The sequence below is a fragment of the Sarcophilus harrisii genome, chromosome 2, assembly GCF_902635505.1.
Source record: "Sarcophilus harrisii chromosome 2, mSarHar1.11, whole genome shotgun sequence".
NCBI classification, from domain to species: Eukaryota; Metazoa; Chordata; class Mammalia; order Dasyuromorphia; family Dasyuridae; genus Sarcophilus; species Sarcophilus harrisii.
In genome coordinates, this window is record NC_045427.1 from 618,321,886 (window position 1) to 618,466,064 (window position 144,179).

General features: G+C 40.9%; 2 protein-coding genes across 5 annotated transcripts; one reads left to right on the forward strand and one right to left on the reverse strand.

Annotated features, from left to right (window-relative positions):
• Positions 1-1,980: 1,980 nt before the first annotated feature.
• Positions 1,981-69,754, forward strand: STOML1 (stomatin like 1). 4 transcript variants are annotated; one of them, XM_031956636.1, is made up of 7 exons: positions 1,981-2,548; positions 14,607-14,716; positions 16,072-16,221; positions 17,234-17,437; positions 20,102-20,291; positions 23,270-23,491; positions 69,464-69,754. In XM_031956636.1, the coding sequence occupies exons 1-7, from the start codon at positions 2,404-2,406 to the stop codon at positions 69,493-69,495; spliced, it is 1,053 nt and encodes a 350-aa protein (XP_031812496.1). In that variant the 5' UTR covers positions 1,981-2,403; the 3' UTR covers positions 69,496-69,754. The 4 variants fall into 4 exon arrangements, with proteins under 4 accessions (XP_031812496.1, XP_031812497.1, XP_031812494.1 ...); XM_031956637.1 differs by lacking the exon at positions 69,464-69,754 and adding an exon at positions 62,899-63,850 and having other exon boundaries at positions 1,982-2,548; XM_031956634.1 differs by lacking the exon at positions 69,464-69,754 and adding an exon at positions 26,787-27,683 and having other exon boundaries at positions 1,983-2,548.
• On the reverse strand, positions 52,049-97,239 carry LOXL1 (lysyl oxidase like 1). The gene is made up of 7 exons (XM_031956633.1): positions 95,428-97,239; positions 69,159-69,267; positions 60,775-60,912; positions 59,411-59,567; positions 58,229-58,324; positions 55,795-55,910; positions 52,049-52,376 (listed from the first exon to the last, which is right to left on the reverse strand). The coding sequence occupies exons 1-7, from the start codon at positions 96,695-96,697 to the stop codon at positions 52,370-52,372; spliced, it is 1,893 nt and encodes a 630-aa protein (XP_031812493.1). The 5' UTR covers positions 96,698-97,239; the 3' UTR covers positions 52,049-52,369.
• Positions 97,240-144,179: the final 46,940 nt, after the last annotated feature.

Sequence of the window (144,179 nt, forward strand, 5' to 3'; positions counted from 1 at the left end):
TATGGGAATTAGGGGAGAAGGTATGTAAATAAAAAGGGAATGGGAAAGAGAATACCCAATGTGCTCCCTACTCACAACCAGTGCCACAGCCAAGAAGAAGGAATTCTGAAATTAAGCACTCAGAACTGGAGATAAAGGAAAACAAGGACAATGAGCTGGCCTTGGACAGAAGTCCCGAGTTCAAGCCTTAGCAAACGCCAGTTGTGTGTCTCTGGGCAAAATCTATCAGTGCCCCAGAACATTCTAAGAATGGAAGGGAGTTGGCATCTAAATCAATGGAGAAGCCCCAATGATGAAATAAGTCTGAAAATATACAGGACAGCAAACAATCCGATATAGATTAAATGTGCAATTCTTCTAAACACCTATTTATCATGGTGCACAAAAAACAAACAACCGCAATCAAAAAACAATCAGATCAAAAGGGGAAAAAAAAAAATCCATGAGCATAAGACAACAAAGATGAAAATACTATACTCTGATTTACATTCAGTCTCCATGGTTCTCTCTCTGGATGTGGATGGCACTTTCCATGCCAAGTCTAATGGAATTGCTTTGAATCACTTCCTTGTTGAAAAGAGCCAAGTCCGTGACAGTTGATCATCATGTAATATTGTTACTGTGCATAATGTTCTCTTGGTTCTGCTCCTATCAGTTCACATAGGTCTTCCCAGGCTTTTCTTAAATCAACCTGTTCATCACTTCTTATAAAAGAAGAATATTCCATTACATTCACATACTATAACTTATTCAGGCATTCCCCAACTGAGGAACAGACTCAATTTCCAACTCCTTGTCACTACAAAAAGACTGCAAATTAAATAGATCTATATCTACATCTTTATATATGTGCATATATATAACATTTATATAACTACTTTGCTTTGTCATTTTCTGTACTTTATTCCATACATTTTAAAAAAACATAATTCTGAAAAGGGGGTTATAAGCGTCACTAGATAGCCAAAGGGGTCTATGACCCCCCAAAAAAAAAATTCAGATTCCTGCTCTTAGAGGGATCTCCTGGGACTACAGAGAGATTGGTTCACCCAGAGTCCTAGAGCTATTTATGTGTCACAGGCAGGGCTTGAACTATGCCCTACTATTCTTGCAATGTATATCATGGTATATAAATATAGTAATATCCACACATATATAAATCACATATATATGTGTATGTGTGTGTGCATATACATATATATAAATTTCCTGCATTATTCCTTATACTTGGTGAATTTAAAAATCGCATTTTTGTCCAATTAATAATATCTACACTTTACTTGATTTTATACACAGATAATATGTAATATACACACACACACACTGTTTATGGTTAAAATTCATCACATTTATGGATTTTTTAAAGTTGCATTTTTGAATGTAATGAATAGCTCCTACACTTTATTTGGATTTGTATGAATAATATAAAAATATGTATAAAGTTCATTAAAAATTGCATTTTGGTCCAGGTAATAACTTCTGCACTTTATTTGATTTTGCTCATATGGAATAAATGTCATTATAAGAATTTTGGTTTTGTACAGATATAATAAATGTAGTTATAAAATTATTTAATTGTATGTTTTGGGTTTAATTAATAACTCCATGTTAGTTGATTTTATCCATGTATATTACGCGTTTAAAATCCATTAGATGTGGATTTTAAAAACTGCGTTTTGGTCCAATGAATAATTCATGCCCTTTATTTGGTTTTGCAACAATGTAACCATTATGCTTTGCATATGTTTGGGCACTCTGCATTTTAAAGGTTGGCATCCTATCTGCAGTCCTAACCCCCCGAGGGCGGGCTGTCAGTCCCCGCTCCGCCGCGCCCACTGGTGCCGCAGCCCCTCCACTGCGGGGGCAAGTCCCGCATTGCAGCAGTCCTCCCTGGCTAGAGGGAGTGCGCAGGCTGCGCAGTAGAAGCGGCTCACGCGGCTCCTCCTCTTCCCCTGTCCCCATCTGGGGCTCCTGGATGACGTCACCGACCAGGAAGCCGCGGGCCCCTGGCGGGGAGGGAGGCTGGTGGCCCTGGGCGGGGCTCCCTCAGGTGCAGGGCTGCAAGGCCGCGACGCAGGGAGGGGCCGGGGCGGGGGCGGTGCGCGGGAGGCCCCCAGCGTCTGCTCCCTGTCCCCCCTTTCCCTAGGAAGGCGCCCCTGTCCCGGTCCGGAGGGCCGAGGCCCCACGCGGAGGCCGAGACCCCGCCCGGAGGCCGAGACCCCGCCCGGAGGCAGAGACCCCGCCCGGAGGCTGAGACCCCGCCGGAGGGCCGAGGCCCCGCGGGAGCATGGCTGGCTGCGGCCGGACCTGATGCTGTCGCCTCCCGCTGGCTCTCTGCCCATTGCCTAGCAACAGCCGCGGAGCGGAGGCCGCAGGTGGGAGCGGCCCCTCCCACCAAACATCATGTTCGGCAGGTCGGGCTACCGGGCCCTGCCCCTGGGCGACTTTGACCGCTTCCAGCAGTCCAGCCTGGGCATCTACGGCTCCAAGCAGGGCTTCTTCCCCGCCATTCTGAGCCGGGAGCGCCCGGGCCCGGGCCAGGACGCGGGTGAGTGACGGCGGAGGGGCGCGGGCAGGGATGGTGACCAGCCTCTTCCCCGCGTGCCGGCTCCCGAGCAGGCCCGGACTTGGGCTAGTCTGGCCTCTGGGCGAGCCCGGTCAGGAAAATCCGGGCCCAGCTTTGGGGCCTTTGCTGGCGGGCTCCCGGCAAGCCGCTCGATCCTCCCTGTGTCAGTTTCCTCCTCTGTGAAACATACTTGCAACATTGAAACCACAGGCTGTTAAGGCCCAAGTGAAATGACGTCACCTCCAAGGCCTCCATTCACCCTTCCGGAATCAGTGATTCCGGGCCCTCTTGCAATCTGGCCCATGGGTGAGCCCTTCTCCTAGTGCTTCCCCCCGGGGGGGCGTAGGATGAGGGGCCCCGGAGCAGGAGGCCTCGGAGGGACGGCTGGTGCAGAGCTGGAAGCCGCGCTGTCCAGCCCCGCGCTCGGAGCTGCGCCTGCAGGTTTGTGGTGATCGCAGGTGGGATTCGAATCCCGTGCGTGTGCTCCAGAGTCTGGCTGGGTTCTAGTGAACCGTGCTCTCCTCTGCCCTCCACAGTGCGCCCCTTCCTCTATCCCCCTCCCCACTTCTGGGTAGTCTCCTCTGTCCTCGCCTCTGGGATCCTCCCTCCCCTCCGAGCTTAGCTAAAGCCGGAACGGCGCTCCTTGCATCCAAAACAGATGTCACATTCATTATCTCCTTCCCAGTGAGGATCGGGGGAGGGTGCTTAGTAGGTGCTTTATAAATGTTAACTATTATCATTGTTGTTGTTACCCCTCCGTGTGACCTCCAGTTGCTTAACCATCTTATCTCAGTTTCTTCAAGCTAAGCTTGGTCTCCTCCAGTTCCAGATCAGTAATGTCAAGGCCATTGACATCATGCAAGAGGGGACTCAGCAGCGTTATAGTGACAAATGCTAGAAGGCCTTGGAAATAGGACATTTTAAGCCCTTTTATAATTTGTGGGAACTGTGGCCCTTACCTCTGATACCATCAATCACTCCCCCATGCATGTACAGCCCATTTTGTACTCTCTCAAGGACTTTCCTCTGATTACCCAGTTTGATGCTTACCACATCTCCCTGTGGTGTATAGGGCAGGGATTCCTGCCACTTTACAAATTGGGAAACTGAGTCTCTGAAAGAGAACTTACCAGTTACAGACGAGCTCAGGGGAATTGTAAAAGGAGAAGAGCTACATTTAGAAATGGAATAAGAATATGATTCCCATTTCCCAGATGTAGCTACTAAGATCCAGAGCACCAGGAATAAAAACTTGGATTCCTCCAGCCATGCTGTATTTGCTGGGCTGCCCTGCCCTTTGCCAGCATAGATTTAGTAAGCTCAGTGTTATCAGATTCACTTCCTAAAACATGACTTGTCCTAAAAGAGCTCCTCAACTTTCAGTGGGTCTCCATTACCTTCAGGATACAATCGAGACTCCTTACTTTGGCACTTGCTCTAGATCTTCCCTCTCTAGCCTTACAAAAAATAGTGGGAATCCCCACAAAAGGGATCTATATTTGACAGCCAGCCTTTCTTGGAGCATCTGTCCCATTGAGGGCGAGCAGAACCGATCTAATCCTCCCTTCACAGGATGGTCTCCTCTTTTCCAGAGTATACATCCCAGCTCCTCATTTGACAGGGCATCAGGGCCTCAGCATTCTCAATTCCCTTCTTAGACATTATGTAGCTTAGTGATGTCCTTAAACCAAGTCATCCAGAATTGGACAGGGCACTTCAGGCGAGGTCCAACAAGACCAGGTTCTTTGATGGCTGCTACTGATTCATTCAAAATCATGGCTTTCTGGCCATGAACACCAGCAGCTTCTATTGATGAAGCTGAGCTTTAGTCTGCAAATACCACTTTACCTTTTTCTTTATTGATTTGAGCCTGTTAGATTTATCCCACTGTCCCAGCCTGTCAAGATACTTTTGGATTCTGATATTCAGTGTGTGATCTCTCATTCTATCATCTGCAGATATGATGAGTATGCCTTCATTCAAGGCATTAATAAGAACTGATAGTTAACAATTAGTATTAATAATAATTAATAAGAAATGTTAAGCAGCACAGAGCCAAGCATGGCTACTCAATTGGAGACGTCCTCTGTGTTGTCTGTGAACTGTTCATAACCACTCTGTGAACCATCCAATGAGTTCTAGAACAATTGAAATGAAGGCAAACTGAGATACAAAGTTTAGAGTATGTTTAGTTTATTGGTAAGGCTAGTAATTACCTTTAAAAGGGTTTTTAGTTCATCACTAACGCAAATAAAGACTGCAGATGAGGGCCGACCAATCATTTTTACAGACAAAAGGAGGCACACTGAAAAACTGGAAGGCAGCATCATAGATGGGGAAAACAATATGATTGGCTACAAATCCCGCAGCATTACAGGCATGGGGCACAACATGATTGGCTGGAAATCAGCAATATGAGGCTAGCAACAGTTCTTCCTTCCATCTAAGATTCTGAATATCATCCAATGAGATAACTAATGGTGTAAAGCTAACAGATTTCCTCCGATTGGTCAAGGACAGCTAGTGGCATAGAGATAGCTGCTTTTTTTTCTTTTTTCTTCTTCTTTTTTTTTTTTAATAAAAGTGATTTATAGGGAAACTGAACTTTTAAATTTACCTCAGAGACAAAGTAATATGACTTAGACAGTTATACAAAATGTCGACTGTGATACAGAATGAAATCAATTATAAAAATGGAAACAATATCAATTTAATTTTCTCAGTTCTGAACATCTAATTGCATCATCTAATCTCTGTCCCTTTATCTTTTCCTCAGAAATAATGAGGTGCTTTATCAAAAAAGCATTTCTAGGATTTGAACAAACTATGTCATCTACAAGTTTAATCATTTAAATGAAATAATTTAATAATAGCATTCCACTCATCCATTAGTTTAATCATTCATGGGAGCTTAGTCTTCCATGATTTGTTCTTGATAGTCGTGCTTGGCTCTTTGTAATCACTGCTTTCCTTATTACTTATTATTCAGCCCTCATGTTAATTATCCTTTCTAAACAATTTTCCAGGAATTGAAGTGAAGGTCCTTGACCTAGGATTTCAGATTCTTTTTCCTTTTTTGAAAACTGGAACATTTGCACTTCTGCAAAGACATGGTGCTTCTCTGTCTCTTCTTTCATCTCTTTCTAACAGGTGCTCAGCACTGACTTCTGCCTTTTCTTTCAGCACCTAAGGAGGTAGTTTACCTGGGCCGGGTAACTTGAATGTATTGAAGGTAGTTACATATCCTCTGATTTGGGAAATCAACTCCCCTATAATCATTTTGGTTCTTCTATTTCCTGTGTGAAGTTATATTTTCCTTTGCTGAGAAAACAATAATAAAATAAGATTTGAACAGCATAAAATTAAGCCCACCCAAAGACCCTATCTCATCTTTGATCCTTCTGATTCTCCCAATATACTATATATATATATATATATATAGCTTCCCCTGACAAGGTCAACTCATTCTGAACTTTCACTTTACTGGCACCATTTTTATAGGAAATATTCATTCTAGTATCTGACAGTCTAACAATGAATTATCTGTCTCATGAATTTCAGGGTCTCTCAGATATGTTTTTTTTTTTTCCTTCTCTGTAGTTATTCTCTGAAATATTTAATTTAGGGGATTGACCTAAGTAATTTTCTCCAACCCTTCCTTCATCTTTTTTTAATATAAAATCTTTTAAATTAGTGTTACAAGTCCCCTGAAAATTCATTTTCACCTCTCTTTGACAGGTATACTCCCATGCCAGACAAGGAATCTATTTATCCTTATAATTATGACCAATATATTTTCTCAGATACCACTTTCTCTTTTTTTATTAAAGCTTTTTATTTTCAAAACATATGCATGGGTAATTTTCAACATTCACTCTTGCAAAACCTTGTGACCCAAAATTCTTCCCTCCTTTCCCCTCATCCCTCCCCTAGGTGGCAAGTAATCCAATATATGTTAAACATGTGCAATTCTTCTATATCTATTTCCATAATTATCATTCTGCACAAGAAAAATCAGATCCAAAAGGGAAAAAAAAAAGGAGAAAGAAAACAAAATAGTGGCAAACAACAACAGTGAAAATACTATGTTGTGATTCACATTCAGTCCCCACAGTCCTCTCTCTGAGTGCAGATGGCTCTCTCCATCCCAAGACCTTTAGAACTGGCCTGAATCACCTCACTGTTGAAAAGAGTCACGTCCATCAGAATTGATCATTGCATAATCTTGCTGTGTATAATGTTCTCCTAGTTCTACTTGCTTCACTTAGCATCTCTCTAAAATCATCCTGCTGATTGTTTCTTACAGAACAATAATGTTCCATAACATTCATATACCATAATTTATTCAACCATTCTCCAATTGATGGGCATCCACTCAGTTTCCAGTTTCTAGCCACTACAAACAGGGCTGCCACAAACATTTTGGCACAAACAGGTCCCTTTCCCTCCTTTAAGATCTCTTTGGGATATAAGCCCAGTAGTAACACTTCTGGGTCACTGTTTGCTAGCCCTTTGGACATAGTTCCAATTTGCTCTCAAGAATGCTTGGATCAGTTCACAACTTCACCAACTATGTATTAGTGTCCCAGTTTTCTCACATCCCTGCCTTAGCTCCTCAGATACCACTTTCTTAGCCATCTGTTTATCTCCCGAATTAATTTCTCTTTTCTACATCCCTTTTTGTAAATTGACAAAGTGAAGAAAACCCACCCTATGTCCCCATGTTCTTAAGTTTCTTGCTGGAGACTTAATTGTTGGAAAGATTTTGAGGTTCCTTCTCCTCCTGTCACCTGTCTCCTCCCTCAGTTCCAGGTGGAATTGTGAACTGCCTGAACTTCCTAGAGAAATTAGAGTGGATGTATATATAACCTCTACTAAGTAAACAAACCTTAATAAACACACAATCTGGTAAGAGAAAGAAAAGATAAATAAAGAGGGAATTGGTAACAGTGGACAGGGAGAAGTAGAAGGGGAGCCATCTACACATCAGGCATTAAAATCTCCTGGGCTACTGGCCCAGAACAGCATTTTGCCTTCCCTGCCATTGGATACAGGGTTTGCCTTACACATGAGCTGCCTAAATCCATTTTATCTCCTCAACTATCCTGTGATTTTACCCTAAAATGTTAATTAATGTATTGTCTTTGCGAAGCTTAGCAGTTTGATTTTAGACAGATGAAAAATGTTGAGGGTTCATAGGTTGAGGGTTGCCAGGTGGGAGGTAGGAGAGAAAGGGAAGAAAAGAGGGAGAAAGGAGTCATGGGATGTGGTAAGGCAAACAGTGGTCCACGAGTGGAATTGTGGCAGGTAGAGTGATTGAAATGACTGGGAAACAAAGGTTTGCATTTCTGAGCATATCGATTTGTTGTCAGTGCACCAATTGTACAACATATCAAAAATAGGGCCCCTCAGCTAGGCACTGGATCCTAAATACAAAGAGAGACAGGTTTTTTTTTGCATTAAAAGAAAACAATAGAATATACCTCAGGCTACAGGATTAAGTAATCTGATTTCTAATTGGAGGGAAAATTAGGGATTTTCCAAATTGGGAGGGAAAGTAAGTGCAATTCTCTGAAATCAGAATATCCCACTCATCTCCAAGTGTTTGTAGTCAATCAAAATAACAAATATTGCAATATTTGCTCTTAGAGGGAAAAAATCCCACAAAAAAGAGAAAATGTTTTTCTCTATAACTTTACTATATTCTTTAAATATGTATTTTTCTTTGTTTCTGCCTTTAATTTTTTTTTTATTCCAAAGATATACAGTTTTCTTTCTTTTTTTTAAATGTTGTTTAAAAATGCATTTTTTAAAGTACCAGAACTGATTGACATGTATGGGATTAGTTATCAGAGAAGAAATATGGATTTCTTGAAATGTATAGTCATGAAAAAACGTTATTACATTGTTTGAATCTAGCCCTTCATGACTGGAAAGCCCTGCTTGTTGCTTAGAGACTAGATTTATTTAATGCGTAACTCAGGACCAAAGCTATGCTGGCAAAAACTCAGTCAGATTGGATGATTGCTGCAAAAAATTTTCCATTGACGTTGAAGAATCTCATAACTAGACTTTAGGGAAATACTGTTTTATCAGGTATGAGGATATCAGGCCTGATCAGGTATTATTACCTTTTGTTTCTCTAGCGTGGTTTGAGCATCTCATATCCCACCTCCAGCCCAGTCTGAGCCTGCTTGATGGACTAATCTGGTAGGCCTTCCAAATCCCACCCAGAAATATAAATCTAGCATAGGGATAGAAATATCATCAGGCATTTGCCCACTATCATGCTATCATGCTAGTGCCCTGAAAAATATTCTTAGCAGTTCATTCCTTCTAGGGATTTTCTTGAAGTTCATAGACCATGGACTATGTTGCCTTTTTACTCAATATAAAATATAAAATTTTCTGTTTGGCATTTAAAACTTTATTACCCACTACTCCCAAGCTACATACTCTCCAGTCCAACCAAACTGCCTTTGTGTGGTTCCTCACATAGTACTTTCCATATCCCATCTCTGGGTCTTGGTACTAGCCATGGATATGAAAGTATGATAACAAATGTATTTCACTCTTGGCTCCTTAAACATTTTTTTCTTTTTTGGTTCCTTAAGTAAATTTTCAGCTTTTGCATTTCTTCTCCTTTTCATATAGTGAAGCAGACTTTTAAATTAAAATCCAGAATGGTAAACTGTTTTTTTGGATGTCTCTGTTTTAATTTTCCTAAACCTGGACAGCTGTCTTCCTGTTGAAGTGTTTCAGTTTTGTTCTCTCATTAATCAGATCTGAATCTGAAAGTGAATCTTAACTATTTGAAGCTTAGCTAGATTCAGCTTTCAGAACTGCTAAATCCAAAGATTACAGATACAATGGTCTCTTGATTTTAGGGAGGAGGGGGTCCTCAATTTCTTCTTTAACATTTTAATATTTTTTTATTTCCTCAGTTACATTTCAGACAATTTTTTACATTTCTTAAAAATCTTTTGAGTTCCTTATTAGAAAGCACATGTGAAGTTATGCAAAACATTTCCATAAAAGTCATGTTGTGAAAGAAAACATAGATCTACCTTCCTGCCAAAAAATTCTTCAAGAAAAATAAATTTTAAAAAAAGAGTATGCTTCAATCTGTATTCAGACACATCAATTCTTTCTCTGAGTATGGATAGCATTTTTCATCATAAGTCAGAGCTTTTTCATGCCTCTTTAATGGCAGATAATTTACACCATTTTATCTCTCCCTTTCCCATTTTCCCAGTACATTTCTCACCCTTTAATTTTTATGTTATCCTTTCCTATTCAATTTACACCTATGCCTTCTGTCTATATATCCTCCTAACTTCCATAATAATGAGAAAGTTATAATGAGTTACAAGTGTCATCTTTCTGTGTAGGAATAAAAAGAGATAAACCATATTAAGTCCCTTATGATATCCTTTTCTTGACTACTTTCTTATGCTTCTCCTGACTCCTGTATTTGAAAATCATATTTACTATTCAGCTCTGGTTTTTCATCACAAATGCTTGAAAGAAATGCTCTGTTCCATTAAATTTCCACCTTTTCCCCTAAAGTATTATATCCAGTTTTTCTGGGTAAGTAATTCTTGGTTATAATCCTAGCTCCATTGCTCTCCAGAATATCATATTCTAAGCCTTCCTGTTCTATAAGGTAGAAGCTGCTAATGTTGTGTTATCCTATGGCTCCACTATACTTGAATTGTTTCTTTCTACATGCATTTTCTCCTTGACCTGGGAATTCCAGGATTTGTCTATAATATATCTGGGAGTTTTCATTTTGGGATCTTTTTCAGGAGCTGATCAGTGAATTCTTTCAATTTCTATTTTATTCTCTGGTTCTAGAATATCAGGACAGATTTTCTTGATAATTTCTTGAAAGATGATGACCAGGCTCTTTTTCTGATCATCATTTGCAGGTAGACCAATAATTTTTAAATTATTTCTTCTAGATCTATTTCCTGGGTCAGTTGTTTTTCCATTGAGATATTTCACATTGTTTTATATTTGTTCATTCTTTTAGTTTTGTTTTATTGTTTCTTGATCTCTTATAAAGTCATTAGCTTCCATTTGTTATTTCTGTTTGCTAATTTAAAAATGATTTATGATTTTCAAGAAATTATTTTCCTCAATGAGCTTTTGTACCTCCTTCCCATTTGGCTAATTTTGCAAAAAGCAAAGATATTCTTCTCATTAGCTTTCCATATTTCTTTTTTCACCACTCTCAATTCTTTTCCAAATATTTTCTCCATCTCTTTTACTTGATTTTCAGAATTCCTTTGGAGCTCTTCCATGGCCTGAGCCCAGTTCTTATTTTTCTTGGAGGCTTTGGATGTAGCTGCTATCTTCAACTGGACAACATTTTACTACATTTTTCTGTGTGTTCTAATGCTCTCAAGTTTGTCTAGGGTCATTATTTAAAGAAATTTGAAGGGGATTGGGGGAGAACTCAGCAAGTCATTTCCTTTATTCTGCCATCTTAGCTCCCGTCTCTTGATTTAAAAAAAAAAAACACACAGTTTTTTTAGGAGACTCTAGAACCTTTTTACTGATCCAAGAACCATTTTTTTCAGTATCAAAGGATGAATAATTTCTGTTTTGATGGCAGTAATTTAGATTGCCAAGAACCTAGAAAAGTTGAGGAGAATGAACTGTGATTCTCAGGAAACATCTGAAGTCCCTTCAGAAAATTACTGGGGGCAGCTGGGTGGTACAGTGGAAAGAGCACCAGCCCTGAAGTCAGGAGCGCCTGAGTTCAGATCTGATCTCAGACACTTAACACTTCTTGGCTGTGTGACCCTGGGCAAGTCACTTAACCCCAATTGCCTCAGCAAAAAAAAAAAAAAATATATATATATATATATGTATATATATATATATATATATACATATATATATATATATATATTGAAGGAATATGTTAGGTTTCTTAGTATTGATCAGAAATATGATCTTATTAAATTTTTTGGGTTGAGTTTAGATTTTGCCATGTAAAAAGATGACCTATTTCTCTTACTTTCCATGTAGATTCTTGCTATCACATGAAATAGATTTTTAGATGAGGATGGTGGGATCTTGCAGGTTTGTCTATTTTAATGTAGTCTTGGTTAAGTGAAGTCCTTTACTTGCTATTTATAATTTGTCCTGTGAAACCCTCTCAAGTTAAGTCAGTGTGCATTTGTTAAGTACCTACAATGAGCTTAGTAAAAGGATGAGAGAATAAGAAGGGATAGTCAAACAGAAAGAGAACCAGAACAGTGAGAAGTTACCATGAAAGAGAAGAAAGATCAACAGTGTCAGAGGCTGGCGAGGGTCAGGAAGGAAGGGGGTCAAGGAAAGGCCATTTGATTTGTCAATTAAGGGACTGATGGTAGTTTTAAATAATAGTTTCAGTTGAATGGTTAGTCTGAAGAGAAGAGAGAAGGTGGAGGTGCCTGTTTTTAGGCAGCTGCCTCAAGGAAATTTGGTCACTAATGGGAAGAGAGAGATAGGATGATGGCTAGCAAAGGTGGTGGATTCAAGGTTGGGGTTTTAATGAATAGGGGAGGTATATGGGTATTTGTAGGCATCTGGGAAGCAGCCAGAGGGTAGAGATTAGATTGAGGAGCCATTGGCTGGAGGAAATGAGATGGAATGGGTTCATTTGTGGATGTTGGTGAGGAGAAAGATCACTTTTCCCCATAATCTGGGGTAATGGAAGATATAGAGGCAGATGTCTGAGTGATGTGGGATGAGGAGGAGGGAAGAGAGGACACTTCTGTCAAATTTCCCCCAGTGAAATGTGAGGCAAGGTCCTCAGCTGAGAGAAAGTGGGAGGGTGAGCCACGGGAGGTTAGAGGAGAATTGGAAAAATTTAGGAGGAGCCTCTTGGTGAGCAGCAGAGTGAATCCATTAGAGAGATGCGAAAGTGAGGCCCCAGTTGAGATTATGGGACATACATTTTTATTGGAGCTGATAGAATGGTTGGGTTTTTGGTGTTTCTCCAGCTTCATTCACATAACCTAAAGGAGAAGAAGCTGATGATGGGAAGGGTCTGAGGCTGAGTGTTGACAGTCTTCAATCAGCCAAGGGAACGAGGGCCTGCAGAGCAGTGTGGAGCTGAATTGGTTCACCCAGAAGATCAGGATGGAGAAAGGGAGGAGTGTAGCCAGTGCATGTGGTGATAGCCCAGGAAAAGACTGAGGGCTGAAGGGATTGGAGGTCCCAGTGAAGATGAAGAATAAGGTTTGGGGGGTAGCAAGGTAGAGAGAGAGGTGGAGCAACAAAAGGTGGGGATGAGATGATCATCTTATTTTTCTGAATTGGGAGGAGGATCTTACTGCAATTCATAGGGTGTTGAAAGTTGGTCCTGCTTTGTGTTCCAGTGATGTGGTCAATATGCTGAATGGTGTGGATGCTAATTCACTCTCTGGCCCTAAGAATTTGAACAATCCTCCAGCCATCTCAGTGATGTCCGATGGAGTATGGGCCAGAAAACACAAGAATAACATCCCTCACAGTAATAATAGATTATTTTTTCAGAAAAAGGATAAATTAAGCCTTTGCATCATATAAGTTCTCTCACAAAAATAAGGCTGTGAGGTGATAAGCTGGAGCATGAGTCACTTTTTTATGTAGCTGGGAATCAGAGAAAGTCTGTAACAATAATAACAAATAATAATAACTGATATTTATATAACATTTTAAGGTCTATAGAGCACCTTACTTATATTTTTCCTTTAGATTCTCGTAACAGTCCTGTGAAGTCATAGCCATTTATATCCCCATTTTACAGAAAAAGGAAAGAACCTCAGACAGCATCAGTTTACAGATTCAGAAGCTGAAACACAGGGAAGTGAGTCACCGAAGATCCAGTACAATTTAATGCAGTTAGCATAGATTAAGCACTTCATATTTTCAAGGTACTATGTAAGGGGCCGGGATCCGATGGCAAAAAGAAAACATCTCCTGCCTTCAGGGAGCTTCCATTCTAGGGCAGGGGAATATAGCTCACGTTTATGTATCAGTAAGTTCTAACCACCAAAATCCGTGGTGCTGGGAAATGGTTCGGTGTGATTTTATCCATGGAGATGATGCTACAGCTCAACCCTCCCATATAAGTTGTTAGATTGGGAACTCCTTGAGGCAGGGACTGTCTCACTTTTTCATTTGCAGCCCCAGTCCTTAGTGTGGCTCTTTGCACAGAGGAAGTGCTTAAAATGTTTTTTCATTCATTCGTAGCTCTGTAAGCCTGTGTATGTACACGTGATAATTTGGGAAGATGATCAGCTTAGGAAATCAGGAAGGACTTCCCACAAAGGATGAAATGGGGAATTGAGCTTTTAAGGAAAGTTAGGATCCCAAGGGGCAAAGGGGAGGGGGGGCACATTTCAGTCACAGGAGATACCTTGGGCAGGAAGGCCCATGGAGAGATAGAATGCTGAGTGTGCAGGCAGCCTAGATTGGCTGGATGGGACTGGGCGTGAGCATGAAGGGACTGAACTGAAATCAATCTGAAAAGGTGAGCTGGGAACAGAATAAAAGGATTTAAAATATCAAGCTGAATTTATTTGTTTTGAGGAAATAGGGAGTCAATGAATGTTCTTGAGCAGGGGAATGACAGTATTAAACCTGTCCTTTAAGAAGATTGTTTTGGCAGCTGTTCTCAGAGAGGATGCTAGAAACTGGGGGCTACTGTGATGGTGCAAATGAGAATTGATGAGGGCTTGAATCAGGGATAATAAGAGAGACAGAGAAGGTGAGACTCCCTCTGAATATCTCAAAATTGTGTGACTAGAGGGATGGAGGTGTCCTTAACAATTCAATAAACATTTTTTAATTGCCTCCTGTTTGCCATATTAAAATGGAACAGTCCCCACTCTCAAGGAACCCAGAGAAATGAGGAAGTGAGTGGGAGAATTGAAGTTTCCTGGCTCCCAGCCCAGGATCCTTTTCCCGATGAGGCTTCCTTACCTAGCAGTCACTCCCGGTCCACCCTCATGGTCACTTTGAATGGCTGCTTAGCCTTTGCCTCTGTCTCCTTCTCCAGCAGACTCTCCCCAGAGCTGGCCGTCCTACATCTGCCACAGCATTATCAGCTTCCTGGTGTTCCTGCTGCTCGTGATCACTTTTCCCATTTCCGGATGGTTTGCTTTGAAGGTAAAACTGAGGAGGGCTGGGGACACACACACACACAGAGACACACACATATAGTTCTGGTCGCGCCGTCCTTTATGGAGGAGATCACAGAGCCATAGGTGCTCCAGAGAAGGGGGTCTAGAATCGCTGGAGGGACCATGGCTCTTCCTGGTGAGAATGGACCAAAGAGAATGGTACTCTTTGGCCTTCCAAACACTAGAGTAGCTACGTGGTCTGCTAAAATTGGAGTGGACTCTGAGCCATGGACCTGGCTCTGAGTCCAACATCTGTGGGCTGTAATAGCCAGATAACTATCACCAGAAGCCCCAAATTCTTCTGTTACTTGCCATCTATGTGACTTGAATAAAAATCACTTAAATTCAGTGGCTCTCAGTTTCTTCATCTGAAAAATGAAGGAACTGGACAAGAAAGCTTTTGAAGGTCCCTCTCAGCTCTTAGTTGATTGGTGATCCCTTGATCTTCCCTTTCTGAATAACAACCTCATTGGATCTTTGACTTGTCTCTAAAATGAGGACAATTTCTCACAAATATGAGGACCACTTTGTACCCCTTTGAGTGTCATATAAGAAAGAGTTATTATTTTCCCCCTTGGGGCAATTGGGGTTAAGTGACTTGCCCAGGGTCATACAGCGAGAAGTGTTAAATGTCTGAGATCACATTTGAACTCAGGTCCTCCTGACTTCAGAGCAGGTGCTCTATCCACTGTGCCAAGTAGCTGCCCCTGAGAGTTATTATTACATTTGAATAGTGACATATCGAAGAGCTGAAAAATCAGTCTAGCAATAGATAAGCTGAACTTGGACTTTATCACCAAACCCCCAAATAGTTGGACCTGCCAGGCCAATTTGGGGAAAATAATTAGATGACCTGGTCCATCCGGCAGGGAAGCTGTGTATGGAATCCATCCCCTAAGAGGAGATGGTGGGAAAAACCAGTGGGCCTTGGAAGGATTTGGATAGAATGGTGAAGACGAGAGAGACTTGGGGGATGACCAGCTTTTCCCATAAAACAACTAGAGAATCCCGAGCTGGATGGGCCAGGAAGGGGATTGTGTGTCGTGGATCGTGCTTGGGAGGTTCTAAGCCTGGCTCTGTGATCCATCAGTTGCTTAGGGGTGTGGGGCAAAGTCATGACCTCTTTGGGTCTCACTTTATTCTCTCACTAGGCTTCTTTCCTCGTTTCTGGAACAGAAGCCCTCCTCGTAGGTAGACTTTCCAGCAGGAAGAAGGGAGATTTTAAACTAGATGGGACTGAGGGCGTCAGAGGCTTAGGTACTAGGACCAGTGTGGGGTCCCTGGGGCAGAGGCCATCTTGCTCCCCGCGCCCTGATCTGTTCCCGTGTGCCTCATTTGCAGATCGTCCCTACCTACGAACGGATGGTCGTGTTTCGTCTGGGCCGGATCCGGGCCCCCCAGGGCCCAGGTATGGTCCTCGTGCTTCCTTTCATCGACTCGTGGCAAAGGGTAGATCTGAGGACACGAGCATTCAACGTCCCTCCTTGTAAGGTGAGGAGGGCTGCCTGTATTCCATTGTCCCGTGCTGCTGGGTCTGTGGACAGGAAGAGACCGTGGGGAAGGGTCACTTACTCACAGCGGACGCTTGTTCTGGTTCCTGCCCCAGCCAGCACATCCGCAGGCCCAGCTCCCCACTGTGGAAGACCCAGAAGGAAAAGAGGGGGTTCCTGCTTTCAGGGAGCTCACCCCCCCATGGGGCACGAGAGGGGAAGCTCACACCCTTGGAAACATGAGACTAATGAAGAAGCACGGGGGGTGGGGGGGGGAGGCTAATTCTCGCAGACAACGGCTCCCATCCTTTCCACAAACCTTTTCCTGGTACAGGCAGTTTGGGGGATCCCCAGGGTGGTCTCTGGGAGGGGCGGGCTTCAGGGCCCGCTGGGAAAGGGGAGTGACTCCCGTACCAGTCTCCCCTCCCGGTCAGTGAGGGGCGGAGGAGATCTGGGGGAGAGAGAGTGCCCACACACGTTGGAGGGAGCTCTTCACCTCAGCGAGGTCTTGCCCATCCCAGCACGTTGCCTCCTCTCTCAGTAGGAGGGAGTCCAGGGTCCAGCCAGTCCAGACCCTGTGTTTTGTAGATTTTAGGGGTGTGATCTGCCCCATGACCCACACAGCCCTCACAGGTGGGACTCAAACCTGCGCCCCCCTCTCCAGGCCTAGGTTCCCCTCACACCAAGGGTCCACATGCACTGGCTGTTAGGTCGTTGGGGTCTGTGATCGAGGCTGTGAGTCTCTGTGCCTTACGGGCCAGCGCCCACAACCCTCGCGGGCCTTCCAGAGCGGGCCGGATGGCCATCGCTCCGGCATCCTGGGAGGGGTCTGGGGGGGTGGTCTGAGCGTGTCGGGGAGACAGGCAACGGTGCCCGTCCCTGCTCAGAACCGGGCCCGGGCGGCCATCGCTCTGGCATCCCGGGGGGGTATGAGCGTGTTGGGGAGACGGGCAGCAGCAGCAGCGCCCGTCCCTGCTCAGAACCGGCCCACTCCGACCCCTCCTCCCTTCCAGCTGACCTCCAAGGATGGCGCCCTGGTCTCCGTGGGGGCTGACGTCCAGTTCCGCATCTGGGACCCGGTGCTCTCAGTGATGATGGTGAAGGACCTGAACTCGGCCACCCGCATGACGGCCCAGAACGCCATGACCAAGACCTTGCTGAAGAAGCCACTGCGCGAGATCCAGATGGAAAAGCTGAAGATCGGGGACCAGCTCCTCGTAAGCCCCCCGCTGTGTCTCGTTCACCCGCCATACCCGGGCCTGGGGAGGGGAGAGTGCGTCAGGGGAGAGTCAGCTTCTCACGAGGCGAATAGGAAGAAAGTGAGGGTCGGGATGCCCGGCTCCGTCACTGCAGGGTTTGAGCACCCTCAGTGGCCTCAGTTTCCCCATCTGGTAAATGGGTATAATAAGCTCCACCTATTTTTTTTTTTAATTTAATAGCCTTTTATTTACAGGATATATACATGGGTAACTTTACAGCATTAACAATTGCCAAACCTCTTGTTCCAGTTTTTCACCTCTTACCCTCCCACCCCCTCCCCCAGATGGCAGGATGACCAGTAGATGTTAAATACATTAAAATATAAATTAGATACACAATAAGTATACATGACCAAAACGTTATTTTGCTGTACAAAAAGAATCAGACTCTGAATTATTGTACAATTAGCTTGTGAAGGAAATCAAAAATGCAGGTGGGCATAGATATAGGGAATGGGAATTCAATGTAATGGTTCTTAGTCATCTCCCAGAGTTCTTTTGCTGGGCGTAGCTGGTTCAGTTCATTACTGCTCCATTAGAAATGATTTGGTTGATCTTGTTGCTGAGGATGGCCTGATCCATCAGAACTGGTCATCATATAGTATTGTTGTTGAAGTATATAATGATCTCCTGGTCCTGCTCATTTCACTCAGCATCAGTTCGTGTAAGTCTCTCCAGGCCTTTCTGAAATCATCCTGTTGGTCATTTCTTACAGAACAGTAATATTCCATAATTTTCATATACCACAATTTATTCAGCCATTCTCCAACTGATGGACATCCATTCAGTTTCCAGTTTCTAGCCACTACAAAAAGGGCTGCCACAAACATTCGTGCACATACAGGTCCCTTTCCCTTCTTTATGATCTCTTTGGGATATAAGCCCAGTAGTAACACTGCTGGATCAAAGGGTATGCACAGTTTGATAACTTTTTGAGCATAGTTCCAAACTGCTCTCCAGAATGGTTGGATTCACTCACAACTCCACCAACAATGCATCAATGTCCCAGTTTTCCCACATCCCCGCCAACAATCATCATTATTTTTTCCTGTCATCTTAGCCAATCTCACAGGTGTGTAGTGGTATCTTAGAGTTGTCTTAATTTGCATTTCTCTGATTAATAATGACTTAGCTCCACCTATTTCACAAGGACTTTGGGGAAGACATGATGAGATAGAAAATGAACAGGAAAATGCTAACATCAAAGGGAAGCCTGAGGGAGTGTTTCTGCTGCAGTTGGAATAAGTCCATTTTCTATGGGAAGTGATCAGAGTCCTGGGGTTAGAAGTGACCCATGGGGGTCATCCCTATTCTCCCATTTCTTGGCTTCAAGCACGATTGTACCCGCTCTATGATTGTTGCTGACTTCCTCTCTCAAGTCTCAGATTTAATTTTCTACTTCCATGGCCATGATAGTGTAGGGGTGTCTGCCCCCTCTGAAAGCAAGTCCTTAAGTGTAGTCTGTTGGAATTATCAAAGACAGACAGAGAGGACAGAGAGATGGGAAGGGGAAAGAGGGAAGAGAGAGAGACAGACACAGAGAGAGAGAGAGAGAGAGAGACAGAGAGAGACAGAGAGAAGACAGGGAGGGAGGATGAACAGAGAGAGAGAGAGATCAAGGCAGGGTCAGGGAGCCAGGACTCCTTCTGCTGTAGCAGTGGTCATTGGGTCCCATGTTAAACTCCCCTTATGTGTACTTACACATATGTGTACATTGCCCCAGGGGTTCCTTCAGCTTTATTTGGAAACATAGAGGCCGTTCTTCCATAACTGGGATCTCTGACTGGGACCTCTTCTTAGATAGTGTGTGGTCCATAAAGAGTCAGACTGAATTTCCGATACTCCTGAGGGGGAACACTGGCTCAGAAAAAGGCTCCTCACCTGTAGGGGCTGGGGGGGGCAGGTTTCCTGACCCTCAGAGTTTTGATCTCCTAAGGATCCTTCTCTGTCCTTTCCTAAAGGGCTGGGGAGAGTGAAACAGGGACAGGCTGGATGGAAGGTTCTCATGGGAGGGGCCAAGCCCCTGACCCTCATTTTACCAGGGTATCGTCAGGGCTGATGGCCATGGCTGTATGTCACACTGTACGGCACTTTTTATCCCATCACCTCACTTAAAGCTCCCACATCCTTCTGTGAGGAAAGGGGGTAGGGACTGTGATTCCCATTTTACAGATGTGGAAACTGAGACCCCGTGAGGAGAAGGGATTTGTGGGACAGTAGCAAGCTCAAGGCAAGAGCCAGGTCTCTTGATTCCTAGCCTAAGGCTTTTTTCACCCTCCCGATCCCAAATTTTGGTGAGAATCAGAACATTTTCATTATACAACTCATCAAAATAAAATGAATCTGTGCCCACGAGCACTTTCTGAGGAAGCGGGTTGGGTTTATGGGACGCTTCTCCAGGGCTGGCTGAGACCGGGGTGTCCTGATGCTCCACGGCTGGAGATCCCGTGTGAATTCCCTCTGAGCGAGCCCGCAGCTTCCCCTGGGCGACGGGCAGGGCCGGCTTGGTGCCCAGGGACGAGACAAAGTACACGATTATCCCCCAACTTCCCCTTTATCCCGGTTGCTACCAACCCCACCTTCTTTCTTCCCCTCCCGTCCTCTGCCCATTCTGCCCTTCAGCTGGAGATCAACGACATGACCAAGGTGTGGGGCCTGGAAGTGGACCGAGTGGAGCTGACGGTGGAGGCCGTGCTGCAGGCGCCCCCGGAGACCCCCGCTCTGCCTGGCCTGGACAGCGCCATCCAGCAGCTGGCGCTCCACTTCTTCGGGGCCGGCAGCAGCGGGCACGCTCCTGGGACAACCGAGACAGGTGGGGAGGCTTTAACAGTGATCCAGTCCCCAAACATCCGGGTACAGCCACGGATGTGCAAAATAAACTTATGCTTGTGGTGAGCAGGGAATGAATAAGGAAAAAGCGAGGTAGAAAGTGAGGGGGCAAAGGAGAGCTGTGGGCCGAGTGTTCTTGGGCCAGCAGTGAGAGGTGGTGGTCTGGAAGGATCAATGGATCAGTCGTCAATCGATTGGGTGTCTATTGGGTGTCTGCTCCCAGGGAGCTTTCCTTCCAGTAGGGAAGAGACTGGTACATATCTAAACAACAGAGGCATGAAAGTAAAGTGAATACGTGCAAATAGTTGCTGATTAACTAATTCACCAAGTAGTTAATTAAGTTTGGTGGGAGGAAGGGGATGGATCCAGAAAAGGCTTCCCATAGAAGTCTGTATCTTAAAGGAAGAGAGACAATGAGGCAGCTTTTTAGGCACAGGCTTTGGCAGCTGGAGACAGAGAGAGACGGGAGGGAGAGACCCAGGAGGGGGCCGTGGTGGACTGAGAGTGTGGCAGGGGGAGGGGAGACAATGAGCAGGGAAGGAGGGCGGGCCAGCATGTACAGGGCTTTCAAAGCTAAAGCAGGATTTTTCCTTTCTCTGAGAGGCTTTTGGAAGCTGCTGGAGTCTATTGAGTGGAGAATTATGTAGTCAGATCGGCGCTTAAGGAAAATTACTTGAGCAGCCATTGTGGGGGGATGGGTTGGGGAGGTGAACGTCTTTAAGCAGAGAGATGTATGAGGAGGCGGGCGCAGCCATGGGGGCGAAGGGAGATGGCGGTCTGAAGTGAGAAGGATGCTAGATGGGAGAGAGAGTGTCAGGAGGGAAGGGAAGGGACTGGATACAGGGGAGAGGAGGAGCTTCGGGTAATGCCAGATTTGTGAACCCGGGAGCCCAGAAGGACGCCTGTTTCCTTCCTGTAGTAATTGGTGATTTAGGGATGAAGCTTGGGGGGAAGACTTGGGTTAGAACCCAGAACATCCAAGGGTTTTAGCAGGTAGAGGGAACAGAATGGGAAGGGCGGGGTAGAATCAAACAATCAAAGAAGGCCTTGAATGCCCAGCTAAGATGGCTGTATTTTATTTCACAGACAATAGGGAACCCATAGAAGATTTTTGAATAACAGCAGATAGGTAGGGGAGGGAAAAAAGGAAGGAGTGACAATGGTCAGGGGTTAGGAGGATTATATTAGTAGCTGGGAACGATGCGCTGGGGAGGGAAGAGCTCACAATTTCAGTGTGGAGGCTGTTCCAATAGTCCAAGTAAGAAATGATGAGGGACCAGAAAACATGGATATAAGAGAAAAGAGCTCTTGAGCTGGATGGAGGATTAAAGACATTGGGTCCAACCCTTTCATTTTATAGATGAGAAAATGGAAGCAAAGAAGTGAAGTATCTTTTGCATGTTCACCCCACCAGTGTCAGAGCTGGTGTCAGTCAGGTAGGATTTGAACTCAATTCTCCTGGTACCAGATGAAGCTCTATAAACTGCCCTTTCAACCGTGTTGGAGTAAAATCAAAAAGTCTTAGCAGCCAGATGTTTGGGGATAGATGAGAAACTTCAGCCCATCCCAGAATTCTTCATGCAGGTAGAGAGGAAAGCAACAAAAGTAATGAAGATAGTGAGAAAGGGTCATTGCAGGGAATTAGACTGGAAGGAGAAGAAGAGTTGTCCCCTAAGCTAAGCAACCACGTCCTGGAGCGATCATCTTCTGTCCAGTCACATTTTTGTGGCTCAGATGTAGGAAAAGACGGTACCGGGGCAAGGAACGGGCTTTATCCTGCAAAGCCCCAGAGGACAGAGACAGGACCTGGGGGGAAGGGAGGGAGATTCCAGCTCAGCATAACAACTACCCAATGGGACTTGCCTTGGGAGTGAGCCGGCTCCCTGTCTCTCCAAGGTCTGGTTATCCACCAGTCAGGGAGGTCCGGAAGGGATTGTGCATTGGGAGAAAGATCGGAGCCCATGGTCTCTAAAGACTGTCCTGTGATTCTTCTAGGAATCTTTAAGCTTTTGAGGATGGCGTCTCTGAGGTCATGCTCTACTTCCCTCCGCTTCCTCTTGCCTTCTCCCAAATTTTTATCTGTAGTTTTTTGGGACCCCCAAAGAGAGTTTGACTTCATAAACCGTCCCCTTTGTCAATAACTTTCTGCCCCTCATCTCTTACTTTGGGCAATTTCCACTGGGCTCTTGATTTTCAAAAGATGGGCCAGTAGAAAATGTTGCTAGGGGATACTGAAGTTGAAATATTGAGATAGGAAATAAAGGGGCTGGGAAAGGCAATCTGAGGTAGGGTTGGCAGACCTTCCAGAATAAAAAAATCAGTTCAGAGGATGGATGAGCTTTCTTTTAAAGAGTCATCCTTTTGATGGGGGAGACATGCAAAGTCCATCTTGGGACCCTCGTTTTCTTGAAACTAGGCCTGATAAGGAGACCGATTGGTGGAAGGGAGGGAGGGAGGGAGGAGGGAAGAAAGGAGGAAGGAAGAAGGAAGGAAGGAAGGAGGAATGAAGAAGGAAGGTAGGTAGGTTGATTTAGGAGCTCTCAGATAAAGAAGTCTCTGCTGATGAAGGTTGGTACCTTCTCTATGATAGCTAGTCTTAGAGTTGCTCAGAGTACTGAGTAAGAAGGAAATTTGTACAGTCACTAAATGTTGGTCTAGTCTTCCTGACTTGGAGGCTCCTTTCTCTCTTCATTACCCCGAGTTGTTTGGTGAGAAATAGAAGGCCTAAGATAATATGACCATAGTTAGCCTTTACCCAGCCCCTTAAGGACTTTGCAAAGCCCTTTAGCTCTGTTATCTCATTTAACCCTCACTACAACTGGCTGTAGGTGACTGTTGGTTAATAGGTTTCTAAGGTTCCTTCCAGCACTGAGGTTCTGCAATTCTGGGCTGGGTCAGCAATCGGCGAACACAACCATCTGCTCACTCTTCTCTCCCGTATCTGATTTTTCTGCTTATTAGACACCATGGAGATAGTGAATGAAGTAGAAGGGTCGCCCCCCTCTGCCAACAACCCAACTGGCAATGGCAGCACGGAGAAAAGGCCAACGGTGGAGGAGCTGCTGGCCGCCGTGGAGCTGTTTCTATCTGAAGCTTTGGTCAGCCAAGTCCAAGCGTGCTACCAGTTTAACATCTTCCTGCCTACCAGTGCCCATAACACCTACTTCATTGATCTCACCACAGGTAGAGGTGCCCTTCCAAATTACTCTTGAATCTTGATTTTTCCATTTGGGGACTGTCTGCTCTACAATCCATCCATTTCAGAGATGATTTTGGAGTTGGATAATTTTTTTTTGCCACTTCTGCCCTTTTATGACCCCAGGAGATGCTGGATCTGTCAGGATAGTGTAGTCAAATGGAGTTTGGGAAGTTAGGAAATTCGGTTCCATTGAATGAACAGCGTATTAAGAGCCTCCTTTGTAGCAGGCATGTACTGGGCAGTAGAGAGATGACATGTGGATGAGTTTGGGTGTCTCTTACTCTGTTCTTGCAAAGGTGAATAGGAAGGAATCGGAGATTATCCATTGTTTTAGGTTGTCTATGTCTCTGGATAATGGAGAGTTGGCTGCATTTAGAGTCAAATAAGAGACTATATATGAAGTGCTTGGCAGATCTTTTTTTAATTTTTAATTTTTATTTTAAGTTTTCCTTATTTCTTCTTTCTTTGTTTCTTTTTTTTCTCCCTCCCTTCCTCCCTTCCTCCCTTCCTCCCTTCCTCCCTTCCTTCCTTCCTTTCTTCCTAACTTCCTTCTTTCCTTCCTTCCTTCCTTCCTTCCTTCCTTCCTTCCTTCCTTCCTTCCTTCCTTCCTTCCTTCCGTCTGTGCTTGGCAGATCTTAAAGAACCACATAGGAAATGTTATCATTTAGTAGTTTCAGTTGTGTCCTACTCTTTGTGAACATCGGGTTTTCTTGGCAAAGATACTGGTGTGGTCCGCCATTTCCTCCTTTAGCCTATTTTACAGATGACCAAACTGAGGGATTTGCTCGGGATCATACAGCTAGTAAGTATCTGAAGCCAGATTTGAATTTGGTTCTTCCTGACTCCAGGCTTGGTGCTCTATCTACTGCACTAGCTAGCTGCCACACAAATAATAGCCATTATTATTTATTCATTCACTACCAAAATATTTATAAAAGCCAATGGATAAGTAGGTCCCCAAAGGAAGTCTCCCAAATTGTATGATGATTGGCCAGAAGTCTTTTGGATTCCATCTAAGGCCTCTGAGACCTAGAGAAAGCAATGCCAACAACAACTATGATGATAACAATAGTCCATAGAACTTTAAATATAAAGGGAAAATAGCAGAACATCAGTTTGTCTAAATTCTTTTAGAAAAGACAAGAAGGTAATGATCTGAATAATGTCTGCGTTCTATAGCTCCCAGCTGGTGGCTCAGTGACTAGAGCAGCAGGACTGAAATGAGGGAGACTAGAAAAACTCACTAGTTGTGGGACCCTGAGCTGGTCACTTCCTTGCTGGTTTCCCCTCCGCTGTGAAGTGGAGACCATGATAGCACCCGCCTGTCTGCGTTACTGTTCGGATCAAGGGAAATAATATTTATAAAGCACTTAGCACAGTGCTTGGAAAACAGTAGGCTCTTAATAAATGCACATTTCCTTCCTTCTTTCCACATTTGGGTCACAAAAAGCTTTACACACATTGTCTCACTTTGTCTCCTAGTAAACTCTTGAGGTTCAGATCTCATTTATCCTGTGAGAAAGGATGCAATGGGGAAAAACACAAAGAAACTAAGTTCTCAAATAGCCCAGGGTTCATAGATTTATCAATGAAAGAGAATTTAGGGGGCCTACTCCAACCTCCTCATTATAGAAGAAGACTATGAGGAACTGACAGTAATGAGAGTTAGAATTTGAACCCAGGACCTCGGGCTCAGGTTTTGATTGCTACATGGCCCTGCTGCCTCTATGGACTGAAAGGGTACCTTGGGGGAAGTACTGGCTTTGAAGTTAGATGATCTGGTTCTAGATTCTGCCTCAGATGCTTAACCAGCTGATCTTAAATTGGATGTGAAACCTCTGCAAGTTTTCTTCTCTTGGAAATGAGGGAGTTGGGCTAGATGGCCTCAGCCACCCTGCTTCCTTCCGGATCCAAATTATTGATTACTTCAATCCCTAGGAGCTCTTAGAGACAGACACCCTCACTCCTGACAGAGGTTAAGGGATTTCCTGAAAATCGCCCATTAAAGGCCATAGCTTGAATTTGAACCCAGGTCTTCTCACGCCAAATCCTCTTTCCAGCACTTAGCATAGCACCTGACACATAAGTGCTTAACTGCCTACTTCAAGAAGAACAAAATAATAATAATAATAATAATAAAGCACTTTGCCATTTTCAAAGCCCTTTCAAATGTGATAATACTTGTAAGTGCTTAGCCCATGGCGGGCACTTAGTAAATGCTTATTTCCTTCTGTCTCCATTTTCTTACCACAGTCATGTGAGGTAGGAAAGTGGGAAGAGATTTCATGATAAAACTGAAATACATAGTGAGTGAATTAGCTGCAAAGCCAAGAGATACATTGATAGTCTGACCATTGCATATATATATTATATATGTGTGTGTGTTTATATAGGTATGTATATAGATATATATATCCATTAACTTAAACATTTTTTAAATTTTAAATTGTATCCTTCCTTCCTGCCCCTCCCCAATCTATTGAGAAAGCAGGGAATATACTCTTAATTATACATGTGCTATCATATAAAACCATTTGCATATTAGCTATATTATTAAAAATATATATATAAGCAAGAAACCTAAAAAAATAAAAAATTAATATGCTTCAGTCTGCACTGAGAATTCATCAGTTACCTCTCTGGAGAAGAATTTTTTAATAATAATTTTTATGATAATAGCTTTTTATTTTCAAAATACCTGCAAGGATAGTTTCCAGCATTCACCCTTACAAAAGCTTGTGTTCCAAATTTTTCTTCCTCCCTTCCCCAGACAGCAAACAATCCGATATAGGTGAAACATGTACAATTCTTCTAAATATATGAGTAGTATTTTTTAGCATCGTTCTTTTGGAATTGTCTTGGCTCATTGCCTTGATCAGAACAGCCAAGTCTTCCACAATTGATTATCACACAGTATTCCTGTCACTGTGTACAATGATCTGGTTCTGTTCATTTCCCTTTGTATCAGTTCATCTCTGCAGTTGTCCTGCCCGTCAGTTCTTGGAGCACGCAGATACTCCATCCCAGGCCTACAGCACAACTCCAGCCATTCCCCAACTGATGAGCTGCCCCTTAATTCCCATTCGTTGCCACCATACAAAGAGCTGTTACATTTTTGTACCTGCGGCTCCTTTTCCTTTTAATCTTCATCTCTTTGCGACCTACCAGTGCTGCTTGGGCCCTTTGGGCGCAGGTCCAGGTTGCTCTCCAGAAGGCCCGGGCTGACCCGAGCTCTGGAAGTCTTTCTAACGGTGCCCCCGCTTCTCCTTTGTCCTCCAGGGAGCGGGAAGATCGGGCGCGGGGCGCCTGAAGGCAGCCCAGACGTGGTTTTGGAAATGACCGAGGCCGACCTGCTAGCCCTGTTTTCGGGGGAACTGCGGCCCCTCGGAGCCTACATGAGCGGGCGGCTGAAGGTGAAGGGGGATTTGAACGTGGCCATGAAGCTGGAGCTGCTCCTGAAAGCCATGGGGTAGCGGAGGAGCACTGAGGTCTGCCTCTGTCCCCTGCGCAAGTCCCCAGCCCCCCGATGCGCTTGCTGGCTCCTTCTTCAGTGGATAAAATGGCACTGGGAAAGGGGACGGTTCCCGCCCTCTCCTGCTCTGGTTCTCCCGCCTTCCTCACCCGGTTTCATTCTTGTGATGTTTCTCCTGGGGCTCAGGCCTGTGCCGGGGACACCACGGAGCCCGAGAAGCCCAATGGTGCCCTCCAGGGACTCCTGCCGTACTGTGGAGACAGGACCCCCCTGGGCAGCCCCGGGAGTATGGCTGGGCGACCTATAACCCAACGCTGCTGGGAACCTTGTGTGGCAGGAGGTTAGCAGGACGGCAGTAACTCCTGCAGTCGTGGGGAGAGCTTCAGCTGGACCTTGGAGGAGGAGGAGGAGGAAGAAGAAGAGGGGAACACTGCCAGCTCAGCCCAGGAAGACAGGCCTCCTACAACCAATGGAATCCAGAAGGGGACTAGGGACAGAAGCTGGGGGCCCTGGCAACGCCTTAGAGCGGGGAGAAGGGGCTGGCCCCTTCCCCAGCAGGTCTGCAGCCTCTTGGGACTGAGGGGTGTCTGTCTTCCCCATGCTGCATGTGATGGGGAGGTGGGGAGGTGGGGCACGTTTACAGATCCTGGCTCTAGACGGAATTGTGTTTGTTTGTGTTTTAAATTAAAAGACTAAAAAACTGATTTGTGTGTTTAAGCTCGAGACAGAAAGGCAGATTCTGCGGAGGAATCCCAGAGCCTGCCCAGCTAGTTAAAAATCGCCTGTGTTTACAAATAGAGTATGAGTCCCGGGTTCTCCTGCCATTGTTGGGAGTAAGGGAGTGAAAAATTCAGGAAAATCACAGATTCCAGTCTCTCTCCTCTGGGCCTGATCGGCTCCTGTCTTCCCCAAGGAGGGGAATAGTTTAGAAAAGTGGAAAAATCCCAGGACCAGGAGCCGTGGAATCCCAGCTCTGTTGGCAAACTTACCAGCTGGATCTTCCCCTTTAATACTCTACAACTTAGCTCTAAGGATCTCAGATCTTCTTGGGCTACCTGCCCCTCCAGATGGAGAAGCGGACCTTGGGAAGGAAGAGCCTCGCCCCAAGTGATAACTCTGGTTAAGGAGCACGGCCTACACTTATGACTCCTAACCCAGCGGCCCTTTCCAGAAGGGCAAAAATTCACCTCTGCCCCAAGTCTCAAAGAACATGTCTTTGGCAAGTGGGGGAACGAACAAGAAGCAGGATGTGGTTCAGGAAGGAGCCTGGTTTAGGGGAACTACGACAGGGGTTACATCACTCAAGAGTTTCAGTTTCTGAAAAATAAGAAAGAGTGGGGAGAGAAGCAGAAGTGAAAGGAACCAAAGTGACAAAACCACTTTTGTCAGCTGTGGAGGTTGGGGGAGGGCAGTTTAGGGCTTTTTGGAAGGTGGCCAGCCTGTCCTTACAGGGAAAAGTGAAGCTCCCTTCCCTTTCTTTCCACCAGATATGGAGTAGTGCATCCCCAAGGTGTGTCCCTACCTTTCTGAACTTTAGCTTTCATCTTTTAAGCTGACCAAATACCAAATGCGCAATCATATAGGGCATTATTTTTATTCACCAAACAAAAGAAATTGGAAAACATTTTTTTAAAAACACATTTTTAATTCTTATTTTGTATTTTTTTTTTGTGATGTTAGCATGTGCCTGAGCATTCTTGCCACAGCCATACTTTCACTTTTCATTTGGATACAAAGCTAGGGAGACTGGGATCCAAGTCTTCCTGAATGACTGGGAGCAGGTCATTAACTTCTCTGTGCCCTGTAACTCTCTGAATCATAGATGGGTTCACAGTTTGCATCAGTAGAGGGAATCTGTACACTGAGGGTTCCTTTTATGGATGAAATAGATCTGAACCCTCCTCTTCTATCCTGAAAAAGATAAAATTTTAAACCTAAATTGGACAGATAGATTTTTTATTATTTTTTTTAATTGAGAGCTTGAATAAAAACAGGCAGTTAAATAGCTTGAGGCTTGAGTAGATCTTGAGAATCAGAATGAAATGTTTAAATCCTGCCTCATACATTTACTAGTCGTATGATACTAGAGAAATCACAATTTCTCTAAACTTCAGTTTTCTTATCTGTAAAATGAAGGGTTATGTTTGGTTTTGAATGCAGCATTTCAGGAAGGATATTGATGTTATAAGATATCCAGAGGAGGCCTTGCAGTAGGCCTGTCACTTAAGTGGGATTGTTAAGCTTGAGGAGGCAAAGGAGCTCCTTAAATGCAAAGCCACATGTGGGGATAGGGCGTGCCATCTTGGTAAAGCACTGAACTTTATTATTGTCTACATCCACTATAAGAACCTAAATCCCATTCAGTTGCTTAATTCTTGCCTGTTCTGTAGGGACCTAAAGTTTAATCTTATCATCATATTTAGTGTTTTTAGTGGGAGAAACAGTAGTTTCTTAAAACAGATCAGTAAACTTAATGCTGATCCTTATTAAGATATTAAAATGGAATTAGCAGTCTTATGAGACCTGGATGCAAGTCCCCATTTAATTAAACCCAAGTTATCAGTCTTCCCTCCCCGTTTCCCCTCCCCTCTCTCATTTCAGTTCATTTGAAAAATAAGGGGAGAAACTGGAAGGTTTCTTTCTAAATAGCATTCCATTCTAGCTGAAGCAACCTTATTTTCTCTTCTGTTAGAGATTGCTAGAGGATTTCTTGCTTATACCAAGGCTTTTGAATTTTTGAATACTTTTGAATTTGGGTGCCTCCCGGTAGGTCCATTTTATACTCACATTAAACCCCAACCAGATTCACCAGGTTTACCAGTTGAACCATATTTAGGTTCACTTCTCTGTCTTCCCAACAGAAACAACGTTCACACCAAAGGGATTCTCTGCTGCCTCCTTCCTGGCAACAAAGCCCGAGAATTTTTGCTCTTATGTTTGCCATGATGGACAGTCTAGCTGTAACCATGGAGACTCATTCAAAATCTTAAACACGACTTTGGGGTGGTTTTTGGATGGCTGTGACCTTGGCTGCTCAGCCTGCTTGTATGAAGGGTGTATTCCATTAGCTTCCTTGCAAGATTGTGGCAGTCCTTGCCGGTCTTCCTCCTGTCCCTGGGCAGCAACAATGCTGAATTTCATCCTGGCTAATAATCACAGAAATCTATTTTGTCCTTTATTACAAAGCCATCTTGTGAGACAAACTGCGGGTTTAGTTGCTTCTTTTTGTAGTTTGAGGCTCAGACAAGCTCAAGGCCTTCCTCATGGTCACACATCCACGCATCAGAGCTGAGACTGCAAATCTAGTACTCTTGGACCTATACCATGATACCCTCAATAAGGGGCCATGATGGTAGCCACCTTCCCCATTTCCTCTCTATGGCAGATTCTCTCTGGGAATTACAACACATAGACATCCATACAGACATAAATATGTAATTGTGCACATGCTGACTCCATTAGAATATGAGCTTCTTAAGGACAGACCCATACTTTTTTCCCTTTTCTTTGTGTTCCTGGATCTTAACATAGTGCCTGGCATTTAAAAATATTGATAATTCAATTTAATAATATTGATGATTGATTGAAAATCTTCTTGTAGGAGGTAGCAGTTAAAACTGAATCTGAAGGGATCTAAGAATTCTAAAAGGTGGAGGGATAAAAGGAAGGCATTTCAGGTTTGTGCAGCTGACAAAAGCATAGAGGTGGTAGATGGAGTAATGAACTGGAGGGAGCAAACAGCTTATTTGTGATGTAGAAGAGTTGAATGGAAGTGATAAGGACTGTCTGAAAAGTTTGACTGGAGCCAAATTGTGAATAAATACTAAAAGCAGGGGTGTACAATGAAGAATACAGTCCCCACAATATACTTGATTCAGAGCTGTTTTTTGTATTTATTTATTTTTATTAAAGCTTTTTATTTTCAAAACATATGCATGGATAATTTTCAATATTGACCCTTGCAAAACCTTGTGCTCCAAATTTTCCTCTCTTCCCCCACCCCCCTCCCTAGATAGCAAGTAATCCAATATATGTTAAATGTGGTAAAAATATATGTTAAATCCAATATATGCATACATAGTTATACAATACAAAAATACATACAAAATAAGATCAAAAAGGGAAAAAAGTGAGAAAGAAAACAAAATGCAAGCAAACAACAACAAAAAGAGAGAAAATGCTATGTTGTGATCCACACTCAGTTGCCACAGTCCTTTCTCTCCCTATAGACAGAGCTGATTGTTTAGGAGGGCTCCCCACCTAAGAGGAACCAACAGATTATGAGCATGCCCTGGAGTTACAAGGCCTTTCATAAATCCTGTCAGTGGTTCTCAAACTCCTTTTCTCAGTATCTTTATGGTATTAACAACTATTGAGAATATGTCCAAAGAGTTTTTGTTTATATGGCTTACATAATAGATACCATAAATAGAAAAAAAAAAACCAATTTTGAATTTGTAGACCCTCTGAAAGGATTTCAGAGACCCTCCAGGATTCACTGCACCACACTTTGAGAACCACTGTATCTAGATGTTCAAAAAAGGGTCCTGGGAAGTAGAGGAGCACATAAGGGGAAGGCTGAGGCCTTGGTCTTTCCCCCAAACCCCTCCCTCTTAATCTAATCAAAATCACCATGATTTTGTATATAGTCCATAACTTGCCTTTCCTATTTTTTTCACTTCGTAAATTTTTTCAGTTACATGTAAAGTTAGTTTTCAATATTCATTTTTGTAAGATTTTAGAAGATTTTGATTTCCAAACTTTTTTCTCCCTCCCTGTCTTATCTGTCTTCAAGGCAGCAAACAATCTGATATAGGTTGTATATAGTCATTTCAAACATATTTCCACATGAGTCATGTTGGCAAGGAAATCAGAACAAAAAGGAAAAACCATAAGAAAGAAAAAAACAGGTGAAAATAATATGCTTAAATCCATACTCAGTCTTTATAGCTCTTTTTTTCTGGATATAGATATGTGTGGTTCAGACAGCATTTAATAAAAAAGCTGGAGAGATCTCTAGAAGCAAAGCAAAGTTTATTATACGATCTCTCGAGAATTGGGCATCCCACCCATCAAGCAGACAATCAAAGGGAGGAAGCACCGTAGGGAGCAGGGTCAATACTTTTTATCTTTAATGCAAATACCCCCTCCCACCACTGACCCTCATCCTTATGGACTGAGGATCTTACATTCTTAAAGAGGGAACTACCCAAGAAATTGAACTTGATCAATAAGTACATAATTGCCCATATTTGACCTAAACAGAAAGACACTGATATCATAGGAGGATAACAAGGGGACTTAAGTATGCCCTTAGGGGATAGCAGGGAGGGAACTTAAGTATGCCCTTGACTTGATGCTTAAAAGTCCTTCAGGCCTACTCCAACTTTGAAATAGATGAAACCTTACTCGATTTTCACAACTGTCTTGAAAGATCTCACCTCATCTCATTCAGATAGCATTTTTCATCCCAAATCTATGGGGATTGTCTTGAATCTCTGTATTGCTGAAAAGAACTAAGTCTTATCATAGCTGATCACCACATCTTGTTGCTGTTACATCTCCTCTCTGCACTCACTTCAGTAGTATCAGTTCACATAACCCTCTCCAGACTTTTCTGATATCAATCTACTCAACATTTCTTGTAGCACAATAGTATCCCATTACATTCATATACCACAATTTGCTTTAGCCATTCTCCATTTGATGGTATTCCCTCAATTTCCAATTCCTTGTCACCACAAAAAGAGCTGTTATAAATATTTTTGGTCTATAATTTTTTTTCTCTGAGCTCTTCTTACTTTAGATATCAGCATTATATTTGTGTCATAAAATGAATTTGACAAGACTTCTTCTTTGTCTATTTTCCCAAATAGTTTGTATAGGATTAGAATTAATTCCTTTTAAAATGCTTGGTAGAATTCACTTGTAAATCTTTCTGATCCTGGAAATTTATTCTTAGGGAATTCATTAATGATGTGTCCATTTCTTTTTCTAAAATGGGGTTAAATATTATTTCATCTTCTGTTAATCTGGGAAATTTATATTTCTGTAAATATTTGTCCATTTAAATTAGATTGTCAGACTTATTGGCATACAATTTGCAAAATAGCCCCTAATTATCACTTTAACTTCCCTTTCACTGGTAGCAAGTTTACCCTTTCCATTTTTGATACTGATAATTTGTTTTCTTTCCTTTTTCCAATCAAATTAACCAGACATTTACTTGTTTTATTAATTTTTTCATAAAACCAACTCTTAGTTTTATTTATTAGTTCACTTTTTTACTTTCAATTTTTATTAATCTCTCCTTTGATTTTTAAAATTTAATTTATATTTAGTATTTTTTTAGTTGAATGCTCAATTCATTGATCTCTTTCTCTCTTTTATTCACATAAGCATTTAGAGATATGAAATTTAGAGATATGAAAAACTGTTTTGACTGCATCCCAGAAGTTTTAGTATGTTGTTTCATTACTGTCATTCTCTTGGATGAAATGATCAATTATTTCCATGGTTTCTTGTTTGACTCACTCATTCTTTAGGTTTGGATTATTTAGTTTCTGATTAATTTTGGGTTTATTTTTCCACGGTTCTTTGTTACACATAATTTTTATTGCATCATGATCTGAAAAGGATGCGTTTAATATTTCTGTCTTTTTGCATTTTGTTGTGCCACAGTTCTCTTTCACATTTAACAGAAACATTTTCAAAAGGACAAGGAACAACTATGGGCAAAACCTCAGGATACAATCAATTAAACTTAGACAGAATACCCAATTCTACAGAAAAGAATCTGAAAGATTCAAACCTTTAGAAACATCCCTACCAAATTATAGATCAATTAACTTACAATCAGGCTTATCTCTTGAAATCTTTTGCCAAAGCCAACCCTCTGCAGAAAGAGGCTGGAACACACTTAGTGTATGGGGGGATTCCAGGTGGCCTTCCTTCCCTGCTCCACCTCCCAAGAATCAGGGGGAGGGAAGGCAGCTAACCTGCCCCCCAGGCTAACTATAGTAGCTGGAGTAGCAGAGAGCATTGGGGGCCAGTTTAAGACAAAAGATCCCTACCCCGCCCAATCTTTAAAGTAGCAAAAAGTAATAGTTTGGGGGTAGGGCGGATTTCACCTGACTGCCCTTCCCCGTGGACTCTTCCTAAACTCCCACTTGGTTAAGTGTCAAAGGTTTTAGAAAAGTCAGACCCTAATTGGAGACACTGACCCCTTTCAAGTAAGTTACAGAACTTCACTCCAACAAGTTCTTAAGAAAGGCAAAGTTAAAATTATTTCCACAATTTAAAACTGCCCAAAAGAATACTCAGAACACACGTATACATATATTGTATTTAACTTATACTTTAACATGTATTGGTCAACCTGCCATCTAGGGGAGGGCGTGGGGGGAAGGAGGGGAAAAATTGGAACAAAAGGTTTTTGCAAGGGTCAATGCTGAAAAATTACCCAGCATATATCTTGTAAATAAAAAAGCTATAATTTAAAAAAATACTCAGAGCAAATCTGGCCTGCAAAGGCAACAGTAACTTTAAAATCATCCTAAAATTTCTAATCAGATGTTTTCTCCAGCCAGAGTTCAAAGCAATCAGCATAAACTCCTTTTGTTCTCCAGAGGCCTTATCTAGGGCAGCTCCCTTCAAGCCCGGCCTAAATTTAAACTACCTGAAAGTGTCCACTTTTTTTTAAGTTTAAAATCCCAAGTAAATTTTAACTAATTCCCAAATTTCTTCCAATTTACAGAGCTCTGAACCAAAGTCACAAACAAGTGACAGACAAACAGCACATCAAACATATCAGCACGACTGCATGACTGTGCAGCCAAAAACATGAAACAAAACATTTTAACACAGACCAGGGGCTATCTGGAAATTGAAGCTAGCCCTGAGGGAAGTTATCAGTTGTCCCTCCAAACAGAGGTTTTTTGGTTTTTTTTGTTTTTTTTTTAGTCATATGGTGTCTTTAAAAAGACACCCAAATTTATAGTCTGGAATGCCCAGAGTTGTGCCAACTGGCACACAGATGTGTCTTAGACACCAAGGTAGGGTCTCCTGCATCCAGAAGACCCTACTCTCAGAATTTGTGCCCGTCAGCATTTCATAATCTGGGAATCCAGATGCTAGCATATAGACAGACAGAATAGTACCCCAAAAAGTACTCAGACAGACTTACTCTCTTGTGGCCCAAATGGGGGTATCTACCATCAGGCTGTTGTGGCTGGAAACTGCTCTGGAAAAAAAAAATCCAGGGGGCCCAGCCTCTCCAAGCCATCCTGAGGTCATTTGAAGAGCCTCTGAAAATAATATTTTTTTTGTCTTGTTGAAAATGTTGGTTATGGACAATATGTAATTTGGAATATTTGTCTATGTATTGGGTATTTTTAAAAGCAAACTGATTTGTATGTGTGGAAACATCTACTTAGATATGAAAGAAGTAAACTTACTGAGACAGATTCTTCCTGTTATAAATATAAGGTTGTGGTAAATATCTGTTTAGGATATGCCTGCAACTTGGTTAATAGAATTTGTTATTAGAAGTAAAATTATTTGGATTTATGGTTAATACTATTTGAGAGTTTTAAAGCTCCACCCTCTGACAGTTAGTGAGATGATTCACAGGAGTAAAAATAATAATAAATAATTAATAATAAATAAATTTTATTCAATTTATATTTTAATTTAATTTATTTAATTGAACTAATAAATGTTATTTAATAATAAATAAATAATAAATGATAAAAATAAAATTTTAAAAATAGCTTTAATTTTATCTGTTTTGTTGAAAGTTAAGTTTTAACTGCTTATGTTATGGTTGTGAACCTGCCTTTTTTCCTCCTGTAACTAATTTCTATGATCAGAGGAATGGTCAATATAAACTGTTAATGCCATTCAGTTATGTCATACCTTGCTATTTCCAACCTGGTTATGTGTTATACCTGGTTATCTGGAATCATTATCTTGGTCATCTATCTGTTACTGAATATTTCTGTCTGTACAAGATATTCAAGTTTTTAAAGGTTTCTAAATGAGAGAGCAAAAAACTAACTGCCATTTTATCTATTAGGAAGCTGCTGGCCAATTCATACTGGTCTCTTCACATTTTGTGTCAGTCTGTTCTAACCTTCATTTGTTAGCTTTGTGGTTTTTGTTCTGGATTTTGGTCAAAATTACAGGTATTGACTTGCTTCTGAGACACGGATGGGCCCATCTAGGGCGCTGGCAGCATGGCAGCTTCTGAGACACAGGATGGGTCCATCCCTCTCCTCTCAGGGCTCCTGATGTAACTGGGACTGATTTTGGGGAGTGGAAAAGTGATTGAATTATTGTTAAAATTTTAACTGCATCACTGTGTTTAAGGTTTGTTAAAACTGTAACTATTGCTGTATGTTTGAGGGATTTTAGGAACCTTACCATACTGGTCTGTTATGTATAAGAATTTTGATTCACTCTTGGGATTTATATGTGGAATGGTCATTTGATAATTTATTTTCTATGTAAAAAAGGGAAGTAATTTGTTTTTTTTTTTTTTTTGTTTTGTTTTGTTTTTTTTGTTTGTTTTTTATTATTATTATTTAATGGCCTTTTATTTACAGGTTATATGTATGGGTAACTTTACAGCATTGACAATTGCCAAACCTCTTGTTCCAATTTTTCACCTCTTACCCCCCACCCCTCCCTAGATGGCAGGATGACCAGTAGATGTTAAATATATTAAAATATAAATTAGATACACAATAAGTATACATGATCAAACCGTTATTTTGCTGTACAAAAGAATCAGCTCTGAAATATTGTACAATTAGCCTGTGAAGGAAATAAAAAAATGTAGGTGGCAAAAATTGGGATTGGGAATTCAATGTAATGGTTCTTAGTCATCTCCAGAGTTCTTTCTCTAGGCGTAGCTGATTCAGTTCATTACTGATCCATTGGAAATGATTTGGTTGATCTCATTTTGAGGGATGGCCAAGTCCATCAGAACTGTCATCAATTATATTTTGTTGAAGTATAAATATCTCTTGGTCCTTGTTTCCTCAGCATCAGTTCATGTAAAGTCTCTCCCTTTCTAAATCTTCCTGTTGGTCATTTCTTACAGAAAATAATATTCCATAATATTCTATTCACAATTTATTCAGCCATTCTCCCAACTGTGGGCATCCCTCATTTTCCAGTTTCTACCACAAAGGGCTGCCACAAACATTCATCAATACAGGTCCCTTTCCCTTCTTTTAATCTCTTTGGGATATAAGCCCAGTAGTAACCTGCTGGATCAAAGGGTATGGACAGTTTGATAACGGCATAGTTCAAACTGCTCTCCCAGAATATTTGGTTGTTCCAAACCTCCACCAACAATGTATCAGTGTCCCGTTTTCCCGCATCCCCTCAACAATCATTATTTTTTCCTGTCATCTTAAATTTGACGGTGTGTGGTAATATCTCAGAGTTGTCTTAATTTGCATTTCTCTGATTAATTGATTTGGAACACTTTCATATAATGGTAATAATTTCAATTTTACCCATCTGAAATTTCTTTCATATCCTTTGACCATTTGTCAATTGGAGAATGGCTTGATTTCTTATAAATTAAGTCAGTTCTTATATTTTTGGAAATGGGCCTTTATCAGAACCTTTGACTGTAAAAATATTTTTCCAGTTTATTGCTTCCCCTTCTAATCTTGTCTGCTTGTTTGTTTGTACAAAAACTTTTCAGTTTGGTATAGTCGAAATTTTCTAATTTGTGATCAAATGATCTCTAGTTCTTCTTTGGTCATAAAGTCCTTCCCTCTTACAGGTCAAATAAACTATCCTTTTCCTCTAATTTATTTATAATTTCATTCTTTATGCCTAGGTCAGAACCCATTTTGACCTTATCTTGGTGTCGGTGTTAAGTGTGGTCAATTCCTAGTTTCTCCATATTAGTTTCAATTTTCCAGCGATTTTTTGTCAAACAATAAGTTCTTATCCAAAACTGGGGTCTTTGGGTTTGTCAAAGACTAGGTTGCTATAGTTGTTGACTGTTTTGTCCCTTGAACCTGACCTATTCCACTGATCAACTAATCTATTCCTTAGCCAATAGCAAATGGTTTTGGTAACTTAGATCTGGTTTAGATCTGGTACAGCTAAGCCACCTTCATTTGATTTTTTTTTCATTAATTCCTTGAAATTCTTGACCTTTTGTTTTTCCATATGAATTTTGTTGTTATTTTTTCAGGTCATTAAAATAATTTTTGGGAGTCTAGTTGGTATATAGCTAAATAAATAGATTAGTTTAATTAATTTGTCATCTTTATTATATTTCTCGCCTATCAAGATCATTTAATATTTTCAATTAGTTAGATCAGACTTAATTTGTGAAAAGTGGTCTGTAATTTTCTCATAAAGTTTTCTGATTTTCCCTTGGCAGATAGATTCTAAATTTTTATATTATCAGTATTACTTTAAATGGAATTTCTTTTAACTCTGACTTTGGATTTTATTAGTGATATATAAGAATGCTGATGACTCATTGGGTTTATTTTTTAACCAACAACTTTGCTAAAGTTGTGGATTACTAATCTTTTTATAGAATCTCTGGGGTTCTCTAAGTATACCATCATATCATCAGCAAAAGTGATAATTTGGTTTCCTCATTGCCTATTCTTATTCCTTTAATCTCTTTCCTCAGCTCTTATTGCCAAACTAGCGTTTCTAATACAATATTAAATATTAACGGTGATATAGGCAACCTTGTTTCACGCCGATCTTATTGGGAATGGTTGCGTTTGTCCCATTACATAATGTTACTGATGGTTTTAAATGTCTGCTGATTATTTTAAGGAAAAGTCCATTTATTCCTATCCTCTCAAGTGTTTTTAAAGGAATGGATTTGGTTTTATCAAATGCTTTTCTGCATCTATTGAGATGATCATATGGTTTTTGTTAATTTGGTTATTAATGTGGAATTATATTGATAGTTTTCTAATATTAAAACCCCCATTCCTGGTATAAATCTACTTGATCATAGGTATTATCCTGGGGATGATTTTCTGTAGTGTTTTGCTAATATCTTATTTAAGATTTTGCATCGATATTCATTAGGAGATTGGTCTATAATTTTCTTTCTCTGTTTTCTCTACCTGGTTTAGGTATCGTACCATGTCTGTGTTAAAAGGGAATTTGGTAGGACTCCTTTTCCCTATTTTTAAATAATTTTTAAAACATTGGGGAATTGTTCTTTAAATGTTTGGTAAATTCCATTAAATCCATCTGGTCCTGGGGATTTTTTCTTAGCAAGTTGTTTAATTGCCTGTTCTGTTTCTTTTTCTGAAATGGGACTATTCAAGCAATTTACTTCCTCCTCTGTTAGTCTGAGAAGTCTGTATTTTTGGAGGTTGTCATCCATTTCACTTAGGTTATCAAGTTTATTGGCATAAAGTTGGGCAAAATAACTCCTTATTATTTCTCTAATTTCCTCTTCATTGGTGGAAAGTTCTCCCTTTTCATTTTTAAGACCACTCATTTCATTTTCCTCCCTCCTTTTTCTAATCAGATTTACCAAAGGCTTATCTATTTTATTGGCTTTTTCATAGAACCAACTCTTAGTTTTTATTAATTAGTTCAATGTTTTTTCTTTCAATATTTTAATTTCTCCTTTTTAATTTTAAATTTCAAATTTGTATTTGATTGGGGTTTTTAATTTGGTCTTTTTTTTTAGTTTTTTATTTGCAAGCCCAATTCATTAATCTTTTCTTTCTCTTTTTATTCAAATAAGCCTCTAAGGATATAAAATTTCCTCTTATTACTCTTTGGCTGCATCCCACAAATTTTGGTATGACATCTCATCATTGTCATTATCTTGGTGAAATTATTAATTTATCTATAATTTGCTGTTTACCCAATCATTTTTTAAATAGATTGTTTTGTTTCAATTACTTTTGGTCTATTTACCTCTAACTTTTTGTTGAATGTAGTTTTTTGCATCTGATCTGAAAAAAGCATTTTATTTCTTTTCTTGCATTTTAATTTAGTCTTTATGTCCTAATATTGGTCAATTTTGAATAGGTTCCATAACTGCTGAGGAAGAAAGTTCTGTCTCCATTCAATTTCTCCAAAGATCTAACATACCCTAATTTTTCTAATATTCTATTTACTTCTTTAATTTCTTTCTTATTTGTTTTGTGGTTTGATTTGTCTAATTCTGAAATGGGTTGAGATCTCCACTATTACAGTTTTTGTTGTCTATTTCTTCTTGCAACTCTCTTAACTTCTCTTTTAGGAAGTTGGATGCCATACCACTTGGTGCAAATATTTTAATATTGATTTGCTTCATTGTCTTATAGTACCCTTTAGCGGATGTAGTTTCCTTCCTATCTCTTTTAATTAGATCCAATTTTGCTTTTGCTTGATCTGGATAAGGATAAGCTACCCTCTTTTTGACTTCACGAAGCATAATAGATTTTGCTTCAGCGTTTTACCTTTCCTTTGATGTATCTCCCTTTTAAATGTGTTTCTTGTAAACAACATATTGTGGGTTCTGACTTTTGATCCAGTCTGCTATCTCCTCCTCTTTATGGGAGGTTCATCCCATTCACATTTAGTTAGAATTACTTATTCTGTTTTCCTGCCATCCTAAAACCCAGATTATGCTTTACTTTTTTCTTGCCTCCCCAACCCTCTTTCCCTTTTTTAAACTTATGTACCCTACGTATCCGCCACCCTCTTTAAATCCCCTCCTCCCCCTTTGATCTTTTCCCCTTCCTTCCCTTATTACTCTTTTTTCTTTTCCCTTTTCCTCTCCCCTTTTTAATGGGGAGAGGGAATTTTCTCTAAAACAAATTTCAATTATTTTCTCTTTGAGCCAACTCTGATAAGGAGTAAGATTCACACAATGTTCCCTCCCCCTCTCTAAATTCCCTCAGATATGATAAGTTTTCCTTTGCCTCTTTGTGGGATGTGGTTTCCCTCTTTTTTCCCTCCTTCCCACCTTATTCTGCCATCATCCCTTTTCCATTCTTCCCTTTTTATGTTATTCATAAAATCAAATTATACATGTATTCTTTTTTGTATATCCTAGAAATACAATTCTCAAAGTTCTTTTTACCTTTTCTGCATCTCTTGAGTTCTATGTTTGGAGATCAAATTTTTTGTTTTATTCTGTTTTTCCTTAGAAACGTGGAATTCATTTGTTTCATTAAATTCCATCTTCTTCCCTGGAAGAAAATGCTCAGTTGCTTTTGTTTATTCTTGGCTGCATTCAAGTTCTTTTGCCTTTGGAATATCAGATTCCAGGCCTTCGATCCCTTTAATGTGGAAGTCAGATCTTGGGTATCCTTATTTGGCACCTCGGTATTTAAAAATTTTTTTGGCTGCTTTAAAATTTTTCCTTAATCATAGTTCTGAAATTTGGCCCAAATATTCCGTTTTATTTTAGGGTCTCTTTCGAATGTTCGATAATTCTTTCAATCCTATTTTTCCTTCTGAGTCTATTTTAATCTAGGGCAGTTCTCTTTATGATTTCTTGTAAAATAGTATCTAGGCTCTTTTCTCATCATAATTTTGGAAAGTCCAATAATCCTCAGATTATTCTCCTAGATCTATTTTCAAGTCTTCATTTTTACCGTAGATAATTCATGGTTTTTTCAGTTTGTCATTTTTTGGTTTTGCTTGACTGATTCTTGCTGTCTCAATGAATCATTAGTTTCTCTTTGTTCAGTTCTGATTTTTAAAGAATTATTTTCTTCATTAGCTTTTTTTTACTTCTTTCTGTATATGTCCAATTGAGTTTTTAAATGAATTGTTTTGCTCTATGGAATTTTTTTCCATTTCACTAATTTTTGCCCAGGATAATTATGGAAACTGAGTCAGGACAATAAAAGAGAACTGTAGCATATTGTTTGATTGTGAGATATTTATGCTTAAACAACTTGTCTAGGTTCTAGACACAAAATTTTATTCTTCCCCATGATCTGCTCTTTGGGAAGGGATTTAGGGGTGTTGAAGGCCCATCCTTCATTAAATTCTTACTTCCTGCTCCCCTAATAAACTGAGCTGTCTGACTCTGTGTTATTCCGAGCCCACCCCACTGCTAACTTGTGTTTGTAAAGCTGGCCAAATTTGAGACACATCCATCTGAGGAGTGGAACAAGGAGGGGGAGGACAATGGGGAAAAGTGTCTCATCATACATAACCCAAGTGGGGAGGGGAGGTGACTTCCAGGCCAATCTCCCTAATTTGCATTTTGAACTAGTGACAACCCTGAAAAGAAAAATAAATCTCATGCATTTAAAAAATAACCTTCAAGGACATAGAGTTATTCTGACTAACTGGAACAAAATCCTGCCAAGCTGGGAGGGAAGCCCCCACCCCACCCAGAGGCAGCCCTAATGAATACATAAGAAGCATTTGAGATTTCTCTGTATAGGAGGACTTCATGTGCACAAGTATTCAAAAAACAATTTGTTCTCTTGCTTTGGCCTGACGTTCCTCTGGTGGTTGTGTTTACATTATTATTTTTCTGGAAGGCAATTTTCCTGGCAAATACATCTGCCTTCAGAGGCTCTGCCTTCATAGAATGGGCATTGGGAAGGCTGTGGCCTAAACGGAGTTCACTGGGACTCCTAAGGGTCTTAACTAGTCTCCTCTGGGCTAATGAAGCAACCCAGTGATCTTTCCAAAGGAGAATTCTGGCAGGAACGCATCTGGAGTTGGGAGCGTCTGAGGAGCAGAACCCAGAGGCCTGGCTTAGGCCTGCTTTATTTCTGGGCTAATTTTGGGGGATGTCTTTTGTTTCTCATCCTGCAGCCCCTTCCCTTCTACACTCTCACTTTGTTCCACCATCTTCTCAAGCCAATCCAAACACCGGCGACCCCTTTCCAATTTCTCCTCCTCCTTTCCCACTCCCTGTCTCATCCTCCCTCCCAGCTGAATCCAAAGAACCAAAAAATCATAGACTCTCAGAACAGAAATGGATTTCAGAGGCCATGTAAAGCTCGGGGAGTTCTTCTGCCAGAGCCTGAAAAGTAATTATTTAGCTCATGCTTAAAGGATTCTTGCCTTGGCCCGCGAGGCAGAGTGTGTGGACCCTGGAAGAAGAGAGACAAAGGGCTTGGGACAGAGGACTGCAAAGAATAGAGGCAAGACAAAACCATCTGATCAAGCCTCATTTTAATAGTACAGATATGTATAGCATCAGGGTTGCAGGAACTTAGTACAGGGTGGGGGTCCTAGACAAAGGATTGGTTTCCTGCCCAAGGATTAGCTGCTCAGGTGTCTCTGGTTGTAGGAAGCTCCATGATGTGATTAGGGGATGCCTAGATATCTAGCTATTCAAGGTTAGGGCAGTCCTTGGTCATGTAGGATGTGATTAGGAGATTCCTCCATGATGTGATTAGGAGATTCCTATTCAAGGTTAGGGCAGTCTTTGGTCATGTAGGAAACTCCATGATGTGATTAGGAGATTCCTGTTCAAGGTTAGGGCAGTCTTTTGGAATGTGGCCTTATCACTTGTATGGCTTTATGGCCTTATTACCTGTAGATCAGTGCCAGCTCCCCACAGATTCTATTGATATTTCCCTTAGGTGGCTACCTCTTCTTGGGATGTTCTTTCATCTATCAGTTCTCCTGTAACTCCCATACCCTCTATCTAATTCTTCTTTCTAGGACACAGAAAAGCAGTTTCCTTTCTCTTGGACATGACAGCCCTTTACACACTTCCATTTCTCCCCTAAGTTTTCTCTAGGACAAACATCCATCCTTCAATAGTTTTTCCTTAGGTTTCTTGTCACTGCTTTTGCCTTGCTCTGGAAGTGCTTCAGATTGTCAATGTTTTCCCTAAAACGTGGTGCCTGAAAACAGAATTTCCCATTCATTCTAAATCTAAGAAGACCAGCTAAGGGCAACAGCTCTGGGTGCACTCACAGGCCATGGCTGTTGAAATTTATTGGATGGATAACACAGGGATTTGGGGTATTGGATAAAGAGAATTTTGTGAATGAGTGCCGATAACAGAGTAACACTGTTATCAGCTGAATGTGCTGGTAAATGTTTAATAACCAGTGGACAGAGTTCCAGCCTGGAAGTTAGGAGGAACTTCCTCCTAACTTTGAATTCAGTTATTCAGATACCAGTTTGTAGCATTGTCTGATTTCTGAGGTGTAAATGCTCACACCGAAAAATTTAACAATCAGCTCTTCAGTGCAAGCTGGTTCCAAAACAACCCGGTTGATACTTCAGAGAAAGATAGAGTGAGGAATGGGGGATGAAGGGAGGTGGGAGTTCCTTATTAATCCCAAATCCCTCCAAAAACAAGAATCTTACTTTGTCTACAAGTATTCCTTGGGTCTACCTCTGTCTATCCCATTACACTTATTTTTGTCTGTCTTGTATCACTTCCCTTCCCCCAGTAATATATAAGTTCCTTAGGGACAATGTCTGAAGCACAGTATAGTACCGTGAAAAGGGTGAATGTGTATCACACATCTTGGTGAATTGTATTAAACCGAGTTCTTGGTTGTTTGCCCATAAGTTTTCTTTGTAGAAATGGATAACAACTTAAATATATCTGAAAAAACCTGATACTCAAAATATAAAGGGAATTAACACAACTATGTAAGACTAAAAATGGTCCCCAGTAAGTAACCAACAGATGAGTAAATGATTTTATTTCTTTTTCTCTCTCTATTTTTCTCAATTGTGTGTGAAATTTATTTTTTTAATTGAATTCCAAATTCTTTTCCTGTCTTTCCTTCCCCTTCCTTGATTATTCATGTGAAATCATGTGAATACATCTCCATATTACTCATGCTGCAAAAAAAAAAAAAAAATCAAGAAAAGTAAATTTTTTTTTAAAAGTATGCTTTAATTTTCATTTATACATCATAGTTCTTTCTTTGGAGGTAGACAGTTTGCTTTTAACCATGAGTCTTCTAGGATTGCTTTAGCTCATTGTGTTTCTGAAAAGCATTATCATTCACAGCTAATCCTTATATAATATTGCTATTACTGTATACAATGTTCTATTTCATTTCATATCAGTATGTGTAAATCTTCCCAGGTTTTTCTGAAATTTGCCTGCTTATCATTTCTGATAGCACAATAGTATTCTATCACAACCAACTTGTTCAGCCATTCCTCAGTGGATAGGTATCCCTTTGATTTCTAATGCTTTGCCACCACAAAAAGGACAATAAGTAAATTTAAAAATAATTCTAAGGTCTTTTCAAGCTCCAAACACTACATTTCTATAACCATTCAGCACACTGAGCTATTCCCAGGTTCAGAGTAATGTTTTAGTCATTACTTAATTTAAAAGTTTGGCTCAAACACTCACCAATACATTTTTATGCCAGACAATACCAAATAACAAATCAATTAAAAGAAAAACACATTTAATTAAAACAAGAGAACAACATAATAAGGAAATGAGTCAGGAAATAAATGTTTTCTGGACCTATTAACAAATAGCTGTTATCTCCTATGCCTTTAGAAAAATAGTCTTGTATTTCCCATTTAATTTCTCTATGTCACCAACACAGAAGAAGGATACAGTTGGTTTTGACTCATGGTACAATGTTGAGACCTAGAATTTGAAGATACTTTTTGCCTGCTCACATCCCCATCGATCTTAGTGGACAAGGTAATGAAGACACTAATTCTTCAAGGCCTGATCCCTACAACCTCTTCTGGTGTTACTCCTGCAATTATCATCAGCAAGGGCTCAATGCGAAGCTGAAATTCAGGATGTCATGCCCCCAAACTACTCATCCCTTCTCATTCCTTGCCAAAGTCCTTTCCTTGGCTCAATTCTCCTCTGCTGGTTCTAACTCTAATGAGAATAGCAACATGCTTGGAGAAATCAAATCCTAGCAGCTTCTTGCTGAAAGAGAAACCCAGGTAGCAGATAAGTCCAATGAGCTTAATTCGAAATGCCCCTGCAGGTGAAATTCAAAATATTATGGGAGGAAGGAGCATTCTTAGAAGATGGAATGTATGTTAAAGGAAACCAAATGCTTCAGGTTTAAAGAAAATGAGTCGAACCAAGCCTAGGAAAATGTAGACAAGCTACTGATGCATTGGAAAGAGATCTGAGTTTGGAGTCAGGGGTTCTAGTCTTTGAATTGCCAATTAAATGTGATCCTATGAAAATCATATCACCTTGCTAAGCATTTGTTTCTTGATTTGTGAAATAAGGGGATTGAATCAAATGACCTTCAATATATTTTCCAGCTATGGCTTTACAAAAATCTCAATTGATCTTTATCATAACTCTTCAAGGGAGGTGCTTGTATTAACCTCATTTTACAGATTAGGAAACTGAGGCAGAAAAAGATTAATTTACTTGCCTAGAGTTCCACAGGTTCAAGAAAGGATTGCCTACATCCTAGGTTTGGATCCTTCACAACTCTTGTGTAATTTTGCCATTTAAAATTTCTATATCTTCTTTTGATGAATATGATTCCCCCTGTCTCCTCTGCATCTCAGGTCTCTTTCCTTGTTTTTCTTACACCAGCTCTGGGTGGAGAAGCAGCCAATTCATAGATTTTGAGAAGAGACATTAGATGTCATCTAATCCAACTTTCTCATTTTATCTCTGAGGAAACTGAGGCTTTCAGAGGTCAAATGTTTTTTCCAAGATCATGCTAAGATAGTAGTGAGTAGAAAACCCAGCATTTCCCCTTAGTTGCTCAGTAAGGCTTTGCAAGGCAGTTCTTATATTGGGTGAATTACAGGAAGGCGGCTTGCTGGTGCCCTCATTAGGTAGTTAGGGAGGAGCAGAATTTCAGAAGGCTGAGGGTCAAGCGAATGGCGGAAGGTGAGAAACTGGGAAATGCTCTGATTTTGTAGGTCAGTGGGAAAGATTCATTCTTGGCCTTTTAGGGTGTTTCTTTATTCTGTCTTCACCTTCTCCTCCCATTCCAGACCTCCAGACCAGTCTTACTTCAGGAGAGCCTTTATTTCCAGAGAAGGAGGAGACAGTGAATTCCCCATCTCAAGGGGAATGGTGATATTGTATAAGTATTGAGAGAAGGTACTGGGTGATGCCTGAAGGAAAACATTCCATTGAGTTTGTCAGAATATTAGGTACTTTGCAAGGCTAAGGATTGTACATGATATCCCTGGATAAGGAATCTTATCCCTCCATTATCATCTCATAGAAGACTCACTTTGCCTAGCTTAGATATTTAATGATGATGATGATGATGAACTTTCAAATCACCTCATGGAAGAGCTCACTTTGCCTAGCTTATATATATAATAATAAAGAGGATGCTGGATCCTCAAATCATCTCATGAAAGAGCTTACTTTGTCCAGCTTAAATGTTTAATAATAATACTAATGATGCTCAATTCTCAAATCACCTCATGTAAGAGCTCATTTTACCTAGCTTAGATATATAATAATAATATTAATAAGTTTAGTGACTCACTGAATAAAATGTTGGGCCTGGAATCAGAAAGATATTGGTTCAGACATGACCTCGAACTCCAGCTGTGTGACTCTGGGCAAATCACTTAATCTCTTTCTGCTTCAGTTTCCTCCACTATGAAATGGAGTTAATAATAGCATCTATCTCCCAGGGTCCTTGGAAGGACAAAATGAAATCCTATTTGTGAAGCATGTTGCCCAGTCTGGCTCATGGTAGGTCCATAACAAATTCTTCTCCCTCCCCTTGATGGTTTGGTCCCTGGTAATCCCCCTCCTCAGTTAGTATCTATATGGCACTTTAAGGTGACAAAGCACTTTGTGTATGTGAAGTACATGGAGGAGGGAGTTCCTGAGGAAGACCTGGCTTCAGGACTCCTCCATGACACCTTCTAAGCTCCCTGGACCTTTCTGTTACATGGAGATTATGATACCTATAGCAAAGCTTATTCAACTATGGGTCGTGACCCCAGATGGGGTTACATAACTGAATGTCGGGGTTGTGAAATGATGATATATAATCCATAACTGTTTTATTCATATATCTATTTTTGTATATCTCTATACCTGGAATCATGTAAAAATTTATCAGGTAAAAAGGAGTTGTGAGTGAAATAGTTTAAGAAGCCCTAGTATTGTTGATATGAGGCTAAATTGAAACAAGCAAGACTTTTTCAGACTTTAAAATGCAGCATAAATGTCAGTTATTATTATTCAGTTTCTAGGAATGTCCCCTTTCCTTTTAAGGACCTGAATGTCCCAAGTGTGTCCTTAACAACATGAGAATACCTGATTGATTGATGTGTCCTTGAATTCACAGGCTTAGAAAAAGTTTTCCAAACTTTCCCTCTCACTCCCACTTAGACTGATGGAAATCCACCTCTAGGAAGCTCAAATCCTTGAGTACACACCTGCATGTTCCTTCTCATACAGCCTGTCTCACATCTCCCAGTTGAAAAAGCATCTTCTCCTTGTTCCCTCTAATTTGGATGCAACATGATATAATGAAAAGATTGCACTAGGAGGGAGGAGACGAATGCTGACTTTTTGGGTAGCCTTTAGGCTTTTGCTTCTTTTTCTATAAAATGAGTGTTCCTCCCAATTGAGAGGTGGGGGAATATGGGTGTAAAATGGTACATACCTAAAAGCAATCCCTATACCTATTCACAATAAGTACCTAAAAGCAATCACTATGCCTATTGATTTTGCATAACTGTTTTTCTTTGTTACAAGGAAGAGCTCATTTTGTTATAAGGAAAGAAGTGGTCATATATTATTCAGGGATGATTGTTACATGAAAAAGGACATCAAGAAAACTTATTTGAAAAAAGTAATGAGGATGTTGCATCAAATGATTTCTAAAGTTTCTTCAAACTATAATTCTACAATTCTATGGTCTAAACTACTTTTATCCTAACATGATTCTTTTATTTGGAATAGTATTTTATATATTTCCCCAGTGACATATCAAGAAATTTTTCAACATTTATTTTTATATCATACTTTCTAAAGTACCCTGGCTTTTTCTCTACTCCCTCATTCCTCCCCTTTAATTGTTTTACTTGTAAGGCAAGGGTCCTAGAGATTCAAAGATGGTGGTTCAGACTCTAATGGACATGATGATTGGGGCATGAAATGGGCCTAAGGTGGATTTGGGGATCTGAGAAGGAGTCATTTCCCTGCCCAGGTGTCTCTTCAGTCTCTTGTTCTACTTTTTTGTTTGGAAGTGGATGCATGCATGATAAATTCCAATCCCTTCTAGCAGGATCTCTCAATAGAGTCTGTTCTGCCCAGGGAGGGCCGGGGCTGCAGCTGCTGCTCCTGAAAGAGTGAAGTCCAGGTGGAATGTACTGATTGACAAGAAGGCTTGGGGAACACATTCCAGTCATATTGTCACCATCACCCCCTCCCTGGCCATGCCTACCACGACCTGAGTTTCTCAGGCTCTGCTGCTTAAGACTGGGATTCTTTGGAAGGAGGATTAACTCCCTCTCAGCAGGAACTGCTCCCTGGGTCCTGGCTCCAGACAACAGTCTCAGCTTCTTATCAGAGAAGTCTCGCTGACTGGGAATATGTGAGATAGTTAGCAGAGCCATGAAGTACAGTGGGCCCCTGTTGGGAATGTTGTGGATGGATCTTGCCCCGCCTTAAAAATTTTCATTGTCATCAATTCCTGAGCATTTACAGGAGTAGAAATATGATAAGCTTTACTCGCTCCTCCAAAATTGTATTTATTTCTTCTGACACTGACGTTGACCAAAATTCACTTTTATTCTGGGAGATGGTCTTTAAGAATTGATGTGACTGAAAAGTTCAATACCAAAGATCAAATCTGGTGATGAACGGCACTAGTCTCACATGGCATCCGTCAGCCAGCCTATGGCCCTGGACTGAAACACGGGAGCCGTTATATTAGCATGTCAGGTCTTGCTTCAAACCTTTCAAGCCCTTTCATATCCATCATCAGATATATTTTTTATATAATTAGAACATTGTAGTTCCTTGGTCAACTTGGGGACTGAGATAGAAGGCACCCATTTGTCCTATCCCTTTCACCTGGGAGAACTGGTACCCTAGAGAATGGAAATGCCAGGGAAAATGGATTAGACTTTGGAGAAAGAAAAAGGATGGAGAGTTAAAAAAATGACAATCACTATATGGCCAGTCAACTTTTTGCCTTTTAGACACTCCCAAGATGAGATTTGAATAGTGAAGGGAATAAGCTAGTCCTAGTGGACAAATGAGAAATGTTGAGTAAGAAGGGGAAGGCATCCTAAGAGCCAAGTGATCGGGGGCTGCAGCAGCAAGCAAGGTTTGGAACCAATATTGATGAATGAAGGATGAACTAGCATCTACCCTGCCCACAGGACTTAGTCTCTACCATCTAGTTCTTTCTGTAGAGGTGAAATGTGGAAGTGGTTCGACTCTTAGCTCCTGAACTATATTTCTTTAAACTCCTCAGTTTTGGCTTTGTCGCAACAAAAAAGGTTACCTGGTCTAGGGGGGACTTAGGAGCTGAGTCCATGGTGAGTACTTGATATACTAATTTAATACTTTTCTGCTAGTATGATTAAAGAACTCTATTCACTGTGCTATGCTTTTGGGGAAATTTTCTATTGAAATGCAGCAAGGATTTGACAACATCTTCCTAAGGTCATTCCTAAGTTTTCCTAAGGGATGCGAACACCAAAAGCCAGGGATCTGATAGGAGGCATTCACTTGTACCTAACAACATGAATGTTAACAATCACAAAGAAGTTAAAAAGAGGAGAGAGAGAGAGAGATAGCTCTTTGAGAGATAGAAAGACCAATTACCAGGAGTGTATAACGCCTGGGGGTAATCCTAAACAAAATCAGGCAACTGGTCAACAGTGTCCCTAGTGGTTAAATAAATTTTATTGAATTAAAAAAAATTTTTTTTTGTCCACCTCTAATACAAACATTGCTGCCTAATTTACATCCCTAACCACCATTCTTTTGCTTGAAGAACAGAATTGGATTGAGGTAGTGGAACATTTTGGCTTTGACATCAAACTATAATTATTAAATGTTCCTTTCCAAGCAAATAGATTGACCCTGCAATAATTTATTTCCAGTATTGTATAGTAGAATGAGTTCTTGATTTGGAGATGGAGGCCTGAATTTCAAAAGTGATTTTATTATTTGCTGTGTGAGTCTGGCTAAGTGACTTAGTTCTTGTCCTATTCCTGGTTATCTTTTCAATTTCTTGCTGTAATATGTATAAAGCCTCTAAAGTAGATGGATTTCTTAATTTCTTCAATTGTAAAATGAGGATAAAATTATGATTATTTTTTTCTTTCTCCTTTTTTTTTTTTACTGAGGCAATAGGGGTTAAGTGACTTTCCCAGGATCACACAGCCAGGAGGTGTTAAGTGTCTGAGGTCAGATTTGAACTCAGGTCCTCCTGACTTCAGGGCTGGTGCTCTATCCACTGCACCACCAGCTGCCCCAAATTATGATTCTTTTAACATAGATAAATTGTTACTTTAGATAATAATAGTTTAATTTTCTGTAATATTTGAAGGTTCACAAAATACTTTCTTTACTACAGCTCTGCTGGGTGGAAATATTTCCCTCCTCATTTTATAGATAAGAAAACTGAAGCTCATAGAGTTTAAGTAACTTAGGGTCACATAGCTGGTAAGCAGTGGAAGCAGGATTTTTATTCCCAGAATGAGGGGTAATGTTTTAAGAAGACTATGAACCTCTCAGTTTGAAGTGTTCCTAAGTCCTTGGTTTGGAAAACCAGACAATGTCAGTGTTGAGAATCTGTCTTAAGATTGGCCTACGTGACTGCCAGTTATTTGCTCTGTGAGCTTGATACGGAGGCAGATGTGACCCTTTTTGAGGTTTTTTTTTTTTGGGGGGGGTTGACAAAAAGGGATTCCCGAGGTGGAAAAAATCCTAATTTTCAGAGTAGAGGAGCTGAGTGCAAATCCCTGCTTTACTTATGTGGCCTTAGGCAAACTGCTTATTCTCTTTTGGATCCAATTTCCTTATTTATGATAAAAGGGTCTCTTTTTGGCTCTAAATCCTGTGAGTAACAGTGGTTTAAGCCCCAAAAACCTATTATAGCGGTCTAGTCTCCTGGATATTTGCCCAGAATCCTGTCGGAGCCAGATGAAATGGAGATCAACAGAGTAGAAAATCTTGTTTTATTCAATTTAAATCATCAATAATCTTCACTCAGCATTGTGGTCAAAATAATAAAAATTTAAAAAAAAAAAAAAACCAACAACCAACACAACAAAGTTTTAGGGGGAAGTTAAGTATAAAAATAAGACCTAGAGTCACTTAAATCATCCAGTTTTTTCCATGATGCCAGGTTCCCTTTCCTTCCTGTCCAAGGTCCACAGGGCCCATGAGGGTTTTGTCTGTGTTCACAGGGCCCAGAAAGAGTCTGACCATGTTTGGAGAAGGGTGGCTTGGGTGGGGTGATATCAGTGAATCCTGAGCAGGTCAAGATCTAAGAGAAAAGAGGCAAACATATCAATCAGCAGTCATGGGATAGATTTCCACCACTTCCCCTCATTTTGTTTGGCTTCCTCCACCCTCCTGCTGCAACACAGCCTTTCCTCAAGGGTAACACATTATCCTGCTCCCCTCTCCATCCTAGGAATGTCTGGATGCATTAGACATTATACATGACTCTACCTTGGAATTTTAAAAAGTCTTCTGTAACTCCCTATAATTTCTTGGCTTTGCAAGGCTCTCTCCGAGAAGTCCTCAGCTTATCCTTCCTATGTCCATATTTTCCCCTCCCCATGTTCGTATTTCCACCTTCTTCCATCTTGACCATGCTTCCTTTCTTCCCAAATGGTGGGTCACAGAGCTCTCTTGTCTAGAAAGCTTTCCCTTCCTGCCCTCCCAGTCTATAGCTCAAGTTTCACTTCCTTCAAGATATCTCCCTTGTCCACCTCACTCTTCATATCAGTGTGGCCTTGGGCAATAATGGTAATAACAACAGTTAACCTTTATATAGAACTTTGTGTTTTGAAAAGCAAACATCTCATTTTATTCTTAAAACAATCATGTAGGGAGGTGTTATTATTCCAATTTTTACAGAGGAGGGAACTGAGGCAAGCAGACACTGAGTGTCCTGTCCAGGGCCATACAGCTAGTAAACATCTGAGGAAGGATTTGCACTCGGGCCTTTCTGACTCTAGATCCTGTATTGAATCATCTAACTGTCTAATATTTGAGGTTCACAGACCTAGGAAAGATTTAGCTAAAGAAGGAAACTCCTGTTTTTATTGAAGTCTTCCTACAATGTCACATTTTGGTATGAATTTATCCCTTTTTTTAAAGGTTGTGTCAACATGGGACCAAGTTTCATAATGACTATGATTAGACCACAGATTTGGCGCAGAAAGGGGCTCGATAAGTCTGTTAATTTTGCTGATGAGGAAACAAAAACCTCAGTTAGTGAAAGTCTGAGGTGGGGTTTAAATCCAAATCCTCCTGACTTTAAGGTCAGTGCCCTGCTATGACCTCATGATTTGGCAGCTACAAGTATAGGTCTGATTTTGGATTGTGAGTCTATCATCCAAGGACCAATGGTCAATGCAGAAGGATTCATCATAATGGTCATCACCAAGAGGGATGGGATTTTTTTAGTGGGTGGGAGGAATCCTGGCCAGAAAACTGGAATGGGAGTCTAAAAAGCCAGTTTCTAGTCCTAGATTAACTACCAACTCAACTTGTACCTTTGGTCATATTATTTAGTCTCTTTGTTGGATCAACCAGTTGGTCCTGGGGCCATGTCCCAAGTCACATCACTCATTATTCATCCTTCCAAATTAACCCTTAATAGAGATTCATGGAGGCAGAGGAAACTGGAGGGTTTGGGGATGGGGCCATCCCCTCACTTGATCTTTGTTCTGCCTACTTTTTTAAGCTCATAGAAAACCTCAGCACCAGCTCAGAGAGAAACTCCAGACCAACTTAGACAAGTTCCTTGGGCCAGCTTGAGACTATCACAGGATGAGATCAGAGAGACTCTTGGAACAAGCTCTCTATCCATTAGAGGTTTCATTGAAAGAGTCCCATAAAGCCAACCAAACAACATTCATCTCCACCCTGGATCATTTTTCATTCCCTAACCATAACTGGGACTGTCTGGAAATTCTATTTTTCTGCCTTCCTTCTTTAAAGTCCATTAAAAAAGTGTCTCTCTTTTATTTTTCAAAAAATGTTGTCAAAACCAACAGGCGTCTCATGGCCTTTCTGGGAAAACTTCATTCCTAGATTCCTGTTTGTCCTGGCTCCTCTAGAGTGTGGTTGGAGTCACAGAGAAATATTAATAGCCTTGTTTCATTGAACTCTGAAGCTCTTTCCAAACACTTATGTAAAATGTTTGGAAGAGAGCACAGTGTGGATTTCCACAAAGTGATGGAGTCTACAAGGAGAAAACCTGTCCCAGAAGCCCCAAGGCAAACAGAATGGGCTATTCTGCCGCCTGATTCTCCCATTCTTTTGTTGAGTGGCTTTTCTAGTTCAGTTGCATCTTCTGTGGAAAAGATGTGCTGCCTTTTTCCTCTTTTGGCAGAAGGAGGTAGATCAATGCAGGCCTCCATAACCTATGTCTCAGTGGCTGCTGATATCCTTTCCCAGATTACCCCTGACCTGCTTTCTTGGCTCCATGGTCTGCTTGGGCAAAGTGAGACTATGATGAGAAATCTGGAAAAATGCCCTACTTTTCTTCCTCCAATTTAGATAAGCCATATTTAACTCACTTCAAACTGACTTTAAACTCCAACTTAATGTCAACTGTTGGAGGACTTTATCAGAATTTAAGTGCAAGGGGGTAGAGTTTCTGTTCTTTTTACTAATCTGGCTTAAGAGCAACCTATCTTGGTGGTTAAAATACAGTGCAAATAAGGTCAAGAAAATAGGGATTTTAAAACCTAGGTGGGTTAATTATCTGTGCTCGGTCTCTGTTAACAGATCGACTCCTAAAGCATAGTCTAAGCTCCTTCCTCAGGTACATCACTGACTGTGGTTATAGACTGCCCTTTAGTACCAACTACCGAATAATGACTAATTTTGACCACAAACTCCCTAATATGTCATAGAATGCTTCCTGACTCTAGCCACAGAATGATTCTGAACTCTGTTAACTGACCAGATCTTTAAGGTTTGTCACAGACAAATCCCTAATCTGGCCACAGGCTGACTGACCCCTCACCTCACTCACAGACTAGCTGTTTAATTATAGCCACAGACTCAACTCCCAACTCTTTAGCCCAAATTACACATTGCTCTCCAACTCTGATTATAGACTGATAATCTGATTGTTTAATTGCCTCAAAAATGCATATAAATGGTTCTTGGGGGAACCAGATATGAGACCGTGGATGGCTCAGATATACTGTCAGATCTACGTCTTACTATCTACTTATGTGAACATAAAGGACCAAAATGTTATCTAAACCAACCAGAGCATGCCTTATGTGTGCCCCAGCTAAGTGATTTCCATAATCACACCTAAGTGGGTTATTCTAACTTCCCTTACTAATTGGGCACTCTATAGAAGAAGTCAGGTTTGGGGTCCCGAGTGAATTTCTACAACTGTAGCTTTATCAAATTGAACATGTTTGGTTCAATCATCTACATGATCCATTTCTATAGGATCCTGGGAGATCAGATGATCTCTAGAGTATTTTTGGTTTAATTGTTTTTAAAGCCCTCAAATTAAAACAAAAACAAAAACAAAAACTTTTCTCTTCCTCCCCCCACAGCTCCATCCTTTCTCCTCCTTCTTTGTTTGGCTCACTGGTTTACCATTTCCTTGGACCTCCAGTGTTTTCCTACCCAAAGTATACATAAGGCAGCCTGAAAGAAGGGAAGAAAGGGTCCCTTGAGGGTCTCATGGGGCTTCTTACTGGGCAATTTTGCAGTTCGTGGTGGCAACATAGCGTCCGGTGTAGTGGATGTTGCATCTCACAACATTGTTGGTAAAGTCAGACTCCTGCACGATGTACTTTGGGTTTACTTGTACCTATGAGACAAATAGGGATGGAAAGAGATGGGAAACTTGGTCATCCTCTTTTATTTCAAGTCTTCCTTCCTGATAGTTTAGCTCTAGTCCATGAAATTGGAATATTATGGAATACAGCAGACCTAGGAGGGATTTAGTGATAAACTAGCCTGATTCTCTTTATTTTAAAGAGAAATAAACCAAGAGCTAGAATGGCAGAACTGGAGCCAGAACTCAGTATTTATGACTTTTCATTCAATGGTCTCTCAGCAGTGAATGTACCTGGCCACTCAGATAGACAATGGTGAGAGAAACAATACAAAGGAAAGTAACAACATTATTCCTTTCCCTCCCTTTCTTAGAAAAATTCAAGGCCTTCCCCAAAACAATGGGGATTTTTCAATCCCATTCTATATTTATGATTCTAGAAGAGACATTTTTTTGACAAATAGAACATGCTGCTACTCAAATACCAATGTAAAATAAGCATGATTCACAGATAATGGGTTCCAAGCATTGCCACTATTCACCTGTAACAGATATACTGTCAAATCTTAATATTTTTGACTCTGTTTTTTGTTTTGTTGTTTATGAGTGTGTGTGTGTGTGTGTGTGTGTGTGCACCTTATTTGTGAGTTATTTAAAATAACGTGATTATGGAATTTTTTTAGTGCTAGGTTATAAACTTTTAGATGCCAAAAATCATAGCTTACTCATTCTTGCATCCCCACAGTATAAACAATTTTTAAAAAAAAATCTCACTTAATGTTAGTGCCTTCCATCTGCTGATTATTTTCAATTGATCTTGCATAGATCTTGTTTGTGCAGTTATTTTTCTGTGGTTTCTCCCCCATTAGACTGTGAGATCCTTGAGAGCAGGATCTGTATTTTGCTTTTCTTTATATTTTTAGTGCTTATCCTAGTGCCTGGTACAAAGTGGGCACTTAATAAATGCTTGTCAAATGACTGAAAAAATGTACTGGATGAATAAACTTTTAAAAGGACACAAGCAGAGATTACCCCAATCTTGCTTTAATGAATAGTTAAGGGTAGGTTGTTATTAGTACATTAGAGGTTTGTATGTAAACAAGGCAGTGTGTGATGCTGAAAAGTGCACTAGTTTTGGAATTAGAGAAGAAGTTGGGCTTAAATCCTGCCCCCAACATGTATTGGTTGGGGGACCATGGGCAGCTCACTTCATCCTGATGAGTTTCAGATTTCTTCACTTTCAAATTGTGTGCTTATTATGGGGCTGAAATAAGACAATGTAGGTAATGTGCTTTTCCAACCTAAAAGTAACATATACATCTCTGTTATCACATAGTTTGTTAAAATAACAAAGCATATTTCAGTGGCTTGAATTTACAAAGCATATTACCTCCACTGCTTCATCTGATCTTTACACCAATATGGTAAATAGGATTAGTATTGTGATCACTTCCTAGCTGAGGAAAATAAGCTCACAGAGATGAAACAATTTATCCAGGAATCCAGTTAGCAAGCCATGGGTCAGCATTGATAATCTGAGACCAGTACACTTCCTATCATATATGCTGCCTCTTCTGTTATCATGTTATATTCATCTGTTTAACTATATCCCTCATAATTTCATTTTCATGGTTCATTAGCTCAATAAAAAGTGATGAAGTTTCATAGAAGAATGATTCCAAATTCCACAAGTAGGATTTAAATGGACCTGAATAGAGGGGGCCAACTCCCTTTCATTACACAGAACACTCAGTTTAGGATCTGAGGTGTAAAGCGTAAAGTCCTATTCTCTAGGAGGGCGTTCAGAATAATAATGTTCTGCTCCCACTGAGAAAGAAGGGCTTAATTAGTTAAGAAGGAAGCTTTGACCCAAGGTCTGGGGACTCTGGGATGTGCTGCTTACAACAGGCTGTATTGTACCTCCTCTCTGAGGAGGGCAGAGATGCCTCAGGGATGGTTCAGAAGGCCACTTTGCCCAAGGAAGGAGCATGGATCAGATGCCCTTTTTTATCCTTCCTGGTCTTTAGATGTCCTACTGTATTTTTAATGTCAATAATACTGCCACTGAAATGCCCTTGCCAAAGGCTTTATTATGATCTTTTGAGGTGTGTGATGTTTATGAATCTTTTTAGAAAGTATACATCTTGTCTCTCTCCTCCTTTTCCACACTAATAGAATGCTTTAGTTATTCAATTATGAGCATTTGCAGATGATTTTGGATAAACACTGCATCTTTTACTTTTTGCTCAGATGTATCTAGATGCAGAGGCAAGATCCATTTTTCTGAGGAAATTGTTCCTTGTTTTCATCCCCTAGTGTTAGTGCCTCTCTTGGTTGTCATGGAAACCTACCTTGAGGATGTAGTTGCCAGGCTGCACATCAGTGATGTCAATCCATTGGCAGTCAATGTCAGCATTGTATGTATCATAGCATCCTGGACTCAGGCCCTGGGGAGAGAGAAGTGGAGGGAGAACAGAATTCTTTAGGCTACTCACCTCCCACACTGTGCTCTTTATTCAAATCCTTTTTTTTTTTATTGATCCTCAGGACTGACTGATGCTGTTCAGGTCTAGTGGTTGGTAGAAGATTGAATCATCTTTTATTTCAAATCTTCCTTCTTGATATTTTGGAATTTCCATGTATTTCCATAAAATTGGAATACTATGGAATATAGCATACCTGGGAGGGATTTAGAGATAATCCAGCTGATTTTCTTTATTTTAAGGGGAAAAAACCAAGGCTTAGAGTGATTGAATAATTTGCCCAAATTAGTGGCAGAATTGGGCTCAGAACTCAGAATTTATGACTCTTCTTTCAATGGTCTCTCAGATTTCAAGTCACCTCTCACAGCAGGGCTAGGAAAGAAGGCATGGTGAAAGGGCTGACGCCAAAGAGGCAGACAGAGGTAGAGTTGTAAGAGAGCCCTGAAAGAATCTGAAAAATCAGTAAAGAAAAAGTCAAATCTTTATACTCAACATTATTTCCCTGGACAAAAGGACAGTAACAATGAAAGAAAAGGATTTCTCATTGTTAGTTAATCCAGGGAATTGTAATCACTGGCCACTTCAATCTTATCGGCTTTATGGACCCCATTAAATTCCTAAAAGATTTGGAAGATTCCCAGCCATCCCTTCTCTCTCCTCCTCCTCATCTCTTTCCTAAAAGATTTGGAAGATTACCAGATCAGCCCTTCTGTTTTCTTCCTCATCCTTTATTATTAATCCTTACAAACCCCTTACATTAATCAATCCCTCAATCTATTCCATATTATTAAGTATACAGTGAGTGCTCCGTAAAGACACTGATGTATATTTAGTAGGTGTTTTTGTTTTCTGGTTATTATTTTGCTGTGTAGAGACTTACCTATGATCATGCAACTGCTTGCACATGTCAGAGATAGATTCAGACTTATATTCTATCCACTAAACACAGTGTTTCACCAGAAAGGAGCCATAGACTTTCCTTTAGCTTTTTCTATTGGACAGAGCCCCCTTTCACACTTCTGTTGCCTTCCCACTCTCTCCCTCACTGACCTGTGTGTGGGAAGTACAGGCATAGCGTTTCAGGTTGCCAAAATCGCACGTGGTGTCCTCTAGGCAGAAGCTGGCCTTGTGACCTTCAGCCACTTTTCTGCCTGTGGTAGCATCCAGCAGGTCATAGTGGCTGAACTCATCCATGCTGTGATAATGCCTGCAAGGAACAGAGATGCTCAGCTGTGGCTTGCTATGCAGTAAATGCCTCAGTGCTGACCAAGGTGCTGAACAAAGATCCAGATAGTAATAGAGAATCCCCAGCCTCTGTGGTCCATGGGTCGTTTCCAATCCTTCTTCACTTCCCCTTTTACCCATCTTCTTATCTGCCTTTCCCAAAAGATGGACTGATGAGACAGAGGCCCAGGTATTAATAGAGAACCCCCATCATCTGTAGTCCATGGGTCTTTTCCCTTTATACCATTTCTGGCTGCTTCACTTTTCCCTTTGTTCATCATCTTATCTGCCTTTCCTAAAAGATGGGCTGATGAGACAGAATTGAATCTTCTGCCTGCTCTTTGGTATGAATGTGGGAATCAGGTCTTTCCCAATAGGACTTTCACATACCTTCATCCAAATTTAGTGACCTTTTACTCCCTATCCTCTCAGCATCCCTGGGACCCATACTGCTCCACACTGTCTTAAGCTCATACCCTTTCTTTTTGATATCTACATATTTTGCCCCTTTACTTTAATTCACATTAAATTTTCACAAAGGTCTTGAATGCCTTCTTTCTTTCAAAATATTCATGATTTAATTGATGGCTAAACTTTCTCCCCTGCTCTTGATAATATAACAACATGAGTTGTTATAACCCTCAAAATTTTCATCACCTGGTGATCAGTCTTCTGGTGGTGAGCATTCTCTGCATTTAATTAGACTGGTTCTCTGCTGCCAATCATATATTCTTCTTGGCCCACACTCAAAACTTTTTCAAGGTACATGCATAACCTTTCCAAGGTTTCCCTTTTCAAGTTGGTAGCACCTTTCAGAACATTTTCTTCATAACCCCAAGTCAGGATAAAATACTGGGAGTCAATTTTAGACAAAGATATAATTCTCTACAGGTGGAATTTCAGCTCACTAGAAGAAATATTTTTGGACAGTGGGAAAAACCTTCCTGGTACCCTTTGTATCACATGATAAAGGCAGTTATTCTATATTAGAGTTAAAGTACCTCTACCAGTAGTTTGTTATAATATGCAGATGTTCCTTTTCTGAATCCAAAAGACAAACAGGTACATAAAAGCAGAAAAAAGAGCCCTCCAATAGGAAGGCTGGCAGGATGTCTAGAGGTATCTGTCCTTATGCCATCTGCCTATATTTCCCTAATCCCTTTTTGTTGCTTCTGAGAACCATTACTTACTGGTGACAGCTGTGCCATTCCCAGGTGTGGCGGGGCCGATTGGGCAGAAAGTCAGCTGAGCCCTGGTTCTTCACTCGTTGAGGAAACCTCAGTAAGACACGTACATCATAGTCCGTAGCCTCAGGGCTATAAGCAGTGCTGGAGGGAAAAGGACAGGGAAGAATATCAGGAGAATTATCACTATTACCTCTGTCACCTTGACCAACCCAATGATTTCACTGGTGTTTATGGAAAATATTAGGGGACTTACTCTTGGAAGAAATAGTCTCAACTTTAATTAAGCTTAAATATTCATTGAATGTCTGTGCACATGGCATTAACATATGGGCTGGGGAGATGGATGATATGAATCATATTCCCTACTTTTATGTAGCTTACAGTCTAATGAAGGATAATACATGTACACAGATAAACATAACATGAAGCAGAATGTTATTGGTATTAAGGAGAATGATATCCAAAGTACAATGAGAGACTTAAGGGAAAAGATCATGGGATCACAAATCTAAGATGGAAAGGGAAATAAGAAGTTAGCTCCTCCAACACTCATTTTACAGACGATGCTGACTTGCTATAGTCACTTGGCTTGTGAGCTCCAGGAACTGGAATTAAGCTCAAGTCCTCTGATGAGAAGGTGAGTGATCTTTCCACTGTACCACACTGCCTCACTTAAGAAGTGTTTGGGGGGCGATCCAGGAACACTTTGTGGAGGAGATGTCTCCTGGGTTGGTCCTTAAAGAAAGGCAGAGATTTTAATGGTTGGGAATCCATTCCAGGAAGGGGGCTGGCATGAACCTAAACAAATATCCATAGATGGAAAAAATCTTCATAAGAATAGAAGATAGCATATGGTCCAAATGGTGAAGACAGCACTTAGAATACTACCAACACCTCCAGCATGATGGCTAAACATTGCCAAAGAAGTAGCAATGGCAAGAAAGTTGGATTTGGAGCCGGAGGTTTGGGAGGGATTATTCCAGCAAGTGACCTGGCTTCTTTGGGTTTTAGTTACCTGATCCACAACATGAGGTCCAGACGGCCTCTATGTTCCTTCTGAATTCTACACTATATGAAACAACATGGTGTGATGGCTTAGTGATTTAGAGTCAAAAGACCAAAGTTCAAATTCTGGCTCTGCTACTTACCACCTGTGTGAATTTAGGCAAGTCATTTGGCCATTCTAAGACTCAGTTTCCCTATCTGTAAAATGCAGAGGTTGTATAAGATGAGTCCTTTTTTTTTTAATTTTTTTTTTTATTTAATAGCCTTTTATTTACAGGTTATATGCATGGGTAACTTTACAGCATTAACAATTGCCAAACCTCTTGTTCCAATTTTTCACCTCTTACCCCCCACCCTCTCCCCCAGATGGCAGGATGACCAGTAGATGTTAAATATATTAAAATATAAATTATATACACAATAAGTATACATGACCAAACCGTTATTTTGCTGTACAAAAAGAATCAGACTCTGAAATATTGTACAATTAGCTTGTGAAGGAAATCAAAAATGCAGGTGGGCATAAATATAGGGATTGGGAATTCAATGTAATGGTTTTTAGTCATCTCCCAGAGTTCTTTCTCTGGGTGTAGCTGGTTCAGTTCATTACTGCTCCATTGGAAATGATTTGGTTGATCTCACTGCTGAGGATGGCCAAGTCCAATAAGATGAGTCCTAAGGTAACTTTTAGCCCTAATAGTGTGTGTTTCTGTAATGCAGTTAAATGGAGTCATATTGTAAAGGACCTTGAAGGCCAGAGTTTTGCTTAGTAGACTGCAGAATCAATGAAGGTTTTAGAACATTCAAGGAGTCCCCTAACTAGATATACAAGAATCCTACACATCAGAACAGCAGAGGGAGAGAAAAACTAAGAAATTCAGAGACATACAAACATTAAATCCAGGCTCACCAATTGAGGATTCCGAGTCTGAAATATTCATAGGTTTCTTTGGATTTCTTTTATTAAACTAAAATCTGCTATGTTGCTACTTCTACTAACTGGTCTTAGTTCTGTCCTCTGGGGCCAAGAAAAACAAGGTTAATTCATTTTCCATTGGCTAGCTCTTTTAATACTTGAAGAAAGCTATATCATATTTCTTTAAGTCTTTTCTTCTTCTTCAGGCTAAAGACTTCCAGTTCATCCAAAAGATCTTCATATGGCATGGCTCCCAGTCTCCCCACCATCATGGCTACCTTCCAGTGGAAGTGCTTCAGTTGGACATAGCCTTTTCAAAAAGTGGTGCACCTAACTGGAAGCAATTATCCAAATGCAGACTAAATGTAGACAGCATAGTATGGCTTTAAATTCCCTTCATCTGGACCCTATTTTTTCTATTAATGTACCCTAAGAGTGAATGAGTTCTTTCAGTTACCATGTACATTGATGACTCATAGCTTTACATCTATTAAAACAGTTGGGTTCTATTTGTACTGTTATCTATTCTGTCCTTGTATGGTTGCCTTTCTGAAATGAGGACTAGGATTTCAAAATTATTCTTACTGCATTTCATTTTATTAGATTCAGTCTATTTTTCTAGAGATCTCATCACTTTAGTAGCTAAAAGTTTGGATTCTTTATTCTAGCCCATTTTAGCCAACTTTCAGCCTAGGCTCCTTTATCAGGAACTCTATAATTTAGCTAGTTTCTTGACTCACAAAGTGATTAGTTGAAGATATTTTAAGAAGATGCTTTACCCCTCCTCCTTGTCCTTCTTTGCACTGTTTGTGGAAACCTAATTATCAACATTTCTTACAATATTATGAAAGAAATTGTCAAAAACTTTCAGAAAATGAAGTATGTTAGCTATGACACTCTACTGATCTGCAAATCTAGTAAATCTATTTCAAATGGTAAACACTATCAGCCTACCATGAGTTATTCTTTTGTGTGTGTTTGAAACGAAATATTTAATTTAACTAAGGAACCGACAATCATTAACAAATATGACGCAGAATTTCTCAATATGTTTGGGAAACGAAGTAATAAAAATTGATAATTATGACATTAATTCCAAAGTAATCTTGAGCTTCCTTATTCTTCATTTAAAAATAATTTATTTTATTTATTTTCCAACTTTATTATTATTTTATTATATATTATGTGTTGATACATTATGATATAAACATTATGCTTGTTATTTCTATATTACTTATTTATTAACTTTAAATATCAAGAAAACCTTGTGAATGTTAGAATGTAAGCCCCTTAAAGGGAGAGGCTGTTCTTGTTTCTGTCTTCTGCCAGAAAGCTAGCCTGGCTTAGTGGACAGAGATCTGGCCATAAAGTCAGAAAAACTCTTTGGCTTGATCACATACTGGCTGCGTGGTCTTGGACAAGTCATCTCTAAGATTATATGTTGCAGAGAGTTGTTGACCTCTAGTGGTAGAGAAATTGTCTTCATTTGGAAGTTCCCTACAGCAATGAAATCAGAGATGCATTTCCTATTTCCAGTGCCTAATACAGTGCCTGTCATATAACAAGTATTTATATATGCTTATAATATTGAACTCACTTATAACTTATTACACACTTATAACTATAACTTATTTATAATTATATATACATATATAATTATAACTATTTACATGTAAACATTAACTTATATGTTCCTATATCCCCATCATATCTTATTGGTCACTTTCTCCATGTCTAGTCCATAAATCCATATCTGTTCTTGGCTATTCATCTCAGTACTTTGTATATTCTTTATTTCTTTCATATAGTTGTAGAATGGTTCTGATTTTTTCAGTTTGTATTCAACCTTTCTAAATTTCATGTTCTTCAAATTTCTGATACATATAATATAATATTACTTTATACCGACATATTTCTTGACTCACTCCCCAACCACTGAAATTTAGTTCAAGGCAAGTCAACAAATACTTATTAAGTGCGTATTATGTGCCAGGTACTGTTTTAACCACTAGGATCCAAAAAAAAAAAAAGACAAAAATAAAGTCTCTGCCCTCTAGGAACTCAAAAGTCCACTGTTGTTTGTTCTTCATTCTTGAAGACCATCATGACATCACAGAGATGGAGCCATGACATGTAAGTGAATTGGATTAGAGGGAAGAAGAACAGTGTAAGGTCATCAACCTCAAATTTCTCTTAGATATAAATCAGGACAACTGGAGATGGCCCAGGATACAGTGGGAGACCTTGGCCTTTTAAGCTAAGGCCCAATTAGTAATTAAGACTAAGTAAGAAAAAATGAGGTCCCCAAAATGGCTCTTTTTTATATAGTCAAAAAAGAAATACAGAAAGAACTTGCCTATCATCATAGCATCATAAAAGTAGTAAGAACCAGAGTGGAATTCAAATCCAGATTTTCAAATCCTAAGTTCATTGCACTTTCTTTACAAGTTCTACAAAAACACATTGGTATTTTGGTTAATATGACATATAATCTCCAAAGTACTTTAAGGTAGTCTTTTTAATTATGTTGACCAGACCCATCTATGAGCACTGAATTTCATTCCTATTATTCAGATCATCTTTTATTTGCCAAAATATTTTTAAAACTATTTTTATAAAAGTAATATGTCTAGACATATATTAATTTATTTCTAGACATATACATAAATGTAGATTTATTCAGTATTGTTGCAAATTGAGGTTTTACTTAAAAATAACAGATTGTTATTCTTGAATGATGATATTCTTGTTCAGTCATGTCTGACTCTTCATGATCCCATTTGGAATTTTGTTAGAGAGAATTTTTGTTTGCCATTTCCTTCTTTAACTCCTTTTACAGATGAGGAATTAAGGCAAACAGGGTAAAGTGGCTTGCCCAGCTGATACAACTAGTATGTGTCTGAGGCCAGAATTGAACTAAAGAAGATGAATCTTCCTGATTCTCAGTCTAGTGCTTTATCTACTTTTGCCCCATCTCTGCCCCCATTCTTGAATGACAGTATATGAAAAAACAAACATTTGTTTATTGTCATTATATATTGTGCAATTGGTGATGGATTTTCTATGTAAACATTCATGTCATCTGAAAATAATGATAATCTGATCTCCTTTTGTACATTAATCCATTTATTACTGGAATTTCTAGCATTTCTAATACCACTGAATAGAAATGGCTAAAATTAGGCACCCTTTTTTATCCCTGTTTCTTGTAAAAATACTTCTCATGTTTCTTCATTGCATATAATGCTGTATCCTACTTTATATAAACATTTCTTCGATGTTGAGGGATAATAATTTTATTCTTTTTTCACAGTTTTCTTTCTTTTGCAACCATGAATAAATACCTTATTTTACTGGAGGAATTTTAGGAATCTATTGTTAAAAGATTTAAAGATATTTTTCTTTTTAATAGCTTCTGGTTTTCCTAATATTGAACTTTTCTTACATTGTTGACATAAATTTCACTGGGCTAGAATGAAGAAATTTTAAAAATGTGGTGGTATTTTCTATTTGCTAATAATTTTACTTGGAATTTTCACATCCATATTCATTAATGAATTTGGCCTAGACTTTTTCTTTTAAGTTTTGGTTTTATAAAGTTTAGACTTGACCATATTTTCCTCATAAAATGAATTGGGTACCAGTCCATCTTTCTCTAAATTTAGCAACATTCTTTGTAACATAGGAATTATTTGTTCTTTGGAGGTTTGGAAAAATTCCCCTGAAAATACCCTTTGATGTAGTAATTTTTTGCAAGGTAATTCACTGATGATTTGTCTCATTTGTTCTTTAAAGTTTGTTTATTTATCTATTTCATCTTATATTAATTTTGACAATTCATATTTTGCAAATATTTACTTATTTCATTTAAAATATCCAATTTGTGTACAGAATTCCTTAATGATATTATTAATTTTCCCTGCATTTTTATTATCTATTTTTATTTTAAATTGGTAAATGATGTTTTTTTTTTTTTTTAATTTTGGTGGGACTTTCTAATGTGTCAACATGATGGGGTTTTTTTTAAGCTCTTAGTTCCATTGATTAAAGTGATTCTTTTTCTTTTTCTATCCTATTCATTATTGCTCTTATATCTCTTTTTAATTTCCTTTGGAATATTACTGTGCTCTGTTAGCAATGTTTTTAAGTGTTGACAATTAATTTAATCTCAATTTTCCTTTTTTTAATTAAAGCCAAAAATTTTCTTCTAAAAATTACTCTAGTTGCATACCACAGATTTTGATGAGTTATCATTATCTTTGAAATATCATATCACTTGCTGAGTAAAAAGAGCAGGACCAGGAGATCATTATATACTTCAACAACAATACCATATGATGATTAATTCTGATGGATGTGGCCCTCTTCAACAGTGAGATGAACCAAATCAGTTCCAATAGAGCAGTAATAAATTGAACCAGCTACACCCAGCGAAAGAACTCTGGGAGATGACTATGAACCACTACATAGAATTCCCAATTCCTCTATTTTTGTCCACCTGCATTTTTGATTTCATTTACAGGTTAATTGTACACTATTTCAAACAGAGCAAATAACTGTATGGACATGTATACATATATTGTATTTAACATATATTTTAACATATTTAACCTGCCATCTGGGGAAGGGGGTGGGGGGAGGAGGGGAAAAATTGGAACAAAAGGTTTGGCAAGGTCAATGCTGAAAAATTACCCATGCGTATATCTTGTAAATAAAAAGCTATAATAAAAAAAGAAATATCATATCACTTTCTTCCTTAGTTTGCCTTTAATTTTAGTTTAGTATACTTTCTACTTTAGTTATGTTAAAAGATATTTTTTAGTTTTCAGGTAGCTTTAAAACTTTTATTAATGTTTCAGCTACATTTTCCCAGTTTTGTTATATCATAGTCTGATATAATAAAAAATGGAAATAAAGAGCATGAAAATAGAGTACATGTATTTCTGTCTTTTACCATTTATCCTTGGTTCCTTTAAGTCTAACTACGTGGTGACATGGTTTTCAGAATTGTCATCATTTTGGACTCTTTCTAATTTATAAATGTCCCATTTAGAACATGGTACCCTGAACTAACATAATACTGTAGAATGGTCAGCTCAGTAAAAGAGAGCTTAAATAAATCGGAGCAATCTATATATAAAGAGAGACTGAATCAAGGGAGTATTCCAGCAGAGTAGGCTGGTAATTGAGTAGATGGAGCTGGGAAGAATAGCTGGATCTGATGAAATTCATACCAAAGAAATCTGTGCTGAATGTGAATTTTGAAAACACTGAAGGATTAGTTTTTCAAGACATCTGAAAAAGAAGAGGATATCAAAAGATTTGGATTTTTAAAAGTGTTGGAGAGAATTAGTGGGAAGGGGAAAAAAGGTGACCAAGAGGATAGTAGTAACAATCGACTCACAAACCTAATTTTTTATCTCTATAATAAGCCCAGGACAGCTAGGTGGCACAATGGTTAGAGTGCTGGGTCTAGAGTAAAAAAAAATTTGTCTTTGTGAGATCAAATCAAGCCTTAGATACTTACTAGCTGTGTGACCCTGGAGAAGTCATTTAACCATGTTTGCCTCAGGTTCCTGGGTTTGTAAAATGAGCTAGAGAAGGAAATGGTCAAGTATCTCTGCCAAGAAAATCCCAAATGGGATCACAAAGAATGAACAATAACAATAATGTCCTTTGATATACTCCAATGCAGCAGGGGTGAAACATGATCCAGCAAAGGGGACTGAGAAGGGATGGTCATAGAGATAGAAGCAGAACTAGGAGAAACCAGTGACTCAAGAATTGGGGAGGAGAGTGTTTAGTACACTTCTAAACAGTTTCAATTGAGTAGTAAGAGCAGAAAACAGATGGAAAGGGATTGAAAAATGAATGTTTTTTTAAATGATTTTGGTTTAAAAAAAAGAGTTTACTCCCAGTGAATGAACAATTGCACACAACTTGAAATATAGCTAAGATATTTCTATCTTTTCCCATTTGATGAGAGTAGAATTAATCCTATTCACTACCCACTCCCTCTACTCCTAGGTACCTGCCAGAACTAATGTCAACAAAACAATTCCATAATCATATTCTCCATCTGTAAGGAATGAGTTGCCATGGAGATGTTCTGAGCTCTTGCCTCTTTCTCTCTATTTGAAGAAAAAGCAATGATGTAATTTAGGAAAGCTGAGGGAGGAATGATGATTCTGGAAATAAGAGCTCTCCATCCCCTGCCTTTGAAGAGGAAAATTTCTATAATTCTATAGTAATTCAGACCTGTGTGTGTAAGACTTTGATCCTGGGGCTCTGAGTGGGCAATTGGAAAGCAAAATTTTCCTTTTCAGGGAGAGAGGAATCAGGGATGAGGATTAGGTCTAATGTGATGTATCCAAGGCTACCTAGTGAGTTGGGACTGGAAATGAGTCAGTGGTATTACCCTCCACTGGACCCTCAGTCTTGCCATGATGTGGTCTGTACTTCTTACCTGGCCAGACACTTCTCCTCTGCTGCACAACGTAGTGAGTAGAGATGAGCTCTCTGGACGTAAGTAGAAGCCTGTACGTAATTGGGGTCAGGTACCAAGTCAGGGAGACCTAGAAGAGAGGGACAAAGATGAGAAAGATCTCTGGACTATTTAGGAGGCTTCTCCATCACTGCCATCTCTAGGCAGATTGAGACTCCATTCTTTTCAATTTTATTTCACATACTCATTTTAAATGTCCATCATGGGCAAATTGTACACTGTAGGAAGAAAACCTGGACTTGAATTCTACTTTTGATGCTCATTAGCTGCAGGTCCAGGCAACTCTCCAAGACTCTAAATGACAGATGTGAGACCAACAAGCATCAGTGAAAGGGGCTCTTTCACATCAGAAGAAAAGCTCTTACTGCTGTCAAATGGATCTTCCTAAAATTCAGGTCTGATCTACTATTCAACTATTGCCTCCTGGATAAAATATAAAATTTGTTTTGTCTTTTAAAGCCCTTCCTCACTTGACTCCATTGTCCCTTTCTTAAAAAGTCCTTTTGAACCTTTTTTTTTAAAAGAGTAATTATCTCTTTGTTACTAATTTCAGTTCTGAAAATTTAATTGATTAAATATTATGTTTCCATTAAAGGACATTTGTGGTCATTATCCTATGATAACTTTTTTTCATTTTTAAAAATAATAATAGCTTTTTATTTTTCAAGATACATGCAAAGATAGTTTTCAACATTCACCCCTACAAAATGTATTCCAAATTTCTCTCCCTCCTTCCCTTCTTCCCCCTCCCCTAAAACAGCAAGTAATCCAATATAGAGCCTTACTCCTTTCTACTTTCTCTGCCATCCTAGGATACCAACCCCCTGGTGCTTCCTTGCACCAAACACACAAAATTCCATGCCTGGAATGAACTCTACCTCCTGGCTTCCATCCTATCCCAGCTTGGATCCCATGTTCTACCATGTTTCTGATGCCTGTAATCTAACACCTTCTCTTTATTGATTATCTCAAAATTATCTTTTTTTAAAAAATTTTTATTATAGCTTTTTATTTGCAAGATATATGCATGGGTAATTTTTCAGCATTGACAACTGCAAAACCTTTTGTTCCAATTTTCCCCCTTCTTCCTTCCCACTCCCTCCCCCAGATGGCACGTAGACCAATACATGCTAAATATGTTAAAGTATATCTATCTTAAATACAATATATGTATACATGTCCATACTATTATTTTGCTGCACAAGAAGTTATTTCAGACTTTGAAATAATGTACAATTAACCTGTGAAGGAAATCAAAAATGCAGGCAGACAAAAATAGAGGGATTGGGAATTCTATGTAGTAGTTCACACTCATTTCCCAGAGTTCTTTCGCTGGGTGTGGCTGGTTCTATTCATTGCTGAACAAATGGAATTGATTTGGTTCATCTCATTGTTGAAGAGGGCCACGTCCATCAGAATTGATCATCATATTATCTCAAAATTATCTACAATACACCTTTTTTTCCCCCTGAGGCATTTGGGGTTGACTAGTCCAGAGTCACCCAACTATTAAGCACTACGTAACAGACCATCTGAACTCAGATCCCCTCGACTCCAGGGTACTGCTCCATCTAGCTGCCCCACCCTCCCCATATATCTTGATAGTATGCAGTTGTTTGCATGTTCTCTCCCTCATTATGCGGTGAAATCCTGAAGGGCAAGGACACAGCTCCAAGATTTCCCAGTGACTATCCTCAGAAGACCCCTCCTTTGCATCTGTCTCGGCCCTGGGGCAGCCTTTCGGGAGCCAAGGTGGCCTGTTGGGAGCTGGTGAGATAGGATTATCCCCTCTTAATAATGAGCAACCTGAGCAATTGCTCATTAAATGTCCGAGGCCACATTGGAACTCCCAGCTTCTAGTGTTAGTTAAGTTCAGAGCTCTAGCCAACGGGTCACTTAGTTGCCAATCTTTGATCCTAAAATCCCACAACATAACCTCCTCGGGCCTCAGTTTACCCTTCTGTAGAATAAGGCCCCTCCCCATTCTGGATCTGTGAGAAAGGGAGGGAGAATCGTTTAGGAGGAAAGGGGGAAACAGAGGGGAAAGGGACATGGGGCTAGGAAGGAGTGAGGTGAGTGACCACTGGGCAGGAAATGAACCCATCCGGCCATATGCAGGAGCAGGAAATTCCCAGGAGGGGGTGAACAGAGGAGGGAGCATGGAAAATCCTTTGTCCTGGGGCTGCTGACCCGGCAGGATTCCTAGACTGGGCTCTCGGCCTGACCTTTATTGAGTTTCCTTTGGCAAGGACCATGTTTCCCTCATGTAGTTCCATACAAAAAGTCCTTTTTTTGTGCCTCTGGCCAGGCCCTGAATCCCTCCCACTCCCTCCTCTCACCTTCTCTGGCTTTGTTCTGCCTCCTCCCCTCTCACACCTGCCTCGATACTGGACATTCCTCCTCCTTTCTTACCTGGGCTTATTTTTCCTCAGCCTCCAAGGCTGAGTTCACAGCCCATCTGCTCTATGAAGCTTTCACCAGCTGCTTTTCCCAAGCTCATTCTGCTCTAGCTGCTGCAGCCCCTTCCTGCCTATCCTCCCCTGACTGCTCCCCAGCCAGACAGAAGGTTCTCCCAGGCTCAGTTTCCCTATCTGTAAAAGAGATAAAAATGGCATCCCCTCTCCTAGGACTGTTGTGGACTCAGATGGCACACTGTATGGAAATTAAAGTGCTATATAGATACTGGGAGGTGCCGTGTAAAATGCACCTACTGCATTTGGAGTTAGCCAGCCCTGAATTCAAATCTGACCTCCAACTCTTACTAGCTGTGTGATCCTGGACAAATCACTGCATTCTATTGCCTCAGTTTCCTCATCTGTAAAATAAGCTGGAGAAGGAAAAGGCAAACCAGTATCTTTGCTAGGAAAACTCCAGATGAGGTCATGGTGATTCAGACATGACTAAACTGACCTAGAATTAGGGTTCTTACTGTAGCACTCAGAGAGAAAATGGAATATGGGGGAAAGTGCATGGGACTGAGGGTCAGGAAACTCAAATATTATGTCTGGTCTGCCATCGACGCTCACTTTCCTCTCCGTGTCTCAGTTTCCCCACCTGTATAATCAGGGTTTAGAGCTGGCTAGACTTCCGCATTCCATAATCCTGGCAGGGAGCAGACCCTCGGGGGCCATGATTTTTTCCTCCCTACCACCCTCCCCTCCGGAACCCCTGTAACAGCCGCTTGGCTCAGGCTGACACGGAAGGTCAGTTAGTTTTCTGACCCCTCCATCCCCCCCTTCACCTTCACAGCCCCTCCTCTCCCCTGGGCTCAGTGCCACTCAATAACTCACTCAGGGGCCTCTCCCAAGGCAGCCAGCACGACTTCACCCTCTAGGAATGAAGGGAGAGATTGGAGAATGGGGATGAGGTTAATCCTGGTGGGGGGCAGTGAGGGAGGAGGGCTACAGGGAGCCTTGGCCAGCAGCATCCCCATTACCCAAGGCCTCTGGAACGATTGCCTCATTTCCTAAGGGGCCCCAGACTCCAGTGGCCTTTTTGGCAGGAATAGAAGCAGCATTTCCAAGCGGGGACCTGGGACAGAGCATTTCCCTCCTTGGGGCCCCTGTTCCCAGAACATCAGGGACCTTCCTGGTGAATTCTCTCCTCCAGAGCTCAGGCCTGAGACAGTCTCGAAGCCCCATCTATGATCCTGCTTCCCATACAGAGTGAAATCCCCCTTCCCTGAGGATCCGTCCCCAGAGCGGGCGCAACTGCCTCTGCCCGGTCCTCTGTCTGGGGCTGCTCAGGGAGCAACTTGGAGGGGATGCTCTCACTCTTTCCTGTGTCATGGACCCCCCTTGGCAGGCTGGAGAAGCCCACGGACCCCCTCGCAGAGTCCAGGCTTTTATTTCACAAAATAAAGTGTACATGGAGCAATGAGGTGGGGCTGACCCTGGATTTAGGAGGATCAAATCTTGGGCACTTGACACTTGCTCACTGGGCAAGTCCCTTAACCCACCAGCCTTGCAAAAATCAAATACATTGTACAAGATCACAAAAAGTCAATTAAATTAAAATAGAGTAATTTTATAAAATCATATATATATATATATACACACACACACACACACACAATGCAGACTTGCATAGAATTGTCTTTGCGTATAGGAACATACATGTTTATATATGTTTGTGTGAACACGTCCATGTGCCTACACACATACATACATATAGGAACAGACTTATCTAAGTATACATTGTGCAGATCTATCTAGGTATATATTGTGTTCATGTATAGGAACATTTTTATATATAAACACACGTAGGATTCTGTATATATGGATATGTAGAAACAGATCTATGTGGCTGCACATAATTCCTCATATATAAGAATATGTATATGTGTATATCCCCATACAGGAATATAGATGTATATGTGAATGGGGACATGGGGATGACCCATATAGAGATATAGGGAGACAATTGTACTTCTCTCCCAGGGCCACTGTGAAGATAAAATGAGAAAATATTTGCAAAGTGGTTTCCCAAACCCTAAAGTACTACATAAATGCTATTTATTATTATTGCTATTATTGCTATCGTTACTGTTATCTCATTTGATGTTATGGACAACCACAGTTTCAGACACAATTCCCTTGTAAGTCTGCTGGCTTCCTCCTAGGTCTTAGCCACAGACTAATCCCTGAAGCTCTTCATGGATGGACTCCAAGCCTTCCCACACATACACTAAGTACCCATTAGCTCTTCCACTATGGGCAAATCCCATAATTTTTCATTTACAGAACAAGAGTAAGAATAACTAAAGTACCTAACTTAACATTGTTGTATGAGGAAATGGGGGACCTGGGGCAGACTTGGTTTCATCCATGTGGGACTTCCCTGGATAGAATATTACTCCAGCAGCTACTTAGTAATTCCTCTTCTTGGGGAAAAGTCTGAGGGCAATTATTCAGTCAAAGTGTACCAAAGGTAGAATTTGAAACCGGGTTTTCCTAACTTTTTAGACTGGTCTTTTTTTTAATCTTCTACGCTTTCCTGCTTTTCTATATATTATTCTTCCTTGTGAAGGTTAAATGAGGTAATGTACAAAAGCACTTTATAAACCTGAAATTGTGTATATATGTCAACTAATAGTAGTAGGGTGGTGGTAATAAGAGTAGAAGTGGTGGTAGTGGGTAGTTTTAGAGGTAGCAGTAAATGGCGAAAGAGGATTATCTTATTATTATTATTATTATATATAATATATTGTTATATATTATATAATATATTATATATAAAATTATTATTATATTATATATAATTTAAATATATTATTATATATTATCCGCTCCATTTACTAAAAACTTCAATTGTGTAATATATGGAAACTGTTTGCAACGCTTTTTCATATTCTCTCCTCAAAGACCCTCAAAGACATCTAGGCCACAGGTCACAAAACCCTAGGAGCTGGAAGCTGCCCGGGAGAACATCTAGTTGGTTCTGCTGCCCTGCTCTACAAGTGACAATAATAACGCCTAGAAAGAGGAAGTGACGATTCAAAAATCACAAAGTAAATTAGCAGCAGAGTTGGGACTGGGATTCTGCGTACGTGTTTTTCTGCCTATTTTCCCAACCATATCTAGAACAGGATGGAATGTCCAGTGAGTCATCCACAAATATTAACCATAATAATTAAGAATAAGAATTAGTTGTTATATAATGCTTTGACACAATGGCACCCCCTCCTTTGTGAAGTAGATTAAGAATTTGGCTGTCCTTAATCTATCAATCAAACCTCAAGTCTGCATTTATTAAGCACCTACTACTATTAAGCACACTATTTAGCACCTACCACATGCCATACACTGGGATAAAGGATGAAATGGTCCCTACTTACAATGAGCTTACATTCTAATCAGGGGAACAAGGAGTATACATAAACTTCTACAACATAAATATCCAGCTAACACACGCAAGTAGATGAGAAATAGCTAAAGACAAAGTTCTGTGGTTTTCCCTTTTACGGGGCCAGCCTCAGTTTCCTGCTTGGAAGAGAAGGCTTTTGGGAGCAGAGATTTAAGTGCTGCTCTCCTCAGCCCCCCGCCTGTTCCTCCTGGTGATGGGCTCATTCCCCCCTGCCCTCAATCCCTAGGCAAAGTGTGAGTGTGTGTGTGTGTGTATCTGTGTGTGAGTGTGTATAAGTGTGTGTGTGAGTGTGAGTATGTATAAGTGTGTTTGTGTGTGTGTGAGTGTGTGTCTGTGAGCGGGTCTGTGTGTGAGTATGTGTATATGTGTGAATGAATGTGTGTGAGTATGAGTGTGTGAGAGTATGTCTGTGTGTGTGTGTGTGTGTGTGTGTGTGTAAGAACAATGCTTCTCTTTTCACTTGGACTGTTTTCCCAGGAGGAATTTCTGCTCGTCAGCAATATGGCTCTCATTTCCTGCAGCCCCACTTGGTCAACTGTGGTGATGTAATACTCAGGGGCCCAAAGACCCAGAGAGAAGTCCACAGGGTGGGACTGTGCGTTGAAAGGGTGTGGTAAGGGAGTTTTTTTTTTTTTTTTCTTTTAAGGGGGGAGCTTTCCCAGGGCCAGCAGCATAGAACCACAGAAAAGGCACTAAAGCAGGACTTATCAGGGGACCTGGATTAAAACCTGACTCTTTGTTCTCTGAGCCTCAGTTTCCTCATCTGTAAAATGAGGTAGTCATTGCTCAAGTCCTTCCCAGCTCTGGGACTGAGTCAGTGCACTCCCCTGAAAGGGAGAAGGTCTCTGGCCAAAGGATCTTGAATCAGGCAGTGCTGTTTCTAAAACAAGAAACTTTGACAAGCCATGGGGGGCACTGCTGATAGGCGATAGATGGGGGAAACCGAGGCAGGCTCCTGTCACTCATTTACTCATCCAGGCAAAGGGCTGCTCTCCTTCCATTTAAAACTCAGTTTGGGGAGGCAGCAGCAATGGTGAGAACTGGATTGGAAGAACAGAAGCCTAGGATCCAGTGTTCACTCTGCAACTGATTTACTGAGTCCCTATCTCCCTTCATGCCTTATTGTCCTCATAGGAAGAACTGGCAGAGAGTATTTCCAAGGTCCTTTCCAACTCTATCCTTTTATTGTCTTGCTGTGTTTTTGTCTTGCTCTTTAAACTATAAGGTCCCTGAGAGCAGGAATTGCTTTTGTGTCCCACTGGGTTATCCCCCAACACTTCATACAGCACCTGGTACATTTGCTGCTGTTGCCATCCAGTTGTTTCAGTCGTTATCTGACCCTTTGTGACGGGTTTGGTGTTTTCTTGTGAAAAATACTTTAGTGATTTGCCATGTCCTTCTCCAGCACTTTTGACAAGAGGAGGAAACTGAGACAAACAGGGTTAAGTTCCTTCTCCAGCACTTTTGACAGAGGAGGAAACTGAGACAAACAGGGTTAAGTGGTTTGCCCAGGTCCCCAGCTAGTAAGTGTCGGGGCCGGGTTTGAATTCTGCAAGACAAAGACTCCCAACTGCAGACCCACCGTACTCTGTGATGCTTAACAAATGCTGGTTGACTTGACTCCTTGACATCATTAGCAGGATCTTGTCTCTCCAAAAAGGCAACTTTTTTTTTTTTTTTTTTTTCCAGAGAAGTGACCTAAGAAAGTGTTTTCAACAGGACACAAAATAGCCGGGAACCTAGGACAGAGGTTGTACAGGGATTCCTGCTCTGTGGCTGGGAGGGAAACGGACCCAGCTGATAGTCAGCGCCCTGGAACTGCCATTGGTTACTTCCCAGAGTGAAAAGGGCATCCTTTGGGAATAGGTGTTTGGCAAGGGTGCCAGTATCCAGCATGGCCTGGAGGCCCCTTTCAGGAATTAGACCATTTGCAATCAGCCACTACTGAAACATTGCCTTAACTCTGAGGAGCTGAAGAAAAATCCACACTGAGCCCTGGAAGCTAATGTCAGCTTCTGGCTCTTACTCCCTAGCCCTGACTCACGACTCTGACCTTAGAAGACATCTGGCCTCCAATAAGAATAGTAAGGAAATAAAGCCAATAGCTGAGGAGTGTGTATGTGTGAGTGTGTGTGTCTGTGTGAGTGTGTGTGTCGGTGTGTGTGTGTGTATGTGAGTGTGAGTGTGTGTGTGTGTGTGTGTGTGTGCGTGTATTCACAGGCCCTGGGTACTTTTCTGCTCTCCTACCTAGGACTCATTATGATCCTTCCCTTAGAAAGGGCAAGTCTTGGTCATTTTAGACCAGGACGACAGAGGCTCCTCCTGTGAGACAGACAACTATAGGATGCTAAGTCTAGAAGGAAATCTAATAATATTCTTACTAGGATGTTACTCAAAAACATTGGTTCAACCCCCTTAATTTACACATATGAAAAACTGAGACACAAAGTATTGCCCAAGGTCACATGGCTAGTAAATAGCAGAATGGTATTGGTATTTAATTATCATTGCTTAATTATTTGCTGATTATTGCAATAATTAATAATTATTGCTAATGGTATTGGAACCAAAACCATGTACAATTAAGCATTCTTCCTATTCTAAACATCTCATCCTGTCCTTTTACAGATGAGGAAACTGAGGTACAGGGAGATGAAACCTTGTCCAAGGTCACACAATGGACCAGCAGTGGACCCCAATGCCCGATTTCTGTCAGTACTCTCAATTAACTTTGATATATTGAAAACACTGACTGACTTACTCAAAAAATATGACAAGAATCAGAGATACTGGCTTTCATGGGCACCAAGGACAAATGGAGGATTTATGGAAAGGCAGGCAAGAATTGCACAGGATGTGAAGGTGGAGATGGGTTACACTGTGCATTGATGAAAGAAGCCATACCCATGAGAGGCAGCCTGGAAGAATGGGAAGTTGGGTTCAAATTCTGCCTCATAGACTTATCTATGGTCAAGTCATTTAAGTGTTGTGTGCCCCGGTTTCCTTTTAAGGTCATCTTTAAATTTATAGTCTAACTTTACACCTGTGATGATGCGATCACAGGTTTGCTGAAGTAAAAGTATTGTCTTAAGATTTCCAGAAAAGTATATACCTTTGTATACTTTGTATACACTTTTGTATACTTTGTATACATAAGTTGAAACTTGTTACGTTTTCTGCCATTTTGATGGTAAACTCTTGAAAGGTGGAATCTTTGTCTTTTCTAATCAGCAGGTTGAGATTTAGTCTCTGGTCTTGCAATTGATTCCTGTCTCTATATCTAATTACTAAGCTGTAATTGTATTCATCTTTCTGGGTATCTCTAGGATAGGATCAATTGAAAATCATTTGATTCTTGCCTTCCCTATGCTACCTACAGAATATGCTCAATAAAAACTTGACTTAAAGACCCGTGGCAGCCACTTAATATATCCCTATGTCTCTGTCTTCAGGCAGGGCTGGCACTCTGTAGAGATAGCTACATTCCCTCTTCCTAGACATCTTTAGAGCTAGAAACCATAAAATGTCCACAGACGTTTCTTCAACAAACAGATATTTCTTCCTCTCTACAGTCTGACCTACATTGTTCCTGTTGCAACTGGTTCCTTCTTGCTTCATATGTGGAATTCGGGACTAGATTCCAGGTCTCCTGACTTCCAGCTTCATGCACAAATAAACACACATCATGTTCTTTTGGAGGTGGCTTACAGATTATTACCGGGTTTCTTCTTGGACTCCACTTTTAAAGACTTGGTTAATCCAGTCTCCTTAAGGCCCTTCCCCTTGGAAGGCTGAATCATTCATGAAAAGCAAAGTGGGAGGCTGAATTATTCCAGTTGTTCAAATTGAGCCCGGGACTGAAGACTATGCAGAGGCAAAATGCAACCCATCAATCATTCCAGAAATATTTACTTAAGGAGGTCGCTTCCAACTCTGAAAATTCTCGGACTTGAGGATCATTTTGGCTGGTTCTTCCAGACTCCAGAATTCTTTCTTTCCACGTACTCTATGCTCTCGCCAAACCAGACTATCCATCATTCCCCATCCATGCCCCGCCTCCACTTTCCCACCTTGTAACTTTGCTTAAGCTGTTCCCAATGCCAAGAATGTCCTGTCTTTTTGTCTGAATTACAGAGTCATAGATCCTCAGATGTGGAAAGCACCTCGGAAACCATCAAGAACCTAACCGAGAATCTCCCTTACCTTGTCCAACAAGTGGCCATGCAGATATTTCTGAAAGATCACTGTGAGGGGGAACCTACCATACCTTAGGTCAATTCATTCCATTTTCAGAGAAATAATATTTTTAGTAAGTATTTTTTCCTTACTTGGGCTTTGAAGCAATCCACCAACAAGCATTTATTAAGTATATGCCAGGTTCTCTGTTGAGTGCCATGGATACAAATACAAACCAAAAGGAAAACAACTGTTGCCCTCAGAGAGCTTACGTTCTAGTGAAGAAGACAGCACACAAAGAGGGAGCTGAAAACTGAGGAGATGGGAGAAATTAAGGGTGTGGAAGAAGAGTGTTAGAGCATGGTGGTCAAATCCAGAGAACCTGGGATGGCTTATCTATAGCCCTTCCCCATAATGGAGAGTCTATTTGTGATTTGTTCCTAGTTCTGCCCTTGGAGAAAAGAGAAAAAGTCTAATCTCTCTTGTATGACTTAGCCCTTCAGACACTTGAAGACAACAGTTCCACCCTCCATAACTTTTCCACAGGCTGAACAATGCCAGTTTCTTCTATCAATGATAGAGCTCTTAAGGCCCTGAATATCCAGCAACTGAACATTTTTCACATTATCAATGTCCTTCCTAAAATTTGGAGACAAGATATTCTGGATGGGTCTGATAAATTAATTTCAATTCCACCAGTATTGATTCAGCATCCACTAGGTGCCAGCCACTGGCTACATGCTGGGGCTACAAAGACAAAAAAGAAAATGGTCCCTCCCAAGAACAATTTTGCATTTTGGGCAAAATGAGGGCAGAGGGTGATTTTCATTTCTATAGTGTTTTGTATATTTTCTCATTTGCTCCATGTGAGGCAGAATGTGCAACCACCCCATTGGTGTTATTCATTTATTTCAATTTTGTGTAATTCTTCATGACCCCATTCAGAATGTTCTAGGGAAAGACACTGGAGGGGTTTGCCATTTTCTTCTCCAACTCATTTGGAGTTAAGTAGGGTTAAGTAACTTACTCAGGGTCACACAGTTCCAGGCCCAGTGCTACCTAGCTGTCCCTTATTTCCCCATAATGCAGATAATAAGACCGAGGCTCAGAGATGGTAAATGATTTGCTTGAAGACCAGGACTCCAACCAAGGCCAAAGTTCTTTCTACTGCACCCTCAGCAGTCCTTTTAAATGCTATACAGGCAAGGTATCAGACTTATCCTTGTGTCCCTAAGGACTTGGCACTAAACATTTGGTAGGAGTTTAATGAATACTCATTGAATTTATTTTTCCAAACTGAATTTGTACGCAAGGAAAGAAGGATGACTTCTCTGAGCACCATCTTGAATGAAGCGGAATGAGAAATGACCCTCCCCAATCCCCTGCCCCTGGGGCCTGGATGGCAGCTCCATCCTAGAACCAGCTAGCAGTCACTGGATTAGACTGGTCTAGCATGTGGCTGCTGCTCACAGAAACACCTGGGCAAGGTTAGGAGCAGAAAAGACTGCAGGATGTTCCTTCCTTGCTGATGCTGGATCAGCGGGGGCAGAGTGGAATCTGCATCTGGCAAGGCGACTGATGAAAGGAAGGAGCCTGTTGGCCAAACTCCACAGCAGATGCAATTGTCTGGTCCCGGTTGTTAATCAATTCAACAAATTAAATAAACATTCATTAAGCTGTGTTATGTGGGGCACTGGAACAGGCATGGGGGAAGGGAAAAGGAAGAGAATCACATTGTCCTGTCTTCAAGAAGCTGATAATCTAGAAGATATTGTAAATAAGTACAATTGAAGAGAAAATATGGCAGAGGCCAAGAGGAGCCAGACAATCAGTCCAAAAATTTTTGAGGAAGGGGGAGAGAAAAAGAAGAGAGAGAAAGAGAGAGACAGAAAGAGACAAAACAAATCCTCAGGGTTATCAAGGATGGGTTCATAGAGAAAGTGCAACTGGGTCATGAAGGAAGAAAATCACATCTTTATAGAAGACTATTGAAGAAGACTATTATATGCCCAGGAGGCTGAGGTTGGCAATCTCTTGGGATTCAGTGAGTTCTGAGCTTCATAAAACCCACCGTCTGTATTAAATTCAATATTAATATGATGAGCAACTGGGAATGTGAAGGATGAGGGTGGCAGGCAACAGGATGCCTAAGAAGCTAAAGATAAAGAAAATTGAACTTCTTCGATTCCCATCTGGGTGACATAGAGAGACAACTAACTAACCAACCAAATAAACAAACAAAAATCACTAGAACAGATGGAAAGGCCTTAAACAAGGGTGGTTTGGGGTGGAGGTGGGTTAAGGGAAGTAGTAGAGAGAAGAAATCTTGCTAAGGTAGATCTAATGAGACCTGGCAGCTCATTGGATGTAAGGGGTGAAGGACAAAGAAGGGCAAAAATGACTCCAGAATTTCAAGCCTGGGAAAATGGCAGTCAATAAATGTTTAGGACTGCAGCCAGTATGTGGTCATTTGGGTCACTAATGGGCACACAGAGAAGAAGCAAATGAAGATCTTCATAGTTTAATGAAACGTATCATGAAGCCTGTTCAGTATCAGCTACAGGGCTGGAGACTTCACTTGATGGGAGGTTAATGTAAATAAAGTTCCAATCATGACTTTGCCGTAAATGTACAAGTTACTGTCTTTTCCTATGAGTGAGTCTGGACTACCCAATTAAACTGTGAGCTCCTAATGAGTAGGGGGTCATTGCTTTTTCATTTTTGTATTCCTCATGGTAAAATCTAATATTTACATTTCCTAAATACTTGATAATAGATTGAATGAGGGTGTGTTTATATATCCCAAATAACAGCTTAAATTCATTCTTTCTTCCTCTCTCTGTCTGTCTGTCTCTCTGTCTGTCTCTGTCTCTGTATCTTTCTCTCTGTCTCTGTCTCTGTCTCTCTCTTTCTCTTTTTCTATTTTGCAAAGCAATTGGGGTTAAATGACTTAGCCAAAGTCACACAGCTCAAAAATGTTAAGTATCTGAACTCAGATTCTCCTGAGGCTAAAGCTGATGCTCCATCTACTGAGAGCTCTCCTCCTCTCTCCTCCTGCTGCTCCTTCTCTTCCTTTTCCTTCTTAATCCCAAAGGGCCTGCCTTTTAAATATAGATGTGATTCTTTAAAAAAAAAATCCAGTAGTTTTTGGTGCCCTGTAATGTTAGTGGCAAAGACCTATTTGAGAGTCCATGAATTCCCAATTTTTGCAGCCCCAAACATGAAGAAGAAAAAAATCCTTGTGAGGATGTTTTCTATCTGATTATATGAACATGAATCTGTGTGAAAAGGACTGTTCTCATTACTTCCTTCATGTATTTTGTAATTGTTGTTACTATTCAGCTGTTTTCACTCATGACCAACTCTTTGTGACCCCATTTGAGGTTTTCCTGGCAGAGATACTGGAGCGGTTCGCCATTTCCTTCTCCAGCTGATTTTACAGATGAGGAAACTGGAGCAAACAGAGTTAGTTGACTTGCCCAGGGTCACACAGCTAGGAAGTATCTGAGACCAGATTTGAACTCCAGAAGAACAGTCTTCCTTATTCCAAGCCCAGTGTTCTACATACTTCACCACTTGACTGTGTCTCTTCCTTCACACACTTTAACCACCTTGAGAAAATGGCCTTTTTTTTTTTTTTTCTATTTCTCAAACATCTCCATCTCTGTATCTTTCCACAGGCTGTTCCCTCTGCCTGTAATGCACTTCTTCCCTATCTCTGCCTCAGAATTCCTAGCTTCCTTCAAAAAATCAGCTGAAGTTCTACCTCCTCCATGAGGCCCTCTGTGATATTCCCTTATCTCTTCCCCACAGAAGTTTATCTTTAATTTGTAAATTATCTGTTGTTTCCTCTGATAGAATATAAGCTCTCTGAGGACAGGGATAATTTAATTTTTATTTTTGTATTCCCAGTGTTTAGCAAGGGACCTGATAACTAGTAGTCAGCTAGGTAGTTTAGTGGATAGATTGTTAACCTGGAATCAGTGAGACCTAAATTCAAATCCAACCTCAAATAGTTGCTAGTTATGTATCCTTGGGCAATTCACTTAATCCTGCTTTGTTTTAATCCCCTGGAGAAGTAAATGACAAATTACTCCAGTATCTCTGTTGGAGACCACTGACTGATTCAACAATAACTTAAGAAATACTTATTGATTGATTGATTGAGTGAAGATATTGAAACTTCCAGCAGTTAGCTCCCCTTAGGAAGGGACCATTTCATTTTTGACTGTATATATCCCTACTGGCTAGCAAACTAGCACATAGTAGGTCCTTAATAAACGTTTTGATTGGCTGACCTGCTTCATAGTCCACTGGTGGAGATGGGCCAAGAAAGGAAGGAAAGATTGGGAGGGATGAGGGTGGAGACGGGGTCCAATGGGGAGAAGGGAGGAACATTAGCCAGCAATCTTGGCCAGCTTCCCTGTCCTCTGCTGGGATGAGAAGTGGTCGGGTTTCTTGTTTCCTTCCTGCCTCCCTTTGTCCTTTTCCTTCCAAAGGCTCTTCCAGACAGCCAAGGGCACATTTAGCCCTGGCAGGCTCTGTAACTGGAAGCAGGTGTGGGCAGCTGGCTCCCACCCTGTCGGGATGAGGCTTTGGAACCTTGATGTCTGTCCCTCCTTCCTTCCCTCCCTCCGGGAGGATTTTCCTATTCATTCTTGGCTCAGGTAGAGCTATGAAGGGTGTCCACAAAGTACTGGGGAACACAGAGGTTTGGTCAGAGGGAGAGTTCTAAAGAAAAAAGAGAGCCAAAGACCAAGCTCATGGCATCCTGGGCCATATGGTGAGTGATCACCCAGAGGAGGGAAAATGAAGGGGGAGGGGTCCCAACTGCCCCAGATGTTCATTAGCTGGAGGAAACTTGGATCCTGGGAAGAGACTTAGCCCAGCTCGGAGCAATCACCAGCAAGCCGTCTCCTCCTGGACGCCATTCCAAGCCTCTGGTGTCTGGCACCCGGTTTGTGGGACTGGGGGAGGAAGTGCTGAGCCAGCGAGTGGTCAGGCTGAAGAGGCAAATTCAAAAGCAGACTGAGGGAGCTGAGGCTTCAGAGTCTGGCTCTTGGGGTCCGGGGGGAGGGGGGAGGAGGGCTGGGGGGCTAGACATTTGAGACAGCAAAAGTAGCTCGCCGTCTGCAGGTGGGACATGGGAAACAGCGGGAATCACATCTGGGAAGGGCCTGGAGATCACAGAGCTTTACTACACAGAGTGAGGAAGAGTTACGTGGTTACAAAGAATTACTGCCTGGAATTGGAAGGAACCCAGAGACTGGCACATCTCACTTTGTACATTAAGGCACTAAGGAACAACCCACAACAATAATAAATATCTATATATTAATAATTAAAAATGATCCTAGCATGTCTATGCTGCTCTAAGGCTTGCAAAGTTCCCAGCACATGTTACAGAGATGGATTGCTATTATTATCCTCATTTTACTGAGGGAAATGAGGTTAATGACTCACCCAGGGTCACACAGCTAAGTCAGCTGCTGGAAGGTTTTGAACGCAGGTCTTCGTGACTATAAGAGTGATCTATCCACAGGACACCTTGCTTCACTTAATCAAATTAGGGGACTTGTCCAGAAGTTCTGCAGCAGGATTTGGATCTGTTCTGCATTCTACCCATTGTGCCATGCTGCTCATTTTGAATAGACATCAGAAGATTTAAACTCTGCCTCTTTATCGCTGAATGACCTTGGCAATCTATCCCACTTTGGAAATTCTCCATTTTTTTTTCATCTCTTAAAACAAGGGGACTGGCCTTGGTGAAAAGACTTCCTCCATCTTTCCTAGCTTTTAACATTTTCTAATTTAGAGGTTACCAGAGTAGGAAGAATCTAGTTCTTGGGCCACCAAACCAATAACAGCTGGGAGCTAATAATATTTCTTTACATTTCAAAATAAAATTTTATTGTATTTTAAAATGTGAACATTTTTTCTTTGCTTGGGGGAATATAAAACCAGGTACCAGGGCTGGAATGAAGTTTCTGACTTAGATTGTCTAGGCTACAGCTGCCATTTCCAAATGATTTGATCTCCATTTTAAAGATAGAAATTTTGGAGTTCAGAAAAGTTGTCTGGTAATCTCATAAACTCCCATGGGGCCTGTTATCATCTCATGTCATCACCCAGGTCTGGATAATTTCCAGAGGTTCGACATCCTTCTCTGTCTTCCTCACTGAGCCTAGCACAGGGCTGACCACATCACTGATATCAGTAGAGACTCAGGGATTGGGGGCCTTCTCAAGCTGCATTTCCAAGGGAAAAGTAGGAGGGTGCACATGTGGATAGATGGAGATTATGGATAGGGAATCTGCAGGACTTGATGACTAATTGGACAAGAGAAGGGGAAGCAGTGTTGAGGGAGAGAAGAGGCAAAGAACTGGAGTAAACAGAAAAGTGGGGATGTCTTTGAGACGTAAAGGGAATTCAGGAAAAAAACAGTTTTTCAGGGACAGTGTAGATAATGAGTTCTGTTTTAGACATGTTGATTTTGAGAAGCCTATAGGATATCTGGATAGATGTGTTCAGTTAGTTGGTGGTGATGTGGCGATCACACCATTTCAGCTCAAGAGACAGGTGAGGACTGAAAATTTTAGAGACATCTGTATAAGAAATGTTACCGTCTTCAAGGCATTTATTAGATATGTGACAATGAGCAAAGGAGAAGAGAAGGCTCAAGAAGGAGCATTGGGTTACATTCACACAAAGGAAGTAGAGCAGAGATCCATCAGCAAAGAAGAAATAGTCAGGAGCCTATTCAGGAGGAGAACCAGGGAAACAAAAACCAGGGAAGAGAGTGTTTTGGAAGAAAGAATGATCAATGATGCCAAAATGAGAGGTCAAGAAGGATGAGGGCTGAGAAAAATACTGTCAGACTGAGGGGTCAGAAGACCACTGACAACCTTAGAACAGTTTTAGTTAAGATGTGGAGAGAGAAGTCAAATTATAGAGAATTAATTAATATAAGTAGAAGGTGGGATTTAAAGGTAAGAATACTGACCGCATTGGACTATTAAAGGAAGGACAGATAGAAGGTACAGCTTGAGGGGATGGCAGAGCCAAATGAAAGGATTTTTAAAATGGAAAAGTCAGAAAATGTCTATAAGCAACAAGAAAGGAATTAGTGGATAGAGATTATGGAATATAAAGAGGGAAGGGGATCTCTTAGGTATGCTCCTGGAAGAGGTATGTGCAGTTGGAATCAAGAGCTCAGACAGAGGGTTTGACACTGGCAAGGAAAATGATCATCCCTCCCTTGACTGTGTACATATATGTCTTTATGCACATATTTACAAATATACTCTGAGACTAGAACCAATGAGAAGAGAATGGGACAACAACTGAAGAGCTTTCAGTTACAGAAGTGAGGAGGAAAGGAGCTGCTGACAGATGGCTTCAATTTTCTTTATAAAGTATGAAGTGAAGTCCTTTGCTACGAGGGAGGGGGTGGCGTAGGTGGTTTGAGCACAAAAGAGGCAGTTTTGAACATATTTTTGAGGGGAGTTTGGTAGGAAACGAGTAAAAGGATTGTCCAGGAAGACCCTGGTTTAGAAAAACCAGGTCTTGGAAATTTATCATCAGTGTGACCCTGAGCAAGCCATCTAAGTTCTCTGCTAAGACAGTCACAAGTGTCAGTATAAGGAAGGTTTTCGACACTGGCCAAAATTACTAGTTTTGCATGCATCCAATTCTCTGTACTTGGCACAGGAATAAACAAAAATAGATGCAACTTGCTCTCTAGAATATTACATGTAGTAGTAGTAGCAGCAATAGCAGCAATGGTGGTGGTGGGTAGTAGTAGTAGTAGTAGTAGTAGTAGTAGTAAGCAGCAAAAAGGACAGATACACAAATGGCTATGATCTGTAGCTGTAAAAGGGAGCTAAATGGAAAGAAGACCCATTGAAATGCTTCAATAAATCAAAGGAAGGAGTCATTAAAGACTTCATGGAAAAGGTGGTCAAGCAGGCAATAACTTAAAGAAGCAGGTGATTTCAGAAGTCAGAGCTGGAGAGAAAGGATACATAGAAATGGGATCTGTGAAGACAAAGGTGAGGGCAGGGCAAGAAGAAGGAATGGAGAGTGTTGAATTTGGCCAAGAGATGCTCCAGGGTGACTTCCTCGGAGAACCTTTCCCTTCCCTCTGATTACTCTCTACCTTCTCAAATGAACTCAGAGTACTTATCTTTCCCCAAGGTGTATTCCATCCTCCTCCCCCAACTGTAACCAAAACTTCACATAGGTAATTACTGCTTCATTTTTGCATTTTATTTTCAGTGTCCATCAAGGTATCTTGTACAAAATAAGTGCTTAATAAATGTTTGGTAAAGTTGAATTTGAACCCAGATCATAAGAAAGGAAGTATTATGATGTAAGACTGGAAAGCTAGGTTGAAATCAGATTGGAGAGACCCACGAATGGCAGAATCAACATTGTTAGTTGATCAAGCACTTTCCTTACAATCACTAGACAATTGATTAATAAGAATATTAACCTTTAGAAGTAGATAATGAATGATGGTGATCCTTTCTGGAACTTTTTTAACTTCTCAAAACAGTTTTCTATTCATTATCTCCCTTGACTTAGTGGCTTGGTAAGATTGGTAGAGAAGTGAATGTAATTTTGGTGTTCCACATGGAGAAATAGAGGGCCACAAAGATTAAATGAAATTGGAGATTAAATGAATTTAAAATCCTATTATCTACTGACTGGACATAGAGCTGATCTTCCCCCTCGAGTCCTTCCTTCTTATTAAGCCACACTGACTCTTCCTTCTTGTTCCTCTCAATTGCCCTTGCTGAAATGGACTAATAATGACAACTGAGATTCAGTTTAACGTTTTTTTTACAAATTGTTTTCCTGTGAAGTAGGTAAAGATATTATTGTGTCCATTTTATAGAATAATAAACAGGCTCTGAGGGAGAACTTTGAATTAACATTCAGTCAGTCAACAAGTATTTATTAAGCACTTTATTCCTAGGGACTATTTGTGTCTGACTTGTGGCAGAGCATTCTGAGCTCTTATTGGCGTGATCAGTCACAGTCAGACACATTGACTTGATTCTAAGATAGTGCTGCCATTTTGGTCCTTTTTGAGAATGAAAAACAACAACCAACTGTTTGTGAGGTTTTCACCCTTAAGAGCCCCCACTCTAACTGGGAGACATTCTACAAATAACTATGTACATAAGATAAAAACAGGGTAAATGTGGAGTAATTTCAGGGAAAGGTGCTAGGAGTGAGAGAGTGGTGAGGGGGTTAGAAAGGTCTTTGAAATCTGGATCTCATTAAATCTGGAAGCTGCTTTGGATTTTCTTGGGAGGATATAAAGTCTAAAACAAAGATCCTGGCTTCCGGAGTAGAAAGATGTAGGTCCAAATTCTTTCTACCTGAGTGACCTTAGGCAAATTGCTACTTCCATGTGCCTCAGTTTCCTCATATTTAAAATGAGGGTTAGACTACGTAGTCTCCAAGACCTTTTCCAGCTCTAAATCTGGGATGTGAGAATGCTTAAGGAGGCAGCTCCACTCCTGATTGATGGGGAGTGGGTAGGCATTCTGGGATTTGCCCCCCCTCGGTCCCCTCATTTTCAGTGTGAACCTCTGGTATGCAGAGAACGGTTTTGGAGAAACAGCTTAAGCCCCACACCGCCCACGCTGAGCTGAGCAATCCCTCTGGGAGACCAAGACAAAAATGCTGGGCTGAGCAGTTGCTAGGTGACTCAGGCACATAAAGGGAAAATAAATCTAATCAGAGACATGTGGAGGTAGGAGGCATGGGGAAATGGCCCCATCAGCGGGTGGGATCAGGAATGGACATCCAGCCTGGTGGCTTGGTCCCTGCAGAACAAGGTTGTGAGCTCTGGGGAGGGGCAGAGTACAAGACCCACCATTAATGCTTTGTGGAGGATGAGGGAATGGGGGGCAGGGAGGTTATTACAGCGTGGGAGGGGATTAGCCCTGCCCACCTTTGCTGAGATTTGGGGGTTGAGAACTCCCAGGTGCAATTGTCAAGACAGAGGGAAACCATGGGAGGGATGTGGTTTTTAGAGCTCTAATATTCCAAGGCATAGGATTTTTGATTGTTCGTTTCTTTTGTTTTTTAAATAAAATACCTTAATCTTTCAGGTCAAGAAAAATGAGTTTCCGACCTTGCCTTTGTTAGCAATGTCTGTGTGACCTTGAGGAAGCTGCCCTTTCTGCAGCTGAGATTCTCCTATTAAATGGGTGTCAGTCCTCAAAGGGAAAGCAATGAGCTTTCATGAGGAAGAATGGGAAGGGCAGACAAATTTCCTGAGATCTTTCTTTGTCTGGCTTTGCCACCAACTCACTCATTTCTTCCTCCATCAAACTGCACTAATCTCTAAGGGTTCATCCAGCTTTAAGAGGCTGTGGTTCTATGAAATGCTGCGGATGTTTGTGGTGCTCTGAGCTCATAAAGGTGGCTATACAAATCCTCTGAATTACCAAGATGGTCAGCCAAAGGGTCCTTCTTCCTGGGGGTTGGGGATGTCAGTAATGAAGCCTCCACAAAAAAAAAAAAAAAAAAAAAATAATAATAATAATAAAATAAAGCTAACCCCACTCATCACATTCCTAATGGAGAGGGCAGATCAATCCACCAAAAGTAACAGGGTTGCTGGTCTGGAGAACCCAATGAACAATCCAGTGATTTAATAGGTTCTTTTTTTTTTTTCAGTTCTGCTTTTTCATTCATTCATTCCCTACATTAGCTCATTTATTCACATATTCATTCATTCCTGTATCCAGATATTTACTGGGTTCTTACTCTAAAAGTCTAAGACTCTATGAAAGAGAAAGCAGACTCAATCTTTCCCCAAAAAGCAGTCTCTCTAACACATATCACAATATGAGATTAGGACCCAATTAATGGTATGAATACAAAGTAGTGAGATAGGGAAGAAATTTAGATTTTATCCAGTAGGCAGCAAGGAGCCTGGGAAATATGGACAGAAATTCTGCTATAACTCTTCATTCTGGGAGAGGATACATGGGTGTAAATAGGAGTAAGGGTATAAATAAGTCTTTTTGACTTAATCCCAAAGAAGAAATCCTATCCTCAAATTATGGTACTTCATTCACTACGTCTTGCCCACTGTCATTGATCCCTTAACTCTTGGACAGTCCTGAGGACAATGCTGGCTTGGTATTCTGATCATGTCCTCGATCCCCAAATTGGTTGCTTTTAATCTCCTGGCAAGTTCTAGAGAACAGAGGGCTTTTCAGAGATTTATTTATGAAGGAAGAGTTAATCCATATAATCTAATCAAATTTCTAGTGTATATAAAAATACTCTGACCAGCAGTCCCATTGACCAGCTTTAATGTTGTTTATCTAATCTACTGTTTTCTTCTAAAAGGTGTGAAGCCATCTTGGAGAAGGGAACATCATTTCCCTATGTTTCCAGAACTCTTGGCTGACCCCGACTTCATCCTGCCTCTGACTCCCAGCCCTTAGTAGGGTGGTATGTTTAGTTATGTGTCATACCCCCTGCCAATCAGGAATGAACCATGGTCACTTGGCTGAGCCTTGGTACTCTGCCCACATATTCTCATGAGATTTCTATTGTCTATTGACTGGATTACTGGTCTCTCCCTCATCCCAAGGGGGTGGAGACCCAATGTAATAATGTTTATCCAGATGATTTTCCCATCACCCTGGGAGAATTTTAAATTTGGGAGGAACAAGATCAGACCTGGGTGGCCAAATGGAATTCTATGAGTTAGTGGATAGAGACCTGATCTTGTTATTAGGAGGAACTGAGTTCAAGGGCAGCAGCTGTGTGACCTTGGGTATCTGCCTCAGTTTCTTTATCTGTAAGATGAGGATAATAAAAGCACCTACCTCAGAGGGTTATTATAAGGATAAAATAAGATATTGCTTGTAAGACTTTTAGCATAATACTTGGCACCTAGTAGGTACTTAAAATACCTATTAGCTATTCCTTCCTTCTCCCCCTTTCCTTATATGTGACAATGGCCCAATCACTTTCCTTCTCTAGTTCTTAGTTTCTTTGTCTATTCATGAAGTGATCACAGCATCTTTGGATTAATGTTGATAAAGTCTCACCAAAGATTATGCAGAGGAAAGGTCTTTAATTAGTTGCTGTTAAATTCCCTTTTGCTCCATGCGTTAGAGGGGTAGATTCTCACCAAAGTCAAAATTTTCTGTAATTGATTTTACTTTCTATTTACACTGAATCTACCTCATAGATGAAAAGAAATCCGGAAATGGAGGAAAGAGATCAATAGGGATTTAGAATGAGTGAGGGATGAGTCATAGCTCATGAAGACAAAGAGAAATGGAATGAAAAGAAGAGAATGAAAGATAGAAAGGAAAAGTGAAACGTTAATGCAGTATTCTATGACACCAAAACAGGTGTGGATGAGTCCAGGTCAAATAGGGTATGAGGCAATGTTTGTAAATATTAATTAGCTGGTATTAGACGTATACATATATCCATATCTGTATATGTACTGTTTAACTTAGCCTCTAGGTCCTGGATAATGGGCTAGAAAGATGGGAGGTTCTTAAAGTCCACATTTCTACCCAAAACTGCAGCATAAAATTTGTATGTGTGTGTGTGAGTGTGTGTGTTGGGGGGAAGGGAAGTGTTTTCTATTCTTCAGTATAAACCCAAGACCTGGTCTGCCGTTACCAAGGCTGGAATTTTCCATCATAACAGCATCTCTGGGGGTGGAGTTGGAGTGAGGAGGGAGCAGGTGGCAGAGGGAGATTGGCAGGACCTACTCTCTGTCATATGTCCCCCTTCAACTCCATTACATAAACTGTCTCGTTCCATGGGGTCTTTTATCTCATAACCCAGAGGTGAGCCCTGACTGCCTGACAGCAACACTGTACACAGGCAGAGGGGAACCCCTGTGGATAGGAAAGAAGGAGAGAAAGGGACAATTAAGGAGTCTGTGAAACTGGGAACTCTTCTTTGTGCCTTTCACAACAGTGATCATGTCATATGCTTCTATGGAATCAATAATCACCTCATGTGATCACCCAGTTTTGGATCATTTTCAGTAGTTTCTCATCCTTCTCCATTTTCCTTGCTTAGGTTTTGCATATTTTAGCTTGCATTTATATAGTAATTTACATGAGTCCTCTGTCTTGATTCAACCTTATGAAGTAGATAATATGACTTATACTCCCATTTTACTAGAAATTAGAATTAAGAAATACACTTAATGACCCATAGCTATTAAATGATAGGTAGCTAGATGGCATAGTGGTCCTGGAGTCAGGAAGAGCTGAGTTCAAACCCTACTTCAGACACTTAATAGCTATGTGACCCTGGACAAGTTAATTTAATCTTACTTAGTTTCTTTTCTTTTTCTATAAAATGGGGTTAACAATAGCAACTGTTTCACAGTGTTGTTGAAGAATCAAATGAGATAAAATGTTCGACATTCTGCAAACTTTAAAGCATTATATAAGACCAGCTATTTGTTAATTATAGGTTAGACATTAAAAAAACTTGATCAATAGGTAAGACTTGCTTTAAGAGAAACCCATAATGGTGTAGAATTATAATTTCATAAAACATTCTGAAAAGCAGTTTGGAATTGTTCAGAAAATGTGGCTAAACTCACTGTCCATTCCTTTGACATAGAAATCTCATTATTAGATATACATCGCAAGGAGGTCACTAACAAAAAAGAATGGCCCCATGTCCACCAAAATATTTACAGCAGCACCTTTTGGAGTAACAAAAAACAACCAAACAAACAAACAAACAAAAAAAAAAAACTGGAAACAAAGATCCCCCTCATTTGGAACAAAATTAAACAGATTGTAGTGCATGAGTATAAATAAAATATTACTGAATAGTAAGAAATGATGAATATGAAAAAGCATAGAAGATTCATATGAAATAATGCAAAATGAAGTAAGCAGAATCAGGAAACCATATGTACAATAACTATAAGAATATGAGTTATTTTCAGAATGCTGTGATTGAAATTGAATGCTGTGAAATTATCATGTTCAAATTTGATGTATGAGGAAAGCATCTTTCCCTGGATGCCTTTCTTTGCTAAGGTGGGAGCTACATATAAAGTCAGACTTATTTGATGTGATCTCTAGCTTTGCTGAATTTTTCTTTTTTCTTTTTTTTTTTTAATTCTTTGTTACAAAGTTTTGCTGGATTTCCCCCTTTCTTTTTTATTCTTTATCATAAAGGATGATTCTGGAAAGTGGAGAGGAAGCTTTGTTATAAAGAATGGTTCTCTGGAAGAAAGAAGGGCTGTAATGGGAAATATCAATGATGAAAAAATAAAATTTCTATCAAAATTGGAAGAAAACCAAATATCGAAGACTCAATTAACCATACCAGAATTAGTGAGGAAGGGAAGGACAATTATATGCTTTACAAAGTAATTCTTCACTTTTGGTTCCTCGGTTAACATTTCCTAGCTGTGTGACTCTGGGCAAATCACTTAACCCCAATTGCCTCAGCAAAAATAAAAAATAAAAATAAAATGACATATAATCTATGATATGTAGCCAGCTTTCAAAGGATGCAGGCTACCTTGTGCTATGTAAAGTAAGGTATAACCGCAGCAGAGAGTAGGTGAGCAACAATGATGACAATAGCACCTCCTGCCTACACAGTGAGTCATGAAGTGACTTGAGTTCCATAGAAGGGGAAATAAAGAAGAGAGCTTGATTAGATTGTAACAGGAATTAGGGAGAATGGTTTAGTTAGTTAAAATGACATAGAAACAGGGGTTTATGGGATAAATCCCTCAGGGATCTGTGTTCCCAGGGAGACCTTGAGGCTTATCAGGTCTGCTGTTACCTAGGAGACTCATCAGCCTAGGTGTTTCCATGGCAACCGTATTCAATTGGATTGGATAAGTGGAGAGAGAAGAGGTTTGTTTACATTGGTTAAAGGCACTGACCAATTACCTTGAAAGACATGGGGCTGCCAGAGGGTTCTGGCTGAATAAGGATGGGCAGCTCCCATCCCCCTAAAATCAAAGACCAAAGGTGTAGTGCTCAAAAAGAATGAAGTGGGAGTTGGGCAATGCACCAGTAGATTTTAAGTCTTCGAGGATTTATATAATTGAATAGTTGCTCATCTTTCTCCAGTCTCTCTAGGGTAAAAGCAAAACCTTGCTCTCCTCTTGGAATTAGATCACTTCCAAGGCTCTGCTCAGGAACCATTTCCTACATGAGCCCCTCTCTGAACTCCCTTTTGTTAGTGCTTGCCACTCCCCATATAATTTTATCTATCTTTTTTTTTTTTTTTTTTAAATCTGCGTATGTGTTAAACCCTCCCATTCCCTAATATATATCAGCTCCTTGAGAGGAAGCTATATCTTGCTTTGTGTTTGTACCATCCCTTCTTACAGATGGGGAAACTAAGGTTCAGAAAAATATAGTAGGAGCTTAATAAGTGCTCCCTGAATTAATGTAATAGTCATGTTTCCTGAAATACAAGGTCACGATTTTTGAAAAGCTTCCCCAGTTGTGGGGAGGTAGCCTTGCATCTTTCCTTACCACTAGTACCAAGCTTTATTGGGGCTGGGGGATGGGGTTGAGTTGAGTCTTTAGAATAGTTTCATAGCATTAGAAGTAGAAGGGACCTCAGAGGTCATCTGCTCTAACCCCCTCATTTTGCAGATCAAGGGCAAGAACATTAAATGATAAGTCCCAGGTCACATAAAGGGAAAGCTTCAGATAGCCAATCTGAACCCAGGACCTCTGATTCCAGAAGCAATGTTCTTTCACTTCCTTTGTAGTTTCTCCCCAAACTACAATAATATAAATACCAGCTATAACAATAGCTGATATTTCTATCATGCTTTAAAAGGTTTTAGAGCTCAGGAACAGTTTTAGGTTTGTCTGTCTCCCCAGCGACTGGGGCTCAGTAAGTAGTTAGGACTGGCAAATAATAGTTTTCACATAGATAGCACTTTAAATGGACTATCTAATTTGCTACTTATTTAGTATATTAGGCAAGTGAGATCTCCATTTTACAGATGAGGAAACTAAGGTCTATTGACTTGCCCAAGTATTTCTGCTTGCTAAATAGTGATGGTTCTCGCTGCTTTCCTACCCTCAGGACTGGTGTTCTTGGGAATCTCACACCCAGCATCATTAAACAGGTCTCCCAGTGCCTCTCTTTTAGACCTTCAGAGGTGGCCAATACTCACCCCTTCCATTCTGGTTGGGCCTATACACGCTGCCCACGCTGACCCGGCCTTGCTGGGCGCCCTGTCTGTCCCCCCCTAACGGGGGAGCTTCGGAGCTCCTTATGGGCAGGTAGGGTTCTGCTCTCGGGGCACTCCCATAGGGTTCCAGGACCCGGAATGGCGGCTGAGGCTCCACCACTCGGGGCGGGATGTAAGCTTCCGGGGGCACATTGGCGTAGGGTGATTGCCAGCCCAGACGGGGATCGGTCACATAGCCCGGGCCTAAGCCCAGAGAGGAGCCCCCGTTCACCTGCGGGCTCTCAGGAGCAGCTGCCCCCTGGCCTGGCACCACCTGGCCTGGCACCACCTGGCCTGGCACCGAGTTGTAAGTGTCCTGGTAAGCCTGATCAAAGTTCGTGGTGCCTTCGTGATACAGGCTGTGAGAGTACCTCCGGTCCAGCCCGTCGGAAGGCTGCGGCTGGGGCTGGGGCTGGGGCTGGGGCACTGGCATGAGGGGCACTTCCTGAGCTGGATAGAAGCCCTGCGGCTGGTACGGGGTCTGCTCCTCCCCGTACTCCTCATATCTCAGCCGGGGCTGGAAGGGGTAGATGACTCCCGCCGAGGCCACCGCAGCCGCCCCGGCCCCGGGCACGCCTCCGCTACTCCGGTAATACACGTAGCTCTCATCGTAGGCCCTGGGGGCCTGCTCGTACGTCTCGTACTGACTGACAAAAGGGGGCTGGGGGTAGGGGAACTGCGCGGGATAAGATGGCTGCCGGTAGGTGGTCTGGGCGAAGGCGGAGGCTGCGGCTGCGGCTGAGCCCGAGGAGACGACGGAGGAGGCGGAGCTCGTCTGTCGTTGCCGGGAGACCGAGGTGCGGGCCCTGGCCATCCCCGTGCTGTCCCCGACGGCCACTTCCCTCCAGTTTTCTGGCACCTGGCCGAAGCCGAACGGGTGCCGGGCCTGCCCTCGGATGGTGTCCGAGCCGGCCCTCACCGGCAGCGAGGGGGCCTGCCTGCGGGTGGGGCGTCCCTGGCTCCTCCGCCGGGTCGTCTGCTGGGCCCCGGCCAGGAGCACCTGGGAGCTGCCGTCGCCGAGCACGCCGCCCGGGGGCAGGTACTCGGAGCCCGAGTTCAGCAGGCTGTACACCCGCCCGTTGTTCTCCCACTGGATCATCTGCCTCCAGGGGCTGGCGTCGGAGCTCTGCTGCGGAGGCTGCTGCTGTCCGCGGGTCAGGAGCAGGAGCCCGCAGCCCAGGAGCGCCCAGAGCGCCCAGCACACGCGGGCCATGGTCTCTGCGCCGTCTCGTCTCCCGCCTCCCCGGGGTCTGCACTAGCCGCGCGGGCCACAAAGCGCGGAGACGCCGCTTCTCCCGAGTCCCCCACCCCCCGAGTGGTGTGTCCCTCCCTTCCCCGAGGCGTTGTGGGCAGCTCCTCTCCTCCCCCGGCTTCTAGCGCTGTCCATGCCGGGCCAGTCCCGAGCGGGAGGGTTCTCCGGACAGCAGCATGGCGAGGGCGAGGCGAGACGAGCGGAGGAGCCGAGAGGGCAGCGGCTGGCCGAGCCCGGGGGCTCCGTCTGGGGCAAGGCAGGGCAGGGCACGGCGCGGAGCCGGGCTGGACTTGGAGTCGCTCCCCGCAGGTCTGGCCCCAAGGACAGGACCACCGCCGGGAGGGGCTTTACATGGCTCCAGAGCGGGATGGGGGGGGGGGGGGACTGGCCGGCTCCCTCCGCCCTCCTCCCCTTCTCCCGCCCCTCCCTCAGTCCCTCTCCCCTTGGGTCTGGGGCCAGCCGGGCTGGCTCTTTCCCACTCTGAATGAATAAGCAACAGGCTGTGAAAAGTTTGGAAGTTTCAGAGCCGCCTGCTCCGTCTCGGGGCTCCGCCCTGGGCCCTAGCGCCCGTCGGGTTTTAGCTATGCGGCCAGCCCCCAGGCGCCTGGCCCTTGCTCTCAGCTCGGCAAGCCAAGGTGGGGGGGCGGAGGGGGCGGGGGGGGGCCTCCCCTTTGATGAGGAGAGAAGGAAGCAGCCCCAGTGAAGACCCAGGACAAGGGAGGGGACCTGGGGGCGTGCGCAAAGCGGCGAGTCTCAGTGGAGCGGATCCTGCAGGGCAGCTGCCCCACAAAGCCCCCCCGGAGGAGGAGCGGGGGGAGGGGGGGGGTAGGGCTGCATCGCGCTTGCCTGATGGCCCAGGAGCTTCTCTCCCGGCAGGGGGCCGTTCCCCGCGCCCCGCAGTGAAAAGAGCTCTGGCTTCTATTTAAAAGGCCTCCTGGGAGCAGAGATTGAGGCTCGAAAAGGACCCCCGGGGCCGTGTAGCCCAAGCTCTTTGCACGGGAACGTGCAGAGGGAATGTGTTTGGCTGAAGGTTGCAGGGCTGCGGGACTCACTGACTGAAAAAGCATTTATTAAACACTCGCCAGGTCCCAAGCACTGGATTTAATTGAGATTTGAACTCCGGTCCCTTGCCGATAATCCCAGAACAACCCTATTTTAGTCCTTATTTGTACTCCTGAGCTGGGGGATGCTGGGAAGTGTGTGTTGAAAAGATCACCAGGTTCCAAGGAAGAGGACTTGGACTGGAAACCCGGTTTTTGCTGGGAAAGCCATCCCTTTCTGCATCTCAATCTTCCTTGTAAAGTGAAGGGATTGGACTGTTTGCATAATCTCGGCCTTCCTTATAGTTCTTCCTTCTAGAACCCTCTGCTACGGGATTCAGAAGAGCTCTCCATCACTTAAGCTAGGTCCTAGAATCCCTAACTGATTTCCCACCCTTCTGGTCCCACCCAGTGATTTCAGAGGCAAACAAACAAGGAAGGCCACTCCAAGCAGGAAGGTTATCTAGCCCAGACCCTTCATTTTGCAAAAAGAACAACCAAACCCAGAAAAGTTAAGTGGTCACACAGCTGGCAACTGTCAAGAACCTGAACTCATCTTTTCTGGGCTTCAAACCAAACATTCTATTCCTTGATGCTCCATGTTGCAACCCTGGCATTTTCCCTTTCCTTCCCTTCCCTTCTCTTTCCTTCCCTTCTCTTCCCTTCCCATCTTCCTCCCCTTCTTTTGCCCTTTCCCTTCTCTCTTCCCTCCCCTCCCCCTTCCCTTCTTTTGTCCTTTCCCTTTTTCTTCCTCTTCTTTTCCCCTTTCCCTTCCCTTCTCTTTCCCTTCCTTGACCTCCCCTTACCTCCTCTTTTCTTCCCTTCCCTTTCTTTTTTGTTTCTTTTCATTTCTTCTCTCCTTCATTCCTTCCTTTTTTCCTTCCTTCCTTCCTTCCTTCTTTTCTTCCTTCCTTCCCTCCCTCCCTCCTTCCCTCTCTCTTCCCTGCCTCCCTCTTTCCTTCCCTCCCTTTCCCTCCCTCCCTCTCTTCCTTCCTTCCTTCCTAGATCATCTAAACCAAGTCTTTCCTTTTACAGAAAAGAAAATTGAGACACAATTCTCACAGCCCAAACTTACTCATTAAATACATAGCAGAACTAGGAAATCATCTCTCCTGATTCTTAGTTGTTCAGTATTCTTTATCACTGTCTCCTTTTTGCTGTGATCAGCTTTGTCTTGGATACCCAGAGATCTGACATATAGAAGCACAGCAGCCACATAATGGCCCAACACCTTTCCTGGAGAAGATCACCAGTGGATCTCTCTCTATAATGTCTCCCTCAGGAGGTTCCAAGGGAGAACTGTGTCTTGCCCAGAATAGGCTCCCTTTGAGATCCAAAAGTAATGTTCAAACTTCATCTAGGTCATTTCACCTCCAGTTTTTCACTCTTCGAAGTGAGAGAGTAGAAAGAAAGGTATGGTATTCTGAGTGGTGGAAAAGGGGCAGGGTTAGATCCAGAGAAGGAGTCAGGAAATTGTAGTAGACAATTGTAGACAAGATTCGGATCCTAATTTGCTATGTGGTCATGAACAGATCACACTGATCTGTTTCTTTACTCTTCTGTCAAGTAAGAATGTTGAATTAGAGTTTCTAAGGTCCTTTACAACCCAGAGGATCTGGAGTTCTATGAATTCCCCTCCTCCTCACTCTATTCTCTGGATAATTGTAGTTAGTGGAAAGCTTAAGAAACTGGGGGGCACTAGGTGGCACAGTGAATAGAGCACAGGGTCTGGAGTCAGAAAACCTGAGTTCAAATCCAGCCTCAGACACTTGCTAGCTATGTGACAAGTCACTTTACACTATTTCAGTTTTCTCCTCTGTGAAATAAATTGAAGAAGGAAATGGCAAATCACTTCAGTAAGTTTTTCTGCTAAGAAAAACCCAAAATGAGGTCACAAAAGACCAGATAGGAATAAACAACAACCATAGGGAAATGGAAGGAGAGAGGGAAATTAAAAACCTGGATTTCTCGGGAGCTGGAAAAAGAGCCCTCAATAATCAAGAATTTAGACTCTAAAAGAAAGAAAAAATGACTTACTGCGTAGAATGATTGAAGTGAAGTTAGGGAAATCTGGATTTAAATCCTACCTTTGATACTTATTAGTTGTCTAACCATAGGGGAAAGTCATCCAGTAGAGACAGAGTCTCAGGCAGCTCTCTAAGACTAAATAGTGGAAAGCAAGAACACTGCTCAGTAGTCAGAGGTCCTGCATTCAGATCCCGATTCTGTGGATCCTACCCCATATGTGACTTTTTTTTTTTTTTTAATAGCCTTTTATTTACAGATTATATGTATGGGTAACTTTACAGCATTGACAATTGCCAAACCCATATGTGACTTTAGACAAGTTTACTCTTGGGGCAGCAGATCTTCATCTATAAAAGAGGGGGATGGATTTAGATGGAAGTCTATAATCCTATGAAATTCAAAGAGGTTGCCCTCTCAGAGGGAGCACTTAAGCCCTTTTGTCATGAATTTCTTTTAGGAGTTAGGACTCCTGATAGGATCCCGGTAACTTCTGAAGTTGTCTCTATCATTTTTCTTGTTGTTGATCTGAGATCTAAACCTGGATTCCACCAAGTGTGGGATGCCCTTTAGGCAAAAACTTGGAAGTACAAAAGTATATTATGGATATAATAAGTGTCCTAGAAGCCTTGAAGGCAGATTCAACCCTGAAAACTGGAGAAAGGATGCTTCTTTGGAGCTTTTAATCTAGCTGACGTGTAACCCCAAACTATACTGCTCTGCCACCAGGGTGAATTTGACCTCCAGCCCAGTGGAGGGAATAAGGGATGCTGGGCCGGTAAGCTAAGTCTCCAGGGAGTGGTAGACCCCTGTGACCCCTCCCTGTGTCTCTGAGAGGAGGCCAAAGTTCAGCCGATCCCCAGGATGCCCAGAACCATGTCTGAGTCTCCTCAAGGGAGAGAAATGAGATCAGCTCTGCCGGCCAGCCCTAAAGTTCAAGCTCACTCCAGGGCAGTGCTTGGTTTTCCTGCCTAGAGCCTACCAGGGAGAGCCTCATTCTCCTTCCTATCTTTTTCTGACTCTGGAGCTAAGGCAAGGGGATTACATTCAACATTTAGGGAGATCTCTCAGAGCTAGCTACTGGGCTTCGTGTCCAGCACCCAGACCACTCTGACCACTTGTTAGCTGCTGCCATAGTCACTGAGACGTTTCCCTGAGGCAGCCAGTCAGAGACAGCAGGTCTTGGGAGAGTCCAAGGTCCAAGAGTTATTTTTACAATCCCATGGTTCCAGCCCACTGCTCTCATTAGGTTGCACTCTCAATTTGGACATAGCGTGAAATGTCTGCATGGGTATTTTATTTGTTCTTTCCTTGCGTTTCTAATTGGGAGGGAGAAGATGGAAAGAGATGTCAAAGTATTCTCATTCCACTGGCCATTAGGAAAATTTTTTTGTGCCAAAGACCTAACTCACTCTCTCTCTCTCTCTCTCTCTCTCTCTCTCTCTCTCTCTCTCCTCTCTCTCTGTCTTTCTATCTGTCTTTCTGTCTCTGTTTCTCTCTGTATCCCTGTCCCTTTTTATGTGTCTCTTTCTATCGCTCTCTCTCCTCTTAACTAGCAGAAATCTAGGGAATGGAAAGAGAGGATTGGTATAGGCAAGAACACAGAGGAATTGAGGGAAGATTGCTTAGATTTTTTTGGAGTTGGAATTGTAACAATTAAGCTTTCATTTTCTCCTTTGAGGATCTGGCTTTGCTGAACACAACACCCCCAAGGCAAGACCTTAAAACCCCTAGGAAGGGAAAGTCTCTTTTGATTCTTTAGAGGCAGGAAGGTTATACACAAGAGATGGAGAAAGAAGAGGAGGAAGAAGAGAGTCTGAGAAGCAGGACTTAAAACAGAAAATGAAGGAAAGGAAAAAAGAAAAGTCCACAGCTGTTTCTGTTGTGGGGGGAAAAGAAGGTGGATTTTGTGGTGTCCAAAATACAGGACTAGAAGGTGATTGCTGAGAGATACATTTGTCAGTGTGAGGATCATGGTCTAGAGAACAGAAGACAGAATTCCACTTTGGGTATAAAGGCAAATGGTAACCCTGAATTTGGGGATCTATAATAGGAAATGCCCGCCCAGAGAAGGCACTAGCCAGCTCCTTACACCTGGCTTAAGGGTCAGTATGGTATTTAGTATGAAATACTTTTTTTTTCCTGGGGGGTATTTAAATTTTTAAAAAGCAGAATGAAAGTGAATCATCAAAGCTCAGCTTCTTGCATTTGCTCCTAGAAGCATCTAGGTTGTGCATTGGATAGAGTGCTGGACTTGGAGTCAGAAAAACCTGAGTTCAAATCCAACTTCAAACTATTGGTGGGACCTTGGGAAGGTCACTTAACCTTTGTCTGCTCCAGTTTCTTCATCTGGAAAATGAGGATAACCATAGCACCCCTCCAGGGTTATTCTGAGGATCAAATATATGTAAAGTGCTTTGAAATCTTAAAGCTCCACATAGATGTTAGCTGTTAACCTGACTATATAAACTCTCCTCTGGATCTAATTAGGGACCTGGTATGCTGGCCTGGGAGCCAGAGATCTGAGGTCTGGCCTGTTATTGATGTGGTGAATTTGACAAATCCTCTGAGCCTCAGTTTCCCCATGTGTACATGAAGGAATTGGACAAGATGCTCTCTAAAGACTCAGTGTTAACTCTCTTTGATCTTAGAAAGGAATCTCAGGGCTGTTCAAGTCTCATTCCTCATTCTTGTCGTCTCTTCTGAGACTTAAGGACTGACCTTCCTCTAGGAGAGAAGTGGCCAGAAGCCTTTTATTACATTGTGTAATTCTGGGCAAATTTCTTCTCCAGATCTGGGCTGTTTCTTGTTACTATTGTTGTTGTTGTTGGTTGTTTTTATTCTTATGGTTCTTCTCCTTCTCCTCCTTCTTTTCCTTGTTGTTGTTGTTCTTTTTTTCCTCCTTTCCCTTCTTTTCCTCCTCCTTCTTTTCTTGTTCTTATTGTTGCTGCAGTTCTTCTTGTTGTTCTTCTTCTCCTCCTCTTCCTTTTCTTGTTCTTGTTGTTCTCCTTTCCATCTTTTCTTCTTGTTGTTTTTCTTTTTCTTGTTCTCCTTCTTCTCTTCCTCCTCCTCTTCTTCCTTCTTTTTTTCTTGTTGTTCTTGTTGTTTTTGTTCTGCTCCTCCTGCACTTCTCCTCCCCCTTCTCTATACATTTCCCCAAAGAGGTCATCTAATCCAATTCATCTCTAACCAGAGTCTCCTTCACAGTCCTGTTCCTACCACCAATTAAATGCTTAATAAATGATAGTTCTTTAATGGAGTACGTTACTGAGAAGTAATAACCCAGATTTTTCTGGAAAAATTGTCAATGAAGGATAACTCTTCTATCTCCCAAATTAGTCCATCTTACTTCTGGACAGCTTTAATTGTTAGTAAGCTTCCTACTCTTTTTTCCAAGATTAAATTGCCTCTTCATAGCCTCTACTCTTTTTTATTATTTAAAATTAGTTCAGGAATGATTTTAATTGATCTACATAATAAAAAATAAATATAACAAATAAAGTCTTCCCTAATTATCCTAGTTTTAAATTTGTCACAATTTGAACATATTCCGAGACACATATTGTGTCTCTTTCTGATCACCACATCTAAGAAATTACATTTTATTTACTGGAATATCTTTTTCATAGCTTTTTATTGACAGAACATATGCATGGGTAATTTTTTCAACATTGTTCCTTGCACTCACTTCTGTTCCAACTTTTCCCTTCCTTCCCTCCACCCCCTCCCCTAGATGGCAGGTAGACCTATACATGTTAAACATGTTAAAGTATACCTTAGATACAATATATGTGTGCAGATCTGTACAGTTCTCTTGTTGCACAAGAAAAATCGGATTCAGAAGGTAAAAATAACTTGGGAAGAAAAATAAAAATGCAAGTAGTCCACATTCATTTCCCAGTGTTCTTTCTCTGGGTGTAGCTGGTTCTGTTCATCATTGAGCAATTGTAACTGAACTGGATCTTCTCATTGTTGAAGAAATCCACTTCCATCAGAATATATCCTCATATAGTATTGTTGTTGAAGTGAATAATGATCTCCTGGTCCTTCTCATTTCACTCAGTTCATGTAAGTCTCTCCAGGCCTTTTTGAAATCATCCTGCTGATCGTTTCTTACAGAACAATAATATTCCATAACATTCATATACCACAATTTATCCAACCATTCTCCAATTGATGGTTATCCATTTAATTTCCAGTTTCTGGCCACTACAAACAGGACTGCCACAAACCCTTTCCCTTCTTTATTATCTCTTTGGGATACAATCCCAGTAGAAATACTGCTGGATCAAAGGGTATGCACAGTTTGATAGCCCTTTGGGCTTAGTTCCAAATTGCTCTCCAGAATGGCTGGATCCATCAACAATGTATCAGTGTCCTGTTTTCCCACATCCCCTCCAACATTTGTCATTATCTTTTCCTGTCATCCCAGCCGATCTGACAGGTGTATAGTGGCATCTCAGAGTTGTCTTAATTTGCATTTCTCTGATCAATAGTGATTTGGAACATTTTCATATGAATTGAAATAATTTCAGTTTCATCATCTGAAAATTGTCTGTTCATATCCTTTGACTATTTATCAATTGAAATGCATAGTCTCTACTCTTGCTCCTACTTCTGTTTTCTCAAGGAATCTAAACCCTAACATGATAGACTTTCAACTACTCAAAGAAAACCAAAATCTGACACTCTAACAGTTTTATAACCCTCTTACTATTCCAAGTCTTTATTTAATTTTATTTTATTTTAATTGTAACTGCTGCCTTGCAATACATCTCCCCTCCCCCATATACAAAGAAATTCTGTGCTAGGAAAATGCATTTTTGGAACCCAAGGGTAAAACTGGACAGTTGACATGTAGCTATAGATCACAGAATGGGAAGGAAGAAATTCTTTGAGGTTTAAGTCCCTTATTTTCCATGAGACTCAGAGAGGTATCAAGTGACTTGCTCCTAAGTGTTCTCCTAGTTAGTGACAGATCCAGGTTCCAGTTTTCTCTTCTTTTGCCCATTCCTTCTCTTCGTTCTTGATCCTTTTGCTTGGTAGAACTCCCGCAGGGTGACATCAGACCCATTGTTTGCTGCACTTTGTCAGATACAGTGTGACCAAGGGTCAGTAGTACCAATCACTCCCCACTATTCCTTCTTTTGTCTAAATGGCTTTCTGCTTATGGGCCATGGGGCCCTATGGCTTGTCCACTGAAAAGAAAATGGATCTCACTTGTAATGCTCAAGATTTTAGACTTTCTGCTTCAGTCAACTCATCTTTTGGAACTTAACTTGTGGGTTCTTTTATAGGATCTTTCACATAGTCTTTCTCCTCACCTACATTAGAGCCTAGATTCAGGACACTCAGGTACTTAAAAACCTTGGCTTCTTTAGCTCATTGACTTCCTGCTACCTTAAGGGTAAAGTGCAAACTTTTTTTTGCATTTTTTTTTAATCTGATTTTTAAGGCTGGCTCCATTTGACTCCACCTTACCTTCCCAGCTTTATTTCAAATGATTCTCATTTGTGTGCTTTAAGTTCCTACCAATTTGGACAATGAATTAGTCCACAAATATGATCTGTCATTCCTTGCCTTTCTTTATTCACATCAACTGTGTCCCTGAATGGGAATTCTCCTTCTCATCTGATTTGCAGGATCTTTCCCTTTTCTTAAAACTCAGGTTCGTTGCTGACCCATCGAAGCCCTGATCTCCCCACAAATTATTATCTCCTTGTAAATTCCCTCACTCCTTTTGGGATTCTCCTTTGCCCCCATCACACCCAGATGTGTACTTCTCTGTAGATTCATTTTCTACCTATTCCTCTCTTCCCCCCAAGATTAATGGAAGCTGTGGGAGGGCAGAAACTGTTGTCAGTCTTTGGCAATTTCTTCCAGCCTAGAACAGAGGGATCTGTCTCTCCCTTATTGCACGGCTAAGGAAACAGAGATGAATGACTTGTCCAAGGCCATAGGGGCGATTTAAGTATTCAAGTATCTAATACTTGAGATTAGATTAGAAACCCGGGTATCTAAGATTTGGTCCTCTGCATGCTAAAGTCAGAGAATCAGGGGTTTCTGCTACAAGATGCCCTCTTTGATGATGACTCCTCCCTCATGCTTTTATTTCATCCCAGGCCCTTGCCTGTGTGTGTGTGTGTGTGTGTGTATTATTGAATCAGTCTTCATGATCCCATTTGGAGTTTTCTTGGCAGAGACACTGGAGTGGTGCGCCATTTCCTTCTCCAACTCATTTGACAGATGAAGAAACTGAGGCAAGCAGGTATAGGTGACTTGCCCAGGGTCTTACAGTGTGACCTTTCCTTTTTCCTCCTCTCCTCTCTTCTCTTCTCCTCTCCTCTCCTCTCCTCTCCTTTCCTCTCCTCTCCTCTCCTCTCCTTTCTTTTCCTTTCCTTTTTTTTCTCTCCTCTCTTTTTCCCTCTTCCTTGATCTTGCTTCCTCTCCCTTCTCTCCTTTTCCCTCTTCTCCTGACTTTTTTTCCCTTCTCCCTCTTCCCTTTCTTTTTTCTTCTTTTAATTTGAATCCATCTCCTTCTTTCTCCGCCCCCCCCCCCTTCCCCATCCCACTCTTTGTGGCTGGCTGAGAGATCAGCCTGTGTTGTCTCTTCCCACAGTTGGGTGAGGCACAGTCTTTGCCTGACCCCAGAGATGATGGACTGCAGGCCAGAGGCCAATGTCTCCTGCTGCCCTGAGTTACCGCCAGGGCCAGTTTGTTTTCCTGTGAGGTTGCTTTGGTTGGAAGCTGCATAATCAGAGACAGAAATGGTCACAGGGCAGGTGCTGGGGGAAATAGTTGGAATGCAGAACATGTGACCGGAGCAGGGATCTGACCCTATCCGGGCTTGGGGCTAGAGCAGGATAAAAGCAGAGACAGACGCTGCAGGTCTGAAGCCTGGCTGCCTCCTTGGGATGGAAACCCGAGGGCAGGCTCCCCTTAGTCTTTATCCTTTCCTGCCCAACCAACTTCCTTAGTGCTTGGTTCATCCCCTCATGGGCTCAGCTCATCAATATTTTTCCAGACATAATTCAAGTGATTAACCCTCTCTACTCTACACTAGATACTTCTATTTTCTGGAATTAGCCATGAAGTATAGTGAAAAGAGTCTGGAACTTGCATTCAAATCTTTCCTCTGACCTTTACTAGTCCTCAGTTCCCTCATCTGCAAACTAGGGATGACAGTACCTGAAGTAGCTATCACAAGAGTTGTTGTGGAAATTAAACGAACTAAATGGAGCACTTTGTAAACCTTTAAAGCACTAAATAATGTCAGTTCTCATCAGGGGTGTGTTGGTGTGTCTGTTTACATCTTGGGAATCAAACACTACAAATCAAGGTTCAATTTATTGTTTTGTTAATCGTTGGCTTAAGAGAATGATGGAGAAAATATTAATGATGCAGATTGAAGTAAAAAGTGTGTCTGGGGTAGGGTAGTTCGACACTATCCAGTATTCCTGGCTATTATTAATGATAAGAGAGCCAGATACATAGTGGACACTTACTCAATGCATGTTGATTTATTGGATAATACTAACAACTACCTCACCTGGTCCTGAATCGGTGGCTTGAATTCATAAAAGGGGTCCAATTACATTCAATAATTATGTCATAGGGTCATGAATTGAGAGCTTGAATAAACCTTCTAGTAAAGTCCATCTCTCTTGTTTTAAAGATGAAGAAACTGAGATTCAGAGAAGTAAGTGAGTTTCAGATCCAGAATTCAAGTCTCTGAACGAACAGTTTTGGTTCATTTCACCATTTTTCCTCTCTGGCCTTCGTTGAACTCCTAGATCAGATGAGCCATGTGATATAGCCATGTCTAAATGTGATATTCACTCTCAAAAAGCTTACCATCAAGCTCAAAAGACAAACCAAAGCAAATGAACACTAAAGTTCTATTCAACAAAAAGGAACAAGTGATTCATAAAAGCGGAATTCACTAAAAATTCACATTTAGCCAGTGGGGCCGTCTTGGCTGAGGATGATTAGGGATATGGATCATCTCATTGTAGGAACAGTTAGATGTAGGTAGTCCTAAGTGGCCAGTTAAGAGATAAGAATAGGGAGAGCTGAATCAAGGTCTCTTTTTCTGCAGGCGCCCCCTCCCCTCCCTGTTCTAAGATCAGGGACTTTAGGTTGCTATCACCTGGATGATAGACTCGGAAGTTGTGGGGAAACCAAGAACGGCCAATGGGAGGATGCTGATGGGGAACGAAGAAGAGAGATAATTTTCTATGTGAGTTGTAACATTCTCAAGGGCTCTAATGCTGTGCTTTAACATGGATGTAATTTGTGCAATATGGGGGATGTGTGAGTGGTCCATCTGAAGCTGATCACTGGGGTCAAAAAGATTTGATTTGACACATAGATGCCCAGCATCCTGGGCTATGGTCTGGAGACAGAATATAGGTTTCAGTCTGGGATCTAGGATTCACCTTCTTTTCTGGGCGTTGGTCCCTTTGTCTTTAAAACAGAAGGGATGAACTTCACTGGATGATCTTAAAGCCCCAGTTTCATTCTTAGTGAAGTTGTGAACTGATCCAGCCATTCTAGAGAACAATATAGAACTATGCTCAAAGGGCAATCAAACCATGGATACCTTTTGATCTAGCAGTACCACTATTTGGTCAATATTCCAAAGAGATCGTGAAAAAGGAGAAAGTCCAACAATATTTATGGCGCTTCTTTTTGTGGTGGCAAGGAATTGCAAATCGAAGGAATGCCCATCAGTTGGGAAATGGCTGAACAAATTGTGGTATATGAATGTAATGGAATACTATTCTGCTGTAAGAAATAAGGAGGAGGCAGATTTCAGAAAAGCTTGTAAAGACTCACCCGAACCGAAGCTGAATAAAGTGAACAAAACCAAGGGAACATTGTACAAAGTATGAGCCACATTGTGTGATGATCAACTTTCACTGACTTAGTTCTTCTCAGCAATGCAATGATCCAAGACAATTCCAAGAGACTCGTGACAGAAAATATTATCTTCATCCCTAGAGAATGAATGGAGGCTGAATACAGATCAAAGCATACTATTTTCACTTTTTTTGGTGGCTTTTCTCTTTTGTTTTGATTCTTCTTTTACACATGAATAATGTGGAAATATGTTTATATGATTGTATATGTAGAATCTGTTTTGGATTGCTTACCTTCTTTGGGAGGAGGGATGAGAAGGAGGGAAGGAGAAAAAACTTAAAACTCAAAATCTTATAAAAATGAATGTTAAAAACATTACATTTACATGTAATTATGCTATTTACCAAAAATATGATTTCCATAAAATCTTACAAATACATTGAGAGAGGAGACTAAAGGAAGATATAGCAGATTTTTTTTCTTTTTTAAAATTACATTTTCCTTTTTTAATTAACAAGCATTAATTTTCTCTCTTTTCCAACTCCCCTCTCTTGGAAAAGATAAACAAACCCCTTGTAACAAATATACAAAGGCAATCAAAACAAATTGGGCATGACTAATGTAGAAAAAAAAGTCCTAGCTCTCAATCCATGACCCTATGACATAATTATTGTATATAATAGGACCTTTTTTATAGATTCAAGCCCCTAATCCAGAGATAAGCAAGGCGGCTATTAGTATTATCCAATAAATCAACAATTTAATCTCTTAATGCCCTCAGGTAATTCTCTAGATTAAAATCACAGAGAAAGTGCTGGCCTGAATTACAGAGGAAATTTCTCACCTTGAGCTTTCAATGCCAATGGAATCACAAATCCATTTTTTAAAAAAGTGAAACAAACACAAACCCCAAACATAAAGCCTCTGATGACTAATGGATTCCAAACCTTCTATAATTTAGGAGATAGGGTTTATTATGGATCAGTTAAAATAAAATTATGCTGAACTGAAAAAAGGGGCGATGAGGGAGAAAAACTCGAAACAGGGCAGTGATCTTCCACAAAAGTGAAAACACTAAAATGAAGTATCTGAGGCGGGTAGGGCCAGTTGGCTGGGAGAAAATGCTGAATCCACTTAGGGATCACCACCAAAGGTCCTTGCTGCCAAGAAACCCGGACTGCCTCCCTCTGCACCAGCCAGCATCTAGCCTCAGCACTGTCAGGAGGAGTAGGATTGGGGGGGGGGGGGAGGTGGAGTGGGGAAGAAGGGGAAGCAAGAAGTCACTTCAGGTCTCCTCAATGTGTGCCAGGTCTCAAGAAGAGACCCCAGGGGACCCTCCTTTTGTGGATTTCTGCTCTGCAGTGTCTCAGACCCCAAGGAGCCATCAAGATCTCTTTTTTCTCAGGGACCTCTGAGTTGGAAGGGGGAAGTAAACCATCCTCTTCTAGGACCGTGGGGGAATTCTGAGCCTTCAGCTGTTCCTCAGTTTGTTTTTCTTTCTCCTCCTTTCCCTTTCCCCCTCCCCCTTCATTGGAAATACCAGAGTTGATATAATAGACCAGGCAGTTGCTTGCCAGGAACTAAGTCTTGGATTCAGACATGGGCTACTTTCTTTACCCCATCCCCCCTTCCTTCTAATTACAGCTTCACTTCCCCTTCTCCACACCCTCTGTTACCCGAGATCATCTCTTCCTCTCCTTAGCCATTTTGTTTTCAATAGTCCCTAGGCTTTCTCAGGATATAGCCTCCTTCACCTCCCCCCAGACAGTGTCCCCCACTTATCCACATGGACCAGCTTCAGGTAATACAAGCTCTTGAAACTTGGTTTTGAGGCACAGCCTGGCCAGTGAATGGGTGTGGGCCTTTTGGCTTTAATTTTCACATGAGACTTTAGGGAGTGAGCAGCGGGTGGAGGTCCTATAGGAGAGGAAAAGACTATAGGGGAAAAGAATGAGTCGTGAAGAATAAAGATACAAGCTCAGAGGAAAAGTATACTCTTTCTGAGGGACTTCTCAGGGGTCTTTTCCACCTTGAGACAGATGCATCCAAGTTTTTTCAATATTGGATCAGAAATATGCATATGCACAGCTGGCTTGCCTTTCTAAATTGATAATAATGGTGTGGGGGCTAGCCACTTAGCTTTATTATTATTATTATTATTATTATTATTATTATTATTATAGCTTTTTATTTACAAAACATATGCATGGGTAATTTTTCAACATTGATCCTCGCAAAAACTTCTGTTCCAACTTCTCCCCTCCTCCCTTCCACTCTCTCCCCTAGATGGCAGGCAGTCCCATACATGTTAAATATGTTAAAGTATATGTTAAATACAATATATGTATACATATTTATAGAGTTATCTTGTTGCACAAGAAAAATCAGGTAGAAAAAAGGTAAAAATAACCTGGAAAGAAAAACAAAAATGCAAGCAAACAACAGAAAGAGTACAAATCCTATGTGGCCTCTTAGCTTTAAAAATTTTTGTGTTATTTTACATCAGGGGGGAAATATGATACCATGGAAAGAGCAATATTTTTGCATCAGAATTCCTGAGTTCAAATTTTGGTTCTGCTAGTCCTAGTTGTGTGGTCTTAGAAAGTCACTTATGTTAGTTAGGTGGGCAACAGTAACATAGTGGCCAATAAACCCCAAAGCGCTAGTTATTGTAGCATTGGAGGTGTGGGCAAGAGGCAAGTGTCAAAAACTGCTGGGAAAACAGAAAGTTTTGGCAGAAATTGAGTATGACCTTCACTTCACACCATATAACAAGATAAACTCCAAATGGATATATAACTTAGACATATAAGGTTAGTCATAAATGGATTAGAAGGAACAAGCGGAAAATTTTACCTTTCAGATCTATAAGTAAAGAGTTCATGACTGAACACACAATAGAAAGATTCACAAAAAATAAAAGAGTTGTGATTACATAAAATTGATAGGTTTTGCACAGAGAAATGTAATGCAGTTATAGTTAAACAGGGAATAAGTAAGTGGGGACAATTTTTACAGTAGCTCTCTTACAAAGGCCTCATAGATAAGCTATGTAAGGAATTGATCAAATTTATAAGACTTAGAGTGATTTTCCAAAAGAATAGTCAAATTATAATATGAAAAGGAAGTTTTCAAAGGAATAAATCCAAACTATTACTAACCATATAAAAACACTCAAACTCACTAATCATTTGAGAAATAAAGTTCCAAGTTTCTACCTCATACCCATCAGATTGACAAAGATGACAAAAGAAGAAAATACAAGTTGAAGAGGCTATGGGAATGCTAATAAATGTGCTATTGATGGAGCTGTGAATTAGTTCTATCATTTGGAAAACAATTTGGAGTCATTTTCCAAAAGTTACTAAACTATACTTATCTTTTGACCCAACTGAAATAAAAAAAGAGGAAAAGAATAAATAAGAAATATTCATGGAAGCTCTTTTTACAGTACCCTCAAACTAGCAAGTAAAGGGGCACCCACTATTTGGAGTCATATATAAGGGGAACAGAGTATTACTGTGTTATAAGAAATGATGTAATTAGCAGTTTCAGAAGAAACTGGAAAGACTCCTGTGGTGTGATGCAGAATATAGTGACCAGAACTAGCTAACGAGGGAAAATCATTTTGGAATAAAAATTCTCAGTCAGAATCAGAATCATAGAAGGTCAGGGATAAAAGGGCATCAGAGACCCTCTAGTACAATCTATCACTGCACAATTTAGATGATAACAACTTTGTAGGGGAAAAAAAGTTTGGGAAAATTTAGAACTCTGATCAATGGTACAACAAACCATGATTCCAGAAGACTGAAGAGATCCTCCTGGCTGCTCAACTATCTGAGTACTAGTTAATTTAAAAAAAAATTGAGTGGAAGATCAAAAAAAATCTCAGGGTTGGAAGGAGATCCGGAGGCTATCCAATCTAACTTGTGTCTCTATGAATATCCTTGCTACAACATACCCCAGGAATCTTTCATCAGGTCTTTCCTTGAATACCACCAGTGAAGGGAACCCACTAATTCCCAAGGCATCCCATTCAACTTTGGAGATAGCTATAATTATAAAGAATTGGGTTTTGTTTTTGTTTTTCAAAAACTTGAACTATTCTTCTAGTTTCATTCATTCATGAAGTCTACACTAATTTATTAAGTTATAAGAAAGCAGTTAGATAGTACAAGAGATAGATCATTGGTCTTGGAATCAGCAAGATCTGAGTTCAAATTATTTTTCTGACTTTTACTAATTGTGTGATCCTGGGCAAATCACTTAACCTCTGCACATCAGTTTACCCATTTGTAAAATAGAGTTAATACTGATGCCTCCCTCATATAGTTGTTTGAGGTCAAATGAATTTATATATATATGTATAGTACCTCTGCACACTTTAAAGCATAATAAAAATCTTAACCATTATTATTCTTATTTGTTAATTCAGAATATTGGGCTGGACACTGAGGCTATTAAAACAAAAACGAAACACTGACCTTGGAGAACATATTCTATTGGGAAATGTGGGTAATAACATGTATTCAGATAATATATCATAAATATGTAGGTGTATATATGTATACATATGTGTATTTAAACATACATATCTGTGTATATAATATAACATCTATTTAGTATATATTTACATATAGTTATTTCTATATGCTTATATGTATCTATAGGATTTACTTACCTATATACATTATATTTCACTGCATATGGATATATATATCGATGCATGCATAGATATTTAAATATAAAATATATATGTGTTTATTTCTATTTATCTATATAAACAAAGGTGTGGGGTGTGAGGGACCTCAGAAAAAGCCTCCTGGAGGGTCATTCCGTTCTGCCCTCTGGGGCCCAAGAGAACAAATTTAATCTCTCTTTTGGCAATTCTCTCTGAAAAAGCTGGCAACTTTATCTCAGCTCCTTCTCACTCCCACCCCCACCTCCAGGTTCTTTCCTGCAGGTCCGGAATGAGGCCTTCTGACCCCAGGCCCTCCAGGACCACCAGATGAATACTTGGGCCCTTCTGGAGGGGGAAGGGTATTAGAGACTTCCTGTCCAGGTCTCCAACCCTGTGGGTGGGCTTAGTGCCACATGGCCCAAGCAAGGCAGATCTTTCAGGGGCTGGAGCTCAGGACCTGACTCTGGCTCTGTTCAGAGTCAGAGGAGGGACAGGATGTCGGGAGAGATAGCACAGTCCAAGATTTCCTGACAATGACTGCTCCACAACCCTCTTGGTTTATGGTCCATGAAGATAAGAAGGCAAAGGAGAGGTCACCATGGTTGTGAAGAGAAAGGGGGACTGGGGTCTTCCCAATTGGGCTTCCTTATACTCTTACCTGGGTCTCCTGCCTAACATGCTTCTGGTTCCTAGGAGGTTCTTCAGCCAATACATACCACAGTATCTCCACTTCTCTGAGAGGGAAACTAATATTAAGTCCGAACTATGGAGGGTACTAATGGCCTTCTTGAGAAGGAAGATACTACATACAACCTAAGAAATGGGGAAACTAGGGTACAAAGTTTGTCCAGGAAGATTTTAAGATGCCAGAGGGGGAGGCATTTGCCATTTTCACAAGGTTATTGTGGGGATCATATGAAAGAATGTACAATATTGCCACAACTAGAAAAAGATCACTTTAAATCAAGCTTATTGTATTTTATATTAAAATAATTTTAGAAGTAAGACAAATTTAACTGAGAGAGAATGAAGAATTATCACAGTGGCTAAGAGTTGGAGGCTATTAATAATGACAGCATCTGGTAATTCCATGGTTTAACTAATTATTCTTCTGAAGTATCAATATTTATTGTTTCAACTTGTAAAAGGAGTCATATAGTAATTTTCTTTACATCTCCTAAAATTTGGTGCCCTGGGACAATGTTCTTATCATCCTACCATAGTTGTAACTTTAAATAAAATTTACAGTAAGGTCATGGGATTTAGCACTGGAGGAGTCTTAGCTATGCTCTTATCATCTCACTTTACAGAGGAAGAAACTGAGGCTGAGAGTGTGACTTGTTTGTAGCCCTGTTAAGATCATATCAAAACTATTGCATAGGAATTACATTTTAGGAAAGATGTTGACAAACTGTAATATGTCTGACTTGAAATGTTAGCTATTATTGAAAAATAATTAAATAGAATGCATGGACAATGGATTCTTCCTTCTCTGAATTATGATTGTACTTGTTCTGATGATTGTCTGTATCATAAGATACATAACATGATGTCTTTTTTTCTCCTGTGTTTGTGAGTTTTTTCTCCTCAAGCAGCTCCCTTAGAAGTGGAGATTATATATTCTCTTTTCTGGGGTTAAGAAGGTAGAATATTTTCAGGAAATAAGGGAAGAGAGACACATATACAAAGAGAAGGATAAAAGTTATATATATATGTAAATACATTAAAATAATAGATAAATGGATAATGACACATATATTATATATAATATACTATACTATATATATATGAGAGAGAGAAAGACAGAGAGAGAGAGAGAGACAGAGAGAGAGAGACAGAGAGAGAGAGAGAGAGAGAGAGAGAGAGAAAGAGAGAGAGAAAGGGAAAGGAAAAAGGAGAGATGAGATGACATAAAACTTGTCTATTCCCATAAAGAGCTTGGCACTTCCTCAGCACATCTGTTCCCTTCTCATCAGTGCACATAACTAGCTGACAAGGTGAACATGGAATTTGCCCAGCATCTTTGCTGTTAACTAGGATCAGGTTAGGGGCTAATAGCACCACCTAGTGACTGAATCTTCTTCAGGCTAAACAGTCCCAGTTTCTTCATTTGAGTCTCACATGGAATATTCTTCAGGCTTTTAAAAATGTCAGTGTACTGGACATGTTACAGTTTGCCAATATCTTTCCTAAGATGTAATTCCTATAAATGAACACAGTGGTTCAATGTGGTCTCAACAGGACTACAAAAAAGATGAGTTTCCTTTTTTTAGGGCATTCTGCTTCTCCTAATGTAATCCAGGTTAGCATTCATTTTCTGGATAATAGAGCACATTGTTGGATCACATTGAACTGGTGGTCCACTGTAACCTTGAAAATCCTTTTCTACTTTGTATTCACGTTTCGATCATCCTACATAATTTCTGTTTTCAGAACTCAAAAATAGAACTAGTCATTTAATTCCATATTATTAAATTTATCCTGGTGCACTAACTCATTAAGATCTTTTTTGGTTCCAGATTTTCTCATACAGTGAGTTAGCAATTCCTCCATGCGTCACGCTGTCTAAAACTTTATGCCTTCAACCAAGTCATTGATGAGATCACGGGGCTAAGGCCAAATTTCTTGGGCCAGCCTTTTTAAAAGTTACTGATTATTCTTCGCACTGGTCTACCTCCAGCCACTTCCAAATCCATCTGAGTTCTTGATCCTCTGATCCAGATCACCCCATCTTATCTACAAATGTGACACAAAATACTTTGCCTAGACTTCTGCTGAATTTAAATTTCTACCAGTCTACATACGCTATTAAAAAAATAAAATAAAGCTACTTTGATATAACCTGTTCTTACAGTGAACCTTTTCTGAAGGTTCACACAACACTGAGAATTTGTTCTACAATTTTGAGAGGGATAGAAGGAAAGTTTGTTAGTCTCTCAACAACAGACAGGGTGCCTGGCACTGCTCATAGAATATGAAGATGGACTTTATATTTTTCCTTTTTCTTTTGAAAATTGGGATGAAATTTATGTTCTTCAATTCTGAGGCACTTCTCTCATTCTTCAGGATCACTCAAAGATCGGGACAACGATTTGCCAAGATTTTATTTTATTCTTAATGGGGGGAAACATTTTTTTATTTTCCTTTGGGCAAGGAAGAGTGACTTAATGCTTATAGAGGTGATGGAAGGCAGGTGAAGATGGTGATTATCTCTCCTCTGATGAGAAAAAGACAGAGAAGGACCCGGTCACAGCTGGGCCACCTCCAGACCAGGACAGTTTCTTATCACTCCTATCTATTCTCTAAATAGTTGACAAAGCTGAGTGCTGATCTGGCCATGTTACTCCCTTATTCAATTAGTTATATTTGTTCTCTGGGAATCTACAATAAAATATAAAGACTCTGGCTTGACTTTTAAAGATCTTCTCTCTGTTTGTGAGTCCATACATTTAACTTCATAAATAGGTGCCACATTTATATATATATATATGTGTGTGTGTGTGTGTGTGTGTATTACTTTCCCTGATCAAGTTTAAACACTTTAAGAATTAAGTATTGCTTCATTCATTATATCTGTAGCCCCCATAACTAACACAGCCCCTAGCATACAGTATTGCTTAATAAATGCTTATTATTGTTGGAGGACAATTAAAAATAATTTATTAAGTTCCTATTATGTAACAAGCCTCTGGGCTAAAAAAGGGAGACGGTTTCTGTTTTCGAGGAGCTCACACTCTAATAGGGGAAGAGAACACGTGGAAGAGAGGTGGGCTCCCGGAGGGAGGCAGGGCCCCTTTCTTCCTGGAAAACCTCTTCTCTCAGACTTGGGCCAAGCAGGCGTCCAAAGCCGTGGAAAACTGATGTTCTTGGAAGGTGGGTCTTCTGAGGCACAGACGCACCTGCACCACTAGAGGGCACCAAAAGCCTTCTGTAAAAGAAAAAAATGGTCAGTGTGATTTGAGTTTTCCAGGAAGCTTTGGAGATGGGCAGAGGCTGCTGCAGGGGCTGCTTGGTCCCTTGTTCTGTTTGGGGAGTGTGTGTGTGTGTGTGTGTGTGTGTGTGAGACAGAGAGAGAGAGAGAGAGAGAGAGAGAGAGAGACAGACAGACAGAGAGAGAGACAGACAGAGAGAGAGACAGACAGACAGAGAGAGAGAGCAGACAGCACAGAAGACAGAGAGAAGAAGAGACAGAAAGAACAGAGAGAAGAGGAGAGAGAGAGAGCAGAAAGAGAGAGAGAAGAGAGACAGAAAGAGAGAGACAGAAAGAGATAAGAGAGAGAAGACAGAAGAATGAGAGACAGAAAGAGAGAAAAGACAGAAAAGAGTAGAGACATGAAGAGAGATGAGACAGAAGAGAAGAGAAGACAGACAGAGAGAGACGGAGAGAAGAGAAGAAGAGAAGAAGAAGAGAGAGAGAGACAGACAGAGAAGAGAGAGAGAGAGAGAGGAGTAAAGAAGATGAGAGAGAGACAGAAGAGAGAGAGGAGAGAGAGAGAGAGAGAAGAGAGAGAGAAGAGAGAAAGAAGTAAAGAGAGGACAGAAAAGAGGAATCAGAAGAAGAAGTAAGAGAAGAGCAGAGAGAGGAGATTTGGCAGTTTGGGAGTGTGGTGGATGGACTGAAGTGAGGCAGAAATTAAGTTGCAAAAATATAAATGGAACGTGATAAAGGCCTGAACTAAGGTAGTTGCTATATGACTAGAAAGATGGGATCAAATCAAAGAGATGTTGGGGGAGTAGAAACTGCAAACTGGCAACTGAGGCATCTGGTAGAGTAAGGGATGGAGCTCTGTCCTCAGGATGTCTAAGTTTGAATCATGACCCAGAAACAGGCTACGTGACCGTGGTCAAGTCACTCTAGCTAAACAAAGTGAGTCTACTAAGGCTTAAAGAATTCTTAATTTCCTCATCTTTAAAATGGAGACAATAATAATTCCTCTCAGAGGACATTTTTAAGGATCAAGCAAGACCACATGTAAAGTGTTTTATAAACCCTGAAGCAATAGAGATTAATTATTGTTATCCTTATGTTGCATTGAGAGAGAGAGTGAGAAATTGAGAACGAGGTCATTGTTACAAATGCCCACAGCCCTGGCTGGGATTCTTTCTCTCTCCTTCTTTATAAACTTCTTGCACCCACTGAATATCTTGAAACCGACCTACCTGGCTTTTTTATGCATGTGGGCTCCCAAAATGCTGACAAAAGTGTTGAATCAATTGCCCGGCTTTGTGGCTCTGCTCTAAAATCAGATTATGATCTAGAATCAGCATGTCTTTTTCCCAGAAGCTTCTGCACATTTCCACCAATTCCCTTCTGTTTTCTTCTGTTGCTGCCCTGTTCTCCTCCCATATACTGACGGTTCCCCATAAAATGCCCCCCAGTGAGCCAAATCCTGAAAAAGGCACTTAGGGTTCTTAGCTTACCACTGAAGAAAATTCTGTTTCCTAAAAACATAGACTGATCCCCAACCTGAGTCACAGAATGTGTCTGACCATTGGCCAAAAAATGGACCCTTCTTCATTCAAGGTACGGATTGAGCTTTAAATATAGTCACTGATCCACTCTTATCCTGTCTTTGCTAAGGCACTATCCTCCTTCCAGTCTTCCAGGTGTGCAAACATGCCATCTTTCTTGACTCTTCTATTTCCTTTGTAACCAATAAGTTCTCAAGTTCCATCAATTTCCAATGATGTCCCTCCCATCTTTCCCTGATTCTCCATGCTGATAGTTACTCCCATTTTATCACTATTTCCTCCCCATATCATTACCTCCTAATTTGTCTCTCTGATTCTAGTCTCTTCCTCTCTTCAATGATACAACCCATCACACAGATGTCAAATTAATATTCCTAAAACAAATGTCAGATCATATTTCTCTCCTATTAAAAAAATTGTCAGTGGCTACTATTATCTCTAGATTAAAATAAAAACTTCTTAGTTTGACTCTTCCCAATCTGACCTTCATCACCCTTTCCAATATTCTTCATGTTCTAGCCAGACTGGCCACTGTTTCAAACCTGATGTTCCATCTCCTGTCTCCATGCTTCTGTTTAGGCTGTATCCTATGTACTTCTTCCTCATCTTTGCCCCTTCAAATTCCCAGATTACTTCTGACATTAAGGATACTTAACTTTTCTGGTGTGTCATGGACCCCTATTTAGTGAGGCCTATGGAACACTTCTCAGAAGAATATTTTATTTTATTTTATTTATTTATTTTTTTATTTAATAGCCTTTTATTTACAGGATATATACATGGGTAACTTTACAGCATTAACAATTGCCAAACTTCTTGTTCCAATTTTTCACCTCTTACCCCCCTACCCCCTCCCCTAGATGGCAGGATGACCAGTAGATGTTAAATATATTAAAATATAAATTAGATACACCATAAGTATACCTGACCAAAACGTTATTTTGCTGTACAAAAAGAATCAGACTCTGAAATATTGTACAATTAGCTTGTGAAGGAAATCAAAAATGCAGGTGTGCATAAATATAGGGATTGGGAATTCAATGTAATGGTTTTTAGTCATCTCCCAGAGTTCTTTTTCTGGGCATAGCTAGTTCAGTTCATTACTGCTCCATTAGAAATGATTTGGTTGATCTCGTTGCTGAGGATGGCCTGGTCCATCAGAACTGGTCATCATATAGTATTGTTGTTGAAGTATATAATGATCTCCTGGTCCTGCTCATTTCACTCAGCATCAGTTCGTGTAAGTCTCTCCAGGCCTTTCAGAAGAATATTTTAAATAATTGAAGGCAATGATCATTTCAATCACTCAATATTTGTTTCAGTTAGAGATTACTGAAAATAATTAGACATCCTGAAATCTATTGGGTCCATAGATCCCAGGTTAATAACTCATGTTCCCTATAAAATCTTTATTTTTAATTTCCTTTTTCTTCTCAGTTTCCTTAATTTAATTAACATTGGTTAATGCTTTTCCCTTCTCAGAAACTAAACAAAGCAAAAAATCCAAATCGTTGTTTACTAACTGGTGTGCATCTTATATATGAGCCTTTTGAGGGTAGGAACTATTTTACTTTTTTGAACCATCCTCTCCCCTCCCTATCCTACGTTCTTGAATATAGTTGGTAGGGGTTTCCCCTTCTAATTTAAAAATTGTATTTCCCCCTAGATTATATAGTTGGTGTTTAATAAAAGTTGGTTGATTGGATTGAATTGAATTATAGCTTTCCCTTTTGCATAAGACATAGTCTGTATTTTGGATGTATCTGGTTCTAGTTGAATCTTTCTTGCCGTTGGGTAGGTAGTGAAAAGAACATTGAGTTTGGATTCAAAGGAGTGAAAAATGCTTCTTTAAACACAGCCACCAATTAGCTGTGTTACCTTGGAAAAGTCAACTTCGTTGTTCAGCTAAAACACTCTCCAAGTTACTAATCATCTCTTAACTGCCAAATCTAATGAATGGCTTTTGTGCAGTGCTCATCCTTCTTCACCCCGTATATCCAATTTGTTACCAAATAAGAATTGTCGTTTCTGCCTTTATAAGATCTTTCCTATAGAGCCCCTTCTCACTACTCACTCAGTTGCCAGTCCAGTTGGATTTGGACTCTCACCATTTCACAAATAATCTCCTGAATTCTTGCAAAGGAACATTGGTAGCTTTTACTGCTTCCATCACCTTCCCAGTCCAGTCCATCCTCCAATCAGTAGCCAAAATGATCTAACCACATAACCATCTTGTTCAATGAATAGAGAGTCTCAACATAGACTCTCTATGACCTTCAGGATCAAGTAGAAAATCCTGTTTCACAACCTGGCATGGTCTGTCTCTCTAGGCTTCTTGCATTTTAGTCCCCAGCCATGATCCAACCATATCTTCTTCCTTGGTGTTCCTTCCACAGGACATCTCAGCTCTTGTGCACTCTCATTGCCAGTCTTCCATGACTGGAATGTTCTCCTTCCTTCAAGACTTAGTTCAAATCCCACCTTCTCCTGCAAGAAGCCTATTCCAGTTTCCTCCTTCCTCCCCTCTGAGAGTACCTTCTATTTCTTACCCAACTTTAATCATTGAATGGATGTTGCCTTAGTCAAAATGAGACCTCTTAAAGACTTTAGCTTAAAAAGGTCAAGATTTCCCATTTCATCCAGGGGCATCTCCATCATCCTGATCTGTATCTGGCTGGGCCCAGATGGTTCTGGAGGGGAGAGGAAGGCCGGTCTCTCTCTCAGATCCAGTTCATGTGCATTGCTCCTCTTCTAGGACAGAAGACAAACAAAACCTTCCATTCCCACTGAATAGTCCTTGTATTTACATAGGTATTTGTATATTATACCTTTCCTTAGAATTACAAATTCCTTATGGTCTGGACTTGTTTATGTAGTTTTTTTTAAATTGTTTATTTGTTTAAGTTGTTTATTTCTGCATTCTTTTCTAATATAAGACTCTTAGTCAAGAGCCTGGCACATAGTAAGCACTTAATAAATGCTTATTGATTAATGACCTGAATGATTGCCTGAACAGCCTCTGGGTGACAAGAGGTTGGACAGATCCAGTGAAATCAAAACTCTGCAGAAACCTTGAAAAAATCCAGGCCTCTATAGACTTGAGAGAATAAGAGGTAGAGAATCTGAGAGAAAGAGACACCATGAAATCCTTTTGAAAGGAAGTTAATTAGTTATTTTAATTAGTCTGAGAGCAGTGTGTGAGCAGAAGGATTAGTGACTTGAATATCAGTCTGCAGGCTCAGGCCCACTGCCCTAAATCCCAGCATAATTTATGTGATGGGGGTTTAAAGGAAGGGATGGATCTGAGGGCTATTTCCCCCAAAATAGAGGGTTAGAGCTCTGGACCTGAAACCTAGGAAGACTTCCCTTCAAATATCATTTCAGATACTTTTTTAATTTTATGAATCATTCAACACTCTGAAACCTTAGTTTCTTTTTTCTTTTTTTTCTTTTTTTTGTGGTGGATGGAGTTATGGACTCTGGAAGATGTAAATTTGAATCTTGTTCCAAACACTGGCTGTGCAATCCTGGGACAAATCACGTAAACTCTCTGGATTTGGGGTTCCCCATTGGTGAAATGTAAAATGTAAAATTAAAATTGTAAAATTTGTAAAATGGGATGAATTTTAAGGTCTCAAAGGTTCATCCAACACGAAATCTATTATTAGATCTTATTATCCCATCACTGCCTCCTTATTTGATAATACCTTTTATCATAATGAAAGTGAGAGTCTCAGACTACCACTTCTTGGTCTGAACTGAGTCAGCAACTTGAAAAAAAATTGATATTTGTTTCCCTAGTGCATAGCATAGTGTCTGGTACATAGTAAATGCTTAATTAATGCTTTTCCATTCATTCATTAATTCAGCAGAGAAATCACCACAGGCTGATTGTCCCTGTAGACCGAGCTGGGGCCCTCCTTAATATTTCCCCTCTGACTGAGTCTGGGAAGATGAGACAAATAAATCCTTCTTCTTGAAGACCAACAGACCCGACCACTCCCAGAGGGTCTGGATCCTATGGAAGGAAAACCTGGTTTGATGACTTTCTCATTTTTGTTATATAAACAGAAGAGCTCTAGGTTCTCCAACCAAGATGGCTGGGCCCTGCTCAAGATCCCCAGCAGCAGGATGGAGGCCTGGTTTCAATCACTGGCACTGCATAGGAATTGGAAACTTCTGCTTATGGGGCTGTTTCCAAAGCTTAGACAGAGCTCTGTCGTCCTTAAGTTCCTGCTGGAAAACATTCCCCATCTCCCAGAGTGGAGAGAGACATTGCTGCTTTTTACAGGCAAGTTTCTCTGAGCTGTAGATGGACTTTCCATGGCAGGGGCAAAGGCGGGCCCTCCACAGTGGCCGCTGAGCTGTTTCCCCTTCAGCCGTTCTGCTCTGTCCCTTCTTGGGACCGTCTGTCTGCATCCACCAAACAGTTAACCCTCTATTGCTCCAAAGGCTTAGAAGGCCCCAGCCTCTGGGGCTGCCCTGCCTCTGTAATTGCTTCAGGATTCGGTGACTGGCTAGAAGCCACAGAATGTTATTGTGAGCGACCTTAGAGATCATCTGGTGACATTCTTAACCGAGGTCCCAGGAAATTGAGTTTTAAAATGATTTTTAAATTGTGTGTGTGTGTGTATAAATTCATAAATTGGAAAAATATATACATACATATGTATTCTCTAACCTATGAATTTTAAAAAATGCTTTCAAGAACATATTCTGAGAAGTGTCCATAGCCTTCAACAGCATCAGCCAAAGGGGTCCCAGACACAGAGAAGGCTGAGATCCCCTTCTCAACCCAATTTCTTCATTTTCAGGGATGGAAAAATTGAGGGCTGGAGGATCTGAAAGACTTAAAGTCACAAAGCAAACCCCAGAGGTCTGAGATTCAGAGTCCCCAGTGCAGTTAGTTCCCTACTGGCTGTTACATGACTTTGATGGGTGACTGCTCCTCATTGGCCCTCCTCTACTTGTCTGTAGAGCAAGAGCTGGATTTGGAGACTTCTTTGGTCATTTCCATTTCATTAATTAGGGCTGAGGACTGAGAATAAAGAGGGAGAGTCAGAGCTAAGTCTGAGGCTTTGGAGATGAGCAAAATGAACGGTGGGAGCAGCAACAGATGGGAAAGGTGGATGGGGCTGTGAGCACCCACTTCTGTCTCTGTCTTTAGATCAACACAGAGCCTGATGTACAGCAGGTACCTAATAAATGATTGTTGGAATGAAAGACATCATCCTTTGTGATCAGGTACTGGAAGTTCTCTGCAAATGAGGAAAAGAAGGCCCGAGGGTTTATAAGATTTGTCTTGGGATAGAACTGGTATCAGAAGGGAGATTTGGACTTTGAAGTACAGCTGGAGAGGATCCAGAGGCCATTTAGGCCATCTGTGTTGGGGGGAGGCAGTCCTGAGTGTTGTGACTCTCATTTGTGGTGAGAAAACTGAAGTTCACACACAGGGAGGGAACGTGACTTGTCCATTGTCAAACAGTTGCTCAGTGAGAGGAAGAGTTTAAAATCAGGTCTTCCCTGACCCTAAGTCCAAGATCTTTGCTGCTGAAAGGAATTCTCTTAGAGATGATGTTAGGGAACGTCTAGTCCAGTCTTCTGAAGTGAAAACAGGACCAGAGGAGGGAGTTGATGGTTCAGACTCACAGACAGCAGTCAGTGGGAGGACATTGGTCTGCTGATCCTCACCCAGTGCTCTTGGACCATATCACTGCTGGTCAGCTGGCTAGAAACTATCAGGGCAGCAGGAAAACGGTCTTTCCCCTTCATCTCAAGGGCTCTGACCTTCTTTTTCCAACTCCCTGAGAGGAGTAAAAGAGAATAATTTGATCAGAGAAAGGCATTTAGTTCTCCTTCTCTCTCCTCCTTCTTCTCTTCCTTTTTGTCTCTTCCTCCTCCTTCTCTTCCTTTTTGTCTCTTCCTCCTCCTTTTCCTCCTCCTCCTCCTCCTCCTCTTCCTTCTTCTTCTTCCTCCTGATCCTCTTCCTGCTCTTCCTCCCCCTTCTGCTCCTTCTCCTCCTCTTCCTTCTATTTCTCCTCTTCCTCTTCTGGACCTGAAAGAACAGGCAGATGTGATTGCTCAATCACCGTCAGTGATATTTGAAAGATCCAAGAATACAAGAGAGTCAGCGCAGGATTGGAGAAAGGCAAATGTTCCTGATTTTCCAAAAAAAAAGTGAAGTAACCTCCTGATTTCCAAATCTAATGTTCTTTTCTTAATCCTGGTCCTTCTTAACCTCTTTATGGCATTTAACACTGTTGATCGCTTTGTTCTCCAGGTTCTTACTCCTCCATTCAGGTTTTGGGACCCAGCTCTTTCCTTATTTTCCCATCTCTCTGACCACTTCTCAGGCTTCTTTTCTGATCTTCATTCGTGTCATGCAACCTAATATTGGGGTGTCCCTGAGGCTTTCTGTGAGGCCATTTTTTTACTCTATACTATATCACATGGTATTCACAATAGATTCAATTATTATCTCTATTAAGTGATTTTCTGGCCTTGAATGTCTTCTCTGTTTCTTGGATATCTTGCAATTGATATCTCCTAGACATTTTGAACTCAACAAACAGAACCCATTGTCATTTCGCCAAATACCTTATGCTCTTTATTTCCTTTTTACAGCTGAAGGATCCATCATCCTCTTAGTCACAAAGGCTTGCTTCCTGGTTGTTATCCACACAGGGAAGTTTCCCCTCCTTTCCTCTACAATCCAGTTACCGGATCTCCTAACTACATAAATTTGTATTAGCCATCCCCAATGACTGGAATGTTCTGCTTCCTCCCTGTTGCCTCTCACATTCCCTGGCTTTTCCCCAGATTTCTTTCAAACCTTCTGCAGGAGGCCTTATTTCCCCCAATTGCCTCCACCCTCTTTCAGATTGCCTTCAGTCTATTCTGTGAATATTTTGTATGTACCTAGTTACTTTCATGTCGCTCCCTTAGGATGTATTCTTTTTGAAGGCAGGAACTAATTTTTTGCTTTTTTTGCTTTTGTATACCTAGTTTAGAACAGTGGCCTGGCACATAGTAGTTGCTATGTAAATGTTTATTACCTTATTCTTTCCTTTCCCAAGTAGCTTTTTCCTTCTTTGAAGTCTTAAATAGATCTTGGAAAACCACATGTTGGGTATGTTTTGGTGGAGATTCCTGCTGTGCACAGGTTGGATTTGATGACCACTGGGGTCAAATACTGTAAAACTTTTAGCCATAGGCTAATCCCTAATCTGGAGGCACAGAGCTATGTCTTAAATCTCCCACTTCTCACAAATTCTTCTAACCATAAGGAGAACTGGGTAAGAGAGTGGGGATGGCCCCATGCAGCCCATTCTCCGTGCTAGAGACACAGCTCAGAGAATACACATTATTGAAGGCAAAACAGGTGCACTGCCTTTGTAGAGAAAGGTACATGATTACTTATATCTTATTACAGTATATCTGATAGGGTAAATATTCTTTTTTCTTATTTGATATTTTTCTCAATTATATATAAAAACAAATTTAACATTCTTTTTTTCCTTCAAATTTTGGGTTCTAAATTCTCCTCTCCTCCTCTTCCTTTCTCATTTAAAAGGCAAGCAATTTGACATAGATTACACATTTATAGACATGAAAAACACATGTAAGTCATTCTGTGAAAATAAACACAGACTGAAAACTAAAACTTTGATCCGCATTCAGATCCTACCAGTTTTTTCTCTGGAGATGGGCAGTACCTACAGAATTGTCTTGGATCATTGTATTGCTAAGAATAGTTAGTAGATCAGTATTGCTGATAATAATTAGTAGTTAATATATAATATTGGTATTACTATGTATAATGTTTTCTTGGTTCTGTTCATTTCACTTTGCATTAGTTCAATCTTTCCATGTTTTTCCAAGAGTGTCCTGCTCATTATTTCCTAAAGCACAATAGTATTCCATCATAATCATATGCAACAACTTATTGGTACTCCCCAGTTTATGGATTTTCCCTCATCTTCCAATTCTTTGCTATCGCTAAAAGAGCTGTTATGCATTTTTTTTGTATAGAGAGGCCTTTTTCCTTTCTGTTTTTTATCTATTTTGGGTACAGATCTAGTAGTGGCAATGCTTAGTGGAAAGATATGTCTAAAGGGAACCCTTTAGACATAATTTCAAATTGCTCTCCATAATGGTTGAATCAGTATACAATTTCATCAATAGTTCATTAGTGTTTTAATTATCCCACATCCCCTACAACATTTGTCATTTCCCTTTTCTCTCAAATTAGCCAATCCAACAGGTTTGAGATAGTAATTCAGAATTGTTCTGGTTTGCTTTTCTCTCATCAACAGTGATTTAAAGCAGTTTCCCCCCACATGATTATAGTTATCTTTGGTTGCTTTGTATGAAAACTGTCTGTTCATATCTTTTGACCATTTATCAGTTGCGAAATGGCTCTTATTTCTATAAATCTGACTTTTTTCTAAGAAATGAAGTCTTTTTTCAGAGAAATTCAATTAAAAAATTTTTTGTATTAATGATTACCAATTATGTAGTTCCTTCCATCATGTTTTCCCATCCTACTCTTTCCTTTTATCCTGCCCATTCTTAAAAGTGCTTTGTTTTTGACTTTTGTCTTCCAATTTATTTCTATCAGCTCCCCTTCCCCCTTCTCTTATCCCCTTCCCTTCCTACTTTTCTGTATGATAAGCTAGATTTCTACACGCAACTAAGTACATATGTTATTTTCATCTTGAGCCAGTTCTGAAGAGAGTAATGTTCACGTGCTCTCCTTAGGGAAAGTATTCTTGAACGAGAGCGACAAACCAGAGGTACACTCTCTGTAAAAGACCACTGATGGAAATTAAAGGGGCACTCATTGATGGGAATAATCAAACAAGTTATGATAAATGAGTAGGTGGTAATAGTACTGTGGTACAATAGATGATGAAGGGCATGGCTTCAGAGTAACTTGGGAAGATTTGGATAAACTCATGCAGAAGGAAGTGAGGAGGACCAGGAGAATGATTATACAATAAAAGCAACATTATAAAGACAAATAACTTTGAAAGACTTAGTAACTCTAATTAACACGACAACTCCAATTTCAAAGGATTTTCCATGAACCATTCTACTCACCTCCAGATAAAGATGATGAACTCAGAGTGAAGACTGAGCCATATATATGTAGGTACAATATATACACATCCACATTGCATATGCAATATATTTGTGATAGGGCAGCTAGGACATTGGACAGAGCACTGGGCTTGGAATCAGGAAGATTCATCTTCATGAGTCCAAATTTACTCTTAGACACTTTCTATGTCACCCTGGGCAATTCATTATACCCTGTTTGCCTCAGTTTCCTCATCTGTAAAATGAGCTGGAGAAGGAAATGGCAAACTACACCGATACCTTTGCCAAGAAAACCCCAAATGAGGTAATGAGGAGTGGGACATTACTGAAACAATACACATGTTATATAATGAGAAAAATGATTATTAATAAGCAACAATTCTAGGAGATTCAGAGTTCTCCCCTTCTTCCAAAGTCCTGATTTTAAAAATTCAGCCTCTTGGAAGACATTAATGACAATAAGATTAGAGCCAGCCCAGGGCCATCATTGTCTCCCGCCCAAGCTTGGGTGGGACATAATAGACCAAAGCTAGGAGTGGTCTGAGTGTAGAGATAATTTCTCAGTCCAAAGGGGATAAGATGTGACTCTTAGCCCCTCATTTTAATATAGCTCACCTCCTATTATATTAACCAATCTGATTTAATTGCCACTCCTCTTCCAATAGAATTTATAAACTCTGAGCTTACAGCCATGATTGTCATTGGTCTAGGAGGGAGATGGGCAATTGAGCATTCTTTTATGAATGATGTGCTGGCCTTATTAATAAAACGATTAAATTACCCAGAAACTGTCTCTCAAAATTATTTTTATCACTACAATGCATGTGTATATCACAACGAATTTTAAACTCTTGTATTATACACATTTCATGTAAACATATATGTTCATGTATCTCACATATAGGAATATATATTGTATATATGTATGTAAATACACACAACATAAGCATATTAAACACATGTGTATGTACTTATGCATATATATAATATATATGCATATATAGGGCAGCGAGGTGTCTCAGGGGAAAGAGTACAGGATTTGGACACTGGTGCCGTGACCTTAATTTTCCTCAGTTTCCTCATTTGTAAAATGAACTAGAGAAGGAAATGATAAATCACTCCAAGTCTCTTTGGAAGAAAACCACAAAAGGGGTCATAAAGAGTTGGACATGACTATAAACCATAAAACTGAAAATGTACATTTTCACACATATTTTATATATATACACGCATGGGCTGCATATATGTACATACACATATAAAATCACATGGCCAACATGGAAATGTATATTTCTTGACTATATATATTTTTCATGTGTTTTCTTCTTGCTTTTTCAATGTGGGGCAGGGTGAGTGGAGTAGAAGGTGAGAGAGAGGAAATGTGAACCTAAAAATAAAATAAAATTTAATTAAAAAAAAAGAGAGATCGTTGAGGAGATTCCTTCCACTTTTGGAAGGAAGTGAAAGGGAAAGGACACTAAAAAGAGAGAGTTCTGCCCCAGCTCGTGCTTTGACCCAGTGTAATTCCCATCTCCCCAATAAGATGGCTCCCCACTCTGCCTTGGCCATTTCCAGACCACTGTTCTCCTGATGCTCAGACCCAGCCAGAGACAGACCGAGCCCAGTGGCCAAACAAAATATCAGCAACGGCAGCTGGCGAACAGCTGGGCCAGCTGTGCTGAGGAATTAATGCTGCTCGACAGTTTGTGGCCGGATTTCTAACAGTCAAGGAATGAAGGGCTATATTTAGATGTCCACAAGGAGACAGATCTCAGATAAGGTAGAAAGCTCCGTACACAAACTCTGCCATGTTTTCCTCTCCGCTCGGTCTGGCCCGCTCCCCCAGTGCCCCTGAGGACCTGCTCTGGGCTGAAGGCCTTCCCAGGCCACATTCCTGAGGATTTAAAATTCATTAACTAGAAACCATGTCCTCGGCTTTCTGAGGAGGAGAGAGTTCAGTCACACACTGTCCGTGGCCTTCTCTGAGTCAGGTCTGCATCGACCAGTATGGGAAAGTGGGGGTAGGGGGGTAGATGGAGGGGGCTGATCAATCACCTGAAGAATTAGATTTGACTAAAAGAATTATTGACACCTTAAGGTCCAAAGGCCTTTTTCTTTCACATAACAAAGGCAGCTGATGGAATCATTGGCTTCCAATTTCTTTTGTGCTCAAAAAAAAATTCAGACTCTGCAATTCTTCTCCAGAGGGACAACTGACCCCTGACACTTAGCATCCCAGCGAGAAGTCTGTATGATATAATAGAAAGAAAGAAAAACTGAAATAAGCTCTGGAAGAGACCTTATGGAGGCAGGGAGGTAGATGGGGAACCTGCCTTGGACAATAGCTGGGTAACCCTGGGCAAAACACCTAAACTTGTCTCACCATCATTTTCCTCATCTATAAAATGGGGATTAGAAAATAGAAAACCTCATGAGAATCAAACAAGATAACATATGTTCAGAATTGTGCAAGCTTTAAAGTGCTATCTATATAAAGGCTTCTTGTTGTTTATTATTTTTCAGTTGTGTCTGTCTTGTTATGACCCCATTTGGGTTTTCTTGGCAAAGCTATTAGAATAGTTTGCTATTTCCTTCTCCAGCCCATTTTAGTTGAGAAAACTGAGACAAACAGGGTTAAGTGACTTGCCCAGGGTCACACAGCTAATATGTGTCTGAGGTTAGATTTGAACTCAGGACTTCCTGACTCCAGGCCCAATGTTCTATGCACTATGGCACCCACAACTGCTCTATCTATCTATGCAATCATCCATTTGCTAACCATTAATTATCTAGCCCAACCCTCTCATTTCTTTTTTTTTTTTTTAATTTAATAGCCTTTTATTTACAGGTTATATGCATGGGTAACTTTACAACATTAACAATTGCCAAACCTCTTGTTCCAATTTTTCACCTCTTACTCCCCACCCCCTCCCCTAGATGGCAGTAAGACCAGTAGATGTTAAGTACATTAAAATATAAATTAGATACACAATAAGTATACATGACCAAACCGTTATTTTGAGGTACAAAAAGAATCAGACTCTGAAATATTGTACAATTAGCTTGTGAAGGAAATCAAAAATGCAGGTGGGCAAAAATATAGGGATTGGGAATTCAATGTAATGGTTTTTAGTCATCTCCCAGAGTTCTTTCTCTGGGCGTAGCTGGTTCAGTTCATTACTGCTCCATTGGAAATGATTTGGTTGATCTCGTTGCTGAGGATGGCCAGGTCCATCAGAACTGGTCATCATATAGTATTGTTGTTGAAGTATATAATGATCTCTTGGTCCTGCTCATTTCACTCAGCATCAGTTCGTATAAGTCTCTCCAGGCCTTTCTGAAATCATCCTGTTGGTCATTTCTTACAGAACAGTAATATTCCATAATATTCATATACCACAATTTATTCAGTCATTCTCCAACTGATGGACATCCATTCAATTTCCAGTTTCTAGCCACTACAAAAAGGGCTGCCACAAACATTCGTGCACACCAACCCTCTCATTTCAAAGATGAGATTCTGAATGGTGAGAGAACTCTTAGTCTCACAGATGGTAAGTATTAGATGTGAGATTTGAACACAGGTCTTAGTAATTTCAAAGCCATACTCTAGTCATCAGACCCATCATCAAACTTGAATACAAGCAAAGCCCTTCCTAAGGGTCCGTGCAAGCTGCATATTGACTCGATTTTAAAAGTAATACTGTCTATGTTTTATTGTATTTTAATTTGTCTTGTTAAAATATTTCCTAATTACATTTTAATCTGGTTTGGGTTGCCTTGGGGAGTGTTACTGTTGCCTCTAGGCAGTGGGTTCAATAATTGTGCACTATATCACAAGTCTGTACGGTCAAAGAACCTAAATTCAGATCTTGATTCTGCTACTTCTTACTTATATGACATTGGGCACTTGACAAGACTGGTTCTCACTTTCCTCATCTGAAAAATGAGAGGACTGGACCTCTCTGGTCCCTTCGAGTGCTAAATGTTAAGATTCTACAAGTTGTAGAAAGAGATGATTCGGGGAAGATGGGATTTTAAGTGCAAAGTTGATGTTCGGGAGGGTGTTTAAATTCCATTATTGACACTCATCCATCACCCAAATTATTTGTGTCTTCTCAGAAATGTCCAAGGCAGCCGACATGGTCTCATTTTGCTTCACCAGCCCTAAAAAATCTGAAGAGAGGATAGATTTTTGCCCCCCATTTAATAGTAACTCAGATCCTTCCCTACTTCTAATGTCCTCAGGATCTGTGGGTAGGTTTGTTGAAGAGTTAGTGATGGAGGAGGAAGACTCAGTCTCCTCCCAACAAGGTAGCTTAGGCAATTTCCATTAGGAAGGTATTGTCCCTAGAAGAGCCTTTGAGGGGGACTTTTGAAATTGTACATCAGTGGAATGGGCTGTCTTATTAGGTAGTAAGTTCCCCATCACCATATGTCTTCAAGTTGAGACTAGATGGGAATCTTCTCTTCCTATCAGGAGACAAATCTCAAACATAAAATGTTGCCATGTTTCTTCCTCTGCCTGGTCCGACCTGCAGACTGTTCAGGGAATTCTTTTCCTTCTTGTTATTATTAATAACAACAATAACTAGCACATGTGGAGTTAGTACTTTTGAAAAAAAGGCTTTACATGGATTTTTTGATTTGATTCTCTAAAAAATGAGATAGGTTTCTATAGGTCATTTTAGCTCCATTTTATAGATGAGAAAACAAAGGCTCAGAAACATTCAATGACTTGCTCATGGCCACAGAACTAGTGAAACTTGCTACCTGGAAGGTAAGTTGATGAATTTTCCTGAGTTGATTGGGTTTCTTTAAGACTTAAGATTTCTTCCAGGTTTATGCAAATTGCTTTCCTCCTCTGGACCTCCTCTGCCAGGTAGAATGGTTCACCTGGACAGATCTCCAAGACCCTTTATCTTTAACATTCTATGAGTTGATGACCCATCACTCCTTCCTGCTTCCACTCCAGCTCCCACAAAGGGGTCTCATGTCAGAGGGAAGTAGGAAGGGTGATGAATGAAAAACTCTTGGAAAAGGAACTTCCGTCATCTGGTGATGGGTCGCCATTAAGAGTGGTATGGAACCTAGAGCTCAGGGAATGATATTCAATGGAAAACTATTTGTTGAGTACTTTTATGAAAGGCTTAGGGAGACAGATAGAAAACTAAACTGCAGATAAGCTGTAGTTCCTTCCTGGGTCATGATCCTCTCTAGGTTTATGCTGTAAATGATGAGTTAAAAGACCAGACGCTCATCAGCAGAGATGAATGAATTTGCTAGGTTATATTGTAGATGGAATGCCAGATTTGGGATCAGAAAGTCCTGAGTTCAGATCTAGCATCAAATACTTATTGGTTGTGTGATGCTGGGAAAGTCACTTCAATTCTATCTGCTTCAGTTTCCTTAGCTATAAAATGGGATAATAATAGCACCTACCTCCCAGGGTAGTCTCAATGTGAATTCTCCTAAAATTCTGTGGACGTGCTGCTACAATCTGAGGATTTTATGACAACCCAGTTCCATAGAATTAATATGGGGGTAAATACAGGTCCAGACGACCAATGTCCTGATGGGAGAAGCCCACCACCCTTTGCTCTGTTAGGCAGTTTGCCCAATCCATGATACTTTCTCCCTGTAGAGGCCCCCATGACAGCTCAGAATAGGGCATCCAAGGCTATTCAAAATTCTACTTATATTCACCCAGGAACGCTGGCTCAGATACGATGTTAGCTGACATTTATCATCCTGGGGAATTATAAATATGAATGTAAGACCCAAGAATGAATGTTTCAGGGTCACCAGACCATGGACTGGGTAGAGTGCTTCAGAGGTCACCTGGGTCATCCCTATCATTTTACTGACAAGAAAATTGGAGATTGGGGGTTAAGGTCATGCCAGCGCTATGTATAAGAAGTAGCATCTGAACTCAGGTTTTTTTTTTTTTTGCTTCTAGTCCTTTTCCTACAAAACCATAATTCCTGAAATAGCCCTCCTGAGAAGCCATGGAATTACTCTTTCTCCCCAAGCTACTCCCATTCCTGTGTCTCCATGCTGGTACCCGCAGATACTCACAAAATGACCCATTTTATCTCCCTCAGGCTGGTATTTGACAAAGCTCTTCCATTTCCCAGGCAGTTCCTTTCAGCCACACGTCCTTCCTTTCCCCATCCCTTTAGATTAGACTTCCAGGGTTATACCACCTATTTAGTCCACCTTTTTCACTCTCCATCAGGTTAAAATTCTCGTCTCCACTGCCTGGAATCCCACTTCTCCATTGCTCAGTCTAGGGAGGGCTGTCGACCCAAATGGCCATACTTATCAGCAAGGTGACTTTGGTGAAGCCTCCTTCCTACCACCCAATTTGCTCACAATAATTCCATATATTCTCCCACGTGAAACCCTCCATTATGCTCCAAGTACGATGTGTGCTCTTTGCTTCTTTGCTGAAGTAATCCCTCACGCTCCTTGGGTAATGGATACAGCTACCTGGGGATTCTCAAAGCTGCGCAGAGTGACGTACAGCCAATACTGCTGTCTTCTGAGGCCGTAAGGAAATAGAAGGATAAAAGGGAGGCCGGACAGTCTTTGGGGAACCTTGAAGCAGGAGGAGTGGGCTTGTGCAATGTCCATGAAGATGGGGCACGTGGAAGTGTTTCAAGAGCTACCTGGATCAAAATCCTGCCCCTGCCCCAACTTACTGTGTGATCCTAGAAAACTCACCCCCTCTAAAAAGACTTTTTAACAATTTTTGTGCCATAGACCCATGGGCAGTGTGGTAAAGCCTATAGATTCCCTCCCAGAACGCTGTTTTTAAATGCATGAGACACATAGAGAAGATTACAAAGAAAACCAATTATATTGAAATAAAATTTTCTAATTTAAAAAAAATCAAGTTCCCAAACCTCAGATTAAGAATCGCTTATCTAAGACTTAGTTTCTTCATGTATAAAATGGAGATTGATGCCTAACTCACAGAGAAGTTTTTGTAAAGATTAAATGAGACAGTGGATTTAAAGCACTTTGCAAATCTTAAATAATAATAACAATAGCTAGAATTTATGTAATGTTTTATGTTAGCAAAAATTATGTGTAATTTGATCCTTGAAGGTAGGTGCAATTATTAATTCCCATTTTACAGATGAGAAAAGTAAGGCAGCTAGTGGTTAAATGACTTGCCCTGAATTACATAGCTAATAAGTGTCTGAAGCTAGATTTAAACTCAGGACTTCCCAATTCCAGGTTCAAGGCTCTCTCTACTGTATTCCTAAGCATAGATTTGTCAGCTACAGGACTTCAAAGAAATTAGCTTATCATCTAGGTAATAAAACACATAGTACACACTCCATGGATTGTTCATCTCACTGTGGAGCCACGTGACCGTAGCCTTGTCCCCTTCATGCTTTGTCTGCGTGGGATCTCTGACTCGCAGTTAGTCAACAAATATTTACTCTGTATAAATGTCAGGGATATAAAGGAAAACAAAAATTGTCCCTGTTCTCAAAGAGAGCACGTTCTACTGGAGGAGATCTGTCTGTCCTGGACATTGTGTACCTTGGGGTGGGGGGAATATGGGAAAAGACAAGAAGAGTTCCTTTTGAGGAAGATTCTGAATCCTCAAGTGTTTAAAAAAAGGAACAATTGAATGAAAAAGCATTGATTAAGTGCTTATGGTATGCCAGGAACTGGAATACAGATGTAAAAGGCAGAAAAGTTCTGGTCCTCAAGGACCAGATATTTTAGGAGGAAGAAGAAATGCTTAAGGGGAGCAATGGCCAAGTAGCAGTGATGCAATTTCAGAGCAGTGGAACAAAGCTCTGGTTTCCTTCAAGAACTTGGAGTTTTGGGGGAAACAGCTTGCCCATGGAGAAAGGAGATCCAGTGCCTTCCCTGGATGGTGCTGGTAGTGGGATGGTCCTTCCATTACTAATAAGATGCCCCCGTTGGTTCCGGGTGTTTGTGGGGACGGAGGGGGTGGTGATGGTGAACGGCCGAGAGGGCAGAGCGGTTATCCCGACGAAAATGCAACCGCTGAATGTGGGAAACAGAAGCCTCCTCCAAGGATGCTCCCATGATGCTGCATGTGTAGAAAGACAAGACTTCTACTTAACAACCAGAAGCCCTCGGATGTTGAGTCATATCACGTACGTGGGTTACCAAGTGAAAGGCTTTAATATTGTAGCAGATCGCAGTCCTTTCTGTGCTCACTGACCTGAATAGAATTTACAAATCTGAAAAACCCTGGGTGATTGCCCATAATCATTATATCATTTTAGACCCCAAACTGCAAGAGGGTTTTTAGTGACGCCGTACATATTTCTACTTCTTTTTTTGTTGTTGCTGCGATGTGTTTTCGTTTTTATGCCATTTTTATTTTCTAGTACAAATTCCACCTCACATACACTGACAGAATCTTCTTTGTAATGAAGAAGATAATTTAGCTAAGAATGAGAATAACAACTAACACTCCATAGCTCTTTGGGGTTGCAAAGAATTTTGCAAATAGTATCTCATTTGAACCTCACAACGATCCTGGGAACAAGGTTCCCATTTTCCAGAAGGCAAAACTGGGGATAAGCTAAGGTGATTTGTCCAGGGCTGATGGAGAATTAATCCCATTCTTAATTGCAAGTTCAGTGCTCTAAGCATCCTATCACACTGTCAAATTAAGCACAGTGACAAAGGCTGACAGTTAATGTAATGTTCCATACAATATCCTACCACCTCTCCTCTAAGAGAGGAACTAGCAGACAGAACTCTGGACTTTGAGTCAGGAAATGCTGAGTTTGAATGCTGCGTCATGTTGTATAATTCTGGGCAGTTCACAAAATTTCTATTTGCCTCAATTTCCTCCTTTGTAAAAATGGGGGTGATTCTTCTTCTTCTCACTTTATACAGCAACTCCCAGAGCTATTATGAGGAAAATGAGATAACATTTGGAAAGTACTTTGAATACCTTAAAGGTCTATATAAATGGCAACTATTATTATTTCATCATCTGTTCTCTGGAAACAAAATTGGTCAATGCGTTTAAACTGAGTTCAGATGGTTTCCCCCCCAACAATATGGCGCACAGCTCACAATGGTGATGGCAATAACTACTGTAATAAAGAGAGTTAAGGGCTCAGAATTAGGAAAACTGAGATCAGCTCCCAGCTTGGCTACCAACCGGCCGCTGCTAAATCACTTGCCTTCCCTGACTTCGGGGGTCTGATCTTTAAAATGGAGTTTGAACTTGGTAAACTCCAAAGCCCATTTCATCTCATACACTTTGTGATTCTACATTGTGACTCTCATTTATTGTTGCCTCTTCTGACTTCCTGATGGCCATTACAAGTCTCAAACCTTGGGATTTACTTGGCCACACATGGTCCTGCACTATTCTCTCACTATTGCAAGAATATGAGCCTTAGAAGCCCTGCCATTCCCACGGGAAGCTCCATGAGGGCAGGAACTGTGGCTTTTCCTGGACCAATAAAACTCCTCTTTTTCATGTGGCCCAACACAGAGGAGAGTTCACTAAAAACTCATCAGTCTGCAAGTATAAAGAGAGAGACAGAGACAGAGACAGAGAGAAAGAGACAGAGACAGAGGGAAGAGAGAGATAGAGAGAGACAGAGACAGACAGAGACAGAGACAGAGAGGAGGAGAGGGAAAGAACGGAGGAGAGGGAAAGAATGGAGAAGAGGGAGAGGGGAGGGATGAAGGGAAGGAAAGAGATCTATACAGATGAAGCAGAATGAAGTACCCTGCCCAAATGTAAGCATGACCTGATTATAGTGACTTTCTAGGTTTAAGTTCCCTGGGGTGTCTGCTTTAGAGCTACTTTAGGCTACTGCTGTGAAAGCCATCTCAGCATAGGTGGATATGGAGGCAAGGGAGAAGAAAGCTAGGATTGGGCCAAGAAGGAGCCATGGGCCATTTAGTAGCTTCCCATTTTATCTAATTTTAATTCTTTTCCTAATTAGATGCCAAGCTTTGTAATTTCTTCATGTAAAGGACTATGCTGTGAGTATTCTAAATTTAGCATCCTGGGACAAAGCCCCAGCCACAGTACCCTCGTTTCATTTAGGTAAGGAGCAAAGGTTTGATTCAGGCTGGAGATGTTCCTCATAAGAAAGAGGGGTCAAGGGCACGGTAAGGCATCATGGATGGAATGCTAGATTTACAGTCAGGAAGACCTTGATTCTAATTGCACCTATGAGCCTTATCAGGTGCATGCTTTTGGGCAAAACACTCAACCTGACTCTCAGTTCCCTTACCTGTAAAATTGGGCTAATACCTGCAGCACCTATTTCATTATGAAGGTCAAGTTAGAAAATGCAAGTAAAACATTTTGAGAACTCAGAAGTGTTGCACAGATGCCAGCTTTAGTATTATTCAGAGACCTTGAAAGAATTTTAGAGGTCTTCTGGTCCAACTTCCTTCTTTTTTCAGATGAAGAAACAGAAGTCAGGGAGAGGGAAGTGACTATTTGAGTTCACTCTGGCGTTAGAGAAAGGATTTGAATCCAGGGCTTCTGATTCCCCAGCCAGGGCTCTTTCTCTTCACTGCAGTAAATTAGATTCAGAAGAGCATAGTTCAAAAATCTCCTGGAAAGCAACAGCCCCAGCCCCCTTCTCTTGAGAATGAGGAAACTTGAAATTTTTGGAAGGAAAATAACTCCTTCATCAATGCGGTATCCCATCTATCCCCAAGCTGGGTTAGACCTTACCCCTTTAATTCTGTGACCTATTATGGCCGCGTTCTGAAAAGGAGGAACAATTGGGAGGGAGTCCCTCAGAAGCTGTTCATTTCACTGGTGGTGTGTGGGGAAAGAAAGGTAGAAAGAAAAACCCATTGTGCTGCATTTAATTTCAGAAACGATCAAATTACTTAGCAACTTAATTGCCTAAATATTTTTAGGTGATTTAAAATTGGTAGTCATGTGAGTAATTAGGTGATGCATTATTGAGTTATAGAGTGATTTAGCACAGTTAGATTTATGGAGCAATCAAAGTTTTACATCCAAATGACTGATTGACTGCCTAACAGCACAGAGATGGGTGGGTGCGAGTTTGGGGAGGAGAACATTGCAGAGCCTTGGCTGAATTGGGAAATAGAACCATAAGACCTGTGGGGCCTGCAAAATAATTTCCCTGGGGAATCCCCGGAGTGGTCCAGGGACAAAAAGAGAATTGGATTATAGAACTTCAAGTTGGGAAGTCTTGAGCCGGTTACCATGGACAGATCACTTACCTTCTCTGTGCCTCAATTTCTTAACCTGTAAAATGGAATAATATAACTGTAGCATCCACTTTACAGGGTTATTGTAAAGCTAAGAGCTGATTTATTAAAATACAGGTACAGACCCTAGGTGATAGAATGTTGTACCTGGAGTAAGGAAGATGAGTTCAAATTCAACCCTGTGAGATTTGAAAGTTGAAAGAGCGGGCGGACGAGTGAGTGACTTCTGATCTAACCCAGCAAAGCAGGAGAGCAACTCCATCAGTCAGTGATGTACCACTCAGAAGTGAGCTTGGTAAGGAGAAGGTTTATTGGATCCACTCCAAGTCTGAACCCATTCTCCCTGGGGACTGAGTTTTAGAGGAGTGTGTTTGCCTTGCTTTGGGGGATGTTTTTATCTTTTGTTTCCATCTATGTGTTTATAGTAAATGTCCCTTTGTAAAAGCTATTTTGTATTAATTTCTTCTCATTGATATCAAAGAGGAATCAACTGGTTAAATGGATAATGTGGAGATAATCAATGGTATCAAAGATATTAAAGTATTAATTGGTAATTAATATTGGGGATAACAAACTGGAATAAAGGCTTGAGTGGGTATCTTTAAAAGAAACAATCCAATTATTCCTCATGGATAACCAGACCCTGAGAGTGGAGACATGGACATACTCTGGGGATTTAACTTGCCAATGGGAGTGGGATTTGGGATAAGACCCCCTGGGCTTATAGGGATATTCTATGAATAATAGACTTCAGGGCTAAACATGTCTTAATTGATGCGGTGAGCAAACGAGTGCATGGATAAATGTCATAGAAGCATCATACAAATGTTAGGGATTATTAATCACTTAAACAGTGCCTGATGCCTAGTTGGCAGGTCATAACTGTTATAGTATTGCGATGAAATCATTAAATTTAGGACTAGAAAGGACCTTAGCGACCAGTTGGTCCAATGCTCTATGAGGAATCTGAGATCATGAGAAAGTGGTTAGATCAGAACTGGGAGGAAACAGAATTCTCCCTCCTAGCCAGTCTCATAGAAATGGTCTTCTTCTCCTTTGAGAAATCAAACAAATATTAAAATGGAAATATTGCATGTAAAATACCTTGTAAACTTTAAAGCTCACATAGTGTCAGTTATCATCATCATCATCATCAACACATGTTATATATATTTCATTTGCTTTTGTATACCCAGTCCCTAGTACAGTGGCATATATTAGGTGCTTAATAAATGCTTGTTGATTTGAATTGACTAATTTTTTTAAAATAACTTTTTATTGACAGAACCCATGCCAGGGTAATTTTTTACAACATTATCCCTTGCACTCACTTCTATTCCGACTTTTCCCCTCCCTCCCTCCACCCCCTCCCTCAGATGGCAAGCAGTCCTATACATGTTAAATAGGTCACAGTAGATCTTGGATACAATATATGTGTGCAGAACCGAACAGTTCTCTTGTTGCTCAGGGAGAATTGGATTTAGAAGGTATAAATAACCCAGGAAGAGGAACAAAAATGCAAACAGTTTACATTCATTTCCTAGTGTTCTTTCTTTGGGTGTAGCTGCTTCTGCCCATCCTTGATTGTTTGAAACTAAGTTAGATCTTCTCTTTGTTGAAGAAATCCACTTCCATCAGAATAAATCCTCATATAGTATCATTGTTGAGGTATATAATGATCTCCTGGTTCTGCTCATTTCACTCAGCATCAGTTCATGTAAGTCTCACCAATCCTCTCTGTATTCATCCTGCTGGTCGTTTCTTACAGAACAATAATTGAATTGACTAATTTCAATCAATCATGGAATCTTAGAGATATAATCAATCAAACTAACAAGCAGTCAAATGTAAATGTATTGGATGTAAATGTAAGTTATTTTTGATAGATGGAATGAACCCCTAGGGGGTTCATCTCTTAGATGATCTCTTAGGGATACTCTGAAAAGCATACAAAGTGAGGATGCTGTTTTCTTAGACTCTTAAGTTCCCAGAGGGCAAGGATTTTTATCTAACCTAGATCCTGGTATATAATAAGTGTTTAATAAATGCTTATTTGCTTGTTTGGTTGAAATGACTATTCATTGAAGACTAGAAGATAGTAAGGAAATACTAATGAATATGTGTTGGCTTAAGTTGAATGGAACTGAATCAGACTAATGTACTATAGATGGAATGATACCATGTAGGAGAAAGAGAACTGGGCTTGGGAGTCAAAGACCTGGTTCTGAGTTCTGCCCCATCACTAATTTTCTGTGATCCTGGGCAAGTCACTTCATCTTTGAGACTCAGTCTCCTTATATGTAAAATGGGGAGACTTGCTGTGACTATATACATATATATATATATATATATAATATATGTAATATATTTTTATTTGCAAAACATATGCATGGGTAATTTTTCAACAATGACCCTTGCAAAATCTTCTATTCCAACTTTTCCCCTCCTTCCCCCCACCCTCTCCCCTAGATGGCAGGTAGTCCCATTTAACATATTATATGTTAAATATGTTAAAGTATATGTTAAATATAATATATGTGTACATATATATTTACACAGTTATCTTGTTGCTCAAGAGAAATTGGATCTAGAAAGAAAAAAAAACTGAGAAGGAAAACACAAATGCAAGCAAACAACAGAAGGAGTGGAAATGTTATGTTGTGGAGCACAGTCATTTCCCATAATTCTTTGTCTGGGTGTAGCTGGTTCTGTTCATTACAGATCACTTGGAACTGATTTGGATCCTCTCATTGTTGAAGAGAGTCACTTCCATAAGAATCCATCATCATGTACTATTGTTGTTGAAGTATATAATGATCTCCTGGTTCTATATATACTATATAGTGACTATATGTACAGTGAAAGGTTAGAGACAGGGCATGGACGTGTGATTTCAATGACAGCCATAGTGACTGTCTGAAGGAGGAAACTCTCTACTAAAGTGGGTCAGAACCTGCTCTGTAGCTCATGGTTCAGAGAGCTGTCTGGCGCACTGAGAGTTCTGGCCCAGGGTCACACGGCCAGGATGTGTCAGAGACGGGGCTGGAATCCAGGTCTCCCTTGCTCCAGGGGCAGTCTCCCTCTCCGCTGGGAAGTGCACTGTAACTGAGAGTGCTTGGATATTATTTATCCCAAACCCTGGAACCAGCCTCCTCTCTGGTGGGACCGTTCCCCTGCCCCCCACTTCCCCAGGGCCAGAGCAGAAGCCTCTACCCCCTTCATCTCCCTCCTGGTCCAGCATCTCAGAAGCTGCTGCCTGGGGTGGGGGGTGGGTCACTGGAAGGCCATTTCCCCTCAGAGTAGGGGGGCCGATGTTTATCTCTGCAGATAGAGCCTCTGTAAACAAAACCAGCCCTGTTAGAACTACCCTGAAAACAGGAAACGGTTGGAGCTCAGTCAAAGAAGGAATTCGGCCGGTCTCTCCCACCCTCCCAGGCTTGGCTGCCTTGGGTGTCCCGGCAGAGCACATGCAGTTCGAGCCAAGCGGACCAGAGGCGGAGGATTGCTCAGCCCTTCTGGACACTTGCCTCTCCCCCCACCCTTAGTAGAGTTCTGTCTAGGCTCAGCCCTGTCAAGAGAACAGACCCCAGCATTGCTCCCGTCCTAAATGCACGCCCTGCCCCACTGGCTCTGGGGCCTTATCCATTTGTTCTGAGGGACTCCCCTGCAGGAGACTGTCCAGGTACAGCCCCTCTCTGGGAGCTCTGGGAAGGGTGAGCCTTCCACGACTTACCTTTCTTACCTGTGATGTTAGACCCGCTCTGTGAAGATAGATAGATGATGATAACATAATAGTAACCAAACAATTGAAGTTTGCAAAGGAGGCACATTAAGTACATGCTTGCTATTAACCTCATTTAGGATGAGAAAACAGAGACAGAAAATTTAAGTGACATTTTCAGCATCCCACAGCTAGTTTCTGAGGCAGGATTTGAACACAGGTCTTTCTGATTATCTCACTTCAATTCCCAAAGCTTAGCCCAGTAACAGGCATGTAATAAGCTTAATAAATACTCTTTTGTTTCTTCCTTCATCAACACAACTGGACTGCATCCCAGCGTCATCTGTTTACATATGTACAACTAAGTCCTGACTGTGTGGGAGATAGGAACTGGAGCTAGGATTTATCAACATAAAGAATGCCCTGAGGAGGAAATTACTCCTCCAGAGCACCCTGGTACCTTTCCTGTAGCTTTTATAAATTTTTAAGATTTACAAGTTTATAAGATATTTAAATATAATAGATATAAGATAATTAGAAAATTAGAAATTTATTCAAGATTATCTAACTGGCGCAGGGAAGAAGCCGGATTTCAGTTCATATTTTTCTGATTGTTAGCCAGCTCACTGAGTTGTGGAATATGAATTCTTCATAAATGTAACAGCGAAGAGGTTGACCCCTAAGGCTGTGAGATGGATAATGCAAAAATTATTAGCCCATTTTATAGATGAAGAAACAGATTCAGAGTACATGAGGTTTTCCCCTGCATATTTAAGCATCAGGAATTCCTTTTATGGAATAGTAGAACCTCAAGATAGGAAGGGATCTCAGAGGCTATTTAGTCCAACCTAAACTTTAGCAACACTCTCTCCTTATAGCATCTTTGAAAAGAGGTCATCCAGCCTCTCTTTTTTATAAGAATGTCCAATACTGCATCCTGAGCTACATTCTATCTGAATGATACTAGAATGTATCATTTAAGTTGGGTTTTATTTCAATAAAAAGTGTTTCCTTATATGAAACCCAAAGCTGCCTCTACAACCTCCACCTGTTAATAATGTTGCCTTCTGGAACTAAAAATGACAAATATATCATGTTGGTCACATGACAGCCTTTGAAGTACTTAAAGATGATTGTCATATCACCCTATCTTCTCTTCTGTTAACCATCCCCATTTAATTTTTAAAATTTTATTTATTTGTTTTTCCCATTACATTCAAAAACAAAAAAAATTACATTTGTTTTTAAAATATTCAAATTCTAGGTTTTTGCTCTTATTCCCAACCCACAATTAAGAAACCACATGTG

Coding starts and splice junctions, on each gene's coding strand:
- STOML1 (XM_031956634.1), top strand. CDS start 2,404: ATGTTCGGCAGGTCGGGCTACCGGGCCCTGCCCCTGGGCGACTTTGAC. Junction 14,717..16,071: donor CCGGATGGTTTGCTTTGAAG/GTAAAACTGAGG, acceptor CCTCATTTGCAG/ATCGTCCCTACCTACGAACG. Junction 20,292..23,269: donor TCCTGGGACAACCGAGACAG/GTGGGGAGGCTT, acceptor TCTGCTTATTAG/ACACCATGGAGATAGTGAAT.
- LOXL1 (XM_031956633.1), bottom strand. CDS start 96,697: ATGGCCCGCGTGTGCTGGGCGCTCTGGGCGCTCCTGGGCTGCGGGCTC. Junction 58,325..59,410: donor CCTGTACTTCCCACACACAG/GTCAGTGAGGGA, acceptor CTCTCTCCCCAG/GGCCTGAGTCCAGGATGCTA. Junction 55,911..58,228: donor CTGGCAACTACATCCTCAAG/GTAGGTTTCCAT, acceptor TTTGTCTCATAG/GTACAAGTAAACCCAAAGTA.